The following is a 144,179-nucleotide window of genomic DNA, read 5'->3' as shown; positions in this document are numbered from 1 at the left end:
ATGGGAAAAAAGATGGCCGAGCCGATTTCCCCCAAATTTTGCATACGTGCTGGTAGTACCCAGGGTCAGGTCATGGGCACAAAAACTCCCAGCCCTCCTCTTCAAGCCGACTTACGATTTCCGCCTGTACATGTGCCACAGAGCAAGTGGTTTACTGTCCCCTGCAGCAGACAGGGGGAATTATGAGGCACGGTACAAAATACATTTGCCCTACCTCTCCCACTATTTCATTGTGGATATTCCGGTGGTTCGGAAACTCGGTGTGTAATTGTTGTATGATTCACGTTCTAAATGCAGCAAACTTTTGATTCTCATGTGTCTTGAACCTCAACTTCATCTAAAATAGTTACACAAGATTTCTCAAAAAGAGTCTGAAAAAGTAAAAAGTTAGAATGAGTATGAAAAAGTATATTTTTGGGGGGGAAGGTAATTTGCTTTTATTAATTCGAATATGTTCAGGTTGAGCTTGAGAATGTTTCGATCAAATTCAGATGCACAATGCTGCGAAGTCCTCCGACCCTCCACAGCAACTGTAAGACGCAAACTGTTATGTTTGGAATTCACACGTTATAATTCACATGTTGGGGAAACGGCAGTGATGTCATGGGAAAAGGAAGTGACGGTTGGTTTTGAGAGTGGAGGGAGCTGAGCGGGCATGGGGTTTTGAGGCCTAATGGGCGTGCTGTGCTGGGTTGCAAGTTTCTCATTAAACCGTTGATGTTTCGAAGCAAGTACGTTTCGTGTGATTGTTGGATACACCATTTGGCGACGAGGATGGGATATATTTTGCCACCTTCACCTGCACCGTTCCTCACCTGGTCACACCTTCCTGGGTAGACTCTCAAAATACAGGCTGACTGAACACCTCCAACCTCTTGTTCCTCTTTTCTCCCGTTTGTGGAACTGTCTTTCTCAGACGGGTCAATGTAACTCTTTTCTCCAGAGCTTCAACAGACGGCGCACCACCATCTCATGTCATCTCCCCATCCCTACGTTTGATTCTTTTTATATCCCCATTAACCTTAAGCCTTGTGTTGGCTTTACGGTTAAAGTGGCTGGCTTAAGATCTCCGGGTCTTGAGTTTGAGCCCCTGTCGTACCCTTATACACAACACCAGGGGAGTTGACCGCCCGTCATTCTTCTGAGGTTGGCAAAATGGGTACCAGCTTACTCGGAAGACTGAGCCATTTGAGTATCCTGTATCAAAGTGGCGACAAGATTAGGATTGCTGTCAGTTTATTGCCTTTTTACTTCTGCCACAAAAGGTGGATGGAGGTTATATTTTCACCCCTGTCTGTCTGTTTGTTTGTTTGTGAACAAAATATCTCAAATAGTTATATACGGATTCGGACGAAATTTGGCAGAGATATAGCATATGTGACAAGGACGAAATTTGGCAGAGATGTAGCGTATGTGACAAGGACGAAATTTGGCAGAGATGTAGCGTATGTGACAAGGACGAAATGATTAGATTTTGGTGAAGATCCGGATTCGGATCCGGCTACTAGAAAATTTGAAGTGATTCTTCACCATCGGGAGATAGGACCAAAAACGATACATAGCAGGATATCTCAAAAAGTTGTGGATGGATTTGGACGGAACTTGGTGGACCGGTTGGGTGTCTGACAAGGACAAAGAGATTCGATTTTAGTGAAGATCTGAAAATGGATTCGGATATGATAATTATTTAATTTTTAAGTGATTATTCACCATTGGGAGATGCGGCCAAAAACGATACATAAACAGGATATTTCAAAAATTATGGATGGATCTGGACGAAACTTCTTGGACAGGTTGTGTTTGTGACATGGAAGAATCGATTCAATTTTGGTGAAGATCCGGATCCGATACCAGCTAGTATAATTTTTAAAGTGATTCTTCACCATTGAGTGATATGGCCAGCCAGGCGGAGGTGTGCTCTCTGCTGAGTTCCGTTCTAGTTACCCTCTGTCACCTCGCTCTTCTATAAACCTCAATATTGTATTAAAAATATTGCATTATTGTATTTGTATTCCGAAATATTTGTAAATCCTAAAATACCTCAATATTGTATTCCTAAAATCCTGCTCTGCCGCTCTTTCACACCCGCTCTCTGTTCTTTTCACCCTCTCTTTTGCTCAAGGTCATCTGCCTTCAGCTTGGAAATCAGCCAACATTATCACTTTGCACAAAAAAGATGCAAAAACAGATCCTTGCAACTACAGACCAATCAGCCTGCTCTCAATTATCAGCAAAGTCATGGAATCCATCATTGCTTCGGATATCAAATCTTTCCTCTTCTCCAATGGCTTGATCTCTGATCATCAATTTGGATTCAGACCAGGTCACTCTTTTTTTTTTTTCTTTTTTTTTTTGTATACAATATCGAGGCTCGTGAAAGAGCTAACATTAATCACACAAAAAGACAAACCGACACACAAAACACAAAAAACAAGGGGAGCGGCAGACAAGATGGGGAGAGAGGGGGAAGGACACAAAAGAGAGGGGGAAGAGGGGGAAGGACACAAACACAACATTTGAGAGCAGGGACATCGGGAGGACTTGGGGGGGGGTGGGAGAGGATTAAAACATATGAACACTGCAAGGACTCTGGGGTGAATTACCGGGGGTAGAAAAGATCAAGGTTTTCGATGGGGGACGATAAGAGATGGTGGTGAACAGCTGTTTTAAAGACCTGGAGGGAGGAGTGGGATTGAAGGGAGTGGGGGAGTTTGTTCCAGAGGCGGGAGAAAAGGGGAATGAAAGAGTGAAGGTGAGCAGAGAGCCTAGACTTTGGCAGTTTAACCATAAGAGGGTTGCAGGCAGATCTTGTGCGACCTGAAGGAATATTGGGGGGACAGAGCACAGAGAGAGCTGGGGGAGCAAGGCCGGAGAGGAGTCGGTAGAAGACAGAAAGACCACCAACCTGCCTGCGGTGAGTGAGTGAAAGGCCCTCGGCGTTGACTACATCGCAGGAGATTCCAATGATTCTGAAAGCTTTGGCCTCAACAGCGTGAAGCCGAGCAAGGTGTGAGGCAGGAGCACCAGCCCAGAGGGGGGAACAGTATTCCATTGAGCTGCGGATGAAAGCCTTGTATGTGGTGAGGAGCTCAGGTGTGCCAAGGAAGGACTTCGCACGACGGAGGATGCCCAGTCGGCGACTGGCTTTGGAGGCCAGCTTGGAAATGTGGTTTTCCCAAGAAAGATCATGGCAGATAGTGAGACCCAAAAGCTTGAGCGACAGAACTTTTTGGAGAGGATTGTTGAGAAAGTAGATGGGAGGGTTGTCCAGTCGGTCCTTTCGGAGAGACATTGTAAGAGTGTGAGATTTGTCAGGATTGAAAGACATGTTCCACTTGTTTGACCAGTCTGTGATTTTGTCCAGGTCTGCAGAGAGTGAGGAGGCTGCAGACTGCCGATCTGAGGGATGAGGAATGGAGCGACAGAGAGTAGAGTCGTCAGCAAAGAGATAGAGAGGATTTTCAAGAGAGTCAGAGAGATCATTGCTGAAGACCAGAAAAAGCACAGGGCCCAGAACACTACCTTGGGGAACTCCAGCCTGAACAGGAAGAGGAGATGAGAGAAACCCATTCAGGGCCACACGTTGACTACGACCAGAGAGGAAGTCCGCCAGCCATGCGTGTAGATTTCCATGGATACCAAAGGAGGAGAGTTTGGAGAGCAGAGCAGGGTGCCAGACCGTATCGAAGGCACGTGAAATGTCAAGGGAGCCAGCTCTAATTTCCTGTTTGGCGTTGAGGACCTCCATCCATTGTTGAGAAAGCAGAAGCAGCATGTCCAGAGTAGAGTGACCAGGTCTGAAACCAAATTGATGATCAGAGATCAAGCCATTGGAGAAGAGGAAAGATTTAATATCTGAAGCAATGATGGATTCCATGACTTTGCTGATAATTGGGAGAAGGCTGATTGGTCTGTAGTTGCTGGGATCTGTTTTTGCACCTTTTTTGTGCAAAGCGGTGATGTTGGCTGATTTCCAAGCAGATGGCAGATGACCTTGAGCAAAAGAGAGGGTGAAGAGAACAGAAAGAGGGAGTGAAAGAGCAGAAGAACATGATTTTAGGACCCGTGGGCTGATGCCGTCAGGACCAGTTGCAGAATCAGAGTCGAGGGTTGACAGAAACTTTTCCACCTTGTCAGGAGGAAAGGACACAGAGTCCAGGAGCAGCTGGGTACGACTGGGTATGGTGGGTACAGAGAGGGATGGGTTTGGGACACAGGATTTAGAGGCAAACACAGAGTTGAGGCATTCAGCTTTTTCACGTGCGGAGTCAGCCGTTAAGCCGTTTGAGGTGAGGGAGGGGATGGAGGGGGAACAAACACCAGAAACAGATTTGACCAGACGCCACCAGGATTTGGAAGAGGGAGACAGATAAGAGAGTTCGGTCTTGAGAATGTTGAGATATTGTTTCCTGGCTCTCCTGAGGGTGGACACACACTTGTTTCGGGCTTTGTGAAAGGAAATGAGATTTCCTTCCATTGGATTTGCTTTCCAGGAGACGAAAGCAAGTTGTTTCAGGGCAACAGCCTCACCACAAGATTCCGTGTACCATGGACGGGAGGAAGGGTATGACAACTGAAGACGAGATGGTATAAATCTGTGCATGAGAGAGAGCAATTTACTTTGAAAGAATTCCCAGGATGAGTTGATGTCAGAGGCGGTAGAGATGGGAGACCAGTCCAGATGATTGATGGCTGCTTGAAGACCATGCCAGTTGGCCTGAGTGAAATGCCAGACTCGTCGACGCTGAGGAGGCTCTCTGAGAATGGTCAGAGAGATGTCCACTTTGACAAGCACATGATCAGATGAGCCGATTGGAGCAGAAGAAGAGCAGCAGACATTTTCAGGGAAGTTTGTCAGAACCAAATCCAGAAGAGAAGATGCTCCGTTGACTGAGATCCGGGTCGGGAAATTGACAGATTGTGTCAGTCCCAGTGAGTCGCAGAAGTCCTTTGCTGAAGAGCCATGGCTGGTGAGAGAGGTACCCACACCCAGCCAACTGGCATGGTGACAATTGAAATCACCACATATGAGGAAGAGAGAGTTGGGATGGGTAGATAGAAGTTGGTCCATATTATCAGACAGTGAGATGTAGATGGAGTCATCGCTGATTGGTGGACGGTACAACACACATATGAACAAAAGGTGGGAGCGAAGGGGAAGCCGTAGCCAAAGGTATTCCTGGGGGTGAGGTGGAGAGAGGGCAGTGGAGGGCGAGTGAGGAAGAGAGTTTTTTATAAAGATAGCAACCCCACCTCCAGGACGAGGCTCAGGTCTATCATACCGGAGGAGGGAGTAACCTGGGAGAGATACCAAGGCATCAGAGACATCATGAAGGAGGAAAGTTTCTGTTAAGCAGATCACATCTGGTTTGTCAGAAGCAACCTGTATGGAGAGGTCAGTCAAGTTTGAGCGAAGGGCCCGGATGTTTGAGGTCCATACCGTTAATGAAGAGGAAGGGGGAGCATCGGGTCCAGAACAGGGGGAGGGAGGGGTAGGGTAAGATGTGGAAGAGGAGGAAGAGGTAGGGAGAGCTGTTGAAGGTGTGTCAGAGATTTCAGAATAGCTTGGAGAAAGGGAAGAATGGGGCGGACAAAAGGTTTGATGGAGATTGGGTGAGGCACAGTGAGGTGTTATTTGAGGAGGGGGAAGAGCAAGGCAGAAGGTTTGGGGAGATGAAGGTGAAAGTTGGAAGGAGGAAGAAGCAGGGAGGATGCTTTGAGGAGGAGGGGTGAGAGGGGAGTCTAGGAGGGGAGGAGCGAGGGAGAGTCTCGGAGGGGAGGGGTGTGGGAGGAGTTTAGGAGGGAGGGGAGGGAAGGGGCAAGGGGGGAGATTTGAAAGGGATGGGTGATGGGGAGGATTTGGAGGGGAGGGGTGAGATTGGATTTTGAAAAGTGTACGATTCATGGGAAACGAACATTTTTTGCAAAATGAGTTTGAGACCTTCGAGTCAAAAATACGTTTGAGGACACTGGAGGAGGGATGGAGTTCTGGATAGTTTAGGGAATGTAGAAAGGAGGAACTGTAAGAGATGGTATTATATATATTTTTTGGAATGAATAGATTTGGTGAGCAAGACGAAAGCATCCTTTTGTAGGAAAAGAAGAAAAGGGTGTTATAATATATGAGAGAAAATAGTTGTTCAGGGGAGAGATTATACATTTCTAACCGCGTGATCGCGAACGAAGAACGAACGAACAAAAAGAACAACAAATAAACGAATAAGACCTGGGAAGGAAATTTTTTTTTTTTTTTTTTTTTTTTTGTGAGTACAGATATTAAACAAGGAGGTACGGGGTGAACGACTGGTACGAAACAGAGAACGAAAATAATTTCAGCGCATTCGACGAATCGCTGAGAGAAAAACAAACCACAAGGTCGGAGATGGTACGGTAGTCTAAGCCTACGAGTACTAGGCCGCAGAATACTCGATACCATTAACCGACGATTGTGTATACATGTACGAAAAATTAGCACCGAAAATTTTCCAAAAGATACGCTATAGGTACACACACCGAAAGATAGATACAGTCTCGACAAAAACACAATTGAGAAATATCACTTAGCTTCGAAAGCGTGAGCGCATGGAGCAGCTTCGAAAAGACGTGACCTCGCCGTGATCTCAAACTGGACATGGTTTGAATCCGGTAAAGGTTTGAATCCGGGAAAGATTTGAATTGGGTGAAGGTTTGAATCCGGTAAAGGTTTGAATTGGGTGAATGAAATGAATGAATGATCGTTTTGAGGCCATTTTCCCCGCTAGAGCGGGGGTTAGCCTTGCGGGCCCCATGACAATCATGGTTCCCTGTTTGAGGCAATGTTTTTATGGCCGGATGCCCTTCCTGGCGCAATCGTTTCAGAATAGCTTGAACAAAACGTGACCTCTACTCTGGACATGCTGCTTCTGCTGTCTCAACAATGGATAAAGGTCCTCAATGCCAAACAGGAAATCAGAGCTGTCTCCCTTGACATATCACATGCCTTCGATACGGTCTGGCACCCCGCTCTGCTCACCAAAATCTCCTCCTATGGTATCCATGGAAATCTCCACTCATGGCTTGCGGACTTCCTCTCTGGTCGTAGGCAACGTGTGGCCCTGAATGGGTTTCTCTCATCTCCCCTTCCTGTTCAGGCTGGAGTTCCCCAAGGTAGTGTTCTGGGCCCTGTGCTATTTCTGGTCTTCATCAATGATCTCTCCGACTCCCTTGAAAATCCTCTATCTCTTTACTGATGACTCCACTCTCTGCCGCTCCATTCCTCATCCCTCAGATCGGCAGTCTGCAGCCTCCTCACTCTCTGCAGACCTGGACAAAATCACAGACTGGTCAAACAAGTGGAACATATCTTTCAATTGTTTACAAATCTCACACTCTCACTATGTCTCTTCGAAAAGACCGTCTGGACAACCCTCCCATCCACTTTCTCAACAATCCTCTCCAAGAAGTTCTGTCGCTCAAGCTTTTGGGTCTCACTATCTGCTATGATCTTTCCTGGGAAAACCACATTTCAAATCTGGCCTCCAAAGCCAGTCGCCGACTGGGCATCCTCCGTCGTGCAAAGTCCTTCCTTGGCACACCTGAGCTCCTCACCACATACAAGGCTTTCATCCGCAGCTCAATGGAATACTGTTCCCCCCTCTGGGCCGGTGCTCCTGCCTCACACCTAGCTCGGCTTCACGCTGTTGAAACCAAAGCTTTCAGAATCATTGGAATCTCCTGCGATGAAGCTAACTCCGAGGGCCTTTCACTCACTCACCGCAGGTAGGTTGGTGGTCTTTCTCTCTTCTACCGACTCCTCTCTGGCCTTGCCCCCCCCCCTCCCCCAGCCCTGTCTGTGCTCTGTCCCCCAAATATTCCTACAGGTCTCACAAGATCTGCCTGCAACCCTCTTCTGGTGAAATTGCCAAAATGAAGACTCTCTATTCACCTTCACTCCTTCATTCCTCTTTTCTCCCGCCCCTGGAACAAACTCCCTCACTCTCTTCAATCCCACTCCTCCCTCCAGGTCTTTAAAACAGTTGTTCACCACCATCTCTTATCTTCCCCTATCCAAAACCTTGATCTTTTCTACCCACGTTAATTCACCCCAGATCCACTTTTCTGAAATACGACTTCTTTCCTGGAAGTCCTAGCAGTGTCCACGTGTTTTTTCTTTACCTCTCCCACGCCTTCTCCCCCCAAGCCCTCTCCCTCCCACAGATCTCCCGATGTCCCTGCTATCAAATGTTGTACTTGTGTGCTTCCCCCTCTCTCTCCCCATCTTGTCTCCCGCTCCCTTTATTTCGTCTTATGCGTCCGTTTATTTTTTTGGTCATGAATGTTAGCTCTTACATGAGCCTCGATCGTGTATACAACCAAAAAAAAAAAAAGCAAAATCTCTGCCAACATCGATTTCATGTTAGCTTTTAAATGGCCGTCAATATCTCGACAACTTCTTTGAATACCGATTTGTCCATTATGCATTCACAGCAAATAGAACATGCGCAGCATGCGGCGTCAAAAGCATGGTACATTGGTATGTGGGAACGTTTCAAAGAGCTTTCATGACATAAAAGGTTTGAGCATCGTGTGAAAGAAACGAAGGCCAACAGGAAGAAGAGGAACTTCAAAAGGTGGATGGGGGATAATGAAGAAGAGTAATAAAAATAATTTTTGTTAATGTGCCTGGCGTCGCAGGAGCCTAATCTCCTGCACATGTTAAACCACCGTGTGATGTCTGCCAAGAGAAGATAACGCTTAACTAGAAGAGGAAACCTTCATTCGTTTCACTTTCATTACGATTTAGCAATTTTGAAAGTCGTTATTGGAATTTTCATGTCGAATGCTCAGGTTTGCGCATTCTCCACCTTTCCAAGACGTTGCTTCACTGAAACAACTTCTATAAACGACGTGACAGTTTCTGCTATTTCACCATCATTTAGTACATTGTGTGCAGACTTGGACAAATGAAGCTTCATTCTCACAAGTTTGTTGTGCAAGTTTCTTTGAAACATTTAAAATGGCGCTTTGAGTTAAACTTGCTGTATGTTTACCTTCGCCACCAAAGGTGAACAACCGACGTGATGTTTTCGCCCCTGTCTGGTTGTCTGACTGCGAACAGGAATTCTCAAAACGTTGTCGACAGATTCGGACAAAACTTAGTGGACAGGTTGGGTGTGCGACAAGGACGAATCCATTCGATTTTGGATGAAGATTTTCATTTACAAAGTGATTCTTCAGCATTGATGTGACGGAGACAAAAATGACATGAATATCCCGATGATTTGCTATGGAGAGATAGCGGAGGGAAGAAAGGAAAACCTGCCCACGTCCATCTAGGCAAGGACCAGTTCATACCCAACGGGTTTGTGGTGGACCTGTGGGTCCAGCATTGGACTCATCCGGTAATGGTTTGAATCGGGTAAGGTTCTCACCTTGCGGCAGGTAGCACTGGGTTCATTGTTACCAATAGCAGTCCAGAGACAGATCTGATTTCGAAAGGATCAATATGATTAAGATGAAGGAAACATAATTATGTACCGTACTCTATATAAAGCCAGTCTCTTTTAAGGCTATTGCATGCACATCTCAGGCGATTCATGCATGCACACCTAAGAAGGTAGGTATGGTGGGCGGACCAATCGATCATCCTTTACCCAATTCGAACCTTTACTGCGCATCGTAAGACGCGACCAAGGGTTGGCGCCAGGAAGGGCATCCGGCCATAAAAACATTGCCTCAAACAGGGAACCATGATTGTCATGGGGCCCGCAAGGCTAACCCCCGCTCTAGCGGGGAAAATGGCCTCAAAACGATCATTCATTCATTTCATTCACCCAATTCAAACCTTTACCGGATTCAAACCTTCACACAATTCAAACCTTTACCGGATTCAAACCTTCACACAATTCAAATCTTTCCCGGATTCAAACCTTTACCGGATTCAAACCATTAACGGATTTAAACCATTACCGGATTTAAACCATTAACGGATTTAAACCATTACCGGATTTAAACTATTACCGGATTTAAACCATTACCAGATTCAACCCATTAACGGATTTAAACCATTACCAGATTTAAACCATTACCGGATTCAAACCATTAATGGATTTAAACCATTACCGGATTTAAACCATTGCCGGATTCAAACCATTAACGGATTCAAACCTTGACCCGATTCAAACCATTAACGAATTTAAACCATTGCCGGATTTAAACCATTACCAGATTCAAACCATTACCGGATTCAAACCACTACCGGATTCAAACCATTAACGGATTTAAACCATTAACGGATTCAAACCATGACCGGATTCAAACCTTTACCGGATTCAAACCATTGCCGGATTTAAACCATCACCTGATTCAAAGCATTACCGGATTCAAATCATTACCGGATTCAAACCATTAACGGATTTTAACCATTATCGGATTCAAATCATTACCGGATTCAAACCATTAACGGATTTTAACCATTACCGGATTCAAACCATTACCGGATTCAAACCTTTTCCCGATTCAAACCATTAACGGATTCAAACCTTTACCCGATTCAAACCATTAACGGATTTAAACCATTACCAGATTCAAACCATTACCGGATTCAAACCACTACCGGATTCAAACCATTAACGGATTTAAACTATTAACGGATTCAAACCATTACCGGATTCAAACCTTTACCAGATTCAAACCTTTACCGGATTTAAACCATTGCCGGATTTAAACCATTACCTGATTCAAAGCATTACCGGATTCAAATCATTACCGGATTCAAACCATTGATGGATTTTAACCATTACCGGAATCAAACCATTACCGGATTCAAACCTTTACCAGATTTAAACCATTACCGGATTCAAACCATTGCCGGATTCAAACCTTTTCCCGATTCAAACCATTAACGGATTTAAACCATTACCGGATTCAAACCATTAACGGATTTAAACCATTACCAGATTTAAACCATTACCAGATTCAAACCATTAACGGATTTAAACCATTAACGGATTTAAACCATTACTGGATTCAAACCATTACCGGATTCAAACCATTACCGGATTCAAACCTTTACCGGATTTAAACCATCACCGGATTCAAACCTTTACACAATTCAAACCTTTCCCGGATTCAAACCTTTACCGGATTCAAACCTTTCCCGGATTCAAACCTTTACCGGATTCAAATCTTTACCGGATTCGAACCTTTCCCGGATTCAAACCTTTACCGGATTCAAACAATTACCGGATTCAAACAAATACCGGATTCAAACCATTACCGGATTTAAACCATTACCGGATTCAAACCATTACCGGATTCAAACCTTTACCGGATTCAAACCTTTACCGGATTCAAACCTTTACCGGATTCAAACAATTACCGGATTCAAACAATTACCGGATTCAAACCTTTACCGGATTCAAACCTTCACCGGATTCAAACAATTACCGGATTCAAACCATTACCGGATTCAAACCTTTACCGGATTCAAACCTTTACCGGATTCAAACCTTTACCGGATTCAAACCTTCACCGGATTCAAACAATTACCGGATTCAAACCATTACCGGATTCAAACCTTTACCGGATTCAAACCTTTACCGGATTCAAACCTTTACCGGATTCAAACCTTTACCGGATTCAAACAATTACCGGATTCAAACCTTTACCGGATTCAAACCATACCGGATTCAAACTTCGACCGGATTCAAACCATTAACGGATTTAAACCATTGCCGGATTCAAACCATTGCCGGATTCAAACCATTGCTGGATTTAAACCATAACCGGATTTAAACCATTAACGGATTTAAACCATTAACGGATTTAAACCATTACCGGATTTAAACCATTACCGGATTCAAACCATTACCAGATTTAAACCATTACCGGATTCAAACCATCACCGGATTCAAATCTTTACCCAATTCAAACCTTCACCGGATTCAAACCTTAACTTACTTACTTGGATTTATTTTGATGTTGAGGCTGGAAGCGATACTTATTTGCCCCCCGTTACTCCGCTGATACATGTATTCCTCTGGTAGAGTTGGTACTTCAATGGATGATGTGCCCAGTGTACTTCCAGCGCTGACCTGATCTGGTTGACCGTTTTTGAATTGACTGCTCTTTCAGGAAGTGAGTTCCAGTTGTTGATGATTTTGACTGAGAATGCATTCTGCCTTAGTCTGGTTCTACATTGGTATTTCTGAAGTTTCGGTCTGTGGCCTCTGGTTCTCGACCTCTCATCCATCTCGAAGAATTTCATGGCCTCCAGGTGAACAAATTTCTTCATGTTCGCTCTCTTCGCAGCATCAGCAGCATGAGTACTGAAGGTTAGACTACTCTCAAATATAATGCCCAGGTCTTTATCCTCTTTCCCCTCCTTGACTTCCTTCTGCCCTGAATCATCTGACATAGAATATGTGTATCTCTGATTTTTCCTCCCATATTGCACTGCTTTGCATAAATATTTATTGAATGGTAATTGCTACTTTCTAGACCATTCAGTGACAGCATCCACGTCTTGACAGAAGGGCTTCAGCATCATCTTGACAATCAACAACTCTGTATAGCTTTGTATCATCGGCAAAGATCTTCAGATTTGAGTCGACATCCTCTGGAAGATCGTTGATGAAGAGGATGAACAATAACTGGTCCCAGTACATTTCCTTGTGGAATGCCACTCAGAACATCCACACTGTGCGATAACTTTCCTCTCACTTCAACTTTTTGTGGTCGCCCAGTCAAGTACTCCTCCAGCCAATTTAGTAGACATCACTCAATTCCATACGACTCAAGCTTACAACGAAAGTGCTCGTGTGGCACACTGTCGAAGGCCTTTCAATAATCTCAGTACATGCAGTCAATATTGTGTCCTCCGTCAAGATCTCTTGTTCATTCCTCAAGAACCTCCAGTAGTTCGGTTGCACTAGATCTTCCACTGTGAAATCCATGCTGCTCTGTATTTACTAAATCGTTTTTGTCCATGTGTTTAATCAGGGCTTTTCTACTGATTTCCATCAACTTGCACACCACAGAGGTCAGGCTTACTGGTCTGTAGGCAGCTGGATTAGACTTTTTACTCTTCTTGAAAATTGGCACGACCGTAGCTTGTTTCCATGACTTTGGTACACCTCACTCCCTCGAGAGTTTTGTGAAGATCATCCGAAGAAGTTCACAAATTTATTGATGGGCTTCTCGTAGAACATGTGAATGTATCCCATCCGGTCCTGGAGACTTGTTGATGTCCATGTGTGCATTACTTCATATCAGATATGGTGGCTTCTGATCTCAATTCCTGACTGTATATTGTTGACGCATCCTCTTGTGAATAAAAACTCCCAACGTATGTATTGAGAGTTTCTGCCTTCTCTGCGTCGCTCTTTGCCCAGTCTCCATCAGATGTTTACAGGCCAGGAACTCCAGTCTTAGTCTTGGATTAGCTCTTCACGTATTTCCAAAAGTTCTTATCGTTGATCTTGACCTCTTCTGCTAATTTGTTGTCAAATTCTGCTTCAGTCTGTCTGATTCTTCAGATTGCTATGTTTGAAGCTTTCATGCAGTCCTCCCATCCATCTTTGCTTTCCTTGTTTCTGTCCCAGCACCTTCGTTTCTCCTTCACTGACTCAAGAACTGCTTCACTCATCCACTGTGGCCATTTCCTGGTCATCTTCTTTCTCAAGGGGGTCGATCGCTGAATTAACGCCAAGAGGGTTGACTCAGCCTGTCATCCTTCCGTGGTCGGGAAATTGAGTACCAGTTCACTGGTAATCCCCTGTGTGTCGCAAGAGGCGACGAGCAAGGTTGTGGCAGGAAGGGCATCCGGTCATAAAACATTGCTTCAAAAAGGGGGACCACGGTGCCCGAAAAAGGCCAACCCCTGCTCTGCGGGGAAAAATGGCCTCTCAAGGCGGTTCTTCTTTCTCAAGGGGATGGATTCCTCTACACAATTCTGAATGGTACCTTCAAATATGTCCGAGTTGTAAGTAGTTCCTCATTGGTCAACACCAAGTCCAGAACGCTGGGACTTCCCCTATCTCTAAATCTTGTTGGTTCATGCAAGTGTTGATGAAGAAATAGGTCATTTACACAGTCGATGAAAGAATGATTTTCATTAGAATCTCCTTCTGATGTTATTCAATTGCCAGTTTATCTCTTTGTAGTTGAAGTCTCCTACTACAATTAACGCTCTGTAGTTCAGTCTTGCTTTCTCCAACAAGTACACAGTTCTTTATTGATGGCTTCATTGCTTGTTGGACTCCTGTGCGCAGCCAAACAAAATCATAGTCTCTCCTATCCTGATGTATATCCATACTGACTCTTCAAACTTCCCCTCATCCACATATCTTAAGGATCCTGAGATTCCGTCTTTAAGGTAAATCACCACTCCTCGGTTCACAACGAATCCTTCATCTGATAGAAACATCTGGTATCCTTGTATCTGGAGTCCACAGGGTTGTATCTGGAGTCTCAGTTAGTGCTATTATATCTGGTTTCTGTATCTCCAATCTAGTTTTGAGTTTAGAGTTAGCAAAGAGCTCTTTTTCGCTCACCTGGAACCAGGAAGCTTATGGGATGGCGCGTTGTCTGTCAGTCTGTAAACACTTGTAACTTCTTCTCCGAAACCGCTGATGGGATTGTGATCAAACTTGGATAAAATGATACTTGTTATTCTGCAACCCAAGTTTGTTCATGGCATTACAAAAATCGGGGAATAAGAGGGTGAACTGAGCGTCAAAGTGGGTTCAGGTTTAACCCCCCAAAATAGGAATTTACTTTCTTCTCCAAAACTACACACACAATTTGAATGAAACTTGATCACAACCTTCATCACCTGTGATGTACCAAAGATTGTTCATGGCATTAAGAAAATCAGGGTCTAATGGAGTTTACAGGGGAGAGAGGGGTCAAAGTGGGTTCAGGTTTGACTCCCCAAAATACGTTTTTACTTTCTTTTCAGAAACTACACACACAATTCTGATGAAACTTGACCACAACGTTCTGTTCATCACCTGTGATCTACCAACGTTTGTTCATGACATTTAAAAAAAATTGGGGTTTAAGGGAGTGTGTGGGAGGGAGGGAGTGGAGGGGGGTTGACCCCTTAAACTAGGTATTTTCTCTCTTCTCCAAAACTACACACACAATTTGAATGAAACTTGATCACAACCTTCATCACCCGTGATGTACCAAAGTTTGTTCACAGCATTAGAAAAATGTGTGTCTAAGGGGGTCTACGGGGGCGGAGAGGGGCGGGGTGGGAGGGGGTCAAAGTGAGTTGCCCACTTTACTAAATTATTTAGGGTCGTCCTCTAAAATAGGTAGTTTTGTTTGTTTGTTTAAAGTCTTATGATTACGTTCGTGTGAATCTACATGTTGCCCTGTCTCCGAGCAACCATTGAAATTGGCTTAAAATACCGGGATGCTGTTTAAAATACCTTTAGTCGGTGTAGTATACTGCTTTATTCTACCAGGTGAGTGGCAGGGGTATTGCCCCAATTTTAAACATACTATATCTGGTTTCTGTATCTTCCCTTATAGTTAGGCCCCATAAAAAAGTACTATCTTATCACCCTATCCAGGCTGGAGAAGTGATGAGGCAGGGCGGTTTTTTTTGGGTTTTTTTTGCACACACAAAGGATCGAACAGTCATTGTGGTAACTGCGCCAGCGCATAAAGTAAAAACTATCGATCCGATGACTTCCGGAGCGCGAAAGGAATCGTTCGTTGTTATTCGGTTCGGAAGGAATCGTCCGCTTTTCGAGCAAAAAAAGATCGAAAAGACGTTCGAAAAAAAAAAAATCGGAATTCTACAAAAAGTGATGCGCGCGAGGGTGATAAGATAATACTTTTTTATGGGGCCTTATAGCTCCGTTTTTACCGGATTTGAACCTATACCTGTTACCCTATTCCATAACTAACCCCATTTACCCGATTCAATTATGTATTTAATATATACTGTATACCGTATATTTAATGCACATATTACAATTCGGGTTAAGGGGTTAAATATTACACGTAATCTTTATTACGCACCCCCCTTTTTGTAATGGTACAATCCAAAACAATCCACAACTCCCCATTTTTGTAATTGAACAATCCAAAACAATCCACAACTCCCCATTTTTGTCACGAGTGAGATACCCGTGCTAAGCACGGGTGGGAGGCCAGAAGCAAACAGACAATGCAGATACGGCGAATGCTAAAGCATGAAACCAATAAATTCCACATTCCTGTAGCACCCTCAGTCGCACGTCAGACATGGACAGCAAGTTCGTGAAGGACTTCCATGAAAAACGTACCCGTTCGCAAACAAACGGATACGTTCACGTATAGAAACATCGATCATGGGTCCGTGGCGAATCTGCATTTGGCGATCCGCGAAGTTCACGTTCAGAAAGTAGAAACCATCACAGCATGTTGTCATTCACTTGAACTCGATATCTCTTTTTTCATTCCAAACAACATAACTCCAATCACAAATTAATCACAAAATAAACTTTTAACAACATTGTTAATGTTTCCTTCATTGTAAAAACTACCAAGTCAACAGTTAAAAGGATTTTGAGCCGATAGGTGTTATGGCCTCAGCAAGATCGATGGAGACAGCGATCTGTTAGCTTATACACTGCCCAAATAGCTATGTGGAATTCTCTCATGTAGAAATTAAACTCACGTCGTTTGAACTCTGGCCGAGGTCATTATTGAATTTTAATGATGTTTGTATACGAATAAAAAGAAGGTAATTGGTTTTGGGTCGTCCTTTCTTCATATCTCGTGGGATTGTGAGTTGGAGAGACGACCGTTATGGCGGGGAGGGGTTGGCATTCTCTCAAGCAGGGATTCAACCCATGTCCTTATAAAAGGTCTTTGTCCGAGGTCACCGAGTCCGATCGGTGCAGCCAATCGGTGCAGCTGTGCAGCGTTCTGTGCAGCCGTTTGTGCGGCACCCGGGAAAATAACGTTATGCGGGAGTCCAAACCTGAAAATGCTGAAGGCCAAAGCTTAAATTGGAAAAACAAAAGATATATATATACCCTATTTTACTCCAGGAGAACCCAGGATTACCCACCCAAAATATCGTTGCGATCAGTTCAGCCGTTTTTGCGGTACCTTCGAACAGACGGATGGACAGACAGACAGACGGACGGACATTTGGTGAATTATAGTAAGACTAGTGGGGTCACCCGTGGGAATCCCACGGGCATGGACGTGTGTGACATTTGGACATTTTGATATAGATGCTGCACATTAAATTTTACAAAATGGTTACTGGCAATTCATCAGATCCAGAAATGGTGTAATGAACACAATTTATTTATTTCACATAATATGTGACCCATTACTCCTCTCAACCTGACACTCTCCTCTCTCTCCACCCTCACGCCTCTCCAATCCCACTCCTCCTCACACCTATCTCCAATACCTCCTCACACCCCTCTCCAATCCCTCACACTCCTCTCCAATTCCTCACACTCCCCACAATCGCTCCTCACTCTGCTCTCCAATCGCTCCTCACTCTCCTCTCCAATCGCTCCTCACTCTCATTTGCAATCGCTCCTCACTCTTCGCTCCAATCGGCCCTCACTCTCCAACTCCTTGCTCCTCACTCTCCAACCCCTCACTCCTCACTCTCCAACCCCTCGCTCCTCACTCTCCAAAACCTAGCTCCTCACTCTCCAACCCCTCACTCCTCAATCTCCAACCCCTCACTCCTCACTTTCCAACCCATCGCTCCTCACTCTCCAACTCCTTGCTCCTCACTCTCCAACCCCTCGCTCCTCACTCTCCAACTCCTCGTTCCTCACTCTCCAACCCCTTGCCCCCCACTCTCCAACCCCTCACCCCTCACTTTCCAACCCCTCGCTCCTCACTCTCCAACCCCTAGCTCCTCACTCTCCAACCCCTAGCCCCTCACTCTCCAACTTCTCGCTCTCCAACCCCTCGCTCCTCACTCTCCAACCACTCACTCCTCTCCAATTTCTCGCGACTCTCCAACCCCTAGTCCCTCACTCTCCAACCCCCTAGCTCCTCACTCCCCAACCCCTAGCGCCTTGCTCTCCAACCCCTAGCTCATTGCTCTCCAACCCCTAGCTCCTCGCTCTCCAACCCCTAGTTCCTTGCTCTCCAACCCCTAGTTCCTCGCTCTCCAACCCCTAGTTCCTCGCTCTCCAATCCCTCGCTCCTAGCTCTCCAACCCCTCGCTCTCCAACCCCTCGCTCCTCTCCAATTTCTCACTCCTCTCCAATTTCTCACTCCTCTCCAACCCCTAGCTCCTCACTCTCCAACCCCTAGCTCCTCAATCTCCAACCCCTAGCTCCTCACTCTCCAACCCCTAGCTCCTCACTCTCCAACCCCTAGCGCCTCACTCTCCAACCCCTAGCTCCTCACTCTCCAACCCCTAGCTCCTCACTCTCCAACCCCTAGCGCCTCACTCTCCAACCCCTCGCTCCTCACTCTCCAACCCCTCGCTCCTCACTCTCCAACCCCTCACTCCTCTCCAATTTCTCGCCACTCTCCAACCCCTAGCCCCTCACTCTCCAACCCCTGGGTCCTGACTCCCCAACCCCGAGCTCCTCACTCTCCGAACCCCTAGCTCCTCACTCACCAAATCCTAACTCCTCTCCAATCTCTCGCTCCTCTCCAACCCTCCTCATCGTTGTTGCAGCAGCAACCTGTGCGAGTCTGTGATCACGTTCGTCGAGGTTCTCGTTCTCCCGTCTCGTTCTTTTTCTTGCTGCAGTCTAGTGGGGTCACTGGTGGGAATCCCACGGGCATGGACGTGTGTGACATTTGGACATCTTGATTTAGATGCTACACATTAAATTTTACAAAATGGTTACTGGCAATTCATCAGATCCAGAAATGGTGTCATGAATACAATTTATTTATTTCACATAATATGTGACCCCTCACTCCTCTCCACCTGACACACTCCTCTCTCCACCCTCACGCCTCTCCAATCCCACTCCCCCTCACACTCCTCTCCAATACTTCCTCACACTCCTCTCCAATCCCTCCCACTCCTCTTGAATCCCTCACACTCCTCTCCAATCCCTCACACTCCTCTCCAATCCCTCACACTTCCCTCCAATCGCTCCTCACTCTCCTCTCCAATCGCTCCTCACTCTCCTCTCCAATCGCTCCTCACTCTACTCTCCAATCGCTCCTCACTCTCCACTCCAATCGGCCCTCACTCTCCATCTCCTTGCTCCTCACTCTCCAACTCATCGCTCCTCACTCTCCAACACCTAGCTCCTCGCTCTCCAACCGCTAGTTCCTCGCTCTCCAACCGCTCGCTCCTCACTCTCCAACCCCTCGCACCTCGCTCTCCAACCCCTCACTCCTCGCTCTCCAACCCCTCCCTCCTTGCTCTCTAACCCCTAGCTCCTTGCTCTCCAACCCCTCGCTCCTCGCTCTCCAACCCCTCGCTCTCCAACCCCTCACTCCTTGCTCTCCAACCCCTCGCTCCTCGCTCTCCAACCCCTAGCTCCTCACTCCCCAACCCCTAGCGCCTTGCTCTCCAACCCCTAGCTCCTTGCTCTCCAACCCCTAGCTCCTCGCTCTCCAACCCCTAGTTCCTCGCTCTCCAACCCCAAGTTCCTCGCTCTCCAACCCCAAGTTCTTTGCTCTCCAACCCCTATTTCCTCGCTCTCCAATCCCTCGCTCCTCACTCTCCAATCCCTTGCTCTCCAACCCCTCGCTCCTCTCCAATTTCTCACTCCTCTCCAACCCCTAGCTCCTCACTCTCCAACCCCTAGCTCCTCACTCTCCAACCCCTAGCTCCTCACTCTCCAACTCCTCACTTTCCAACCCCTCGCTCCTCACTCTCCAACCCCTCACTCCTCTCCAATTTCTCGCCACTCTCCAACCCCTAGCCCCTCCCTCTCCAACCCCTAGCTCCTCACTCCCCAACCCCTCACTCCTCGCTCTCCAACCCCTCGCTCCTCGCTCTCCAACCCCTAGCTCCTCGCTCTCCAACCCCTCGCTTCTCACTCTCCAACCCCTCGCTCCTCACTCTCCAACTCCTCACTCTCCAACCCTTAGCTCCTCGCTCTCCAACCCCTAGCTCCTCGCTCTCCAACACCTAACTCCTCGCTCTCCAACCCCTCGCCCTCACTCTCCAAACCCTCACTCCTTGCTCTCCAACCCCTAGCTCCTCGCTCTCCAACCCCTAGTTCCTCGCTCTCCAACCCCTAGGTCCTCACTCTCCAACCCCTCACTCCTCTCCAATTTCTTGCCACTCTCCAACCCCTAGCCCCTCACTCTCCAACCCCTAGTTCCTCGCTCTCCAATCCCTCGCTCCTAGCTCTCCAACCCCTTGCTCCTCTCCAATTTCTCACTCCTCTCCAACCCCTAGCTCCTCACTCTCCAACCCCTAGCTCCTCACTCTCCAACCCCTAGCTCCTCACTAGCCAACCCCTAGCTCCTCACTCTCCAACCCCTAGCTCCTCACTCTCCAAACCCTAGCTCCTCACTCTCCAACCCCTAGCCCCTCACTCTCCAACCCCTCGCTCCTCACTCTCCAACCCCTCACTCCTCTCCAATTTCTTGCCACTCTCCAACCCCTAGCCCCTCACTCTCCAACCCCTAGCTCCTCACTCCCCAACCCCGAGCTCCTCACTCTCCAACCCCTAGCTCCTCACTCACCAAATCCTAACTCCTCTCCAACCTCTCGCTCCTCTCCAACCCTCCTCATCGTTGTTGCAGCAGCAACCTGTGCGAGTCTGTGATCACGTTCGTCGAGGTTCTCGTTCTCCCGTCTCTTTCTTTTTCTTGCTGCAGTCTAGTGGGGTCACCCGTGGGATTCCCATGGGCATGGACGTGTGTGACATTTGGACATCTTGATTTCGATGCTACACATTAAATTTTACAAAATGGTTACTGGCAATTCATCTGATCCAGAAATGGTGTAATGAACACAATTTATTTATTTCACATAATATGTGACCCCTCACTCCTCTCCACCTGACACACTCCTCTCTCCACCCTCACGCCTCTCCAAGCCCACTCCTCCTCACACTCCCCTCCAATACCTCCCCACACTCCTCTCCAATACTTCCTCACACTCCTCTCCAATCCCTCCCACGCCTCTCGAAACCCTCACACTCCTCTCCAATCCCTCACACTCCTCTCCAATCCCTCACACTTCCCTCCAATCGCTCCTCACTCTCCACTCCAATCGGACCTCACTCTCCATCTCCTTGCTCCTCACTCTCCAACTCATCGCTCCTCACTCTTCAACACCTAGCTCCTCGCTCTCCAACCGCTAGCTCCTCGCTCTCCAACCACTCGCTCCTCACTCTCCAACCCCTCGCTCCTCGCTCTCCAACCCCTCACTCCTCGCTCTCCAGCCCCTCGCTCCTTGCTCTCTGACCACTAGCTCCTCGCTCTCCAACCCCTCGCTCCTCGCTCTCCAAAATTCTCGCTCCTTGCTCTCCAACTCCTCGCTCTCCAACCCATAGCTCCTCGCTCTCCAACCCCTAGCTCCTCGCTCTCCAACCCCTAGCTCCTCGCTCTCCAACCCATAGCTCCTCGCTCTCCAACCCCTCACTCCTCGCTCTCCAACCCCTCGCTTCTCACTCTCCAACCCCTCGCCCCTCACTCTCCAACCCCTAGCTCCTCGCTCTCCAACCCCTAGCCCCTCGCTCTCCAACCCCTAGCCCCTCGCTCTCCAACACCTAGCTCCTTGCTCTCCAACCCCTCGCCCCTCACTCTCCAACCCCTCACTCCTTGCTCTCCAACCCCTTGCTCTCCAACCCCTAGCTCCTCGCTCTCCAACCCCTCGCTCCTCGCTCTCCAACCCCTCACTCTCCAACCCCTCGCTCCTCACTCTCCAACCCCTAACTCCTCGCTCTCCAACCCCTAATTCCTCGCTCTCCAACCTCTAGCTCCTCGCTCTCCAACCCCTAGCTCCTCGCTCTCCAACCCCTCGCCCCTCGCTCTCAAACCCCTCGCCCCTCGCTCTCCAACCACTCGCTCCTCACTCTCCAACTCCTCGCTCCTAACTCTCCAACCCCTCGCTACTCACTCTCCAACCCATCGCCCCTCACTCTCCAACCCCTCGCTCTCCAACCCCTTGCGCCTCACTCTCCAACCCCTCGCCCCTCACTCTCCAACCCCTCGCCCCTCACTCTCCAACCCCTCGCCCCTCACTCTCCAACCCCTCGCCCCTCACTCTCCAACCCCTCGCCCCTCACTCTCCAACCCCTCGCCCCTCACTCTCCAACCCCTCGCCCCTCACTCTCCAACCCCTCGCCCCTCACTCTCCAACCACTCGCTCCTCACTATCCAACCCCTCGCCCCTCACTCTCCAACCCCTCGCTCCTCATTCACCAAAGCCTCGCTCCTCGCTCCTCTCCCGTCTCATTCATTTTGGAAATGGAAATTTCCAGGCAACGCATGAATTGTCACGATCCTCAAGAGGAAGTGTCTTGTAATCATCAAATGGCAAGTAAATTACATTGTGAAAATTAAAGATTTCAAATAAACCTATTTAAAGTGTATGCGCACATAACTAAAAAAAAAAAAAAACGAAGAAATATCTCTCGGTAATTTCCTGGAACATATTTTAGTTTTTACTTCCAGATAATAATGTTGAATGAAATAAGAACGAAGAAATATATGTCGTTTTTTGACCACTGTCATCAAAAGTAAAAGTAATATATCTCAACGGAAAAGAAAAAGCGAATTTTTAATACACGTCGACATTTTCCCCGACTGTTATTTTAGGCGGTGTATTTTCGTGTATCATCGTGGCGCAAATTTTAAAAATATATCTCGGCAATTTCCCGTGTGTGCGTGAATGTTCTCAATTATTTCTGACACCGAGTCTTAAACCATCGATAAAAATTCAATCAGATGGTGAATTCGAGATAAAATCGTGAGGGTGACTCTCAATGAATGGGCTTTAGTTTACAGGCCTTTGGGAAATCATTTCGTTTAGTAAGGGCATTTGATGAGATATTTCACAAATCTGTTAACTAAATTGTTACCAAAAAATTTCTTCACCAATATGTTTGTAAAGGTGTGTAATAACATGTGTTAAAATGTTGAAGTTCAACTCCCGTGGGAAACCCAGAAAAAAAGCTGTTGAATTCGGGTACCGAAAAATTATTTTCGAGAATTTTTATTTTTTTTAATCGGCCCTTAAGTAACTTATGAGGGGTCAAATAAGGGTTTTTCATGATTCTGAGTTGATTGTTAACATTTATATTTTCACTTTTACATTTACACACAAAGTAGCTTTTATTTCACATACATATATAATACTCAAGAGTTATTTCTCATTCACAATGTCAGAAGTTTCAACAGTCATTGTCTATGTCTTCTTCAGACTCAACAACATCATGACTGCAGTTTCTGCATGTAATGCCATTACAGACTCCACAGGCCGAGATGCACGTGACCCCATTCTTCTTGCAGCTGCATCGCCGGTTGCTGCAATCTCCATGACAATTACAGCTCGTGAACTGCAATAGCTCCTCAGGAGCCGTGGGGTCCAGTGTTGGAACTGGCTCATACCCATGCACACCTATTGTCCATCCATAGTCACTGGGGTTTAGAGATCCCTTCCAGGCGTCCATGCTCTGTAGAAGGATCCAGTCCCGGGTCTGCAGGTAGGCACGGAGTGAATGTTGTGCAGCTGCACCCTCTGTTGGAGGTAGAGTCTCTGGTTTGATCACTCCTGCCGCTGCCCAGAGTGTGTCACCTGGAGTGAGGAGTGGCTGATCATGAGCCAGGGAGGAGGAAAGCTCAGCGAGGGGGAGAAACATGATCGCGTTCGTTCCTATCTGTTTCCTGTTCGTAAATGGAATAATCTTTACTTCAGTTCCTCTCAGGATCTTAGCTTTGTCGAGTGCCTTCAACTTCACCCGGGGGAAAGCTGCTGTTGTCTGTGGATCTGGCAAAGGTGGTGCCGGAGAGGTGACTTCGATCCAACCCATTGAGTGAAAGGGAGTGTTTCCGTGAATAGAGACAATGTTTAAATCTATATTGTCTCCAACAAACTGAGTGACTGCATTGTTTGTTTCCCCAACCTCCATAAAGACCACCTGATCATTACTTGACAATTCACTTTCACTGGCTGGCACTTTGGCTGTCATCACTGATTGATCCTCAAGCGCAACATCAACCGCAACCTCATCATTGATTTGTTCATCGGTTTCCTCCACAATGGTGTCAAGAGTGCCAGAAGTATCTGGAACATCATCTCCACTCCTACTATTAAGGAAGCAGTATTTGTAGTTTTGTGTCTCCGTGTAAGACTCAGTGTATCCCAGCCGGTGGAACTTGTTGAGCATCCATTTTGACCCAAATCTATGATCAAGTTGTATGGCAAGCCCCATTTGGTGTGGCAATACTCCAGACCGAGGTCGACAGGCCTTAATAAAATTCTGCCCCCAAACGGCAACTCTTTCGTCTGTCTTGACAATCGGTCTCAAGAACATCTGAAGGCTTGCAGGAACAAGTGTCAGCTGACTATCGATGTCAGTCATACTGTGTGTGGTGGGGTATGACTTTGGACCTAAATCAATCAAGGCAATATCATTGGATATGAACTTGAGTGCCGTCTTTATGATCTGAGTCTTCTCATCTCCATGGTCAAGATTAGCATGATGCCCTCGCAGAATATTGTCGGTGCCATCTTTGAGACAGAGTACATCTGCCCTTCTTTCCTGTGTTGTGAAATACAAGGTGTCTTCGTATTTCTCTAGAAGTTTTATCTTTAGCCAATGCTTTGAATAAGAAAGGCTCTTCTCTGGTGACTGATCAAACTCCTGCAGCTTTTCATGGACTTGGTCCATGTTCATTACCCCATGCTCTAATTCTGAGTCTAACCATTCGCAGAATTCAATAAAAACTGCCTCTCGCTCCTCATCAATACTCCTCTGTCCTCTCTTCCTTTTTCCTTCCTCATCAGTCTTGGACAAATTGTCACCTCTCGCAAACATAAGTTTGCATCGCAAATGGTACAGTGTTTCTTCTGCTACCAAGTCGTTGATCCCTTCCAGGCGTCCAGTGACTTCAGTGCCCCAGTCATCCCCGCGACTCCGTGCTGTCTTCAGCAAGCTTGCCTTCAGTGTATCTGCAGTCAAATTATCTGGCACTCTGTATTTCTTTCTAGCTTGTGCTGGATTATTTTTGTAGAGCTGGGCTGGTTGGTTGCAAAGAATGCATACATCCTTATACAGGAGGTCAACTGACTGTGATCTTCTAGAACTGCAGCCAGTTGATGAACTGAACTCACAAGTAGTGCGTCTTCTCTTCAACTTTGATGACTCTTTCTCTGCCTTTGATGCTTGAGCTGACTTCTTGGTGGTTGCAACAAAGTTGTTGTACAGATCATTTTTACACTTCTGGTGGTACCTCAGTTTTCCTTCCTTTTGAGCCTCCTTCATACGTTCCACAACAGTAACATTTTCGACAGTTTCTGCTTGTTTCAATAAAGTTGAGTATCCCTTTGGAGTTGCCTGTATGAGCCTTTCAGCTGGTGTATCCGAGCGTGCACAGATGAAGCAATTGAGCACAGGTGGAGTAACGTCTTCATCCATATTGCTAGACTCCATGTCCTGCAAAGTAGAAAATGAGATATATTTAGAAATTATTTTTCCACAAAGGAGTGTGTGTGGTGAAATATAAATGTTAACAATCAACTCAGAATCATGAAAAACCCTTATTTGACCCCTCATAAGTTACTTAAGGGCCGATTTAAAAAAATAAAAATTCTCGAAAATAATCTTTCGGTACCCGAATTCAACAGCTTTTTTTCTGGGTTTCCCACGGGAGTTGACCTTCAACATTTTAACACATGTTATTACACACCTTTACAAACATATTGGTGAAGAAATTTTTTGGTAACAATTTAGTTAACAGATTTTGATATGTTTCCCTTACTAGTTCTATAAACGGAAACTTTCATGGGATTTTCTTCCCGTTTTTTTTCAACCGAGTCTAAAACTATGTTAGCGACTGTTAAAAATGAAATGATATGTCGAATTAGAGTTTACATAAACCTGTGTGAGAGAGAAAGACAACACGGGCCTAACTAAACAGGCCTCAAAGCTATTCGAGTTAATAAAATGGTGGATATTTGTTTATATGAAGCCTCTTCAAGAATGGGTGGAGCTAATCTGTAAACGGAGTAAGCCACACCCCCAGACAGACAGACAGACAGACAGAATCACCTTCGCCTATTATAATATAGATGGTACAACACTAACTTTGAATCGGGTAAACGATAAAGGGTGCTAACCTCAAGGATGTGTTCTATTTTACATCTATTTTCAGTTTTCGCCAAAGATGATGTGATAGCCGGCGAAGCCGGTGTTGTGAATGAACGTGTACGTATTATGTTGAAAAGCCAGATTTTGCTGGATCCCTTGAGAATTTCGAAGCTTTGACGCACCAAATCGCTCAATGTAGGCCGCCATCTTGCGGATGCGGAAGTATGCATAACAAATTGAAAAAAGTTCAATAGGAGTTTGTTTCACCCGTCTTTGTTTGATTCACAATCTTATGCACCTCTAATTTGTAATTAAAATACTTTAAGACCAACCTCGGCCGCAACGGGCCTGGTTATCTTCGACGAAAATCGTCACCAAACACCGGAACCAATGAGATTCGAGCATTTGAAAAAATATTTCAAAAACCAAATCAATGGAGGCCGCCATCTTGCGGATGCGGAAGTATGCATAACAAAATTGCGAAAAAGTTCAATAGGAGTTTGTTTCACCCGTCTTTGTTTGATTCACAATCTTATGCACCTCTAATTTGTAATTAAAATACTTTAAGACCAACCTCGTTATCTTCAACGAAAATCGTCACCAAACACCGGAACCAATGAGATTCGAGCATTTGGAAAAATATGTCAAAAAAGCTTGTTACGCGTTTCGGAGGCTGAAAACGGCGTCAAATATTCTAAAATTGACGAAGAATTATTTTTTAGAAATCTCGCGGCCGTAGGGAATAGTTTTTCACTGCCGGAAATATCCGAAGTTGAGACGGAATTCACCGAATTAATCAAGAAGGAAATTTTATAAATTTTTATCTCATCCAGAATGCAAATGGTGTCATTTTGAACTAGGTACGGTACCTACTACCAACTACCTAACCTACTGATGCCATAGTGATATAGTGGCAAGAGGCTTTGGCTTCGCCGGCTCATTGCGGCTTTGCAGTCGGGTACTAGTAGGACCATAGAGATGAGGTCGGGGTCTTAATGAACGGAGGCGCAAATGTGGAGCATACGTAAGTGGGAGTAAACGATGCCGCCATGTTTGCGTACGTAATAAAAATATAGCCACAGAGGAGGGTTACAAGAGGAGGGGGAGAGATGAATCGTCCACTACGACAACTACAAGTGAAACTGAAAATAAAGATGGGGATAGATATAGAAGGCGCAAAATTAAAAACATTATCGTTAACATCACGCAGGACATTCACAGTTTATGAGGATTGTCTCCTCAGAATTTGCCGCCCGTGGGGCTATTACAGCGGATTGAAACCACTAAAACGACCCAACTGTAACAAATTGTCGACCTTCCCTCATAAATAGCCAATAAGGTAAGGAAAAGAACCATTTTTTCTACCTTAATGAACAAATACTCTGGTTCATATAATTATTGTGGACGGGACAAGCGACATTTACCGCCTCCCCAGTGTTCACTTTGCCTCAGGTCGACAGTTTCGCTCGATTACAATTCTGTCTTACAAATGTTGCTTCTGATTCTCCGTACTATGTTCTTGAGAGATGTTTGCGTTTGATGGAAAATTGTATTTCAGAATGAACGTAATCAACTGTAAGCTACTTGAGGTGTATCAGCTACAAATGATTCAGCTCGGCTACACTCTTCCAGTTCTTGGCTTGAATGAACAAGGAAAAAAAAATTATATACATATATATATATATATCGCCATTTGAACTTTAAAAAAATTAAGTATATTTGAAACATTATCAAAATGAAAATATCGTCGTCTCTTCCTCTTCGTCACGAGATCGAGAGGGTAAAGGTCACGTGACTGGTCCGGCGTGCTGGTGACTGGTGTTCCGGTTTCTCTCTTACCGCCTTGTACTCTCTCGGGATTCGACACAGACACACGCAGAGCAAGGCCCAAGGTGTGGAGAGGTTAGTCCTTGCAAAGCCAAAGGTACAGTGGAGCTGTGATAGTGAGCGGTTCTTTCGTTATCAATATCATCCATTGTTTGTTGGTAAGATTTCATAACCGCGCGTTAACGTTTCATAACCGCGCGTTAACGTTTGCGTTTTAATTCGAAGTTCGAACCCAATTCAGATCAACGTCTCCTCCAAAACAGATGTAAGTTCGAGACATTTTAAAATATGGGGGCCGCAAATTCTGAAGAGAAAATCCCCGTAAGCTGCGAAGTGAAGTGAAAACACACCAAACGACAGTATGCAGAAGGGTGGAGTGAAATGTTAAGCTCGTGGATGGACGTACATCATTTGTACTTGTACTGTTATAGTAGTTATAGTGTGAAACTGAAAGCCTGCTTGGAGTTTGCAAAAAAGCACTTGAAGGACTCTCAGACTGTGAGAAACAAGATTCCGTGGGCTTTCATGTGTCTTTCACTGATGAGAGGCGTCCGTCTGGTCACTCTGCCATAAAGCCCAGATCAGTGGAGTGTTGCAGTGATTGTTGTCCTTCTGGAAGTTTCTCCCATCTCCACACAGGATCTCTGGAGTTCAGCCAGAGTGACCATCGGGTTCTTGGTCAACTCTCTTACCAAGGCCCTTCTCCCCCGATTGCTCAGTTTGGCAGCTCTAGGAAGACTCCTGGTTGTTCCAAACTTCCTCCATTTAAGAATTATGGAGGCCACTGTGCTCTTGGGAACCTTCAATGCAGCAGAAATGTTTTTCTCTGCTTCCCCAGATCTGTGCCTCGACACAATCCTGTCTGAGCTCTGCAGGTTCCTTCGACCTCATGGCTTGGTTTTTGCTCTGATATGCATCGTCAGCTGTGAGACCTTATATAGACAGGTGTGAGACAGGTGTGTGCCTTTCCAAATCATGTCCAATCAATTGAATTTACCACAGGTGGACTCCAATCAAGGTGCAGAAACATCTCAAAGATGATCAAGAGAAATGGGAGGCACCTCAGCTAAATTTCAAGTGTCATAGCAAAGGGTCTGAATACTTATGTCAATGTGATATTTCAGTTTTTTCTTTTTAATAAATTTGCAAAACTTTCTAAAATCCTGTTTTCTCTTTGTCATTATGGGGTATTGAGTGTAGATTGATGGGGAAAAATGAATTTAAACGATTTCAGCATAAGGCTGCAACATAACAAAATGTGAAAAAAGTGAAGGGGTCTGAATAGTGTAAATTTTTTTTTTTTTTTTTTTGGTGATATGGCTTTGTGTGATTTGGTAATATGGCTTCATGTGTGATTTGGTGATATGGCTTCATGTGTGATTTGGTGATATGGCTTCATGTGTGATTTGGTGATATGGCTTCATGTGTGATTTGGTGATATGGCTTTGTGTGATTTGGTGATATGGCTTCATGTGTGATTTGGTGATATGGCTTTGTGTGATTTGGTGATATGGCTTCATGTGTGATTTGGTGATATGGCTTCATGTGTGATTTGGTGATATGGCTTTGTGTGATTTGGTGATATGGCCATGTGTGATTTGGTGATATGGCCTTGTGTGATTTGGTGATATGGCTTTGTGTGATTTTGGTGATATGGCTTTGTGTGATTTGGTGATGTGGCTTCATGTGTGATTTGGTGATATGGCTTTGTGTGATTTGGTGATATGGCTGCATGTGTCATTTGGTGATATGGCTTTGTGTGATTTGGTGATATGGCTTCATGTGTGATTTGGTGATATGGCTTTGTGTGATTTGGTGATATGGCTGCATGTGTCATTTGGTGATATGGCTTCATGTGTGATTTGGTGATATGGCTTTGTGTGATTTGGTGATATGGCTTTGTGTGATTTGGTGATATGGCTTCATGTGTGATTTGGTGATATGGCCATGTGTGATTTGGTGATATGGATTTGTGTGATTTGGTGATATGGCTTTGTGTGATTTGGTGATATGGCTTTGTGTGATTTGGTGATATGGTTTCATGTGTGATTTGGTGATATGGCTTTGTGTGATTTGGTGATGTGGCTTCATGTGTGATTTGGTGATGTGGCTTCATGTGTGATTTGGTGATATGGCTTCATGTGTGATTTGGTGATATGGCTTTGTGTGATTTGGTGATATGGCTTCATGTGTGATTTGGTGATATGGCTTTGTGTGATTTGGTGATATGGCTTTGTGTGATATGGCTTTGTGTGATTTGGTGATATGGCTTCATGTGTGATTTGGTGATATGGCTTCATGTGTGATTTGGTGATATGGCTTTGTGTGATTTGGTGATATGGCTTCATGTGTGATTTGGTGATATGGTTTCATGTGTGATTTGGTGATATGGCTTCATGTGTGATTTGGTGATATGGCTTTGTGTGATTTGGTGATATGGCTTTGTGTGATTTGGTGATATGGCTGCATGTGTGATTTGGTGATATGGCTTTGTGTGATTTGGTGGTATGGCTTTGTGTGATTTGGTGATATGGCTTTGTGTGATTTGGTGATATGGCTTTGTGTGATTTGGTGATATGGCTTAATGTGTGATTTGGTGATATGGCTTCATGTGTGATTTGGTGATATGGATTTGTGTGATTTGGTGATATGGCTTCATGTGTGATTTGGTGATATGGTTTTGTGTGATTTGGTGATTGGCTTCATGTGTGATTTGGTGATATTGCTTCATGTGTGATTTGGTGATATGGCTTTGTGTGATTTGGTGGTATGGCTTTGTGTGATTTGGTGATATGGCTTTGTGTGATTTGGTGATATGGCTTTGTGTGATTTGGTGATATGGCTTAATGTGTGATTTGGTGATATGGCTTCATGTGTGATTTGGTGATATGGATTTGTGTGATTTGGTGATATGGCTTCATGTGTGATTTGGTGATATGGTTTTGTGTGATTTGGTGATTGGCTTCATGTGTGATTTGGTGATATTGCTTCATGTGTGATTTGGTGATATGGCTTCATGTGTGATTTGGTCATATGGCTTTGTGTGATTTGGTGATATGGCTTCATGTGTGATTTGGTGATATGGCTTTGTGTGATTTGGTGATATGGCTGCATGTGTGATTTGGTGATATGGCTTCATGTGTGATTTGGTGATATGGCTTTGTGTGATTTTGGTGATATGGCTTTGTGTGATTTGGTGACATGGCTTTGTGTGATTTGGTGATATGGCTTTGTGTGATTTTGGTGATATGGCTTTGTGTGATTTGGTGATGTGGCTTCATGTGTGATTTGATGATATGGCCGTGTGTGATTTGGTGATATGGCTGCATGTGTCATTTGGTGATATGGCTTCATGTGTGATTTGGTGATATGGGTTTGTGTGATTTGGTGATATGGCTTTGTGTGATTTGGTGATATGGCTTTGTGTGATTTGGTGATATGGCTTTGTGTGATTTGGTGATATGGCTTCATGTGTGATTTGGTGATATGGCTTCATGTGTGATTTGGTGATATGGATTTGTGTGATTTGGTGATATGGCTTCATGTGTGATTTGGTGATGTGGTTTTGTGTGATTTGGTGATATGGCTTCATGTGTGATTTGGTGATATTGCTTCATGTGTGATTTGGTGATATGGCTTCATGTGTGATTTGGTCATATGGCTTTGTGTGATTTGGTGATATGGCTTCATGTGTGATTTGGTGATATGGCTTCATGTGTGATTTGGTGATATGGCTTTGTGTGATTTGGTGATATGGCTGCATGTGTGATTTGGTGATATGGCTTCATGTGTGATTTGGTGATATGGCTTTGTGTGATTTGGTGATATGGCTTTGTGTGATTTGGTGATATGGCTTTGTGTGATTTGGTGATATGGCTTTGTGTGATTTGGTGATATGGCTTCATGTGTGATTTGGTGATATGGGTTCATGTGTGATTTGGTGATATGGCTTTGTGTGATTTGGTGATGTGGCTTCATGTGTGATTTGGTGATGTGGCTTCATGTGTGATTTGGTGATATGGCTTCATGTGTGATTTGGTGATATGGCTTTGTGTGATTTGGTGATATGGCTTCATGTGTGATTTGGTGATATGGCTTCATGTGTGATTTGGTGATATGGATTTGTGTGATTTGGTGATATGGCTTCATGTGTGATTTGGTGATATGGCTTCATGTGTGATTTGGTGATATGGCTTTGTGTGATTTGGTGATATGGCTTTGTGTGATTTGGTGATATGGCTTCATGTGTGATTTGGTGATATGGCTTTGTGTGATTTGGTGATATGGCTTCATGTGTGATTTGGTGATATGGCTTTGTGTGATTTGGTGATATGGCTTCATGTGTGATTTGGTGATATGGCTTTGTGTGATTTGGTGATATGGCTTTGTGTGATTTGGTGATATGGCCATGTGTGATTTGGTGATATGGCCTTGTGTGATTTGGTGATGTGGCTTTGTGTGATTTTGGTGATATGGCTTTGTGTGATTTGGTGATATGGCTTTGTGTGATTTGGTGATATGGCTTTGTGTGATTTGGTGATATGGCTTTGTGTGATTTGGTGATATGGCTTAATGTGTGATTTGGTGATATGGCTTCATGTGTGATTTGGTGATATTGCTTCATGTGTGATTTGGTGATATGGCTTCATGTGTGATTTGGTCATATGGCTTTGTGTGATTTGGTGATATGGCTTTGTGTGATTTGGTGATATGGCTTCATGTGTGATTTGGTCATATGGCTTCATGTGTGATTTGGTGATATGGCTTTGTGTGATTTGGTGATATGGCTTTGTGTGATTTGGTGATATGGCTTTGTGTGATTTGGTGATATGGCTTTGTGTGATTTGGTGATATGGTTTCATGTGTGATTTGGTGATATGGCTTTGTGTGATTTGGTGATGTGGCTTCATGTGTGATTTGGTGATGTGGCTTCATGTGTGATTTGGTGATATGGCTTCATGTGTGATTTGGTGATATGGCTTTGTGTGATTTGGTGATATGGCTTCATGTGTGATTTGGTGATATGGCTTTGTGTGATTTGGTGATATGGCTTTGTGTGATATGGCTTTGTGTGATTTGGTCATATGGCTTTGTGTGATTTGGTGATATGGCTTCATGTGTGATTTGGTGATATGGCTTTGTGTGATTTGGTGATATGGCTGCATGTGTGATTTGGTGATATGGCTTCATGTGTGATTTGGTGATATGGCTTTGTGTGATTTTGGTGATATGGCTTCATGTGTGATTTGGTGATATGGCTTTGTGTGATTTTGGTGATACGGCTTTGTGTGATTTGGTGATATGGCTTCATGTGTGATTTGGTGATATGGCTTCATGTGTGATTTGGTGATATGGATTTGTGTGATTTGGTGATATGGCTTCATGTGTGATTTGGTGATATGGCTTCATGTGTGATTTGGTGATATGGCTTTGTGTGATTTGGTGATATGGCTTTGTGTGATTTGGTGATATGGCTTCATGTGTGATTTGGTGATATGGCTTTGTGTGATTTGGTGATATGGCTTCATGTGTGATTTGGTGATATGGCTTTGTGTGATTTGGTGATATGGCTTCATGTGTGATTTGGTGATATGGCTTTGTGTGATTTGGTGATATGGCTTTGTGTGATTTGGTGATATGGCCATGTGTGATTTGGTGATATGGCCTTGTGTGATTTGGTGATATGGCTTTGTGTGATTTTGGTGATATGGCTTTGTGTGATTTGGTGATATGGCTTTGTGTGATTTGGTGATATGGCTTTGTGTGATTTGGTGATATGGCTTTGTGTGATTTTGGTGATATGGCTTTGTGTGATTTGGTGATGTGGCTTTGTGTGATTTGGTGATATGGCTTCATGTGTGATTTGGTGATATGGCTTTGTGTGATTTGGTGGTATGGCTTTGTGTGATTTGGTGATATGGCTTTGTGTGATTTGGTGATATGGCTTTGTGTGATTTGGTGATATGGCTTAATGTGTGATTTGGTGATATGGCTTCATGTGTGATTTGGTGATATGGATTTGTGTGATTTGGTGATATGGCTTCACGTGTGATTTGGTGATATGGTTTTGTGTGATTTGGTGATTGGCTTCATGTGTGATTTGGTGATATTGCTTCATGTGTGATTTGGTGATATGGCTTCATGTGTGATTTGGTGATATGGCTTCATGTGTGATTTGGTCATATGGCTTTGTGTGATTTGGTGATATGGCTTCATGTGTGATTTGGTGATATGGCTGCATGTGTGATTTGGTGATATGGCTTCATGTGTGATTTGGTGATATGGCTTTGTGTGATTTTGGTGATATGGCTTTGTGTGATTTGGTGACATGGCTTTGTGTGATTTGGTGATATGGCTTTGTGTGATTTTGGTGATATGGCTTTGTGTGATTTGGTGATGTGGCTTCATGTGTGATTTGATGATATGGCTTTGTGTGATTTAGTGATATGGCTGCATGTGTCATTTGGTGATATGGCTTCATGTGTGATTTGGTGATATGGGTTTGTGTGATTTGGTGATATGGCTTTGTGTGATTTGGTGATATGGCTTTGTGTGATTTGGTGATATGGCTTTGTGTGATTTGGTGATATGGCTTCATGTGTGATTTGGTGATATGGCTTCATGTGTGATTTGGTGATATGGATTTGTGTGATTTGGTGATATGGCTTCATGTGTGATTTGGTGATGTGGTTTTGTGTGATTTGGTGATATGGCTTCATGTGTGATTTGGTGATATTGCTTCATGTGTGATTTGGTGATATGGCTTCATGTGTGATTTGGTCATATGGCTTTGTGTGATTTGGTGATATGGCTTCATGTGTGATTTGGTGATATGGCTTCATGTGTGATTTGGTGATATGGCTTTGTGTGATTTGGTGATATGGCTGCATGTGTGATTTGGTGATATGGCTTCATGTGTGATTTGGTGATATGGCTTTGTGTGATTTGGTGATATGGCTTTGTGTGATTTGGTGATATGGCTTTGTGTGATTTGGTGATATGGCTTTGTGTGATTTGGTGATATGGCTTCATGTGTGATTTGGTGATATGGCTTCATGTGTGATTTGGTGATATGGCTTTGTGTGATTTGGTGATGTGGCTTCATGTGTGATTTGGTGATGTGGCTTCATGTGTGATTTGGTGATATGGCTTCATGTGTGATTTGGTGATATGGCTTCATGTGTGATTTGGTGATATGGCTTCATGTGTGATTTGGTGATATGGCTTCATGTGTGATTTGGTGATATGGATTTGTGTGATTTGGTGATATGGCTTCATGTGTGATTTGGTGATATGGCTTCATGTGTGATTTGGTGATATGGCTTTGTGTGATTTGGTGATATGGCTTTGTGTGATTTGGTGATATGGCTTCATGTGTGATTTGGTGATATGGCTTTGTGTGATTTGGTGATATGGCTTCATGTGTGATTTGGTGATATGGCTTTGTGTGATTTGGTGATATGGCTTCATGTGTGATTTGGTGATATGGCTTTGTGTGATTTGGTGATATGGCCATGTGTGATTTGGTGATATGGCCTTGTGTGATTTGGTGATGTGGCTTTGTGTGATTTTGGTGATCTGGCTTTGTGTGATTTGGTGATATGGCTTTGTGTGATTTGGTGATATGGCTTTGTGTGATTTTGGTGATATGGCTTTGTGTGATTTGGTGATGTGGCTTTGTGTGATTTGGTGATATGGCTTCATGTGTGATTTGGTGATATGGCTTCATGTGTGATTTGGTGATATGGCTTTGTGTGATATGGCTTTGTGTGATTTGGTGATATGGCTTCATGTGTGATTTGGTGATATGGCTTTGTGTGATTTGGTGATATGGCTTTGTGTGATATGGCTTTGTGTAATTTGGTGATATGGCTTCATGTGTGATTTGGTGATATGGCTTCATGTGTGATTTGGTGATATGGCTTCATGTGTGATTTGGTGATATGGCTTCATGTGTGATTTGGTGATATGGCTTCATGTGTGATTTGGTGATATGGCTTTGTGTGATTTGGTGATATGGCTTTGTGTGATTTGGTGATATGGCTTCATGTGTGATTTGGTGATATGGCTTCATGTGTGATTTGGTGACATGGCTTCATGTGTGATTTGGTGATATGGCTTCATGTGTGATTTGGTGATATGGCTTTGTGTGATTTGGTGATATGGCTTTGTGTGATTTGGTGATACGGCTTTGTGTGATTTGGTGATATGGCTTCATGTGTGATTTGGTGATATGGCTTCATGTGTGATTTGGTGATATGGATTTGTGTGATTTGGTGATATGGCTTCATGTGTGATTTGGTGATATGGCTTCATGTGTGATTTGGTGATATGGCTTCATGTGTGATTTGGTGATATGGCTTCATGTGTGATTTGGTGATATGGCTTCATGTGTGATTTGGTGATATGGTTTTGTGTGATTTGGTGATATGGCTTCATGTGTGATTTGTTGATATGGATTTGTGATGCCTGGTGATATTGGTAACAACAACCGCTGATATTTGGTGCAGGTTCGTTCCTCGAATCCCTGCGAGTCGTTATTCTGGAACCCTGAACATGGCGGAATCAGAGCCAGCAACTAAGCGGGTAAAACGTGTGCACGTGTCTCCCTCTCACTCCGTTTGTCTCTGTACTAGTCAATTGAAAGCTGTTTATCTCATTTTCATTCTTGTTTTCTCACTATATTATTATTTGTCTCATTACCCGATTTTGTATTTAAATAGTCCGTTTCCATTTTTCCATCTCCCAATGTTTGGCTCCAGGTGCGAATTTCTGAAGACGAGTTGAAAACATTGCCTCGAGATGACCTCTCCTCGAGGTAGCTCCCAGATCCACTCTCCTTCCCTACCTCCACCCTTTTATCTGCTTCCATTACCATGTTAATATTGTAATTTACCTTTCTTTGGAATTCTTTCGATAAGATGAAGCATCAAAGTAACCCCCTGCCCTTTGTGCGTTTTCCAATATGTGCAGATGGAAGCAGCAGGAGTGTTACCTCCAAGGCTTGGAGAGCAGGCTATCGGAGCTCAGCTGTAAGTGGTGTTACAAGTACTCTGTGATTGCTCGGAGCACAAACCTGCTTTAAATGCTTTTTCTGTCAAATTGTCTCATACTGCCTGCCCAATGTACCTTTGATCTTGTGAACAGCGAGTGACTGGTCAGGCCTTAAGGAATCGGAAGAGCGGCTGAAGCAGCAGCAGCAGGAAGCTCTGCGTCGAGAGAACATTCTGCTGATGCGTTTAGCTACGAAGGAACAGGAAATGCAAGAGTGTGCAGTAAGGAGGGGAGAATAAGGACGGAGGCAGGTGGTTGACGTCAAACTTTCTGCTGAACTCTAATTCTCTCTGGCAGACTCAGATCCACAAGCTGAAACACGGGCAAAGATCAAGTGCGGCACAGCTACGGTCATGCCTCGTTGAACCAGCCGTGAACCTTCTCTTTACGAGGATGCGCTCTGAGCTGCAGCTCACGCGGGATAGACTTCAACAGGCTCATGATGAACTCAATGCCTGGAAGTTTACCCCAGACAGGTCTCTGTTTACATTTACACCACATCTACTTCTTAGTTTAACATCTCCTTGGTTTAAAATGTAATTTGGCTTTGGAATCTAAAGCTCAAGATTATTTGTTACGACTGTCACAACGTTATGATGATGCCAAAGCACAAAGGTCTGTTGTTCTCACATGACAAACAGGAGCATGGGTGAAACTGCAGAAGTAAAAAAAAAAAAAGGGAACTAGTATGACACTCTTCGACGTCGACCGATATAATGATGTAATAATGTGGGCGGCGGCATAAAACTTGTACCAAGTTTGATTTAAATCCATTCAGCTGTTGTCAAGTTATCATATTTTTACCTGACATGACCTCTGACCTTTCACCTCTTGACCCCCAAATTTAATCAGTTCATGTTTTCGTCATTATACGTACCCGCACCAAGATTTAATTTAAATCCCTTCAGCTGTCGACAAGTTCTCACATGTTTACCTGGCATGACGTCTGACCTTTGACCTCGGGACCCCAAAATCTAATACGTTAATCTTTACATCATTATACATACCTGTAGCAAGTTTGATTTGGATCACTTCAGGTGTTCTTAAATTATGGAGGAAACGAAAACGTATCGCGGATGGACTGCTGGACGGCCAACCTAAAACCATAATGCCTCAGGTGACTTATTTCGGCGGAGACGTTTAAAAAAAAAACATTTAACCGCAGGTTGATCTCGTTAGTTTGTGGTCGCTTCCTCATCGTATTTGTAACAGATCCTGCTGTCCCCAGTTCAACACTTTTTTTTCCCTTTTCACAGCCAGACAGGTAAAAAGCTAATGGCAAAATGCCGGATGCTGATTCAGGAAAACCAGGACTTGGGTCGTCAGCTCGCCCAAGGTCGTGTGGCACAGCTCGAGGCCGAGCTTGCTCTGCAGAAAAAATATGGTCAGGAGCTGAAGTGCAGCCAGGATGGTGCGTACCACTTGAATCCACAGCTCTCGCACCTCATTTTAACGCACGATGATGTAAACGTGACATCGTAAGCAACGTTCGTTCTCCTTTCACCTCTGCTCTTACCCTCGCTTTTCTACTCTACTAGAACTCAATGAATTCATTATCCAGCTGGATGAGGAAGTGGAGGGTATGCAGAGCACCATCCTCGTGCTGCAGCAGCAACTGCGTGATGCTCGGGAACAGCTCGAGCTGAAAAACGCTCCCGCACACTCGCACGAGAATGGCTCCGCAACACCCAGTTCGGAACCTGACACGGCAGTAAGTCAAATGGCCCATTCACCCTGCGGCGCGACATCAGGTGCAAACTCAGGACCACCCACCCCAGCCTCCTCGAGCACTTCGAGTGAAGAGGATAAAGAGGCTCTGGCGCAGCAAGATGAGCAAGACGATGCCAATGGCCAAAAGGACAAAAAGGAAGGGGATGCAGATGTCGTGGCAGGTAACGAGGGTGAACTGGCTGAGCCCCATGCTGGCAGCCATGTAGAAATGACTCCAGAAGTAAGCAAAGAAAAGGGAGAGGAAGAGCACGAAGAAAAGAGTGAGGAAGTAGAGAAGATGGAACAGGAAGCTGAAAGTGAGGTGAAGGACTATGAAGATATCGATTCACCATCAGGAAGCGAGGGTGGCATGTGGCGAGGTGTTGGTGACGAGGCAGCACACGACACTGTATGTCAGCAAGAAGCAGCTTCCCCAGACCAAGAGGTCTCCATTCCAGCACCAGCAAGTCCTCTCCTCTCACAGCCAAAAGATGATGATGATGGTGATGATGACGACAATGCTGATTGACTTCAAAATGACACAACTTTACGATGCGCGTCTTTTTGCCCTTTCACACCCTCACGCGTTCAGCTTTCACTGATGACTTCCATCATCATCTCCTTCCCTTACTTTGCTATACCTGTCGTTCCTTGCTTTCTTCCAGGCCGATTGGCGTGCCACTTCTATTTTCTTACTATTCCCCCTTTCCACAGGCTCAATCTTTGGCAAGTGTAAAAATGACCAAAGTAATAAAGCAGTTTTCTTTAATTACATTTCTCTAATTTTGCATCAAGATGAATTGAAGTAGTTTTTAATACTTCCTCAAACTACTGAGCCATCACCTGCCAATTTAACTCGAGCGGAAGATGTGCACTTTCGAGCAGATCGTACGGTCACCCGCTTTGGCGCATTGTAGTTTCTGCAGGCAAGGGGCAAGACCTCACTGATGTTTAAAGAAATCAAATATTTGATTGAGACAGTCTCTCTGGGAAGCAATGAAAAGCATTTGGACAAACTTAAAAATAAAGCAAAACGTTTAATTTAACCCCGATCAGCACCATGTGAAAGGAGAAAACAGATATTTATTAAGTACATACAGTTTAAATATTTTGATATCAAGATGGCAGAGAGGACCATGGGTAACAGTGTGGAGTGTTGCTATTAGGTAACGTTGACTACCTTGTAATCAATTTGAAAAATACTTCAGTTTAAATATCTAGACATACCCACTTCCCTCAAGGAGAGAGGATTTGTTTTCAGGATTGGCAGTTTTCCACACACAATGCCCCCTCCCTCAGGCAGGGGTCAATGGTTAAACCACATGATGATCACCGTTTCCCCGCACTCATGGGAAGGGGTACTTGATGCTCACCACCTGGCACTGGGTACCGCAAGCACAGATGCAAATTTTGTGGGAGGTCTGCCAAGCTTTTCTCATTTATATGAGGAACAAACATAGACATTGCCTTATTTTACACAAGCTGAGTCGACCAATCTAGATCGGGTTCTTTCGACTTTAGTAAACCCGAAAGAAGGTGGACGTTTAACGTTGTAGAAAAATTAACCTGAGAGTGCACCACAGCAATGATGGTCCAAATGGCATCATTTTTTTGTTTGAGGTCAATCTCTTGATTGTTCAGTCTATGTACAAACACATACATCCACACAGAGAATTTCGTTGTGGGGGCGGTAGGGGTAGGGAGGGTTGTACCCATGACCTGACCAAGGGTGAAAATGCAAGATTTGTGGAGATTTGTCAAGTAGCATGGAATTCCATATAAATCAAAGAAAAGGTGACACACACAATTTCACAAAGCTTGAAAACTCAACAGCCTTTCGAGTCTAAAGTGCAGTTTCTACCTTTTCAAAAAAATCTTGAAAAGACACATGAAGTCTAAATTGGCTATTGGTGACATAAGTTTTAATAGTGAAGAAACTTTTTTCTTTTTTTTTTTGTATACAAGATTGAGGCTCCTGAAAGAGCTAACATTAATCACAAAAAAAAAACGGACACACAAAACATACAATAAAGGGAGCGGGAGACAAGATGGGGAGAGAAGAGGAAGCACACAAACAACATTTGAAGCAGGGACATAGGGAGATCTGTGGGAAGGAGAGGGCTTGGGGGGAGGAGGCGTGGGAAGGAGGGGGGAAGTGGGGTGGGAAAAGTATAAAACACAAGGACACTGCAAGGACTTCCAGGAAAGAAGTTGGTATTTCAAAAAAGTGAATCTGGGGTGAAATTAGCAGGGGTGGAAAAGATCAAGGTTTTGAATGGGGGAGGATAAGAGATGGTGGTGAACAGCTGTTTTAAAGACCTGGAGGGAGGAGTGGGATTGAAGAGAGTGAGGGAGTTTGTTCCAGAGGCGGGAGAAAAGAGGAATGAAAGAGTGAAGGTGAGCAGAGAGTCTTGATTTTGGCAGTTTAACCATAAGAGGGTTGCTGGCAGATCTTGTGCGACCTGTCGGAATATTTGGGGGACAGAGCCCAGAGAGAGCTGGGGGGGCAAGGCCAGAGAGGAGTCGGTAGAACACGGAAAGACCACCAACCTGCCTGCGGTGAGTGAGAGAAAGACCCTCAGAATCGGCTTCATCCCGGAAGATTCCAATGATTCTGAACGCTTTGGTTTCAACAGCGTGAAGCCGAGCTATGTGTGAGGCAGGAGCAACAGCCCAGAGGGGAGAACAGTACTCCATTGAGCTGCGGATGAAAGCCTTGCATGTGGTGAGGAGCTCAGGTGTGCCAAGGAAGGACTTCGCACGACGGAGGATGCCCAGTCGGCGACTGGCTTTGGAGGCCTGATTGGAAATGTGGTTTTCCCAGGAAAGATCATGGCAGATAGTGAGACCCAAAAGCTTGAGTGACAGAACTTCTTGGAGAGGATTGTTCAGAAAGTTCAGATAACCCTGCGACAAGCAACTATGCGGATGCCTCTTCGCAGTGCTTGTAAACCCCAATGCAAGTCGAGGGCCAAATCCTGTGGCGATTGTGATATATTACAGGTTTGACAATATGTTCGGCCTGAACGGCACAGAAATCAAAATGGCGGTTTGTGGAGTCGGCCGTCGTACGCCGTGATGACATCACAGACGTAATCACATCACATCACCCGTCATGTGACCATATCCTCACCTCTGATTGGTGTACCTTTGAGGGGACATACTTCCAAAAATACGGACAGACAGACACTGTTCTAGACTGCTTTGCCCTATGAGATACGCCATAAAAACCTTGAGAACTGAAAATGATGGAAGAGCTCAATTTTAAATCAAGATTGGATTAAAAATGGATTTAACAAAGATAACCAGAAAGAGCAATCAAAGACTGCAGACCCTCGCCAGGATGTGTTTTCAGTGGTTTTTTAAAAGGCTTTTGTGTTACAACAAATATGGCGGCCGAACCACGTGACTGATAACGTCATCGTTATCGTTTTCTCTCCACAAATTTATCCCTTGATGATGCTCAAGAAATTTCATCTTGATTGGATGACGTTTTGTACTTGTCGAATTATGACATCATAATGGAGGCATCTGAGACATCATTAACATATTTTATTCCCCATGGAGAGTTCTTTACAACTAGCTGAAACCCGTGGAACATCCACGGAAGGGAGGATGTGGTGTATGGATAGAGTGTACCATTATGGATGGCATAGGGGATTTGCTTGTCCGAGTAAGAGTTAAGAAGAAAGATGAGAATGAAGAGTGCGTATATGAACAACGTATTTATTGCAATCTACTTAAATGACAACGCTACGATATACTTTTGAATGCATGCTCTGGATTGTCCTCAGTGGACGGCTTGCTTTCGCCTTCGCCTGTCCAATCAGCGGACGGCTTGCTTCGCCTTCACCCAGCAGACGCCAATATGATGGAATCGTATCGGATGCTTTAGGGCCCCAAAGTCGACTAATTCAGATTTTTCGAGTATGGCTGTACGTGATAAACAAAGAGCGCGGTTGGAAGAAATTATGGTAAACCCACCTGATGAGGTTAGCGTACACCGCGATCGACGACACCAGCACAAATGCATGCTCAGGATTGTCCACTCAGTGGACGGCTTGCTTCACCTTCACCCAGCAGACGCCAATAAGATGGCGTCGTATCGGCAGTTAATCGGATGCTTTTGGGCCCCAACGTCGGCTAATTCAGATTTTTCGAGTATGGTTGTACGTGATAAACAAAGAGCGCGGTTCGTAGATCGTAAATCCATTAGTGCCGTGGGCATCGGGTCACGGGGTGCGGCGTAATAGGGATAACAACGTCGAGTCCTTACGCTATTATTATTTTCTTTACAATGAGCCACGTCTCAATTCTTTCTATTCAGCGCTTTTGGAGATATAGAGGTGCAAAGTTTTTCAGTTTTTCCAAGATGGCGGCCGAACCACGTGACCTATGACGTCACAATTATCAAAAAATTCTGCAGGTGGAGTTTCAGCTATGGTGAAAATTTCCTGTCAATCGGACCAATGGTTGCAGAGAAAATCATATTTATTCTGTGCGGACAAACACTCAAATGCAATACCCTCTCCTTAGGCGAGGGTAAAAATGTTCAACCACATAATCTATAGAACGGTTCGAATGGAAGAACGCAGCTGGTAACATTTACTTCGGACAACTCGTGCAGATGGATTTGAAGTGAAGAGCAGGATGGACAAGCGTATTGAAAATGCCGTGAAAACTAAACTACCCTTTTGTCTGAAAAGGAAACGTTTATAATCTGTGTTCTCCCAACAAAGACATATGTGGCAGTGAATGATGGTCTCTAACAAAAGAAGTCAAGACATTGATCACCACACAAGTCGCGGCAGAAAGATGGCATCTTGGTAAAATCAAAAGAGAAACATGGATCAGCCAAACTTACTCTCGACATTCTAGAAACGATGAAAAATGGAACTGGACGAGACACGTAGCAAGAGTGGACAACAAGGATCACAAAATGGCCACCAAGCAAGGGCCCTGAATCATGCAGAGGTCGTCCAAGGATCGGATGGAGATTAAATGGAAACATTTACCAGAGTACAATGACCTCGAGTTGCATTCATTGGAACGGAACGAACCATGTTGAGGGAAAGGCCTTCATCCTGCAGTGGACCAAATGGGCTGCTCAAGTCAACCAGACTGGACACGAATGGAAATTTGGACATGTTTTAATCTTTCTCCAAATGAAACAACCACATCATAAAACAAGAAAGCAATCAGAGATTGCAGACCCTCACCAGGATGTGTTTTCAGTGGTTTTAAAGGCTTTTGCGTTAACAAATATGGCGGCCGAACCAAGTGACCGATGACGTCATCTTTTTTTTTTCCTCCACCAATTTATCCCCAGATGACGTTCAAGAAATGTAATCTTGATTGGATGAAGTTTTATACTTGTCGAATTATGACGTCATAATGGAGGCACCTATGACATCATCATTAACAAATTTTATTCCCCATGGAGAGTTCTTTACAATGAGCCATGTCTCAATTTTTTTCTGTTCAGCACTTTCAGAGATATAGAGGTGCAAAGTTTTTCAGTTTTTCCAAAATGGCGCCCATATCACGTGACCGATGTCATAATTATCATTAAAATTTTATACAGATGGAGTTGCACCTATGGTGGAAATTTCCTGTCAATCGGACCAACGGTTGCCGAGAAAATCACATTTATTCTGTGCGGACAAACACAAACGGACCCAAATGCAATACCCTCTCCTCCTGCGAGGGTAATAAAAGGTTACTCTCATGGGATGATGTGGAGGTAGCACATGATGTACAAGTGCACCGTCCATCGGATGGAGATTAAGACACATCAGTTGATGTGAAAGATCAACCTAAAGCCTTTTGTAGAGACAACAACAGAGGTTGCAGGTTTACGAGAACAACTGAAACGAGTGAAGAGGGTGGATAAGACATTGGATGAACCGAGGGAGTCGATTGGTGTGCAGATGAGCTTGACGGGGAGTGTGCTGAGATGGGCTAGACACTTGGTGTGGATGGGGGAACAGAGAATGGCAAAGAGAGCGGATAGGATGAGGTAGGAAAAGAGGTTGAGATGGGAGGCTTGTGTGAAGAGGGATTTCAATAAGGTGGGAGTGGAAATAGTTGGCCGAAGACAGAGGGGAGTGGAGGAGGATCGTGGTCAAGGCAGGGTAAGAGCAATTGATACCATTGGGCCTCACTCCTTATAAAAGGGAAGAGAAGAAGTGAAAATCCAAAAAGACACCATGATGAGACAGACAGACTCCACATTGCAGAAGGGGACTCAGCAGTGGCCTGAGATGAATTGTTTTTTGTTCATTTCAGCACATTTTATATACGTAGTAGGTAGCACATTCATTCCCCTGGCAAACAATGATATCCAAGTAACACTGGAAATTATAACAAAATAAATAAATAAATAAAACCGCCACAGGTCGATGTAACCTGAGATGGCAAGAAAGCCTGTGGCTCTTACGAACAAACCATGAATGCCATGACGTCACACAGGGCCGCCGAGAGCCAGAATGGGCCTCAGGACAATACGAAGTCTCGGGGCCCCTTCATCCGGCCACTTAAAAATTTTTTTTTTATCAACCTATAACTACGGAGGTTTTCGTATTTTCATGAGAACAAACACGTGTTATGGTTAAAGGAAATTGTGGTGTTTTTCATTTATTAACAGAAGTACCTGGCGTTGCCCGGTGATGTTCTACCTGTTGGCATTTTGAAGAAATCCATTTGTTAGGTGCCGAAAACACTCCCCTACCTGCACCCAACTTATATTTAATATGATATTACACACACACATAACAACACACAAACACATAAACAAACATAAACATATAAACACACACACATAAACAAACAAACATATAAACACACACACACATAAATATAAACACACACACACATAAATATAAACACACACACACACACACACATAAACAAACATAAACATATAAACACACACACACACAAACATCTCGATATATAAAGGAGTGTCTGTCTGGATGTCCGCTTATAACTCAAGAACTACACATCGGAGAAAAGTTTTAGACACATTCGGAATCAGCATAAAATCCCGGTGGTTTTAGGCTATGTTTTATTTTAATATCAATGGTTTAAAAAAACCGCGCCAGCTGCAATTCCATGGTGTAGTTTGTGGCGGCGCTAGACGTTCGGGGTGTATTGCAATGGTTTGTCGGGTTTGGCTGTGGGTCCAGAATAGCTCCCATTTCCTTATGTTCTTCCACTTTTATTTTGATTCTTCTGTTACAACGCCTTCCTTATCTACCTTATATCCCCCCGACGAGGCCTCTACATAATTTCATGCAGCAGAATTTCGTGCATTTTGAGTGAAAGAAGTGAGACGAAGTTGTAGGAGGAAGAAGAGGCGCGGTCACTGTGGAGGCCCTCGATCGTGAGTGGAAATGGCAGGAATTGCGTTTGTATCGCAAAGTAAAGGATCTGCATTCATTTCTGAACTTGCATTGGTGGATTGTTATACATCTGCATTATTTTTCATAAAAAAACTATGTTGAACTTGAAGGCTCCAAGCACAGACTATACATATAGCCCTCATTGAGGTAAAAATAAAAGTAAAAAGCCTGCTATCGCTTGCCAAGCTAGCCGTTCCCCCCTCCCCCTCCCCTCCCCCCCTCCCCCCCTCACCTCCCCTCTCTCACAAACCCCCCTCCCCTCCCCCGCCTCCTCCCTCCTCCTCCAAACCCCTCCCCTCCCCCCCTCCCCCCTCCTCCTCCTCCTCCTCCTCCTCCCCCTCCCTCCTCTTCTCCCCTCTCCTCCCCTCTCCTCCCCCTCCCTCCTCTTCTCCCCTCTCCTCCCCCTCCCTCCTCTTCTCCCCTCCCCACCCTCCCCCTCCCCTCCCCACCCTCTCCTCCCCTCCCCCCCCATTCCCCTCCCCCCTGTTCCCCTCCCCTCCCCTTCCCCCTCCCCCCTGTTCCCCTCCCCTCCCCTTCCTCCTCCCCTCCCTTGCCCCGCCCGGCAATGCCGGGTACTTCCCATGGCCAGCTGTACGTGGGCTGCTCGAGGGTTGGAAAACCAAGCAAGAAAACCAGAAATGTTGTGTACCAAGAGGTTTTGAGAAATTGAAAATTGACAAAACGTCATGTAGGAAATGTACTGTGATATTGCTCTAAAATATACATGTTCTTTTCATCATATATTTGTATTATTCTTATTCAACCCGGGCAAAGCCGGGTACCTCAGCTAGTATATATATAAACAGACAAAGACAAACACATAACAACACACAAACAAACATATATACACACACACACACACACACACACACACACACACACACACACACACACACACACACACACACACACACACACACATATATAAACACACAAAGACAAAAACACAGACACACATAACAACACACAAACACACACACACATAAACATATAAACACACACACACACATATAAACACACATATAAACACACAAAGACAAAACACAGACACACAACAACACACACACATAAACATAAACATATAAACACACACACATAAACATATAAACACACACACACACACACACACACAAACATAAATATATAAACAGACAAAGACCTAAACACAAACACACATAACACACAAACAAACATAAACATATACACACACACACACACAGACATAAACATATAAACACACAAAGACATAAACACAAACACACATAACATACAAACAAACACACATAAACATAAACATATAAACACACACACACACACACACACACATAAATAGACACAGACACACACACACATAAATAGACACAGGCACACACACACACGCACACACAGACACAAACACACACACATATAAACACACAAACAAATAGACACACACACACACAAACACACACACATAAACATATAAACACACACAAACATAAACATATAAACAGACAAAGACCTAAACACAAACGCACATAACAACACACAAATAAACACATACACACACACACAGACATAAACATATAAACACACAAAGACATAAACACAAACACACATAACACACAAACAAACACACATAAACATATAAACACACACACACACACACACATAAATAGACACAGACACACACACACATAAATAGACACAGGCACACACACACACGCACACACACAGACACAAACACACACACACACACACACATATAAACACACAAACAAATAGACACACACACACAAACACACACACACAAGACACACAAACAAATACACATACACAAACAAATAGACAGACACAAACACACACATAAACATATAGACACACAAAGACATAAACATACACACACATACACACACACATACATAAACATATAAACACACACATACACACACACAGACAAACAAACACACACACACACACACACACTTTATAGTAAAGATGCGGATTCGTTTATAAATCATTTCATCCGGATGGGGTTTGTCCAACACTCCTGTGTTCATTTACGCCATTACCATGATTATCATTATCTACATTCTTCCTACAGTAGTTTACTCTACGTCAGAGGGCAACAACAGCATATATATATATATATACGAGTAGCATATAATACTCCCCATGGCAATGTATTCATATTTATAACGACACTCCCAAAATGAAACAACAAATTGAAGGAATAACTACGGGCCCCTATCAGGTCCGGGTCCCAGGGTGGTCATCCTCCCCTCCCTTTCTCGGCGGCCCTGATTCACTCAATGGGAAATGTTCAGGTCAGGATGTTCCCAAAGCTGAACAAAACACCTGTGGTGGTACCTTTCATTAAACCAATAAAAGTTCCCCGAACAAGAAACGTTGCATTGATCAATTTATTGATTTCCTGCCAATGGTTTCCTTTCACCTTCTCCCCCAATCTTACCTACTGGAGTCCAATCAAATAAATTCCTGATTAAATTCATGGCTATTCATTTGGTAAACACAAGTTCTCCTGAAATGTCCGAAACAAATTCCTCTTCATTTCCAAAGTATATCGAACACTTCAGGACAAGTTTTCCAAAATTATAACATTTTTTAATGACGTCACAAGTATGGAAATTGTGGCTCGTGGACCTTAAATGTTTCTACGTAGTTCCAGCATCACATGGTAAAGATGATTTTAATACTAAAAATATATAAAACATTCTTCATCTCCCTCTCCAGTCGGGTTCAATGAAACAACAACAATGGAAAAATCAACACCACGTGGTCACTGCATCCAAAATGGACATCGGGAAGTTTATCAGAAGATATGTTGGTAAGTTCTCTACTGTGATTGGCTGGACCAACCACAACGGAGAACAAACCATGAATTGGACAAGAAGGACCTTCATCCACTCACATTAGCAGGTTGGTTGGGAGAGACGTACAAAATCAAGAGTTTTCAAATGCTGAGGCACAAAGGTTAAAGGTCATCACCATGGGAACCTTGCATCAGTGGTATGGATCCTCATGTCAGTATCGTTACCTCGTAATACAACACAACAGTCATGCCACAACCACATCTCTGTCTATCTCTCTAACACACACACACACACACACACACACACACACACCACGATCAATCGACCTACCATGTGACCAGAAGGTCCTGCAAAAGCCCCAGGAAGCACAATTGTGAAGAAGCATTACTTACATTTCTGGCCTGGCTCATCAGGCATTGTTTTTGGAGTCCTCAACATGCACCACAAGCAACATGATGAAGGAACTCAATTATATAACAAGTCGTATGTTAAACTCATGCAACGGCAGATTCAAGATTGTAAATAAAAATCGCACCAATGTCCAAAGGAAGCAGTTCAGTTTGGCATTTTAAATATGAAATGGGAAAAATGGGCTAGAATTACCCTTTAGAACCCTCTAGAATTACCTTTTAGAACCCCACAGAATTAATTACCCTTTATAACCCGATAGAATTACCCTTTAGAATTACCCTTTAGAACCCTCAAGAATTCCCCTTTAGAACCCTCTAGAATTACCCTTTAGAACCCTCTAGAATTACCCTTTAGAACCCTCGAATTCCCTCTATAATTACCCTTTAGAACCCTCTATAATACCCGATAGAACCCTCGAATTCCCTCAAGAATTATGCTTTAGACCCCCTGGAATTCCCTTGATAATTACCCTTTAGAACCCTCTAGAATTACCCTTTAGAACCCTCTATAATTACCCTTTAGAACCCTCGAATTCCCTCTATAATTACCCTTTAGAACCCTCTAGAATTACCCTATAGAACCCTCGAATTCCCTCTAGAATTATGCTTTAGACCCCCTGGAATTCCCTTGATAATTACCCTTTAGAACCCTCTAGAATTACCCTTTAGAACCCTCTATAATTACCCTTTAGAACCCTCGAATTCCCTCTATAATTACCCTTTAGAACCCTCTAGAATTACCCTATAGAACCCTCGAATTCCCTCTAGAATTATGCTTTAGACCCCCTGGAATTCTCTTGATAATTACCCTTTAGAACCCTCTAGAATTACCCTTTAAAACCCTCTAGAACCCTCTATAATGAACCTTTATAACCCTCGAATTCCCTCTATAATTACTCTTTAGAACCCTCGAATTACCCTTTAGAACCCATTACAATTACCCTTTAGAACTTCGTAGAATTAAACAAGGTGGATTAGAAAGGTTCTCTTCATTTTTCATAGACAGACATAGCCAAATATTGAAGCGGCTTCACAGCTTAAAAATAAAGGTAGAGGGAGAGGATACAGGTGTAATAATAAAAAATATATTGTCCAACGATACACGGGCAAACATCAATAAGTACGGAGAGACAATAGGACATCTGTGGTCTGATTTTTTAGAAGAAAAAGTAAAAATTAATGTATAATATTGTTCAGTGAAGAGAGTGGGTGTTCTTTCCTTTCTTTACAACCGTTCCGATGCTCCCAGGTGCTTCGTCGTCGTCGGTTTCATGGCCATCCCATATAAATGTATAAAAGCACCTGCACTTTTATACAATCGACAAGCGCCAGACGAAAACATTTGGCGAGATCCAGACAGGTGCTTCACTTCAAATGATGGATGGAGTCAGAAATGCAGTTCGTACAGGTGAAGTACAGTGCACGCCAGTGGGCAATAAAAAAAGAACAAGATTTTTTAAAAAACAGACAGGTCTATTATTGACTTACGCAGTCCCTGATACGACGTTGTATTTCATCCAAGGCCTTCAGTACCTCCTCAGCTTGCTGGCGCTTTCCCCATCCCCCGGACCATATTCCCCACCATATTGTGACCACAACACAGATTCAGGTCCTGCCCCCTGTTGGCCAGGTGCGGCAGAATGAGGATCGGGAGCACGCCAGAAATGGGCATCGGATCCAGGCTCCAATGAGGGTCCAGGGTGAGAGTCCGGCCGGCAAGTCAGGCTCTTATCACCCATAGGAGGCGGCGGAGCGGTTGGGCAGGGACTTGATGTGTGGCACACGGGCTGAGGAGTCAAAGACTGTGCGTAGGTCGGCCGTGACGTATGCGACTGGACAAAGTGAGTCTGAACCATGTCAGGTTCGCTATACACGAGGCTTTGCGTGTGCATAGGTTGCGGGAGAGGTTGTTGTATGACTCGCTGTGCCAATTGATCGCCGGCTCTCACCAAATGTTCGCCTCCCTCGCCGGCTTGACCCTGTCCCTGGCCGCAGTACAACGGTTGTCGTGGAACAACGGTGGAAAAGGACTGTGCATAAGGGTGCTGAGAGGCACTCATGGTATGGTACTGACTCCTTTGCGTGGCGGAAGTCCCAGCCACCCTCTGTACCACGCCTGGCCGCCCAGGTACCACCACCGACTGCGCGTGAAAGGCGCCGGTCGCTTGAGACACGTAGGCCTCAAGAACCGCCTGCGGAGTAGGCCCAAATTCAGGAGGCAGATGTTGTGAAAGTGAGAGAAAAAGAGAGAAGACCAGAGAGAGGCTCGTCAGGTAATCAAGATGTGAGGTTATCAGCAACGTAACATGCATCGCCTGGAAGTGATCGCATTTGAGAATAGAAACGTTTCCTGATTTTAAAATTGTAATGTTTCAGTTGTGTATGATGCCGCAATGCTGATGCTATCAGGCCAAAGCCACAAACCTGTACTCTTCTGTTACTCGCATTGTGGCTGGGTTCCACGCCGGTTGCTCTTTGGTCGGACCAACCCCCCGACTCGGGCTGTGGCTGTTGCCTGGGGTTGTGCAGACAAACGGATGACAAAACATGAGATGACGAGTAATAACGTGGGACACCAATAGATTCTTCTTCCTCCCACTGCTCGGCGAGGTTCCAAATAAGATAACACCAAATAATATAATTTAAGTCCTAGCAGTGTCCATTTGTTTTATACCTCTCTCACCCCCAACCCCCTTCCCATGCCTCCTCCCCCCAAGCCCTCTCCCTCCCACAGATCTCCCTGCTCTCAAATGTTGTACTTGTGTGCTTCCCCCTCTCTCCCCATCTTGTCTACTGTTCCCTTTATTTTGTCTGATGTGTCCGTTTGTTTTTTTGTCTTTAACGTTGGCTCTTGCACGAGCCTCGATCTTGTATACAAAAAAGAAGAAGAAAAAGGGGAAAATTCAAAAAAATGTAAAAAAAACACCGCCATGTATTTTTCACAATAAATCAACAAGGCCCAAATATGTGGAGTACTTGAGTCAGGGTAACAATCCCAGCAGTTAGAAGGTTACACTGTCAGCAGTGACGCGGTTCCTCCTGCCACCTCCCCCCACTGCACGACCAATCGTGGTCCACAATCTTTTGAGAAAGCCCCCCCCCCCAAGGGTGAGGTCTCAATTTGCCGACAAACAAAATCAACTTGTGTGTAAGTGGTGATAAACACGCGCAAAGGAATTGCTCCATGGCAAGGAAAGAAAGCACTGTCTCACAATGAATCAATGAAAACATGTTTTCCCTGATGTTTAACGAGACAGGACTATTACAAAATTAGGGGGTGATGAGAGAAAGCAGGTTAAGTGCAATAATAACTACATTTAATGTTTACAAATGCAACAATAATCACAATAAAATTTATATAATTCCTAATTTTAATACATATCGAACACACCACTGCTAGTGCTGGTAACAAATCAGCTTGCAGGGTGCTCAACAACTAGCTTAAGCACTCATGCAAGCACTCCAACTAAACGATTGATGAGGAACGGATGGTTGGCAAGCGATACTAAGCTGATTGGCAAAGAAACACAACCCATGGATAAGCTTTTTGCATAAGTGCCGGTGCTGGATAAGCTTTTTGCATGAGTGCCGGTGCTGGATAAGCTTTTTGCATGAGTGCCGGTGCTGGATAAGCTTTTTACATGAGTGCTGGTGCTGGATAAGCTTTTTGCGTCAGTGCTGGTGCTGGATAAGCTTTTTGCGTGAGTGCTGGTGTTGGATAAGGTTTTTGCGTGAGTGCTGGTGCTGGATAAGCTTTTTGCGCGAGTGCTGGTGCTGGATAAGCTTTTTGCGTGAGTGCTGGTGCTGGATAAGCTTTTTGCGTGAGTGCTGGTGCTGGATAAGCTTTTTGCATGAGTGCTGGTGCTGGATAAGGTTTTTGCGTGAGTGCTGGTGCTGGATAAGTTTTTTGCGTGAGTGCTGGTGTTGGATAAGCTTTTTGCGTGAGTGCCGGTGCTTGATAAGCTTTTTGCGTGAGTGCCGGTACTTGATAAGCTTTTTGCGTGAGTGCTGGTGCTGGATAAGCTTTTTGCGTGAGTGCTGGTGCTGGATAAGCTTTTTGCGTGAGTTCTGGATAAGCTTTTTGCGTGAGTGCTGGTGTTGGATAAGCTTTTTGCGTGAGTGCTGGTGTTGGATAAGCTTTTTGCGTGAGTGCTGGTGCTGGATAACCTTTTGCGTGAGTGCCGGTGCTGGATCAGCTTTTTGCGTGAGTGCTGGTGCTGGATAAGCTTTTTGCATGAGTGCTGGTGCTGGATAAGCTTTTTGCATGAGTGCTGGTGCTGGATAAGCTTTTTGCGTGGGTGCTGGTGCTGGATAAGCTTTTTGCATGAGTGCTGGTGCTTGATAAGCTTTTTCGTGAGTGCTGGTGCTGGATAAGCTTTTTGTGTGAGTGATGGTGCTTGAAAAACTTTTTGCGTGAGTGCCGGTGGTGGATAAGCTTTTTGCGTGAGTGCTGGTGCTGGATAAGGTTTTTGCGTGAGTGCTGGTGTTGGATAAGCTTTTTGCGTGAGTGCCGGTGCTGGATAAGCCTTTTGCGTGAGTGCTGGTGCTGAATAAGCTTTTTGCGTGAGTGCTGGTGCTGGATAAGCTTTTTGCATGAGTGCTGGTGGAGGCAAGCTTTTCGCGTGAGTGCTGGTGCTGGATAAGCTTTTTGCGTGAGTGCTGGTGCTGGATAAGCTTTTTGCGTGAGTGCTGGTGCTGGATAAGCTTTTTGCGTGAGTGCTGGTGCTGGATAAGCTTTTTGCGTGAGTGCTGGTGCTGGATAAGCTTTTTGCGTGAGTGCTGGTGTTGGATAAGCTTTTTGCGTGAGTGCTGGTGTTGGATAAGCTTTTTGCATGAGTGCCGGTGCTTGATAAGCTTTTTGCGTGAGTGCTGGTGTTGGATAAGCTTTTTGCGTGAGTGCTGGTGTTGGATAAGCTTTTTGCGTGAGTGCCGGTGCTTGATAAGCTTTTTGCGTGAGTGCTGGTGCTGGATAAGCTTTTTGCATGAGTGCTGGTGCTGGATAAGGTTTTTGCGTGAGTGCTGGTGCTGGATAAGCTTTTTGCGTGAGTGCTGGTGTTGGATAAGCTTTTTGCGTGAGTGCCGGTGCTTGATAAGCTTTTTGCGTGAGTGCCGGTACTTGATAAGCTTTTTGCGTGAGTGCTGGTGCTTGATAAGCTTTTTGTGTGAGTGCTGGTGCTGGATAAGCTTTTTGCGTGAGTTCTGGATAAGCTTTTTGCGTGAGTGCTGGTGTTGGATAAGCTTTTTGCGTGAGTGCTGGTGTTGGATAAGCTTTTTGCGTGAGTGCTGGTGCTTGATAAGCTTTTTGCGTGAGTTCTGGATAAGCTTTTTGCGTGAGTGCTGGTGTTGGATAAGCTTTTTGCGTGAGTGCTGGTGTTGGATAAGCTTTTTGCGTGAGTGCTGGTGCTGGATAACCTTTTGCGTGAGTGCCGGTGCTGGATCAGCTTTTTGCATGAGTGCTGGTGCTGGATAAGCTTTTTGCATGAGTGCTGGTGCTGGATAAGCTTTTTGCATGAGTGCTGGTGCTGGATAAGCTTTTTGCGTGAGTGCTGGTGCTGGATAAGCTTTTTGCATGAGTGCTGGTGCTTGATAAGCTTTTTCGTGAGTGCTGGTGCTGGATAAGCTTTTTGTGTGAGTGCTGGTGCTGGATAAGGTTTTTGCATGAGTGCTGGTGTTGGATAAGCTTTTTGCGTGAGTGCCGGTGCTGGATAAGCCTTTTGCGTGAGTGCTGGTGCTGAATAAGCTTTTTGCGTGAGTGCTGGTGCTGGATAAGCTTTTTGCATGAGTGCTGGTGGTGGCAAGCTTTTCGCGTGAGTGCTGGTGCTGGATAAGCTTTTTGCGTGAGTGCTGGTGCTGGATAAGCTTTTTGCGTGAGTGCTGGTGCTGGATTAGCTATTTGCATGAGTGTTGGTGCTGGATAAGCTTTTTGCGTGAGTGCTGGTGCTTGATAAGCTTTATGCGCGAATGCTGGTGTTGGATCAGCTTTTTGCGTGAGTGCTGGTGTTGGATAAGCTTTTTGCACGAGTGCTGATGTTGGATAAGCTTTTTGCGTGAGTGCTGCTGCTGGATAAGCTTTTTGCGTGAGTGCCGGTGCTGGATAAGCTTTTTGCGCGAGTGCTGATGTTGGATAAGCTTTTTGCGTGAGTGCTGCTGCTGGATAAGCTTTTTGCGTGAGTGCCGGTGCTGGATAAGCTTTTTGCGCGAGTGCTGATGTTGGATAAGCTTTTTGCGTGAGTGCTGCTGCTGGATAAGCTTTTTGCGTTAGTGTTGGTGCTTGATAAGCTTTTTGCGCGAGTGCTGGTGTTGGATCAGCTTTTTGCATAAGTGCTGGTGTTGGATCAGCTTTTTGCGTGAGTGCTGGTATTGGATAAGCTTTTTGCATGAGTGCTGGTGCTGGATAAGCTTTTTGCATGAGTGCTGGTGCTGGATAAGGTTTTTGCGTGAGTGCTGGTGCTGGATAAGCTTTTTGCGTGAGTGCTGGTGCTGGATAAGGTTTTTGCGTGAGTGCTGGTGCTGGATAAGCTTTTTGCATGAGTGCTGGTACTGGATAAGGTTTTTGCATGAGTGCTGGTGCTGGATAAGCTTTTTGCGCGAGTGCTGGTGCTGGATAAGCTTTTTGCGCGAGTGCTGGATAAGCTTTTTGCGTGAGTGCTGGTGTTGGATAAGCTTTTTGCGTGAGTGCTGGTGCTGGATAAGCTTTTTGCGTGAGTGCCGGTGCTGGATAAGCTTTTTGCGTGAGTGCTGGTGCTGGATAAGCTTTTTGCATGAGTGCTGGTGCTGGATAAGCTTTTTGCGTGAGTGCTGGTGCTGGATAAGCTTTTTGCATGAGTGCTGGTGCTTGATAAGCTTTTTGCATGAGTGCCGGTGGTGGATAAGCTTTTTGTGTGAGTGCTGGTGCTGGATAAGCTTTTTGCGTGAGTGCTGGTGCTGGATAAGCTTTTTGCATGAGTGCTGGTGCTGGATAAGCTTTTTGCGTGAGTGCTGGTGCTGGATAAGCTTTTTGCATGAGTGCTGGTGCTTGATAAGCTTTTTGCATGAGTGCCGGTGGTGGATAAGCTTTTTGTGTGAGTGCTGGTGCTGGATAAGGTTTTTGTGTGAGTGCTGGTGTTGGATAAGCTTTTTGCGTGAGTGCTGGTGCTGGATAAGCTTTTTGCGTGAGTGCTGGTGCTGGATAAGGTTTTTGCGTGAGTGCTGGTGCTGGATAAGCTTTTTGCATGAGTGCTGGTACTGGATAAGGTTTTTGCATGAGTGCTGGTGCTGGATAAGCTTTTTGCGCGAGTGCTGGTGCTGGATAAGCTTTTTGCGCGAGTGCTGGATAAGCTTTTTGCATGAGTGCTGGTGTTGGATAAGCTTTTTGCGTGAGTGCTGGTGCTGGATAAGCTTTTTGCGTGAGTGCCGGTGCTGGATAAGCTTTTTGCATGAGTGCTGGTGCTGGATAAGCTTTTTGCATGAGTGCTGGTGCTGGATAAGCTTTTTGCGTGAGTGCTGGTGCTGGATAAGCTTTTTGCATGAGTGCTGGTGCTTGATAAGCTTTTTGCATGAGTGCCGGTGGTGGATAAGCTTTTTGTGTGAGTGCTGGTGCTGGATAAGGTTTTTGTGTGAGTGCTGGTGTTGGATAAGCTTTTTGCGTGAGTGCCAGTGCTGGATAAGCCTTTTGCGTGAGTGCTGGTGCTGGATAAGCTTTTTGCGTGAGTGCTGGTGCTGGATAAGCTTTTTGCATGAGTGCTGGTGGTGGATAAGCTTTTCGCGTGAGTGCTGGTGCTGGATAAGCTTTTTGCGTGAGTGCTGGTGCTGGATAAGCTTTTTGCGTGAGTGCTGGTGCTGGATAAGCTTTTTGCATGAGTGCTGGTGGTGGATAAGCTTTTTGCGTGAGTGCTGGTGCTGGATAAGCTTTTTGCGTGAGTGCTGGTGCTGGATAAGCTTTTTGCGTGAGTGCTGGTGCTGGATAAGCTTTTTGCGTGAGTGCTGGTGCTGGATAAGCTTTTTGCATGAGTGCTGGTGGTGGATAAGCTTTTTGCGTGAGTGCTGGTGCTGGATAAGCTTTTTGCGTGAGTGCTGGTGCTGGATAAGCTTTTTGCGTGAGTGCTGGTGCTGGATAAGCTTTTTGCGAGTGCTGGTGCTTGATAAGCTTTTTGCGCGAGTGCTGGTGTTGGATAAGCTTTTTGCTGAGCAAGTGGTGCTGGATAAGCTGCTGTCGAGTCCAAAGCAACATAGGCTCAGCAAATGTGAAAATAACATGGGGTCCTCTTCCTCATGATCGAAAAAAGAGGGTTCTGAAGCGTCACTCGTAATACCTTCTCCCATCACCGGGAGCTACATGGTACACATTTACGAAGATAAAGTGCGTCGCCCCACCTTCAGAACTTTTAGCGAGTGGAGGGGGGCAAATAAGTTCTTCATGCCCGTTATTTGTGTCCTTAAAAACAGTAAGTTTCCTGTTTGGAATAGTTTCCAATTTTGTTTGACTGCCAGACAGGGGGACAGAGTAAATATTATCTCACTCCCCTCTGCTCATTCATGCACGATTGCGATGAGATTCCGTACAATTTACAAAAGGTTGAAAAACAAAAAAAAACATTGTCGAGAAAACATTTTGATAAATTTTGACCATTTGAGGCACCGAGGGTATTGAGTTATGGACAGTGGACACCCCTTGTATCAAGTGAGAGTATAATTAAATTTACAAAGCTTCGTTTACTCATTAACAAGTACAAAAAGTTTTAATTAAAACAAAAGCCGCGTCGATGTTACACAATGCCTAGATGCAGCTGTGCCTATAACGTCGATGTTATAGGCACAGGACATTCCTATTGATTCGATTACTTGATGTTATTTTTGTGCAAAGTGAAAATATATCTCGGTAATTTCCCGTGTGTGGCGACACGTAAACGAAGCTATGCTCCTCTCTCCACATTATTGTGACGACGTATAAATTAAATATTTCATCGTGACGATTGTCATCAAATGGACGAATTTTTAATATATCTCGGCATTTTCCCGTCTGTTATTTCAGGCGGTGTATGACTGACCATGCCGCGATTTAAACAAAATATATATATCTCGGCATTTTCCCGTCTGTTGTTTCGGGCGGTGTATGACTGACCATGCCGCGATTAAAAAAAAAAAAATCTCAATGGACTTGAAGTTACAGGCCTTTGAGAATTCATTTCGTTCTATAAAGGGCAACTTTCATTGGATTTTCTTCCCGTTTTTTTTCAACCGAGTCTAAAACTATGTTAGCGACTGTGAAAAATGAAATGATATATCGAATTTTATTTGAAATAAAACTGTGTGAGAGAGGAAGACACCACGGGCCTACAAAACAGGCCTCAAAGCTATGCGAGTTAATAAAATGGTGGATATTTGTTTATATGAAGCCTCTCCCAAAATGGGTGGAGCTATGGTTCCCAGAATGGGTGGAGCTTTGAGGTTTTGTCTTCTCTGCAAGAACAACAAGAAGAAGAAGAACAAGAAGAAGAACAACAACAACAGCAGAGGGCACTCTATGACCAGCGTCTGCGACGCGGCTAAAAATGCAGTTTTGTGTGTCATCCAATGAGATTTAAAAGGTGAAACGTGACAAGGTTGAATAAGGGAGATGAGGCAGATTTGCAAAGTGAAGTGCGACAAAATGAAAATACAAACCTCGCCTCCTGCTGAACCATTCCTCCCGACTCTCGAACTTCTTGACTTTGTGACACTTCTACAGAGCAAGGGAAAGGGAAAATCAGTTCAAACGTGTGCCAAGCATGAAAGAGTAAACACGCATGGGCCGAATGCAGCTTTTATTTCTGCTCTCGGTGCCGAGCTATCGACCGCCATCATGCCCCCTTCCACTCACCCAAATGATGGAGGGCAGCCTGCCTCTCATGGTAAGCCGCCTCCATCTCGGCCTCCAGCCTCCCACGGGCTTCCTGCAACCGCTGGAGCAACTCCTGCTTGTGATGGGTTTCCATGACATCCAAGGCCTTCCATCGTGTGGCATACTCAAACTCTAGTGTACCTGGCTCTGCAAACCGCGGTGCCTTACCCCGCTCCCTAAATCGGAGTGGAGGATAAGTGAAAGGGAAATTTAGCATCCATGTTGGCTCCAGCAAGTCGCGATGTGTCTGGAATAGAGCCACGTATGGGGCGAGGTACCTGTAGAACTGAATGGAACGCGTGATGCGTGACTCTGGAATTCCATCCTCATCGTCGTAGTGCTGAATTGGCTCAACAATGATAGGACGAAGGCAACTGGTGTGTCAGCAGGTATTGATTGGGAGAGAAACAAATGCATTAATTTTTCCTTTACATTTTCGAGAACTCGAAGATAAACTTGTAAATAAAAGAAGACCGAAACCCTAACAGCTTAACAGTGTAGCCGGGCTTGTTTGATACTTTAGTTGAAGAGGATGGTATGACATGGGTGGGGATACCAGTTAGCAAATAATGTAAGTATTAAATTATTTTGAAGTACTCTATGTCTCTAAGTCGTCACCAGGAAGTGAAGAGATTGCATTGACACACTGGTTTATTCTATACGTTTCAAGTTAACAAAGAACCAACCATACCCCGCTTCAATACAGTAACTTTACAGTCACGACAAAGAGATTGCAGTGTTACGTTTATATGACGATATTATTAACGTTCTTATTATTACGAAAACGATACTACTGTATTAAGAAGCCTGGGCTAATTTGTCAGAAGCGGTTTGTTTGTATTTCACACTGAATGAAAAGGGTAAAGGTAGAGCATGGTGATTGTGATATATGACAGGTTCGACATGAACGGCATAAGAATCAAAATGGTGGTGTGTGGAGTCAGCCGTCGTACGCTGTAATGACATCACACATGTAATCACATCACCCCTGTCATATAACCAGAACCTCAGCTCTGATTGGTGTACGTTTGTGAGAGACAACATACATACATACATAAAGACATATGGACAGACAAACACTGTTCTAGACTGCTTTGCCCGACAGGCTACGCCGTAAAAATCGACCGCCATCACACGGACGTATGACAAGGATGTTAAAATGTTGATAATTTTTTTCATGCATCAATATACATTGGGAAAAATTACCAGGAAATGAGAATTTGAAAGGGGGGATTGCTGAAATGGGAACACCAAACAAGTAAACTCTGGTGGGAACGCCAAACAAGTAAACTCTTGTGGGAACGCCAAACTAGTCGACACTGGTGGGAACGCCAAACAAGTAAACTCTGGTGGGAACGCCAAACAAGTCAACTCTGGTGGGAACGCCAAACAAGTCAACTCTGGTGGGAACGCCAAACAAGTCAACTCTGGTGGGAACGCCAAACAAGTCAACTCTGGTGGGAACGCCAAACAAGTAAACTCTGGTGGGAACGCCAAACAAGTAAACTCTGGTGGGGACGCCAAACAAGTAAACTCTGGTGGGAACACCAAACTAGTCGACTGGTGGGAACGCCAAACAAATCAACTCTGGTGGGAACGCCAAACAAGTAAACTCTGGTGGGAACGCCAAACAAGTAAACTCTGGTGGGGACGCCAAACAAGTAAACTCTGGTGGGAACGCCAAACAAGGAAACTCTGGTGGGAACGCCAAACAAGTAAACTCTGGTGGGGACGCCAAACAAGTAAACTCTGGTGGGAACGCCAAACAAGGAAACTCTGGTGGGAATGCCAAACATGTAAACTCTGGTGGGAACGCCAAACAAGTAAACTCTGGTGGGAACGCCAAAAGAGTAAACTCTGGTGGGAACGCCAAACAAGTAAACTCTGGTGGGAACGCCAAACAAGTAAACTCTGGTGGGAACGCCAAACAAGTAAACTCTGGTGGGAACGCCAAACAAGTAATCTCTGGTGGGAACGCCAAACAGGTAAACTCTGGTGGGAACGCCAAACAAGTAAACTCTGGTGGGAACACCAAACAAGTAAACTCTGGTGGGAACACCAAACAAGTAAACTCTGGTGGGAACGCCAAACAGGTAAACTCTGGTGGGAACGCCAAACAAGTAAACTCTGGTGGGAACGCCAAACAAGTAAACTCTGGTGGGAACGCCAAACAAGTAAACTCTGGTGGGAACGCCAAACAAGTAAACTCTGGTGGGAACGCCAAACAAGTAAACTCTGGTGGGAACGCCAAACAAGTAAACTCTGGTGGGAACGCCAAACAAGTAAACTCTGGTGGGAACACCAAACAAGTAAACTCTGGTGGGAACGCCAAACAAGTAAACTCTGGTGGGAACGCCAAACAAGTAAACTCTGGTGGGAACGCCAAACAAGTAAACTCTGGTGGGAACGCCAAACAAGTAAACTCTGGTGGGAATGCCAAACAAGTAAACTCTGGTGGGAATGCCAAACAAGTCAACTCTGGTGGGAACGCTGTGGAAGTGTAACTCAGTGTAACTTATTGATTGGCACTGGTAACTCATTGATTAAGACTGGTAACGAAGCAGATAGAAATGAATGCCAAGAATGTGCACGAACATGGTAATCTCTTGTCCACCTGGTCACAGCCCCAGGCTGGAGCACCCCCCTATCGTTTGGTAAATGGAACTCGCAGCAGGAGGGGAGTGAGCTGGTGCCAGGACTCGGTGCATGCATGACCTCGGGGCATTAGCGGAGAAGGGATTAGCGCGACAAGGCCCATAAAAACCAGAGCAAACTATGAGTCAGGAGACTTGTCACGAGAAGCTCTGACCTACGGAACGGAACGGAACCCTGTGAACAGCGCTGAGAGAGAGCACTCATACTCAGAACCTCTGCCCGACGGGAATGGCGGAGGAACATCGGCCGAACGAGAAGGACCATGCGAATAGAGTTAACCTGGTCCATTGAGTTAAACGGTATTATTTGGTAATGGAATGAAGTGAATAACCAGTTAATAAACCAGACCTTTTGTAAAACCTGTTTCCGACCATTGGCGTCTTGAGTCTCACCCCACCACTTCCCCTACAATTTGGAGGCACCGCTGAGATCAATTGGACACATACAAGACCTTTAAAGGTGAGTGTGTCTTGTTTTTGTCCAGTATGATTTACGAACTTGGGAATAGTTATGTGTATATACATGGAGGATTTGGTGTGTGGGACTTGTGATTGTCCATAGGTAATCCAAGGATGGAACGTTTTAAATGATTCTATTATTCGTGAGCTTGCGAGGATATGTACAAAAGCCTTACTCTGGTCTGCAGGCAAATCGGCTCATGAAGTGCACCATGAGGCGATTTGTTTGCCGGTTCGGTAAGGTTCGGTAAGGTCCGTACACGTGTACAATCGTGTACACCCGTTTTAAATAAATAATTTTTTTCAGTTTTCCCACCATGTCTAAAAGTCGTTCGATCAACAAATAAATTCATGACAGACAACCCCATCTCATACCGGTCCAGAATTATTATGAAAGATGGCGATTGGATGAAAATTGCATCAAATTTTGTCCAGGTCCATCACTAAGCCTTTGAGACATGCTTCATGGTTGAATGAAAGACAATAATTAAGTGCTTTTGTGGAAAAGCAATGGCAGACCACCCATTGTCACCACTTTCATGAGCTCAGAGAAATAAAAATTCCAAATTCCACTCTGATGGCTCAATGGAAATAGGCAGCAGAATGAAAATCAACAGACAATGGAACAGCTAGCGACGAGTGTTTGTGAGTAACAACCACCCTCTGGTCGAGGCTCATAGGAAAAGTGATACTTATTGATTCGGCACGCTTACAATAGATATTAATGGCGAAGGTTGTGGTTGGTTCGATTTTGCGAAATGAACGTTCTTTGAACAAGTTTAATGGGATTTAAAAAAAAAAGGATGTAAGGGTGTAATGTAATGTAAGGATGTAAGGTAAAATTGAGTTATGGAATTAATTGCTTTCAACAATGCAAAGGGTGACAAGATATGGGATTGTAATGAGATTTTAATGGGATAAATATAAAAGATATTTGTTTTTGTCAAGAAAAAGTGACAATTAGCTGAGGAGTCACCGAGGCCAAACTTTAACCTTTGACGGCAGAGAAATTGTGTTCTGACAGCAGAAGACTTCCAAATAATATTTATGGCTGGATTGTTTCAAGAGAAATGACATACTATTTATTTTAATATAAAATTGCTATGAGATGAAATTATATTTTCGGTGTTGGTGTGATACTAATTACCTAGAAAAATATATCTGAAGACTTACGGACATAATTTAGGCAAAATATTGCAGAATAGTTGTTGATCGTTTAGGCACATATCAGAATGCTTGTTGATTTAAAATTTCAAAGTCAAATTTTTACACCTTCAAGTACTGATGAAATCTCCATTTTTCACATGTAGTTTTGTTGAAAAACGGATGAAGGTGAATAATTTAGGATTATTAGAAAAATTTTGATGGGTCTAACTGTGGAAAGTGTTATTAAATCATAGGTAGAGGTAACAAGGAAACTAGGTGTTACTAGGAAACAAAAGTATTCAGGTGTTACCAGGAAACAAAAGTAGACAGACAAGCAAAATGAGTATAAAGACGTTGACCAACCAAGATGTTGCATATCTTTGTTGATGTTCTGACGTTGTTTATTTCAATTATGGTCGGATTATTAGAATTGCTATTAAACTAGGGCATGCCCGTACTATATATATATCTAAAATTATATCCCCCCCCTCTATTTACATGAAATGGTTTGGTCCAAAGCGAACGGCTTGCGAGTGGTGACAATCCCCCCCCTCTATTTACATGCAATGGTTCGGTCCAAAGCGAACGGCTTCCGGAGTTTGGTAAAGAAATCGCCATCGCGTACACAAACGCGCAGGAAAGCGAATGAATCGCAAATTCGTTTTTATTAGTTGTAAAACATAGTTTAACGCCAACATAGTTTGCAAACGTGAAATAAATGAATACGCTCTCAAATGTGCCATCCGAGGCAGAGTGTGCCCGCCACGTTCGGCACACGCGATCGTTCGCTGCTCTCTGATTGGTTGAATCGTTTTTTGTACATAGCTCGGTAAGTAATTGTCCGATTAATATGAAACCTTGAAAAGGCACATCCTCGGGTCCCCAGCAATATACCTGGCAAGTTAAAAGTATATCGGACCCGTGGTTGTCGAGAAACAGCGGTCACAGACAAACAGACGTACAGACGTACAAACGTACAAACGTACAGACAGAGATTACTGGAATTATAGATAGATGAGAATTTTCATATTGGATGTTAAAGCAACGAAGAGTTTTATGGGATTATAAGGTCATATCGCGACATCATGGGAAAGCTAATGTTAATTGTGGGATGTCAGAGGTAATGGTGTAGTTTAATGTTCACACTGTTTTGGAAAATAATGCTCGATGCAACATGATCCTAAAAAGAACCCATCCCTACATCTAAGGATCAGGAAGGGAAGGAATGGAAAATTTGAAGTATTAAAGTTACGGAACTCAAAATATCTAGGTTTGGATGTAGTCATTAAAAAATTGAGTCATTCATTGGTTTGATGATGATCCTAATATTTTGATAAATATTTGATAATAATCCTAATAATTTTAATCCTAGGAATAATATTGCTAATAGTTTGTCTGAAGGCTTTGATAAGTATTTGTCTAAAGCAAACAGCGACTTCTAAGATGACAGACGTGTGAGGTATTTGGCATCGCCAGACTAGCTTATTGGTTTAGGAATGTTTAGAGGTCATTGCAATGTGATAATTACTTGTGATCATTTGTTGTTGGAACGTTTTGGGAACATTCAAATGTTGGGTTTTGCTAACGTTTCCACAACGTCGCCACAACGTTTCACTTTCGTTGTTGCAACGTTTTGCTCCAACGTTTTGGGAACATTCAAATGATGGGTTTTGCTAACGTTTCCACAACGTCGCCACAACGTTTCACTTTCGTTGTTGCAACGTTTTGCTCCAACGTTTTGGGAACATTCAAATGTTGGGTTTTGCTAACGTTTCCACAACGTCGCCACAACGTTTCACTTTCGTTGTTGCAACGTTTTGCTCCAACGTTTTGGGAACATTCAAATGTTGGGTTTTGCTAACGTTTCCACAACGTCGCCACAACGTTTCACTTTCGTTGTTGCAACGTTTTGGGGACATTCAAATGTTGGGTTTTGCTGACGTTTTCACAACGTCGCTACAACGTTTCACTTTCGTTGTTGCAACGTTTTGCTCCAACGTTTTGGGGACACTCAAATGTTAAGTAAATCGGATAAGAATTCACGAGTTATTTAATTATTAGCGATTAATGAAGTACTTATTTAATTAATTACATTTCTTATTAAATTACAGTAATTACATTACAGTAATTACCTGAGGTAATTACAGTAATTACAGTTCCGGTAATTACAGTAATCATCTATCTATAATTCCACTAATCTCTGTCTGTGTGTGTGTGTGTGTGTATGCGACCGCTGTTTCTCGACAACTACCGGTCCGATATACTTGAAACTTGCCAGGTATATTGCTGGGGACCCGAGGATGTGCCTTTTCAAGGTTTCATATTAATCGGACAAGTAGTTACCGAGCTATGTCCAAAAAACGATTCAACCAATCAGAGAGCAGCGAGCTATCACGTGTGCCGAACGTGCCGAACAGACTCTGCCTCGGACGGCACATTTGAGAGCGTATTCATTTATTTCACGTTGGCAAACTATGTTGGCGTTAAACTATGTTTTAAAACTAATTAAAACTACTTTGCGATTCATCGTAACTGCGATTCGTAACTGCCGTTCGCTTTGGCTTTGCGAATGGACCAAACCATTTCATGTAAATAGAGGGGGGGGATTGTCACCGTACTCGCAAGCCGTTCGCTTTGGACCAAACCATTTCATGTAAATAGAGGGGGGGGGGATATAATTTTAGATATAGATATAGTACGGGCATGCCCTAGTTACAGTAATTGCAGTAATCTTATTACAGTAATTACATTACATTAACTCAGGCACCTTTTGAGTAAGGAAGCTGATATTTGGACATGACACTGACCAAGTGATGTTGCTGTCAAGGAAAATTTTGATTTATTGATTAATCATTTAATAAATTAACTCGTTGATTTATAAATGACTTATTTAATTAAAAGTCCTCAGAGATACATCTTCGGATGAAATACTTGCAGATTGGTTATGCTATGAGCCAATTGATTAAGGAAAATATTTTGTGATGGCCATATTGGCAATTTCGTGGCCATATTCGTGGCAACTCAGTTAGTGCCACTGCACCTTTAAAATGCATCCCTGCGTTCATTTTTCGATCGATTGAGTTGAAATTTTGAACAATCGGATCTGGACTGTCGGTATTAACGACTCTAGCACGCACCCGTCCAATCAGGATGGAGCGGTATGGTCCCCGGATTATCACTGCCCGCAGTTTTAATTAGTTTTACTTTTCTCTTGGTCATATAATTTTGAAGACATGCATGTCATGATATAGGAAATGTTTGTTCTGTTGAACAGAATAAATGTTGTTTATTTGTGTGGGTGTGTATTTTTGTGTATTTTGGATATATTTTCACGACTAATTCCAGTTAACATCCTGCAAAATTTGCTTGTTTTCTGGCCGAGTCGAAATTGCGTTGAGTTCCTATGGCATGCGCCATTAAAAGCGCTGTGGAATGGTTGAGCTCCCTTTATTTCGTTTTGGTCATGCGGATGAGCAGACAAAGTGACGAATGCTGCGGCTGGAGCAGTAGAAGCGATGTTTTTAATGGAAACGATGTAATGAGTAATTAAAAGTGGGAGGGGGCAACACCACACATACCTCTTTTAAGGTGTGTATAAACCCTGGAATAAACGTGGGAGGGGGCAACACCACGCATACCTCTTTTAAGGTGTGTATAAACCCTGGAATATTTCAGCAATCAATACAATGCTGAAACTATGTAAGTTAAGTTAATGAGTAATTTAATGAGTAACTTAATGAGTAATTTAATAAGTAATTTAATGAGTAATTTAATGAGTAATTTAATAAGTAATTTAATGAGTAATTTAATGAGTAATTTAATAAGTAATTTAATGAGTAATTTAATGAGTAATTTAATGAGTAATTTAATAAGTAATTTAATGAGTAATTTAATGAGTAATTTAATAAGTAATTTAATGAGTAATTTAATAAGTAATTTAATGAGTAATTTAATAAGTAATTTAATAAGTAATTTAATGAGTAATTTAATGAGGAATTTAATGAGGAATTAAAAGTGGGAGGGGGCAACACCACGCATACCTCTTTTAAGGTGTGTATAAACCCTGGAATATTTCAGCAATCAATACGATGCTGAAATGATGTAATTTACTGTGTAAGAGGGTCGACCTTGGGTTTGTTTGGGTTTTGTTGTTTATTTTTGTGGGTGTGTATTTTTTGTGTATTTTGGATATATTTTCACGACTAATTCCAGTTAACATCCTGCAAATTTGCTCGTTTGCTGGCCGAGTCGAAATTGCGTTGAGTTCCTATGGCATGCGCCATTAAAAGCGCTGTGTCATGGTTGAGCTCCCTTTATTTCGTTTTGGTCACGCGGATGAGCAGACAAAATGACGAATACTGCGGCTGGAGCAGTGGAAGCGATTTTTTTGAATTGTTCAATGATTATTCAATATTGTTATGACTTATTGTCAATAGGTATACTAAGTGACCATGAGGTAGCCTGTTGCTATGTACAGTTTTATTCTATTGTTGATTATACCACATAGCTGTGGTGATAAAGGAAATGTTCGTTTTAAATAGATGATTATGATAGGACCATGACTATAAAATCATGATGATTATTATGAATGATATCATAGGGTTCAAATGCAGAATGATTGCATGAACTTGGGAAAGAACTTTCAAGCCCTATGGGATAAATTGGGTGTTACAAGCGATGGAGTTTCAAAATTTAGCATGATTGAAGGAATTTTACAGTCTTATTTCAGGAGTTTTACGAAATTTATATTGCCAAGAGATTTTGGGTACTATTAAAAGAAAAATGATGAGATATTTTTCCCAATGAACTTTAATATCTGCCATCCATTTTGGCTGTCTCACGAATGAAGGATGAGTTGCCTTTAGTGGTTGCAAAGAAAATTTGTGGAGACCAGGCAAAATGGGGAAATATGTCAGATATGACCCTAGGACAGAACGGTGATTCATCAATTGACATGAGGTATGAACCAGAGGTGACGACCGATGAGATTCGATCTTAGTCAATGGATGGACCTGTCCTGACATCATTGGGGAAAGGGCTTATGCAAGGAGTCATCCAAAATGATTAATTTGATTTATTGATGAATATTGATGAATTAATTGAAATTGAATAATTGACTGAATTGTTGATTGATTGAATCTAATTGATTGAATTTAATTGAATAAATTTAACTGGATAAATTGAATTGAATAAATTAAATTGAATATATTGATCGTTTGATTGATGAAAATGCGGTCTCAAGAAAGAAGCTTTAATATCTTTGTGAGATATTATCAATGTGAAGACAACCTTGGAAAATTGAGCAAGGTGGTGAGTTTATATATAGATATATATGTGCGGTTACCATTGTATGATTTCCCCTTCAACAGAGCGGACACCTGAGGATTCACCCATTTCATACTGACCCTCTGGCTCATCTGCAAATACTGATCTGTGAGATTGGATTGTGCAAAAGCCACAGGTGAGAGAGATTCTCTGGAAATCACCATTTGAACAGGTGGAGAGATCCTTCCTGGAGGTACGAGTGAAGCTTTAGAGGAACAAACTACAACACATCCAACGCTACTTTGATAAAAGGCAGAATGGGAAATGGAGCCTGCAAGAATACACAAGGACAACCAGAGATTCCACAAAAAGGTACTTGTACACATCATATGTACGACCGTTATGGTGCCGAAGCTATAAGGCAGGTCGAGAATTGGTATTTGTGGACAAAGGGACATGATGAGGAGTTTCCAAGAGATGGTACATTTGAGCGAAGTCGATTGGAAAGATTAGAACAAAGATTGAAAGCCAGAAAGAGACAGAATCTAACGGTAGACTGGCTTGCATTCCATCTTTGGGATGGTGAATCCAGACAACGGGAACAGCAAGAACGGATAACGGATCTAGAACTTAAAATAAAAAGGATACAGGATACAGTGGAGGAGACAAATGCACAACTGCCCTCGAAATTAGGAATGAAAGTGACAGTTGTCCCATCTGATTTCCAGTTGTCTCCCCAAAAAGGACGGTACAGAGAATTTTTTCGTGTTTCAGGAGATAACGAGAGATTGCAGTGGCAACTCAGGGATGTAGAGATGCAGCCCAGCAATACAAGTGCACAGGTGCACAGACCAGGCAACGACAGAAACCGGTGTTTCAAGTGTGGACGGATGGGACATTGGAAAAGAGGATGTCCGTATACCAAAAGGAAGACAAGTTCATAGGGTAAACCAAGATCAAGGGTACCAGTGCTGACCGATACCTCAGACAATGATTAGGCCTTCATTGCGACAAATCCCAAATGACGATTGGCCTCAACAAATTAGATTACTGGACAAACATGAATAACTGTCGATGATTCTTGGGTCTGAAAAGTTTTCGGAGCAAGAATTATTCATTTTTTCTTTTGCTTGTAAGCAAATTAGTAATTAATTGATCAAATGCCGAAATTGGATCTTTTATGTTGGGCACACAATTTTAAATTTACAAAGTTGGAACAATTGCTTTGCAAATTTTTGAAACCAAGTGACAAGAGTCACATGATGATCAGGTGGGAATTTCGGACTAGTGTTCCGCATGATTGATAGGTCAGTGGTCGACTGACATGCAAATGGGTGTGTAGTCAAATTTGGATAAATTATGGTGGGAACTGAAAGGGTAATTTCAATGTGACATCATAGGGGTTTTCTAAAAAATAAACTTTTTGGTCCATTTGCGTATTAGCATTTATAAAATTGAAGGACAAATTTTATGAAAATGAAATAAAACTGACACCCAACCTGATCTGTAAATAATGGTTCCAACGCAAACAAATATGCATAATGCATGCGTGTGTGTGTGTTTTGTGTATCAATGTTTGTGTTTGTTGTTTTTGTTTTTGTGTATCAATCTTACAAGATTGTTGACACCGACAGTGTGCCTTGTCTGAAAAATAGATAGTTCCATGGGGAAGGGATCGCATATCGAGAGAATTCATAAAAATAAAAATAAAATAAAAATAGAAATATAATTTGATTATGAAAATTATCACTTTTGTCAAGGGAGATGGAGAATAAAGATTTGATTTGCTGAGTTATGAGCAGCTATTCATTAATAGTAAAAAAAATTGGAAGTAATCTTGGGATTCCATTGTGATCGAATTTATATGAGAATCAAAGCTATTTATGGATATGAGCTTCATAAAAATGTGGGAGTACAAAATTAGCCAAATTTTGGAGAGGTCTTACACTGACTTCCCAGAGTACTCTGCTCATGGATTTTTATATATATAAACTTGAATTTTATCAGCATATAAATTGTGCTGTATGTATGGATGTGGTTTAGGCATAGATGATATGGGAAAATAGTAAAGAAAATTTTGCTGGTTTGAACTATTGTGAGTTTTCAGTTCTGGAGTTCAAACAAAGTCACTGGTTAACAGATGAGAAAGGATAGTAAATAAATTATTCGATGCTGGGCAAATTAAGTACGATATTACTAAGACTTATGAGAGCTATTGTTCTTCCTTACAGCAGTGGAAAATTATTGGGAAAAATTAGATCCAACATAATGAATCTATAAAAGAATGTGATAGGGATAATATCCTCAATTTGTACTAATTATTTGATTGTGGGTAAAGGAATTAATTTATCGTAGTGGATTGTTAACAGCAGCCTGAAAATGTCCTGAGAGTGTGCATCCATGTAATCAGAAATCCCAGATTTGTTTTTACAAACAACATTTTGGTAGAGGTCTTGTGTGGACGGGCACTTCCTTGGTAGATAAAGAACGGTACTGCATGCTGGCAGCCACTTTTGCGGCCAGCTAGGCCAAACAAATTGAGAGGAAATTGTAGTTAAATACGTAAGTTACACATGGCTATTTGTAAAAAGGAAATTTGTTGAGATGGGAAACATTTTTCGAAGGTTTATTAAAGTGTTATAATATGACATGTGGCAAGGCAAACTATTGGATGGGAAAATTAGATCTGGCTATAGAATAAATTTATTGACCCCTTGAAGTTAATTCTTCGAATCATTGTTTCACTGGCATTTTTTGTTCAAATTGGAAATAGTTTGGTAGAGCTTTGGTTAAAACCTTTGGTTGCGGTATCTTGGAACGAATTGATAAACCATAGGAGATTGATAAGAATAGAAACGAATATGGACCCAAAATAGAAAGTTGGATTCATGCCCCTCATTGCAAACAAGCACATGGGGCTAAGGTGGACGATCCCACAGAAAATGAGGCTGCACCTAGCAGCCCAGCAGAACATTCAGTGGCAGATAAATGATAGTCGTGATTTACAGTCATTTGAATTACATTTTAACACCCCTTGCATTGATAAACATTACATTTTCAACATGTGATATTCCTACTTGGGATAGTGACATTTATTTGCCTACATGACATACAATTACCTACTGATATTAATACAACATGAGTGAAAAATGTATCACAACTACACTCATGATCAGGGGATTGAGTTCAACCCCAGGAGATAGGGGGATCAGGGTAAGACAAATAATCTGATTTATGTTACATATTAAGGGATTTTCTTTATTTACCTTTTAGGAAGCTTGTTAGTTTGGTATATAATGTTGAATGTCATCAACATATAATTATGTCATAGGTATGAATATATACAAGGAGTAGCAGACTTGTTTGTTGGTTTAGTAGTTATATTGGCAATTGTTTTAGTGGTGGCTTGCTTGAAAGCCTTAGTGACGGTGTGTTTGAATAAGGTAACCAACAACACGATGATAACGCATGAAGTGACAAATGAGGAAAGAAATGTGGAACCAGAAAAGGAAGACTTTTATGGCGACATAATTACTGAGATTAAAAGATTAAATCAAGTGATGTTGCAAATGAATACAGTAGAATTAAGATAATGGCATAACGACAATGTTATGAGTTGTGTCAATTACAATATCAGTGAACTCATATCACCACGAGTGACACACTGTTAGAAAAAGAAAAAAAAAGAGGGAAAAGAAAAAAGTGGAGAGGAATTATGGTAATAATACATTATGCTTAATTTGTTGGTTTGGGAAAATTGTTGGTGGGAATTAGGTATTCCCGTTTGTGATTGTAATCATATACAATTTATTTTCTTAGAGTAGTGCTAAAATACCTGCATGAGTTAATTTTGAACTATATTAACCTGAAAGCAATTGTGGATGCTCTTCTTAGTTTAGTAATAAAATACATACCTGATTGAATATTATTTGTGTGACGCATATAAATGAATATAACTTTTTGTGTTAAGAAAAAACAACAAATTGTTGAATGTGAAACTGTCGGAAGATATACATGATTATGCTGATTTCATGGTAAGATGTACCCTATCTGATTCAGTGTGTGCGGAAAGCAGATTCAGATGTGACTGAGCATAAGGATAAGACGAGATCACATTTTGAAGGGAGTGCTAACGGAATTGGGAAGAAGTTCGAGAAAGAAAATTTGTGGGTAAAAATGAAGTTAATCATGGCATACATCCTCTTTCTCAAAGAATGATGAAGACATTCTCCCGTGTAACTTGGAGATGAATGCTTACCTTCACCAAGGAAATTTATGTGACCATTTGCCTGGATCACACTGCAACATATGAAAGAAAGGCGATCACTTACTCTTGTTCGAAGGCTTCGAACATTCATCACATCAGAAGTTGCAGGACAACGACATTTTACCCGCAACCTCTGTGAAATGCGGGGACATATGTTATTACTTCACCAACTTCCGGGGAGCCAGCATGGAGCTGCAAACCAATGGCTGTGCCTTTTCACAACAGCTGTGCGCGATTCTGCGGGCCACTCCTGGTATGGACCATGGATGACCTGAACACCATGGTCCCAACATCATTGTGGATGCATCCGGCATCCCTGTTCCACATCTTGCTGGTCAATCAACGTCACACCAATACTTGCTGCCCACTCACAATGAGGGAGGAGGCAAGTCGACTACAACTGGGTGAAGGCCTTGTTCAGGAATTACAATGGTTTACAGCAAAAAGTGGCAAGAATGCTACAAGGAGAGCAGGGTCAGTCTATGACTCCGCAATGTTACCACAACAGCGAAATCCTACACGAAGTAGTGCAGGAGCTATGAAGACATTCGGAGAAAATGTTTCATACCTGGATTCAAACACAAGTGATCAGCCCTTCCTTTCAAACAAAGTCAACATTTGTGTGGAGGCAAACGTTTTTGCCAGATGGTGCAGATGCTTTACAAAACTTGAAAATGAAGTGAAATTGTTGTATCTTGGTGATGGTGAAGTGTTGTTTTGAAAATATATTTGTGATGCAAATGCAATAGATTGAACAATATGGAAGGAGTCAATGACCAACGAAATGTTTTGTGATTCTTGCAGGATGACGGTGTATGCCTAAGGGAATTTGATTACCAAAGTGATTGATTATTTACTTATACTTGTAATGATGTTTACTTGCAGTGATTGATTATTTACTTATACTTGTAATGATGTTTACTTGTAGTGATTGATTGTTTACTTAAATTGATGTTTAGATTAATGGTTAATATAAACAAAAACAAAAAGATGAGGGAATTGTGGAAGTGTAACTCAGTGTAACTTATTGATTGGCACTGGTAACTCATTGATTAAGACTGGTAACGAAGCAGATAGAAATGAATGCCAAGAATGTGCACGAACATGGTAATCTCTTGTCCACCTGGTCACAGCCCCAGGCTGGAGCACCCCCCTATCGTTTGGTAAATGGAACTCGCAGCAGGAGGGGAGCGAGCTGGTGCCAGGACTCGGTGCATGCATGACCTCGGGGCATTAGCGGAGAAGGGATTAGCGCGACAAGGCCCATAAAAACCAGAGCAAACTATGAGTCAGTAGACTTGTCACGAGAAGCTCTGACCTACGGAACGGAACGGAACCCTGTGAACAGCGCTGAGAGAGAGCACTCATACTCAGAACCTCTGCCCGACGGGAATGGCGGAGGAACATCGGCCGAACGAGAAGGACCATGCGAATAGAGTTAACCTGGTCCATTGAGTTAAACGGTATTATTTGGTAATGGAATGAAGTGAATAACCAGTTAATAAACCAGACCTTTTGTAAAACCTGTTTCCGACCATTGTCGTCTTGAGTCTCGCCCCACCACTTCCCCTACAACGCCAAACAAGTCAACTCTGGTGGGAACGCCAAAAAAGTAAACTCTGGTGGGAACACCAAACAAGTAAACTCTGGTGGGAACGCCAAACAAGTCAACTCTGGTGGGAACACCAAACAAGTCAACTCTGGTGGGAACGCCAGACAAGTCAACTCTGGTGGGAACGCCAAACAAGTCAACTCTGGTGGGAACACCAAACAAGTCAACTCCGGTGGGAACACCAAACAAGTCAACTCCGGTGGGAACACCAAACAAGTCAACTCCGGTGGGAACGCCAAACAAGTCAACTCTGGTGGGAACGCCAAACAAGTCAACTCTGGTGGGAACGCCAAACAAGTCAACTCTGGTGGGAACGCCAAACAAGTCAACTCTGGTGGGAACGCCAAACAAGTAAACTCCGGTGGGAACACCAAACAAGTAAACTCTGGTGGGAATGCCAAAATAGTCAACTCTGTTGGGAACACCAAACAAGTCAACTCTGGTGGGAACACCAAAAAAGTAAACTCTGGTGGGAACACCAAACAAGTCAACTCTGGTGGGAACACCAAACGAGTCAACTCTGGTGGGAACACCAAACAAGTCAACTCCGGTGGGAACACCAAACAAGTCAACTCCGGTGGGAACACCAAACAAGTCAACTCTGGTGGGAACGCCAAACAAGTCAACTCTGGTGGGAACGCCAAACAAGTCAACTCTGGTGGGAACGCCAAACAAGTAAACTCTGGTGGGAACGCCAAACAAGTAAACTCCGGTGGGAACACCAAACAAGTCAACTCTGGTGGGAACGCCAAAATAGTCAACTCTGTTGGGAACACCAAACAAGTCAACTCTGGTGGGAACACCAAAAAAGTAAACTCTGGTGGGAACACCAAACAAGTCAACTCTGGTGGGAACACCAAACGAGTCAACTCTGGTGGGAACACCAAACGAGTCAACTCTGGTGGGAACACCAAACAAGTCAACTCTGGTGGGAACGCCAAACTAGTCAACTCTGGTGGGAACACCAAACTAGTTAGCTCCGGCAGGAACACCAAACTAGTTAGCTCCGGCAGGAACACCAAAACAAGTCAACTCTGGTGGGAACACCAAAAAAGTAAACTCTGGTGGGAACACCAAACAAGTCAACTCTGGTGGGAACACCAAACAAGTAAACTCTGGTGGGAACGCCAAACTAGTCAACTCTGGTGGGAACACCAAACAAGTCAACTCTGTTGGGAACACCAAACAAGTCAACTCCAGTGGGAACACCAAACAAGTCAACAATTTTTAAGGACACAGTTGGCACAGCATAAAGAGGGCAAAGAGTCTGGCAAATGGTTAAACAGTAAGGTAACTGCAGGGCAGTAGAAAAGGCAAGAGATTCATTTCCCTCACGCTGTTAGCAAGTAGACCCCTTGGCGGCAAAATCTTAGAGCTTCACGTGCATCCGCGCTTGAAGCAAACTCAATGCGCCCGCGTCCAGTTGAACGGCCCTGTGAGTCGGCAATCACCACAGCTCTCTCTACTGGACCAAAACACACAAAGGCTTGCTCGAGGAGTTCGTTGGAGACACACGGAGAGAGATTCGCGACAGAAAGAGCTGCTCCATGTGGTGCAAAGCGCAGTTGGAGAGTTTTGGCCTCGTTGTAGTAGTCCGTCCCATCCATGGAACCAGATTCTGAATCTGATGACGAGGTGTACGTAGAGGTAATTGATTTTAACGGACGTCCGTCCAGTTCCGCTCTTGCGATCTCACCCAGAGCACGGCTTTCCTGAATGGGGGTGAGAAAATAAGATTGTTAGAGAGGGAGAGAGAGAGAGGGGCAGGGAGTGTTACAGGACAGACATGAGAGAAGCAAAGTGTAAATGTAGAAACATTTTGGCATATTCTTGAAAGAAGGGAACTGAGAATAAAAGAGAGAAAAACATATCGTAAAGGCATGTTAAAAATATCGTATTAAAAATACAAATTTAGAGTAAAGGATCTTTGCACTAATGTAGGAAAAGCATCAGTTGGTTGTTGTTGTTGTGTTGCCTCAGTCAGTTCTGGTTGAACAGACCAGCGGCACGGAGATAGCCCAGAGATCCCTCACATCCAAGATGGCGTGCTCTTGCCTACGTGAAGCCAGGACCGCACAGTCTTCCATGTTTTATTGTGCGTGGATCGGCCTGGCAGTGGTTGCAGGTTGCATGGTTGCAGGTTGTTTATCGTGTTTATTGTGATGTAGATGTGGATGTGTTTTTGTAGTTTCCGTTGTTTGGTGGGGGGATGTTACTGTAGTGTGTCTGTGGTGTAGTTGTAATGTGTCTAGGGGCCTGTGGGTGGTTGTACATGTGTTGGCATGGGTGATTGGGGCTGGCATTTGGCATTACAAGGAACTGTGCACCTCTCATGTCAAAGTGGTCTTTGATTTTTTAAATCATTTTCACCTTTGTGTAGGTGCTCAATGGGTGTTGTTAATGTGTAACATGTGATGATGTGAAGGGTTTGGTTTTGAATGGTCTGCAGGGTGTTGAGATGTGTGTTTGATAAGCTGGAGACCCAGGATGAGTTGGCATCATCAGTTGGTTCCGTTCCATGATGAAAATGACATGATGGCACAAAAGGATTGTGGTGTCATTCCAACCTTGTCATTCCTTCATACCTTGTTTGGTTGTTTTTTTTGGAGATTCCATCACCACGTTTGTTTTTACCTCTGCCACCAAAGGTGGATGGAGGTTGTTTTCAGTCCTGTCTGTTTCTCTGTCTGTCTGTCTGTTTTTCTCTCTGTCTGTCTGTCTGTCTGTCTGTTTTTCTCTCTGTCTGTCTGTCTGTCTGTCTGTTTTTCTCTCTGTCTGTCTGTCTGTCTGTTTTTCTCTCTGTCTGTCTGTTTGTCTGTTTTTCTCTCTGTCTGTCTGTCTGTCTGTTTTTCTCTCTGTCTGTCTGTCTGTCTGTTTTTCTCTCTGTCTGTCTGTCTGTCTGTTTTCCTTTCTGTCTGTCTGTCTGTCTGTTTTTCTCTCTGTCTGTCTGTCTGTGAACAAGATATCTCAAAAAGTTGTGGACGGATTTGGACGAAATTTGGCAGAGAGGTAGTGTATGTGACAACAACAAAATGATTAGATTTTGGTGAAGATCTGGATTCGCATCCGGCTACTATAATTTTTAAGTAAGTCTTTGCCATTGGGAGATAGGGTCAAAAACGAGACATAGCAGGATATCTCAAATGTTGTGGACGGATTAGGACGAAACTTGGTGGACAGTTTGCGTGTGTGAGAAGGAAGAATTGGTTCAATTTTGGTGACGATTCGAATCCGGATCTGGATCAGAGAATTTTTAAAGTGATTCTTCACCATTGAAAGATCAGGCAAAAAGCGATATTATTATTCACGATTCACGAAAAAGCGATATTCACGGTATTATTATTCACGGTAACATGATATTGAAAAAATTTGTGGACGAGTTGGTTCGGTGACAAGAACAAGCTGATTCGATTTTGATTTAGGTCCGAATCCAGATCCAGCCTATCAGTGGGATACAAAATGTAAACTGTTCAGTCCGGTGGAGGTATGCACTCTACCGAATGCCGTTCTAGTTTTTAATGTTTTTTCTGACTTGTTAAATACAGACTTAATCGTCTCTAACTTGGACATAATGTACATTCAAGGTATAATATCATCTTATATGGTTAAATCAGACATTAAAATGTGATGGTTAACTTAAACAACTTAGTCAAGACATGCCAAAGGCCGATTGGGCGTGCTAGTTGAGCTCGTATGTCATTCAGCAATCAAACCTCAGGCGGTGTGGGCAAACACACACCCAGGAAGAGGCACGGATAACTTTAACATAATCCACATTCACGGTACTATTACTTCTCGTGTACTAAAAACGTTCACCCTGGTGAAGGTATGCGCTCTACCGTGTGCTGTTCTAGTTTTGTGTTGAATGAATGAATGAATGATCGTTTTTAAGGCCATTTTCCCCGCTAGAGCGGGGGTTAGCCTTGCGGGCCCCATGACAATCGTGGTTCCCTGTTTGAGGCAATGTTTTTATGGCCGGATGCCCTTCCTGACGCCAACCCTCGGTCGCCTCTTACGATGCGCAGGGATACGGTGTACCTATTCTAAACCGGGGTACACACCGGGATCATTCATCCCAGCAAGCTGGTACTCAATTTGCCGACCTCGGAAGGATGACAGGCTGAGTCAACCCCCCTGGCGTTAATTCAGCGATCGACCGGGATTCGAACCCAGGATCCCAAGCCGGCACCCTAACCGCTAAGCCAACACCAGGCTTGTGTTGCTTCAAGAATATTACTATATTTCATTTTGTGTGATCCTTTCGTGTCCTTGTAAAGGGTTCCTGCTCCGGTGGAATAATAAAGGTTAGTGTTGGATCCGCTACATTAAGTCTTCTTCCTTAATCTTGAAAAGAGGGGCTTTTAAAAGACACCTTTATGATTAATCGGACACACATTTTTGTCGCAAATAAATTGATTAATTACCCAGCGCATGCGAAGCGAAAACGGGGTTAAGCAAATGGTTCGTATCTGTCCGTGCCTCTTATCAGTTTATTATCAAAATATAACATTCATTTTAAATAAGATGTCCCTCGAACACGAATCGGAAGGCAAATTTTCCGTTTAGCGGTACTTTGGCTTTGATTTTGTCCCGGTCACACATGCGCAGAGGAGTGAAATAATTTCTTTACTCCGTCTGTCTGTCTGGCAGTCAAACAAAATTGAAAATCATTCCAAACATGAAAATTACTGTTGAAGACACAAACAACAGGCACAACAGGCAGAAGAATGTAACGTGCTCATTAGTGTAGCAGCATAGCAAACCTGTTGTGCATTTTGTGATACAAGCACCAAATTTGGCACAAATGTACATTAATATGTTGCGAACATTTTCAGATATTGGGCCACTTGAAATTCCGTAATTATTTTTTTCAAATTTTTTCAAATTTCGTAATTTCAAATTTTTCGGGTGACACCGTCACAATTTCGGTCTTCGAGGCCGGCCGATATAGTGGGGCGGCTTAGCCCAAATATTCAAAAGAATTGTGCATTTTGTGATACAAGCACCAAATTTGGCACAAATGTACATTAATATGTTGCGAACATTGTGTGGTCAGCAATGAAGACGAGAGTCTGAATTACATGTATGCAAAAGACCTTGTGAATCAGTGAAGCAAATACACGGGTAAGCATGAATTAAATCTAGGGCATGATATAATTTCCATGATGTTTACCTCTACACTCAATGGTGGAAGGAGGTAATGTTTTGATCCCAGCTTGTCTGTATGTCTGTTTGTCTGTTAGTCCACAAAATTCCAGACAAAGCTTGTAGTAGTGGTAGTTGTAGTGGTAGTGGTAGTGGTGATAACAGAAATTGTTATATAGAACTGAACTTATATTATTATTATATGCAGAAAATAACTTCATTTCTATATGCCCTGCAGTGGACAGGTTAATTGGTTTATGCACTGAAGGGGTCACCCTGGTGTGCACTGCTGTGTTCTGCCTCACTGAGTTGTTCAGGTATGATGTACTCAGCACAAGCTTCCGGTCGGCCCGGAGGTGGGGGTGCGGGGCCTGTCACGGAACGTCAAAACAAACGGCCTGCCGGGGCCGCCCAAAAGTCGGGCGTGAGGGGCGCGTCCACTAATGGAACGCCTCTCGCTTCCCAGATCGAGGGCCACGTGGTCAGGAGAACCTCGTCCCTTCCGGTCACACTTTGCCTATCGGCCGGCCTCGAATACCGAAATTGTGACGGTGTCACCCGAAAAATTTGAAATTACGAAATTTGGAAAAATTTGAAAAAAAAAATTACGGAATTTCAAGTGGCCCAATATCTGAAAATGTTCGCAACATATTAATGTACATTTGTGCCAAATTTGGTGCTTGTTTCACAAAATGCACAATTCTTTTGAATATTTGGGCTAAGCCGCCCCACTACATCGGGTGATGTGATAGACACTGCTTAAAACGGCGGTAAAGCCCGGAATTTATTTTATTTATACGACTTCTGCAATCTTTTTTATTTACCTTCCATTATACACTTGAACACTGTAGAACACAAATCGGCTCCTCAATACTTCCAAGAACCTCCAGGTTTGCAGTACTTGGACGTGGTCTATAGGGTGGTGTATAAGACTGCTTCAATAGTGCTGAACTTCCAGGTTTTTTTTAATAACAACCTTTAAAATCACCAGCAAGTTTCCCGTGCCCGTACGGGATTCTAAACGTGGTGGGGATGGACACGGAAAAAATGCAAATGGCGTCTTCTGTCATCGAGCCGTCAAGCTGGGAGCAACAATTCACATTTATCGCCACGTCTGATGCAATTTAAATTCCCTAACGGCGACGAGGTGCTCCAATTGAAAAGGTTTGTTCGATATTTGTAGCTTTTTGATGCCGACACTCTGTAATAAAAGTTTGTATTGGTGTCAAAGCCCATGAGCAATTGCAAATTAATGGAAGGATCCTTCAAATCCTTCAAATCCTTCAAACCCTAATCCTTCAAAAAATTCCTGGATCCGGAATAATATCCTGAGCTCCACCAAAAACTAATCAATTCTTCCTTATCCCAAGGGCAATCATCCCACCAACTGTCATCCAAATCCGTTCAGAACTTTTCCAGATATCTTGTTCACAAACACACGAACACACACGCACACACGGACACGATCGAATGCATTACTCCCTAGCGGGAGTAACTAGAACGGCACTCAGTAGAGAGCATACGTCCGCCTGGTTGACCATATCACTCAATGGTGAAGAATCCCTGAAAAAAATCAAATAATTCTCATACCAAATCCATATTCAGATCTTCACCAAAATCGAATCTGTTTGTCCTCGTCACACACCCAACCTCTCCACCAAGTTTCGTCCAAATCCCTCCACAACTTTTTGAGATATTTTGTTCACAAACAAAGAAACAGACAAACCGACAAACAGACAGGGGTGAAAACATAACCTCCATCCACCTTTGGTGGCGGAGGTAACAAGACGCTTCTCCTTTTCGTAATAGACGATACTGTGGCGGACACAAAAGCCCACTGGCGTGGTGACATCATTCCACGCACCAAGTGGGCGGTGGCCACGCCCGAGGGGTAGGCGTGGCCTCATGCTATACACCGGGCGACCAGCCCGGAGGAGTTCAGTGTTACAGTGTAGTCTTACAATAAAGACGTTTATATGTTACCGCTTGTCCGCTTCCTCCTTGCTCACAAGCAGCGCGCGTAACGCCGCGCTTTACTGGTGACCCTCGACGTTGGATCTGCCGTAGCGATCCTTCCGAACACGACGCCATTGCAATGGCCAACGACAAGGCAATGGCGATTAAACTTCCCGAATTTTGGGAGGCCCAGGCCGAAGTCTGGTTCGTTCAAGCCGAAGCCCAATTTCAGCTTCGGCGCCTCACCAACGACGACCTGCGCTACTGCCATGTCGTCGCCTCCCTCGGGCCCGGCACGGCCGCTCGAGTTGTGTCCGTCCTTCGCCACCCACCGGACGGCCACAAGTACAAGGCACTCAAGCGGCTACTCCTAGCCACGTTCGGCCTCACGGACGTCGCACGGGCCGATCGCCTCCTGGATCTCCCCGAGCTCGGTGAGACGCGCCCGTCGGTCCGAATGGACCATATGCTGTCACTGTTGGGCGACGAAGCCCCCGGTTCGCTATTCCGGGCGCTTTTCCGTCGCCAACTTCCAGCGCAGGTTCGCCTCGCGTTGGCCGGGACCGGGCTAACGGAACCCCGAGCATTGGCGGCCGAGGCGGACAAGTACTTCGCCGCTTCGGACACACGGGCGAGCGTTGGCGTGGCCGTCACGGCCTTCGACGCTGATGTTCCACAGCATCATCTTCTACAGCACGCTGAGGTTCAACAGCATGCTGATACGCACCTCGTGAACGCCGCCACGCCCCGCCCACCGCCGCGGCGAAAACCGCCACCGCGGGGAAACCCGTCGACTCCACCGGCCTGGCGGAGCCAGCCGCGCTCCTCCAGCTCCACCACCTGGTGCTGGTTCCACGCCAAGTTCGGCCACGAAGCTCGGCGGTGTCATCCGCCGTGCTCCTTCAACGGGTCGGGAAACGCCCGGGCGGGCGCTCAATTGTGGCGATGAGCGCCGGCCGTTCGAGCAGCCTGCTGTTCATAACGGACACCTTCTCCGGGCGCCGTTACCTGTGCGACACGGGAGCACAGGTGAGTGTCATTCCCGCCGGCACGTCAGACAAGCACGCCGCGGGTGGGGGCCCCGCGCTGCTTGCCGCGAACGGGACGCCCATCCGTACGTACGGAAAACGCTGCCTCTCTCTGCGGTTTGGAGGGCAGGTTTTCCGATGGACGTTCGTCACCGCCGACGTGCCCATGGCACTGCTTGGCGCGGACTTCCTGTGCGCTAATGGGCTCCTGGTCGACGTCAAGCGCAGACGGCTTGTCCAGGCCGAGACGTTCAGCTCGCTCGCATGTGCGTTGCCCAGCTCAACGAGCGGCTTGCCAAGCGGCTTGCCGAACGATTCGGTTCCGGCCACGTTGGTCTGTACGCTTCCGGCAGCGGACGCATTCACCCGCCTCCTCGCCGGCTTCCCGGCCCTCACGCGGCCCACCTTCTCGGCGGGGGCCGTCAAGCACGGGGTGGCCCATCACATCCCCACCGTCGGGCCACCGGTCTACGCCCGGGCACGCCGCCTCGAGCCGACGAAGCTGGCGGTGGCAAAAGCGGGGTTCGCTACCCTGGAGCGACTCGGCATCGTTCGGCGCTCAGAGAGCGCTTGGGCGTCGCCGCTGCACATCGTGCCGAAGCCCGGCGGGGGGTGGCGACCGTGCGGGGACTATCGCCGTCTCAATGACGCCACGACTCCCGACCGCTACCCCGTCCCCCACATTCAGGACTTTTCCGCCCGTTTGGCGGGCAGGTCCTTCTTCTCGAAGGTGGACCTCATACGCGGCTACCATCAGGTCCCCGTCAGGCCGGAGGACGTCCCGAAGACGGCGGTCATCACGCCATTCGGACTCTTCGAGTTCCTGCGCATGCCCTTCGGTCTGAAGAATGCGGCTCAGGCGTTCCAGCGACTGATGGACAGCGTCCTGCGCGACTTGGATTTTGTCTACGTCTACCTGGACGATATCCTCGTCGCCAGCGCGTCCCGCGAAGAGCACCTACGCCACCTCCGCACGCTCTTCGAACGCCTGGGCCAGCATGGCCTGATTGTGAACCCCGCAAAGTGCCGGTTCGGCGCCGCCACAATCGATTTTCTGGGGCACCGTGTCACCAGGCACGGAGCCGTCCCCCTGCCGGCCAAGGTGGAGGCGGTGAAGGGGTTTCCGCGCCCCCGCACGATCAGAGGGCTGCAGGAGTTCCTGGGCATGGTGAACTTTTACCATCGGTTCCTGCCCCGTATCGCCCAGCTCCTGCGCCCCCTGCACGAAGCTCTCCGAGGTAAGCCGGGCAAAGGCGACGTTACCTGGACCGAGCAAATGGACACAGCGTTCACGGGCGCGAAGCTCGCCTTGGCTAACGCCACCATGCTCGCGCACCCGGCGCCCGATGCACCGATCGCCCTCACCACCGATGCCTCGGACTACGCGGTGGGCGCGGTGCACGAGCAATGGGTGCGTGGAGCTTGGCAACCGCTGGCGTTCTTTAGCCGGCAGCTTCGCCCGCCCGAACGCCGTTACAGTACCTTCGACCGCGAGTTGCTCGGACTTCACTTGGCGGTCAGGCACTTCCGCCATCTGCTCGAGGGCCGTGCGTTCACTGCCTTCGTCGACCACAAGCCGCTGATCTTCGCAATGGGCAAGGTCACCGAGCCGTGGTCGGCCCGGCAGCAGCGTCACCTCTCGGCCGTGTCCGAGTACACGACGGACATCCAGCACGTCGCGGGGAAGGACAACCCGGTTGCGGATTGCCTTTCCCGGGCCGTCGCCCACGCAGTCCACCTCGGCATCGACTATGCCCGGATGGCAGCGGACCAGGCCGCTGACCCCGACGTCCAGGCCTTGCGGACCGCCGTCACGGGCCTCCGCGTCACCGAGGTGCCGTTCGACGGCGCGGGCGCGGCCCTCTTGTGCGACGTCTCCCTCGGGCGTCCTCGCCCCATTGTGCCCGCGGGCTGGCAGCGCCAGGTGTTTGACGCCATCCACGGCCTGTCCCACCCGGGCGCGAGGGCCTCCCAAAGGCTGATCGCCGACAAGTTCGTCTGGCATGGCCTCCGGAAGGCCGTCCGCGGCTGGGCCAGGACATGCCTCGCATGCCAGCGCGCCAAGGTGCACCGGCACACCCAGGCCCCGTTGGCCCCGTTGGCCCCGTTCACGGTGCCGGAACGCCGGTTTGACCACGTCCACGTGGACCTGGTGGGACCTCTGCCCCCCTCGCGGGGTTTCACCCACGTCCTCACCATGGTGGACCGCACCACCCGGTGGCCGGAGGCCGTGCCCTTGGCGTCGACAACGGCGGCCGATGTCGCGCAGGCTTTCATCGCCACCTGGGTCGCCCGGTTCGGCGCCCCCTCAGACATCTCATCCGACCGCGGCCCCCAGTTCACCTCGGAGCTCTGGGGGGCGGTTGCGCAGGGGCTCGGGGTCCGGTTGCACCGAACCACGGCCTACCACCCCCAGGCTAACGGCCTGTGTGAGCGATTTCACCGCTCATTGAAGGCCGCGCTCCGGGCCACCCTCCGCGACGGCGGCTGGGTCGACAGGCTCCCCTGGGTCCTGCTGGGCCTCCGGACGGCGCCCAAGGAGGACCTGCGCGCATCCGCGGCGGAGTTGGTCTTCGGGCAACCGCTGCGGGTGCCGGGCGAGTTCCTCCCCGACTCCACGGCACCATGGTCCGCGGCACAGCAGCGCTCCGCTCTGCAAGAGACCGCCCAGAGGTTCACCCCGGTGCCAACGGCATGCCACGGGCACCCACCGACGCACGTCGCCGCGGAGCTTCGCACGGCGGAGTACGTCTTCGTCCGCCACGATGCCCATCGGACACCACTGCGGCCCCCGTACGACGGGCCTTTCCGCGTGCTGGAGACCGGGGCGAAGCACTTCACCCTGGACATCGGCGGTACTCCTGACCGCGTTTCGGTAGACCGCCTCAAGCCGGCCCACCTCGATGTGGACCATCCACCGCCAGTGGCCCGACCCCCACGTCGGGGCCGCCCTCCTGCGGGCGGACCCCCGGCACCGCCCAGCCCCGCCGCCACGGCGCCCCCCGGTCCTGCACCCATCCCAGGGGCAGCCAGGGGCATCCCACCTGGTATCCCTGCACCCCGGACGCCGCCGATCGCCAGGGGGCGCTTCGGCCGGGTCATTCGACTGCCCCACAAACTGGCCCTCCAGGTGCGCGGGAATTCTGGGGGGGCGCGTGTGGCGGACACAAAAGCCCACTGGCGTGGTGACATCATTCCACGCACCAAGTGGGCGGTGGCCACGCCCGAGGGGTAGGCGTGGCCTCATGCTATACACCGGGCGACCAGCCCGGAGGAGTTCAGTGTTACAGTGTAGTCTTACAATAAAGACGTTTATATGTTACCGCTTGTCCGCTTCCTCCTTGCTCACAAGCAGCGCGCGTAACGCCGCGCTTTAATACCAAATTATTTGAACGCTGTACTGTTCTTCAAGAAGAGAGATAATCTCCTGGTTGCAAACTACCACCCTGTGGTACTGCCTCATTGCATACAATCTACTGGAGCATACCGTCCATCGTGAGGGATGACAAACAGTCCGACATTATATGTGATGATCGACAAGGTTTCTGATGAAAACGAGAAAGACACAGGTAATCATCACGATTCACAAGGTCGCTCATAATCTAGACTGAGGAAAAAGTTGACACCACCCCCCATGGACTTCAAAAACTACCCTACTCTCGCTGATTCATTAAACTGCACCACAATGGAGTACAGAACAACACACATGCAGTACAAGGATTTTTCTCCGAAAAAGAACGCAGGAGGTTTGTCCCAAACCCATCTCTCTCTGTACCAACCGTACCGCTGCTCCTGGACTCTGTGTCATTCTCTCCTGACAAGGTGGAGAAGTTTCTTTCAATCCTCGACGATGATTCTGCAACTGGACGAGACAGCATCAGCCCACGGGTCCAAAAATCCTGTTCTTCCGCTCTATCTCACCCTCTCTCTGTTCTCTTCACTCTCTCTTTTTGCACAAGGTCATCTGCCAGATCTTGGAAATCAGCCAACATTTCCGCTTCACACAAAAAGGTGCAAAAACAGATCCTTGCAACGACAGACCAATCAGCCTGCTCCCAATAATCAGCAAAGTCATGGAATCCATCATTGCTTCGGATATCAAATCCTTCCTCTTCTCCAATGGCTTGATCTCTGATCATCAATTTGGATTCAGATGAGGTCACTCTACTCTGGACATGCTGCTTCTGCTGTCTCAACAATGGATGGAGGTCCTCAATGCTAAACAGGAAATCAGAGCTGTCTCCCTTGACATATCACGTGACTTAGATGCGGTCCGGCACCCCGCTCTGCTCACCAAACTCTCCTCCTATGGTATCCATGGAAATCTCCACACATGGCTTACGGACTTCCTCTCTAGTCGTAGTCAACGTGTGGCCCTGAATGGATTTCTCTCATCTCCTCTTCCTGTTCAGGCTGGAGTTCCCCAAGGCAGTGTTCTGAGCCCTGTGCTTTTTCTGGTCTTCATCAATGATCTCTCTGACTCTCTTGAAAATCCTCTCCATCACATTGCTGATGACTCCACTCTCTCCCGCTCCAGACCTCATCCCTCAGATCAGCAGTCTGCAGCCTCCTCACTTTCTGCAGACCTGGACAAAATCACAGACTGGTCCAACAAGTGAACATGTCTTTCAATCCTGACAAATCTCACACTCTCACCATGTCTCTCCGTAAAGACCGTCTGGACAACCCTCCCATCAACTTTCTCAACAATCCACTCAAAGAAGTTCTGTCACTCAAGCTCTCGGTTCTCACAATCTGCCATGATCTTTCCTGGGAAAACCACATTTCCAAGCTGGCCTCCAAAGCCAGTCGCCGACTGGGCATCCTCCGTCGTGCGAAGTCCTACCTTGGCACACCTGAGCTCCTCCCCATATACAAGGCTTTCATCCGCAGCTCAATGGAATACTGTTCCCCCCCTCTGGGCTGGTGCTCCTGCCTCACACCTAGCTCGTTTTCACGCTGTTGAAACCAAAGCGTTCAGAATCATTGGAATCTCCCCGGATGAAGCCAACTCTGAGGGCCTTTCACTCACTAACCGCAGGCAGGTAGGTGGTCTTTCTGTCTTCTCCCGACTCCTCTCTGGCCTAGCCCCCCCCCCCCCCCGACACCCCCCAGCCTTGTCTGTGCTCTGTCCCCCAAATATTCCTTCAGGTCGCACAAGATCTGCCTGCAACCCTCTTCTGGTGAAACTGCCAAAATCTAGGCTCTCTGCTCACCTTCACTTGTTCATTCCTGTTTTCTCCCGCCTCTGGAACAAACTCCCTCACTCTCTTCAATCCCACTCCTCCCTCCAGGTCTTTAAAACAGCTGTTCACCACCAATCCATGCATTGAGCCCCTATCCAAAACCTTGATCTTTCCTACCCCCATTAATTCACCCCAGATCCACTTTTCTGAAATACCGACTTCTTTCCTGGAAGTCCTAGCTGTGTCCATGTGGTTTTTACCTCTCACACCCCCAACCCCCTTCCCACGCCTCCTCCCCCGCCTCCCCCCAAGCCCTCTCCCTCCCACAGATTTCCCGATGTCCCTGCTCTCAAATGTTGTACTTGTGTGCTTCCCCCTCTCTCCCCATCTTGTCTCCCACTCCCTTTATTATGTCTGATGTGTCCGTTTGTTTTTGTTTGATTAATGTTAGCTCTTCCATGAGCCTCGATCTTGTATACAAAAAAGAAAAAGGTGTACTCCCTCCTAGGCCGAAGTTGCGTCGGGAGTCCCCCAAAGGCATCAGCAGGTCCAAGGAAAGTGCTTGGATCTTCTGTTCTTCCTTACCTACATAAATGACCTCCCAGGGCTCACACCTCACACACCAAGCATTTTGCAGACGAATGCCTCCTCTCCACCAAAATATCGGATAGGCCCCACAGAGAACTCCAAGATGACCTGTTAAATGCTTGAGTAATGGGAGAAAAGGTGGAAGATGGAATTAATCCATGGAAATGGAAACGCCCCGTCATTAGGATCATGCAACGCGGGTCCAAGGAGACGCATGGAATTGAATACTTCCTGCTCAGCCAGACTCATCAGAATGCTGAACACTGTAAATACCTTGGTGTCACTTTCAAAGGTAACACAAAGTGGTCCAAACACGTTGACATAGTAACCGGCAAGACAACAGTATTTTTGGGTTTTTCAGAAGGAATGTCGATGATTGCAGTCGCAATATAAAGGTGGCTATCCGATACACTATGGCCTGTTCTGGATTGGAGTACTTACACATCAACAACATGGGGTCCATATCTCCAGAAGGAAATACAGGAACTAGAACAAGTCCAGAGAAGGACCTCTAGATTCGTCTGTGGTAAGTATGGTGATCGGATGGCAGGATGTGGACAAAATGCTGTCACGTGGAGGAGCCTGGAGGGCAGAAGGAATGCCAACAGGATTAATATTCTGGACAAGATCAACAAGTCCAAGTACTTACAACGTGGTGATGCCAGAACTCGAGAATCCCAGACCCTCTGTGATTGGAACCAGGTACCACCAATCCATCAGGAACCAGGTACCACCAATCCATCAGGAACCAGGTACCACCAATCCATCAGGAACCAGGTACCACCAATCCATCAGGAACCAGGTACCACCAATCCATCAGGAACCAGGTACCACCAATCCATCAGGAACCAGGTACCACCTATCCATCAGGAACCAAGTACCACCAATCCATCAGGAACCAGGTACCACCAATCCATCAGGAACCAGGTACCACCAATCCATCAGGAACCAGGTACCACCAATCCATCAGGAACCAGGTACCACCAATCCATCAGGAACCAGGTACCACCAATCCATCAGGAACCAGGTACCACCAATCCTCACCTCTTCATTTGTATCATTTAAAACAAAGTTAAATCAGATCTTCATTCCCATGCATGGACATCATTATATAGTCGATTAACTTGAGAGAGCCCGACTCATTATTATCAGAAGAGGAAGAAGAAGAATAAAAAATAATGGATTTGTTGACATATGGTATGGTAACCTGTGGTATTAACACAAACCGTACTAATGATATGGTATGGTAACCTGTGGTATTAACACAAACCGTACTAATGACATGGTATGGTAACCTGTGGTATCAACACAAACCGTACAACATATGGTATGGTAACCTGTGGTATTAACACAAACAGTACAACATATGGTATGGTAACCTGTGGTATCAACACAAACAGTACAACATATGGTATGGTAACCTGTGGTATCAACACAAACCGTACAACATATGGTATGGTAACCTGTGGTATTAACACAAACAGTACAACATATAGTATGGTAACCTGTGGTATCAACACAAACCTTACAACATATGGTATGGTAACCTGCGGTATTAACAGAAACAGTACAACATGTCATATGGTATGGTAACCTGTGGTATCAACACAAACCGTACTAATGACATGGTAACCTGTGGTATCAACACCCACGGTAGCAGAGAGAGTATCTGGAGGTAGTGAAGACCCAAGACCTGGTGCATCCTCACCAGGCGGATAAGGCCGCATCCTCGCTGTGCGTTCACGAAAGCCTCGCTGAGTCTCCCGTACTTCTTGAACAAGAAGCGCAAAGACTCCTCGGTGACCCCGGTGCCGAGACCACTCACGAGAAGGCGAGCGCGCCGGGAGAATGGCCGCTCTCCGGGCGCCCGGAACGGGAACCGCTCGAGTGTGAGGGATGGTCGCGTCCCGGGGCCTTCGTCGGCGGGACGGTCCGCGGGAACGGTCGATCCGGGGGAAGCGGAACCCGAGTCCAGGTCTCCAGGCTCGGCCTCGTCCGTGTTCTCCTCGGTCTCTTCTACCGACGTCTCCATTTGCAGAGATCGCGTCAAGGAGGAAGTCGAACGGGGAAGGACGGATCGATGGGACAGGGAGTTGAGTGTTGAATGAGAGTATGAAGGGAGGGGAGGGGAGGGGTGGAGACGGAGTTGGAAAGTGAAAGGACAGATTTGGGGCGAGGGGAGGAGAAATGAGGAGGAGGGGCGGAGGCAGAGTGGGAGAGGAGAAATGAGGGAGGGGGGTAGAGGGGAGAGGAGAAATGAGGGAGGGGGGGAAGATTGGGAGAGGAGAAATGAGGAGGGGGGGGGCAGAGTGGGAGAGGTGAAATGAGGGAGGGGGGAAGTAGAGAGGAGAGGCGAAATGAGGGGGGTGGGAGGTAGAGTGGGAGAGGCAAAATGAGGCGGGTAGGAGGTAGAGTGGGAGAGGAGAAATGAGGGTGGGAAACAATAAGGTGGCTGCCTTAAGATCTTAGGGTCTTTAAATTTGAGCCCCTGTTGTACCATTAGATAAAACCAGGTGGGTTGACTCAGCTTGTTATCCTTCCAAAATGTTTTTTTTTAAAGTCTCAGCTTGCTGGGGACAGGAGGCACTGCATCAGCGGCACAGCTGCGTTCCCAGCAATGAGGAAACCAGCAGCCAAAGTCTCCATACAAAATAATAATACCATGGAACTTCGATGTAGGATGCCATTAGGCCCATCAATGCTTGCGCTATTATTGCCAACCTACGTCCGTGTTACATCCTTTTTTAAATGCTAAGTATCAAAGGAAGGAAGCAGCATGGACCATTTATCTTTAATCTTTGGTTTGACCAATAGATGCAAAATTCGGACGGGATTCGGACGGAATTCGGACGGCAAAATTCGGACGGGATTCGAACCACCGACCTCCCAGAGTCAGAGCTCTAACCATTACACGACAATTGGTAAGTGACCGCAGATGGCCAAAAGGACTCCGATCGACTTTGTGATGGTGGAGGGAAGGTTCAAATATGCGACTTTCAAAATGACGTAATCCATCCCATAATGATCAGTGCGCATGCCAGAAACCCAGTAAATGGCGATCTCCGGGCACCGTAAAGTATATTGTGGGAGCGAGATAACAATAAAACGGCTCACAAAGCTTCGGAAAGAAGCTGAAAATACTTGGAAAAGTGCCCGAAAGAAAGGGCCGCGCCTCGGCACAACGAAGGGTTTGGAGAACTTTCTCAGCTTGCCGAACAGGCACCTGCTGGTACTGCAAACTTCCGACCAGGTGTGTCGATGCAAGGCCCGTGTGGACGGGCGTGTGTGACACAAACCCCCTATGAATAACTACCAGTGAATGGACTGTGTATTTGGTTTGGGTGCTTCTGAACACCAATGGGAAGTACATATCCAGGGCTCGGTAATGAATGTACAGTGAAGGTTTAAAATTATACTAGATTTTTACATCTATTGGTAAAAGGAGACACGTCCGTCCGTATATGCGTTATATCTAGCAGGAGATGGTAGGCACTCAACACTTCGCATTCACGGTATTTCCTGCATTTCCGTGAGTCCAATTTGCATTCAGGAACAGAACAATTGTAGTTAAGCATTTTGAAATTTCCACTCTTTCGTCTGGATGCTGAAAATTATGTTTGGAAGACGATTTTAATTTCAAATTTCGCTCCAACAACGGCAAGTTAAAAGTGCCCGGCGAGTCAGTGTGAACACACACAACGCACGTGCACAAGGCCTCGTTTAGCATTAGTCATTTTGAAAGTCACGAATTACAAGGAAGTTTGTTGTGAATTACCGCATTACATTCATTAATAACAATCACATTGAACCACCTTTAGAGGCCATTTTTCCCCCACAGAGCAGGGTTAAGCTCACAAAGCTTCGGAAAGAAGCTGAAAATACTTGGAAAAGTGCCCGAAAGAAAGGGCCGCGCCTCGGCACAACGAAGGGTTTGGGGAACTTTCTCAGCTTGCCGTACGGGCACCTGCTCGTACTGCAAACTTCCGACCAGGCGTGTCGATGCAAGGCCCGTGTGGACGGGCATGTGTGACACAAACCCCCGACGGATCACTACCAGTGAATGGACTGCGTATCTGGTTTGGGTGCTTCTGAACACCGATGGGAAGCCTTTTTCGGCCACCGTGGTCCCCTTTTTGAAGCAATGTTTTATGGCTGGATGCCCTTCCTGACGCCAACCCTGTTGGTCACCTTTTGCGACACACAGGGAATTACCAGTGAACTGGTACTCAATTTGCACGACCTCGGAAGGATGACAGGCTGAGTCAACCCCCCTGGCATTAATTCAGCGATCCACCGGGATTCGAACCCAGGATCCTAGGATCCAAAACCGGATTAAACGATGAAAATCTCACTGGGGGAGAACACAAGAAAATTCCTAATAGAGCAATCAATGCCCGTTCAAATAATGGAGAGAGCACCTCTCCAAAAGGGAGGACTAACTGTGGGATGAAAATTGAAAGGGTCTCCTAACCACAGAACCACTCACTCATCACTCGGGACAACCTGATGAAACCGACTTTAAAAATAAAAACAACACTTGGATTCATGTAGGAGCTTGTACCTGGAGAGAGTATGGAGGACAAGGGCACGAGATGTCACTGCAGTGGTTTAAGGGGAAAAGGGGGGAGAGGATGGGGGTTCAGAGTCGTACATAGAGATGTCTATAGGTTGGGGGAGGGGGGGTTCTCGCCTCGTTAAAAGAGCCCCCCTAACTACTCAATTGATTTTTTGAAGGTTTCCTCGAAATGATTGTGGAATTTGAACCTGGGATCTCGGAATCATGAGCAATCTCAGATGAGCCCAATAAACTGGCCGATCTTAGACCAAGGATAAGCTGAGATGCACTCGAGGGTTTGCAATTGCCATATCAGTGTAGATGATCAAAATCTAAAATGAGTAATTATTTAAAGTTGCAATCACTGGATTAAAGAGCAGCGAAAAGGATGTGCGACCTGTATCTACGAATCATAACTCAATAACTCAGCACAGCCGGTTCTAAACACCCTAACTAGGCAGGTAGAAATATGCAGATGAGGTTTACGCACGAGCGAATTGATGAATAATGGCCCGTTACCAGACATTCGTTTGAAATGTTCATCATTCATTTAATTGGTTGAAACCACATTGTTTAACTCCGCCCCCTTCAACTAATCCCTTCCTATTCACTCCATATATTGGAGACGCTCCAAGAAAGCTACCTTTCCTTATTGTGGGATCGGTCAAGAAACGTTTTTGGCCAAAGTCTTTCACGAGCAGCTGGCCAGGCTTGCCATTCGAATGAAAGGGAGAGGAATTTGTTAATTAGTTCACAATGTCGGTGATAACTGGCTTTCACTTCTAGGTAGGTAGAGTGCATACCTCCGCCAGGTTGAACAGTTTATGTTTTGTATCCCTGGTGTTGTTTTGTATCCCTCCTGGTAGCCAGGAGTCCCTGGTGTTGGGCTAGCGGCTAGGGTGCCGGCTTAGGATTCCTAGGATCCTGGGTTCGAATCCCGGTCGATCACTGAATTAACGCCAGGGGGGTCGACTCAGCCTGATCATACCTTCCGAGGTCGGCTAATTGAGTACGAGTTCACTGGTAATTCCCTGTTTGTCGTTAAAGGCGGCAAAAAGGGTTGGCGTCAGGAAGGGCATCCGGCCGTAAAACATTGCTTCAAAAAGGGGACCGAAAAACAACAACAACCACGGTTCCCGAAAAAGGCCAACCCCCGCTTTGCGGGGAAAAATGGCCTCTAAAGGTGGTTATTTTTATATTTATATATCCCACTGATAGGTCAGATCTGGATTCAGACCTGAACCAAAATCTAATCGACTCGTTCTTGGAACCGAAACAACTCATCCACCTAGTTTTGGCATCGAGTCGTCCATAACTTTTTGAAATATCATGTTATATATCGTTTTTGTCCCGATCTCTCAATAGTGAAGAATCACTGAAGTATTAAAAAAATTCTCGTATCCTCATCCGGATCTTCAAAATCGAATCAATTTGTTCGTGTCACACACCCAACCTGTCCACCAAATTTTGTCCAAATTCATCAATAACTTTTTGAAATATCCTGTTCACAAACAGACAGACGGGGGTGAAAACATAACCTCCATCCACCTTGGTGGAGTGGGGGACTGACGGTTATTTCCCCACGGTTTCTGAGATTTTAAAATAAATTACCTGAATTTGAGACGAAACCCCCTTTTCAGCCTCTTATAGGGGGCAGATTCGGATGGGGGAGCATAACCCCATGAAACCCTTATTCTTCTGATGTATCATACCAAATTTGGTTCACGTCAGTCATGTAGTTTGTTAGGAATATAGGTTTTAGTTAATATGAGGGAATAGGGGAGGAAGCCCCCTTTCCAGGTGAGATAGGGCCATGGAGCGCACAACTTAAGGATAGGTCAGGTCATGGTCACTATGCCACATGACAAGTTTGGTCTGGATCCGGTTGTCGGTTTCCGAGAAGATTTTTGAATTAAATACCAATATTTAAGGCAAAACCCCCTTTCACCCCGAGTATTGTGGGCGCATCCGGATGGGGAGCATAACCCCATGAGACCTTACTGTTCTGATGTATTGTAACAAATTTGGTTCACATCGGTCATGTAGTTTGTGAGATGATGTTTTGGGTGAAAGGTTAACGGAAGAACGACGGACACCGGGATCCACTTGATGGGTAACAAAACTTGTTTACACAGGTAAAAATGGGTAACAAAACTTGTTTACACAGGTAAAAAGGGGTTACAAAACTTGTTTACACAGGTAAAAACGGGCAACTAAACTTGTTTACACAGGTAAAAATGGGTAACAAAACTTGTTTACACAGGTAAAAATGGGTAACAAAACTTGTTTGCACAGGTAAAAATGGGTAACAAAACTTGTTTACACAGGTAAAAATGGGTAACAAAACTAGTTTACACAGATAAAAACGGGTAACAAAACTTGTATACACAGGTAAAAATGGGTAACAAAACTTGTTTACACAGGTAAAAACGGGCAACAAAACTTGTTTACACAGGCAAAAATGGGTAACTAAACTTGTTTACACGGGTAAAAATGGGTAACAAAACTTGTTTACACAGATAAAAATGGGTAACAAAACTTGTTTACACAGGTAAAAATGGGTAACAAAACTTGTTTACACAGGTAAAAATGGGTAACAAAACTTGTTTACACAGGTAAAAATGGGTAACAAAACTTGTTTGCACAGGTAAAAATGGGTAACAAAACTTGTTTACACAGGTAAAAATGGGTAACAAAACTTGTTTACACAGGTAAAAATGGGTAACAAAACTTGTTTACACAGGTAAAAATGGGTAACAAAAGTAGTTTACACAGGTAAAAATGGGTAACAAAAGTAGTTTACACAGGTAAAAACGGGTAACAAAACTTGTTTACACAGGCAAAAATGGGCAACAAAACTTATTTACACAGGTAAAAACGGGCAACTAAACTTGTTTACACAGGTAAAAATGGGTAACTAAACTTGTTTACACAGGTAAAAATGGGTAACTAAACTTGTTTACACAGGTAAAAATGGGTAATTAAACTTGTTTACACAGGTAAATATGGGTGACAAAACTTGTTTACACAGGTAAAAACGGGTGACAAAACTTGTTTACACAGGTAAAAATGGGTAACAAAACTTGTTTACACAGATAAAAACGGGTAACAAAACTTGTTTACACAGGTAAAATGGGTAACTAAACTTGTTTACACAGGTAAAATGGGTAACAAAACTTGTTTACACAGATAAAAACGGGTAACAAAACTTGTTTACACAGGTAAAAAAAAACTTGTTTACACAGATAAAAACGGGTAACAAAACTTGTTTACACAGGTAAAATGGGTAACTAAACTTGTTTACACAGGTAAAAACGGGTAACAAAACTTGTTTACACAGGTAAAATGGTTAACAAAACTTGTTTACACAGGTAAAAATGGGTAACAAAACTTGTTTACACAGGTAAAAATAGACCTACTAAAAGCACAGAGTGAAACAAGTTTATTTAAGACAATTTCAATAAAGCTCAACAATGACAGCAAACACACCCACATCAAATTACCATAGACACCTTGGAATATTCACATCGCAGAACAACTCGAATAATCACGTGGTTAACACACAATTAACAGCCTTTGTCTGACGAGTGATACAAGAGGAACGCTGTACATTAGACATGTACCGGACACACAATTCACATGCACTTGGAGTTCAAGTCCATTTCTTTCGGACAACTGATGAATCCACCAATCCAAGCAAGGCCCATCACTTTACACGCGTACTTCAGTACGTACCAAGGGCAGACGTAGGTTCGAGTGCGTGCAAATGCAACTACCTGTACGTCTTACAAATGCACCTGAGACGTCACAGATTGCGAATTCACACTTGTTTACTACCTGTACTCACACTCTTCCTATGTCTCTCCGAAAAGATCGACTGGACAACCCTCCCATCTACTTTCTCAACAATCCTCTCCAAGAAGTTCTGTCGCTCAAGCTTTTGCGTCTCACTATCTGCCATGATCTTCCTGGGAAAACCACATTTCCAAGCTGGCCTCCAAAGCCAGTCGCCGACTGGGTATCCTCCGTTGTGCGAAGTCCTTCCTTGGCACACCTGAGCTCCTCACCACATACAAGGCTTTCATCCGCAGCTCAATGGAATACTGCTCTCCCCTCTGGGCCGGTGCTCCTGCCTCACACCTAGCTCGGCTTCACGCTGTTGAAACCAAAGCTTTCAGAATTATTGGAATCTCCCGCGATGAAGCTATCTCTGAGGGCCTTTCACTCACTCACCGCAGGCAGGTAGGTGGTCTTTCTGTCTTCTTCCGACTCCTCTCCGGCCTTGCTCCCCCAGCTCTCTGTGCTCTGTCCCCCAAATATTCCTACAGGTCGCACAAGATCTGCCAGCAACCCTCTGATGGTTAAACTGCCGAAATCTCGGCTCTCTGCTCACCTTGACTCTTTCATTCCTCTTTTCTCCCGCCTCTGGAACAAACTCCCTCACTCCCACTCCTCCCTCCAGGTCTTTAAAACAGCTGTTCACCACCATCTCTTATCTTCCCCAATCCAAAACCTTGATCTTTTCTACCCCCGCTAATTCACCCCAGATCCACCTTGTTTGAAATTCCAACTTCTTTCCTGGAAGTCCTGGCAGTGTCCATATGTTTTATACCTCTCCCACCGCCCCCTTCCCATGCCCCACCCGCCCCCCCCCCCAAAGCCCTCGCCCTTTCTCAGATCTCTCGATGTCTCCATGTCTCTCGGTCCCTGCTCTCAAACGTTGTGTTTGTGTCCTTCCCCCTCTCTCCCCATCTTGTCTACCGCTCCCGATGTTATATGTTTTATGTGTCGGTTTGTCTTTCTGTGTGATTAATGTTCGCTCTTTCACGAGCCTCGATCTTGTATACAAAAAAACCAAAAAAAACAAAATCAAATGCTTTTAATAACTTTACATTCGAATGCAAATACTTGTGATGCTGTGAATCCATGGTGAAGATGATGAGGGTGAGGAGGTGCTCCTCGAGTCTTCATGATTGGTCACTTTTACAATAGTGAATCTTCAGGTGTGGATCCATAACAGCTGCTGTCCGCACGGATCAGTGGTCCTATCCTCACACACTCCTGGACACTTTTAATGAAACCAATGAGGACAGTCAGAAGATTCTTGTTGTACACCGATGGGAAACTGAGGTGTTGTCTCTTAACACCGAGGATAGAGGAGGTGACCAAACGAGCTGACACCTCGGTCTTCAACTTCCTAAAAGGTGGTCATGATGCCGATGAAATCCTGGAGAACACCGCCGTCCCTGGTAGTGAAGGTAGTTGGACCTATGGAGTCGTTATTTTCCTTGTCAATAGTCAGTACACTTGATGGGTATCATTGGTAGAAAGGGCCTTGGTCTGTTGTGGACTTCCAGATGTGAGCTGCTATGCACGAGACTTTCAACAGTCTGTGCCGATGACTTGAGTCCGTTGTTCAGAAATTGTAGTGAAGGTGTAAACCGATGAATGCTCTGGTGGAGGCGGATATCCGCAGGCAGTCATCTGACAAACTCGCAATCTTTACCTCCACTAACAAAGGTGCACAGGTGACGTTTTCATTGCTGTCTGTTTGTTTGTGAACAGGATATCTCAAAACGTTGTGGACAGATTCACACGAAATTTGCTGGACAGGTTGGGCACGTGACAAGGACGAAATGATTAGATTTGGTGAAGATCCGGATCCGAGAATTTTAAAGTGATTTTTCACTGTTGAGAGATATGTCTGAAACTATATATACCATGATATTTCAAAAAGTTGTGGACAGATTCTGACAAAACTTGGTAGATGATTTGGTTAGGCCACAAGAACAAGCCGATTCGATTTTGGTTCAGGTCCGGATCCAGATCCAGTCTATCAGTGGATACAAAACATAAGCTGTTCAACCTGGCGGAGGAATGTGCCCTACCGCGTGCCGTTATAGTTTGGTTGTTTTACCCCTGTCTGTCGGTCTGTGTATTTCTTTGTGAGCACGATATCTCAAAAAGTTATGGATGGCTTCAGACAAAACTTGCTGGACAGGTTGGGTGTGTGACAAGGAGGAATTGATTCAATTTCGGTGTAGATTCTGATCTGGATACTAGAATTTTAAAGTGATTCTTCATCATTGAGAGATAGGGCCAAAAACCAAATATAGCACGATATCTCAAAAAAAAAAAAAAGGTACTTTCCTGTTATCCCGGATCTTTTACCTCAGCGTTTTTTTTAGGTTAGGGTCAGCGTTAGGATTATGGTCAGCGTTAGGGTTAGGAAACAGACCGCTGAGTTAAAAAAAAAAAAAAATGCTGAGGTAAAAGGGCCTACCTTACTCTGACAGGAAAGTACCAAAAAAAAAAAGTTATGGACAGTTTTGGATGAAACTTATTGGACAGGTTGGACTCGTTAAAAAAAAAACGCCGAGGTAAAAGGGCCTACCTTGCTGACAGGAAAGTACCAAAAAAAAGGATAACAGGAAAGTACCAAAAAAAGGATAACAGGAAAGTACCAAAATAAGTTATGGACAGATTTGGATGAAACTTATTGGACAGGTTGGACTCGTTGAAAAAAAAAAAACGCTGAGGTAAAAGGGCCTACTTTGCTCTGACAAAGTACCAAAAAAAGGATAACAGGAAAATACCAAAAGTAGTTATGGACAGATTTGGATGAAACTTAGTGGACAGGTTGGGCGTGCGACCAGGATGAATCGATTCGATTTTCGTGAAGATCTGAGTCCGAATCTGGATAGGAATTTCTTTTTTAATTTTCAAGTGATTCCTCGCCATTCGGTGATCGGGCTAAATCGATAGATACAGCAACATGATGTTTTAAAAGGTTGTGGACGGATTATGACAAAACTTGGTGGATGAGTTGTTTAGGCCACAAGAACAAGCAGATTAGATTTTGGTTCAGATCCCGATTCAGATCCGGCCTACTATTGGGATACAAAACGTAAACTGTTCAGCCTGGTGTAAGTGTGAGCTCTACCGAGTGACGTTTTAGTCCCACGTGTACTCGTCATCCAGGTCACTGTCAAGGAAGTCCTGAAAAGCTTCGTCTTGTGGCTGGAATCCTGACAGGCCCAAAGCCAAGACCGTGATTGCAGCATTGTAAGTCATGATACTGACAATTTTACTTGACGTGGAGGTGGAGGTGGAGGTGGACGTGGAGGTGGAGGTGGCCACAATTTGCTCATCGTCAAAGTGGGAAGGGGCATGTCCTCAAATGGAAATTCACTTGTGCTTGAACCCAACTCTGATCGCATCTCCACTTCTTTGTCCGGATTTTCTTAACTTCCTGTGTCCATCTGTTCACGCTCTTCTCTCCAGCCTCAGGCCGGTGGCTCATCACCACATCATCCATTCCACGTCGTCCATCACATCATCTATTCCACAATGATCCGCCACCACGTCCACCCGCAATGTGCACTATTCGTATCAACTTGTTTGTGCAACTGTTTCCTGCCAGTCAGCAGAGCATTTCCACCACTCATTTCGGCATTCATTCAACTCCAGGCCAAACTTTTTCGTTTGTATGCAGCACAAGGCTGCAGGGTAGCACCTGAGAGTGGTGAAGGCGTGGCCGTGCCACTGTGGCAGTGCCCTCTGTAGGTTAGGGCAAAAATTTGAAATTTGGCCAGGGTGCTGGCGATAGCTCGCCTACTCTTTGCGAAGGACACCATGGTATCTTCGACGACCACAGAGTGCTAGCAGATGGGACGTCCGTGTTTAACTTCCATCTGAGGGACAGCACACACATTGATGAATCGCCCTGCTTGTGAAACACCGGGATGACAGTTTATAGTTGGGTCGGGATTCCAACCCAGGCTCGACAGCTTAGAGGCGAGAGTGGATACCTCTCAGCCATCCTGTCAGCCATAGCCCAAACCAATAAAAAGGACCAACGTCATTTGTACAAATAAAGAGGTAAACACAAAAAAGGTAATGCACTAGGATGGCAAGAAAGGCAAAACGCAGGTGAGCATTGAAGACCGTCCAAATAAATACACCTCTTTTGAAGGGCCGCCAGCAGTGGCGACGATTCGGGCAGAGCAAGGTAGGCCCTGCTAGCCAAGCTGGTAAATAGTTTGTGCATTTACATCGTGTTATGCAAAACAAATGGTGGAAACTAAATCCAGAGAAAACACTTACAATTCGGGCCAATCTACATATTACGTACACCAAAGGGATGGATTCTGTTGAATGAAGATGAACGTACACGAGTCCATGATTCAAAACAGGTTTAGCGCGAGTGTATAAAAAAAATGCTCCAACTCAGAGAAAAAAAGGATATATCGTCAAAAAAGTTAAAAACAAATACATCGAAAGATCATCACATATACAAAGGGCACCTTTTGGCTCGACTTGGTCTCCTGTACAGGCCACTCATGTTCGCACCACCATAAAGCGTGTGCAGGTGCTGGGTGGACATGGATCATTTGTAATGGAACAGGACGGATCAAGAGGGCAAACAAATTGTATTTACATATCATGTACGCAGTAACATGGTTAGAATCCGAGACGATCCCACCGTGATATATCCCTGTACCATGTGACCCATATATTTACACCATTTCACCCCCTCGCCCCTCCATTTCTCACTTTACACCCCTCTTCTCTTCTTTTTTTACATTACATGTGTATGGTCCACAAGTTACAGAAAGGACAAAAATAACATGATAGAAGACTGATAAATACACCAAATATTTTATCCTTTTGCTCGGGCCTCCACCGCGGGTTTTCTATTATTATGGCAAGCCATCCATTCGTAATTACTAATCACATTTATACAGAACACTTACTGGAATGAGCTGCCAAACCCCCACCCTAGCGAAAGGAGAAATAAATAACGAGAGAGATCACGACGAGAGCGAGTAGACCGACGCCGGTCAGAATAACCTTGTTCTGCATGGTTCTGAAACAGACACAAGCATCGTACACCGCTTACTACATGGCACAAAAAACAAAACTCACAATACTCTCCGAACCATTTCGGGAATAAGACACGAGCATTGCTCATACATAGCGACAAGTCCACAATTGCATGCATAATGTTAAAGGGCAAGAACATAAACAAAAATGGAAACTTTTCCTGCTCAATCCTCAACTCTCAATATGGCATACGGATGCTATAAGAGTCCTTTTGCACACGTGCTGTGTGTGCGTATTCAGCGACTCACTTCCGCTAGTGCTGGTACTTTTAACCTGCCATTGCTATGGAGACATGTGTGAGTCAAATAGCCTTTTTAACATAATTTTCAGCATTTAAACGAAAGAGTGGCAATTTCAAAATTGATAACCATAATTGTTCATTTCCTCAATGCAAAGTGGACTCTCGGAAATATTCGTGGATGTGAGGTATCGAGTTCCGACCATCTCCTGTCAGTACAAGCAACCGACGGCAGTGGAACAACATACTACACATGCACACATTTTAGCAATAGATGCAAAATCTAGAATAATGTCTCGTGGTCCCAGAATCAAACAAAAAATGATACATCTACAACGGCACTCACATGTCACGTTTCCCACCCCACTACACCCCCCCCCCCCCCACCTCCCTCTCCCACCATTATCATTATTAACTATAACCGCACTTTGTGGAGAGCATATCTCCGTCAGGCTGAACAGTTTACGTTTTGTATCCCACTGATAGGCTGGATCTGGATTCGGGATCTTCATCAAAATTGAATTGGTTCGTCCTCATCACACAACCAACCTATCCACCAGGTTTTGACCAAATTCGTCCACAACTTTTTGAGATAACGTGCTATATATCGTTTTTTTGCCCTATCCCTCAATGGTGAAGAATCACTCAAAAATTTCTCAGATCCAGATCAGGATCTTCACCAAAATCTCATCATTTCGTCCTTGTCACACACCCAACCTGTGTGTAGCACCCGCCCGTCCACCTGGTCGGGAGTATGTACTGCGAGCAGCTGCCAATTTGGCAAACTGAGAAAGTTTTCCAAGTCTTTTGTTGTGTCGAGGCACACGCAGCCCCATCTCTCAGGTACTTTTCCAAATATTTTCAGCTTATTGTAGAAACTTGGTGAGCCATTGCAGGTAGCCATCTTTATCTCGCACACACGGTATTCTTTAGGGTGCCCCAAACACAGCTGTGTCTCGGGTTTTTGCGCATGCGCACCGAGCATTCTGGGGCTGATTACGTCATTTCAAAAGTCGCGTATTAGCAGGTGGAACACAAGTAAAGGAGAAAGGTTGATTTTTTTAAGAGGAGTAAAATATACGAGGAACCCAGTGAAGATATTTAAAACAAATCGAAACAAAGGAATTTTATGGATGAAATTTTGAGTCCGAGATATATTTTTTCTCCTTTATAATGATTTGACACACAATGTGCTCCACAGGTGTCATTTCAAAAGTGTTTCTATGTAAAAGATGAATACAACACACAACCTATCATTGGTTAATCAAAATTCAATTTTAGAAATCAGTTCTCCCAACCACAAAAATGGAACAAACTTTTGGCTTTTCCATTTATTTTTGTGTGATCAAAGAAACAAGAGCAATAATTGCTTTGCAATACATGTCCCCTACTGATGTGACTTTTCCAAATCCAAAAAGGGCTTAACCCCGAAAAAAATGACGAAATGCCCTGAATATCGAACTTGTTCTGTAACTTATAATAATAAAGTAATGAACCAAGTTTCAATTCCATATGGTAAGATTTAAGGGGAAAGGGTGCAGAAAACCACAGTTGGGAGAAACGGAGGGCAAAACTATAAGCCCCTCTGGTGAAACTGAATAAATGAGAACTAATAAATGGAACTAATAAATGAGAAATCAGAAAATGAATGTGCAAGCTCAGGAGGGTTAGAGAGAGAGATGAACAATGCAGGAACAAAAACATGGCCAATGGAAGGGGAGGGGTTGTGGAGGGTGGGGGAAGGAATCGAAAATGATTTAAACAAAGGGCAGAAAACAACATCTGTCTAACCTCAAGAATGAACTTTAAAAGTTGTCTCCCTCCTCCAAAACCTGGTGAAATCATTCCTTTTCTCCAACAACCTCATCTCACATCACCAATTTTGTTTCAGACCAGGTCACTCTTCCTTGGACATGCTGCTTCTACTCACCCAACAATGGATGGAGGTCCTCGATGTCAGACATGAGATCAGGGCCGTCTCTCTGGACACATCTCATGCTTTCGATACAGTCTGGCATTCTGCCTTACTCTCCAAACTGTCTGCCTATGGAATCCAAGGCCCACTCCACACACGGCCGACTGACTTACTCTACTCTCGTAACCAACATGTGGCTCAATGGAATCCTTTCATCTCCTCTCCCTGTCAAGGCTGGAGTGCTCCAAGGCAGTGTTCTGGGCTCAGTCCTATTCCTTATCTTCATCAATGATCTCTCTGGCTCTGGAAAAAAAATCCTCTATCTATTTGCTGACGACTCCACCCTCTGCCGTGACATCCCTCATCCTTCAGACAGGTGGGCTGCAGCCTCTTCCCTCTCTTCAGACCTTGGCATTCAGGTCAAACACTTGGAATATATCTTTCCATCATGACAAATTTTACTATCTCTCTCCGAAAGTACTGTCTGGCAAATCCGACTGGGCATTCTCCGTCATACAAAGTCCTTCGTTGGCACACCTGAACTCCTATCCAACTACAAGGGTTTCATCCGCAGCTTGATGAAGTACTGCTCTCCCCTCTGCACTGGCACCTCTGCCTCACACCTTGCTCAGTTTGACGCCATGGAAACCGAGGCCTTCAAGATCATTGGAATGCTCCGCTAAAGCTGAGTCTATGGGCCTATCAATTTGCCATCTCAGAGAGGTCGGTGTTCTCTCTGTCATCTACCGCAGCCTTTCTGGAATTGCATCCTCTGCTCTTTCCGTGGTTTCCCCACCCACTTCCCCAGGTTTCTGCAGGATTCACACAGTCCATGATAAACCCCCTTCTGGTGAAACTACCTAAATCCAGGATCACTGCTCACCTCCACTCTTTAGTTCATCTTTTTTCCCACCAGTGGAACCAACTTGTACATTCTCTTCAATCTCATTCTTCCCTCCAGGTCTTCAAGACAGCCGTTCACCACCATCTCAGATCATATCTAATCCAAAACCATGATCTTTTCTGCCCTCATTAACCACCACCCCGCCCCCCCCCCCCACCCACCCTCCCTTCAACCCCAACCCAATCCCTCCTCCAAAATTTCAACTTTTCGCTCCTGAGACTTTCCTTCTGTGTCCAACTTGTCCAACCCATGCATCCTTTCCTGCCACCTATTCCCACATCCATTGTTTGTCTAAGTCTCCCTCTATCTTGGCCATCGATTCTGCTGTTGGTGTTTCCCCCTTATCTCTACTGTTCCTTTTGTCCTGTCTGTTGCATCCTGATCCGTTCAGTGAACCAGCTCAGCCACGAGCCTCGACTATTTATAAATAAATAAATAAATAAAGGGGAGACAGGCAGCGAGACAAAAGGAAAGGATCTGTACCTGGTTTACCTTCGCATCATGGACGTGAGAATCCGAGAGCCTTGTCCTAAACCAGCATCTGTTTCCCTCAGCTATGGAGGAATGGAGGAGGAGGAAGAAGGAAGCATTTGAAATGTATCACATTGAAAAGACGAGTTAAAATAACTTATTTTGTTACATCGATAAGCCCTCCTGCCCTCCCTCCCCCAAACAAGTCATTGATGTCCCAGGAATGCTGAAGACAGTCCAGGCCTAACAATACAAGGAATCCGAGGCACAGGGAATGGTTATTCAGCCCAACATGCCCGCGCCATATTACACACCCAAACAATCACAGAAAATGAAGGTATTTACTAATTACACAGCCAGCTACAAGCAAGGATATTCGTCAGTACCAATACACAAACGTCTACACCTTTAAAAAGACACCATATTATCTTGAACGTTACAAACCTAAATGCAGCAGGGCAGCCAGCTTTAACACATGTGAAGGATGGCATTATCTGAGACGCAGCGCCCCCTGCTGACAGTCCACCACGAACAGTAGTGTTCAAGTTCAATTTGGAGCCCGCATGGTATCGAACGAACCCAACCTCAAGCTCAGTAGCGAGTTCACTACCAATCGAGTTATCCTGCCGTTTCCCCCCGCATTGGCTCATACAAGTGTGTCTGGGTTAATTGGTTCCACCTACAGTAGATTGGTAACCCCCAAAGGAACTACAGTGGATCAGTAACCTACACAGGACCTACAGTGGATCAGTAACCCACAAAGGACCTACAGTGGATACGTAACCTATAAAGGACCTACAGTGGATCAGTAACCTACACAGGACCGACAGTGGATCAGTAACCTACAAAGGACCTACAGTGGATCAGTAACCTACACAGGACCGACAGTGGATCAGTAACCTATAAAGGACCTACAGTGGATCAGTAACCTACAAAGGACCTACAGTGGATCAGTAACCTACACAGGACCGACAGTGGATCAGTAACCTACAAAGGACCTACAGTGGATCAGTAACCCATAAAGGACCTACAGTGGATCAGTAACCTCCCCTGGACCTACAGTGGATCAGTAACCTACAAAGGACCTACAGTGGATTAGTAACCTATAAAGGACCTACAGTGGATTGCTAACCTCCCCTGGACCTGCAGTGGATCAGTAACCGACAAAGTAACTACAGGGGATCAGTAACCTACACAGGACCTACAGTGGATCAGTAACCTACACAGGACCTACAGTGGATCAGTAACCTACAAAGGACCTACAGTGGATCAGTAACCTACAAAGGACCTACAGTGGATCAGCAACCTACAAAGGACCTACAGTGGATCAGTAACCTACACAGGACCTACAGTGGATCAGTAACCGACAAAGGACCTACAGTGGATTGGCTGAGCGGTTGGCTTAGCCTGGTGTTGGCTTAGCGGTTAGGGTGCCGGCTTGGGATCCTAGGATCCTGAGTTTGAATCCCGGTCGATCGCTAAATTAACACCAGGGGGGTTGACTCAGCCTGTCATCCTTCCGAGGTCGGCAAATTGAGTACCAGCTTGCTGGGATGAATGATCCCGGTGTGTACCCCGGTTTAGAATAGGTACACCATCTCCCTGCGCATCGTAAGAGGATCAGTAACCGACTGATCGACTAAGGGTTGGCGTCAGGAAGGGCATCCGGCCATAAAAACATTGCCTCAAACAGGGAACCATGATTGTCATGGGGCCCGCCAGGCTAACTCCCGCTCTTGCGGGGAAAATGGCCTTAAAACGATCATTCATTCATTCATTCAGTGGATTGCTAACCTCCCCTGGACCTACAGTGGATCATTAACCCACAAAGGACCTACAGTGGATTGGTAACCTATAAAGGACCTACAGTGGATTGCTCACCTCCCCTGGACCTACAGTGGATCAGTAACCCACAAAGGACCTACAGTGGATCGGTACCCCATAAAGGACCTACAGTGGATTAAAGGACCTACAATACAAGGTAATTGCCCCGAGCCAAGTGCTGTCTCGTTATCACCGGAGCAATGGTTCAGGCAAGTCACACCATGCATCATGCCTCCCTCACCCTCTCTCTCCCTCTCTGTATCGTTTCTCTGTCCTTTGAAAGGTTTCCAAGGATGTCTCTCCCCATGGCCTCTGAATGAGATCAGAAGGGTAAAGAAAGCAAGGAAGTTGGAATGGAAGGTGGAGAGGAGGCGGGGGTGGGGGGGGGGGGGGGGGGTGGGGGGGGGGGGGAGGTGGATGGGAAACGTGTTATTCATTTGGTAACAAAATTCAACAAATCAGTATCGCAAAATCTGAACGTGCCATTTTACCCCACAAATCACTCACTAACAAGCATCTAAACACAATTGCACACCTTCCTAAGCAAACACTCAGCAGATACACAGCTACACCATATATATGGTAACAAGAAAGTTATTGTGTTAAACCATAAACCATAAACCATAAACCATAAACCATAAACCATAAACCAACCATAAACCATTAAACCATTTTTTTTTTTTTTTTTTTTTTTTTGGGGTTCGGTTGCGAGAGGACGCTGGCGTTGCATATTCGCCGCTTCTCCGACTGGATGGATGTACAGGGTCCGCTTCTACCTTTCTGACCTGACATCTCACACCTGTCCTGCCTTTTCACACCCGCACGTGCCGCGTGTTCTCCGGCTGGATAACGGAATCTGCTTTTGATGGTACGGAATACGGAATTCGAAAGGCCCGCTCCCGTTGTTTGTGGCCGTGGCCTTGTTTGCCGGTGGCCTTGTGGCCTTGTTTGCCGCTGTGGTCTTGATTAGCGGCTGCAGTCGTTTGCCGCTGCGTTTGCCGCTGCGTTTGCCGCTTTGCCTCCTCGACCTTGGCCTCGTACTCGTCCCTTCGCTCCTGCCTGGCATGGCTCTGAAGTACTCCGCCGCAAGGCTTCTTCTGCTCAATACCCGCTCCACCCCATCATGCATCTCTGCCATCAAATCAAATGGACTCCTCCGACGACCCAGGTACATTCACCGTGGCTCCGGTCGCAAGTTTGTTTATTCGCAATCAGGTCACTCCATCCCCGTCCTCTGGTCGGCTCAGCGCACTCTCACTCTTCGTCCCAGCGCACCTGGTCACAGCAACCCACACGATCGCACCTCTTGCCTACGAACCCTGGCTAAATCACCTGAATTCATCCCTGCTGTTCAAAACAACATCAAGCTCACCCTGTTCAACACCCGGTCCCTCAACAATAAATGCCTCATCCTGAACGAATACATCCTGGATAACAAACTGGACTTTCTCTGTCTCACCGAAACCTGGCAACAACCTCTGGACTACTACACACTCAACCTCACCACACCCAGTGGATATTCCTACGTCAATAAACCACGCTCGGAGGGCCGAGGTGGTGGAATTGCCGTTATCCACCGTCAAGACATCAAGACCAACCTCATCTCCATCTCATCTGCTCCATCATTTGAACACCTGGCTTTAAAACTCTCTGGTCACACGCAGTCAGTCATGGCTGTCGTCTACCGCCCTCCCAAACCACACCCATCATTCCTGTCTGACTTCTCCTACTTTCTGACCCAGCTATGTTCCCTCTCCCCCTCAATCCTCCTCCTTGGTGATTTCAATATCCACATGGACTCCACTGACTCCACAATAACCACTGACTTCACTGATTTACTCACCTGCTTTAACCTCACTCAACATGTCGACTTTCCTACCCATATCCGTGGTCACATTTTGGACCTTGTCTGCTCCACTGGATTAAATTTGCACCATCTCTATGGCTCCGACCTCACCCTCTCTGACCACTTAGCCATCACTCTGACCATCAACATCCCCGCCCCAACACCAAGGCATTATCGCACAATCAACTTCCGTAAGCTAAACGCTCTTTCACCTACCTCATTCTCATCCACCCTCTCTGAAAAAATGTCCACTTCTCCCTTCATTGACCTCCACACCCCTTCCGACCTCACTGACTACTACAACCACACTCTCTCCTCCTGCCTTGACCAGCTTGCGCCTGTAAAAACCAAAACAGTTTCTTTCACCCATTCTGCTCCCTGGTTTACCCCTGAACTCCACCTGATGAAAACTCGTGCTCGCCAACTTGAAAGACTCCGCAATAAAACGGGTCTCACAGTTCACTCCCAAGCCTACAAGGACCACATACAACACTACAAAGATGCCCTCTCCCGCGCCCGCTCTGCCTACTACTCTCAAATTATCCACTCTGGCTCCGGAAACCCAAAAGCACTCTTCTCGACAATAAACAAACTCCTCCGCCCCCTGAACACCACCACCCAGTCATTCACAGTAGACAACTGCATCTCCTTCCTCTCTTTCTTCCAACGCAAAATTGACAACATCTACAACAGCTTGACCACCGCCGCACCCGCTCCCCCTCCAACCACCTGCCCCCCCTTGTCCTGCCATCCCCTGTCTCGGTTCTCCCCAATCTCTCCTACTGACCTCTCTGAACTCCTCATAGGAATGAAAACTGCCACCTGCACTCTTGACCCCATCCCCTCCAGCTTTGTCAAAGCCTCCCTCCCTGCTCTCTCTCCACTTATCATTGCAACAATAAACTCCTCCCTGTCTACAGGCATCGTCCCACCTTCCCTCAAAATTGCTGCTGTTACCCCCATTCTAAAAAAACCTGGTCTAAACCCTGACACCCTAAACAACTTCAGACCCATCTCCAACCTACCCTTTCTGTCAAAAGTTTTGGAACGCGCTGTAGCCACTCAACTCAAACATCATCTCTCTGCCAATAACTTGTATGAAACATTCCAATCCGGATTCCGCTCCAACCACAGTACTGAAACTGCTCTCCTCAAAATCACCAACGACCTTCTCCTCTCCTCTGACGCTGGCAACCTCAACATTCTCGTCCTCCTCGACCTCAGCGCTGCCTTTGACACCATCGATCACACTATCCTCCTCACCCGACTTGAATCCACCTTCAACGTCACCGGCACTGCCCTCTCTTGGATTAAATCATACCTCTCTGACAGATGCCAGTTCATCTCCATCAATAACTGCAAATCCCCCACTGCTCCCCTCCCCCAAGGTGTCCCCCAAGGTTCAGTTCTTGGCCCCCTCCTCTTCATCCTTTACCTGTCCCCGCTCGGTCACTTAATCCGCCGTCATGGTCTCCAATTCCACTGCTTCGCCGATGACATCCAGCTTTTCATCTCCACCAAGTCCGTCTCCACCGACACCCACTCTATCCTGACAAACTGCATCACTGAAATAAAATCCTGGCTTCAAATCAACTTCCTCAAGCTTAACTGTGATAAATCTGAAATAATCATCATTGGCCCAAAAACGCTCACAAAATCCACCCATAACTTTGCCCTCAACATCGACGGTATCCCAGTATCCACCTCCCCTCACATCCGGAATCTTGGCGTCATCTTTGACCAAACCCTTTCCTTCGACAAATACACTAAACAGATCACAAAGTCAGCCTTCTTTCACCTGAAAAACATTGCCCGTCTCCGCTCATCCCTCTCCTCCACGGCTGCAGAAACCCTCATCCACGCCTTCATCACCTCCCGTCTGGACTACTGCAATAGCCTCCTCTATGGTTCACCCTCAAAAATCACCAATAAACTCCAATACATTCAGAACTCCGCTGCCCGTCTACTCACTCATTCCCGGACCCGTGACCACATCACCCCCGTCCTTTACAAGCTTCACTGGCTCCCCATCCCCCAGAGAATCCAGTACAAAATCCTCCTCTTGACATACAAAGCCCTCCATAACCTGGCCCCATCCTACCTGGCTGACCTCCTCTCCAGACACACTCCCACCCGCAACCTCCGCTCTGCTGGTACCAACCTCCTGACCCCCTCCATCCGGACCAAATTCAGATCCTGGGGGGACAGGGCCTTCTCCATCGCTGCTCCCACCCTCTGGAACTCACTACCTCACACCATCAGAGACTCCTCCTCACTCACCACATTCAAAACATCACTAAAGACCCACCTGTTCAACGCTGCATTCAACATTCAACCCACAGCATTTAACCCCTGACTATCTCTTCTCCTTCTCCCTCCTTTTGCTTTAAATATTTCCCTATTGATTCTTGTCTTGTCTTTTTGATTCTTGTCTTATATATACTAGGGCATGCCCGTACTATATATATGCCCGTACTATATATCTATCTAAAATTATATCCCCCCCCTCTATTTACATGAAATGGTTTGGTTCATTCGCAACGCCAAAGCGAACGGCGAACGGCTTGCGAGTACAGTGACAACCCCCCCCCTCTATTTACATGAATGGTTTGGTCCATTCGCAACGACCACAGAACCCCCCCCTCTATTTACATGCAATGGTTTGGTCCAAAGCGAACGGCTTCCGGAGTTTGGTAAAGCAATCGCCATCGCGTGCACAAACGCGTGGTTGCCCGTTCCTTGCCAAAAAAAAAAAAAAACGCTACCCGTACGCTCTACCCCGCCCGTACGCCCGTAAACAAAAAATACAACGCTCTTCGCTTCCGCCCTTCGCTCTGACTGAATTGGGAGAAATAATGCGCATAAGAAATCGAATTACGTACCGTAATGGCGGTCAGCTCGTAACGCGCTCAGCTCCGCTCGTCTCACATCGGCCACGCCTACGCAACAAAGCGTTCTGTGATTGGATGCCGGAAAGCGTGCTGCCGGACAGTCGTCACTGTCCGGAAGTTCGCAAATCGCAGTTAGGATGAATCGTTTTAATTTAATCGCAGTTTGAATTCGTTTTAAAACATAGTTTAACGGCAACATAGTTTTCCAACGTGAAATAAATGAATACGCTGTCAAATGTGCCGTCCGAGGCAGAGTCTGATCGCCACGTTCGGCACACGTGATAGCTCGCTGCTCTCTGATTGGTTGAAGCGTTTTTTGGACATAGCTCGGTAAGTAATTGTCCGATTAATATGAAACCTTGAAAAGGCACATCCTCGGGTCCCCAGCAATATACCTGGCAAGTTTCAAGTATATCGGACCCGTGGTTGTCGAGAAACAGCGGTCACAGACACACAGACACACAGACACACAGACACACAGACAGACACACAGAGATTGCTGGAATTATAGATAGATGCCGTATATCGCTGCTGTTTGTTTTCTTGATTCTTGTCTTTTTGCAATTGTTGTTTTCATGTATTGTTATGCATTATGTTTTCCACTCTGTCAAAGCGCCTTTGGGCTTCTGGAAAAGCGCTATACAAAATAAATGAATTATTATTATTATTATTAAACAAGGAAGACAGATAACAGGAAGTTATTGATCAGCGTATACATATCGTGCACCACCCATTGGTGATCACAGATGAACAACCAGGCCGGAGGAATGAGATTTCATGTTGGCAAAAGATGGAAGAGCAAGTAGGGTGTGGGGACGATCCACCTATTACATACAAAAAGGTCACGTTTTTCATCAAATGGCTCCTTTTCATAATCTAGAACGGCACTCGGTATGGCACATACCTCCACTGGGTTGAACAGTTTATGTTTTGTATGCAGCCTGTGGCTGCTGGTTGCATCATTTCTCTGGAAGCGCATTTGTGCCGCTGATGCAGTGTCCCAATTACCAGTGAGCCGGTACTCCATTTGACGACCGCGAAAGGATGACAGGCTGAGTCAAATTCTGGCATGAAACAGCGTGCTATTGCTCGGCTGTGTGGCATCACTCAAGGTCAGGTGTCAAATATCCTGAAACGAAATGCTCAGAGGGGTGTCCCGACTCCAATACCGAGGCCAGGACGTCCATGCAGAACCACAAGGAGAGATGATCGCCAGCTGCACCGGTTAGTCTGCAATGGCCGTACCAAGTCAGCTAATCGGCTTAGGGCTGAGTGGCAGCAACTGACAAATGTGCCTGTATCCAGAAGGCTAGTCAACCAACGACTGGTTCAAGCAGGCTATCGTGCCAGGCGTCCCCTGAGAAAGCCACGCCTGACCAGACAACACAGCCAGCGCCGATTGCAGTGGGCCAGAGAGCACCGTCAATGGCAGCCAGGACACTGGAATCACGTGACCTACAGTGACGAGTCTAGATTTCTGGTCTATCGTCAAGATGGCCGCATCTGAGTGTGCAGACAAGTGCATGAAGCCCAAAACTAAGATTGTATAGTGCCAAGAGTCCAAGCTGGAGGTGGTGGGGTGACCGTTTGGGCTGCTTTTCATGCAGGGGGCAAAACTGACCTGGTTGTTCTGAATGGAAACCTGAACCAGTTCAAGTACAGGGTCATTCTGGAAGAAACATTGCTTCCATTTGCTCATGCAGCCTTTTGAGGAAACTTTGTCTTCCAAGATGACAATGCATGGCCTCATCGTGCTTGCATGATCCAACACTTTCTTGCTGACCGTGGTGTAGAGCATATGGAGTGGCCTGCCATGTCCCCGGATACGAATCCGATAGAGAACTTGTGGGCAGATTTAACGCGTCAAATCGACAATTTGGACCAGCAGTCTACCTCTGTGCGTGAATTGCAGCAGACTATTGTCACTGCATGGCAAGCGATTCCTGTCCAAACCTTGGCAAATCTCGTGAACAGCATGCCTCGACGTGTACGTGCTCTCCTGAATGCTCGTGGGGGTTACACTAAGTACTGAACTGTAATTTTACTGTCCGTAATCCCAGTCATAATTTAGCTTTTGTATTTGTTGAAATTTTTTTTGGCTATTGTGCAAAATAAAGAGATACTTCTGGAAAACGTACAGAAGTTTAACACAGTACTGTCCGTGAATTGAGTTCGATATCAGTTTACATCACTTTCAAGGATCAATTTATTTGCTTCGAAATGTCAAATGTGGTTTTTGTTTCTTTTAAAGGTCACATAAACAAAATCTAGAATAATTTCAGCATAATTCCAATGAACTTTTGGTTCTAAGTCATCTTGAAAAGTAAGTTCACCCCCACAAAAAATATATTCCATATTAAATGCCAAGTCTGTATATATACATATATACATATATACATATATATATATATATATATATATATATATATATATATATATATATATATATATATATATAAATATATATATAAATATATATATATATATATATATATATATATATATATATATATATATATATACACATACAGTGCATTCAGAAAGTATTCAGACCCCTTCACTTTTTTCACATTTTGTTATGTTGCAGCCTTATGCTGAAATCGTTTAAATTCATTTTTTCCCATCAATCTACACTCAATACCCCATAATGACAAAGAGAAAACAGGATTTTAGAAAGTTTTGCAAATTTATTAAAAAGAAAAAACTGAAATATCACATTGACATAAGTATTCAGACCCTTTGCTATGACACTTGAAATTTAGCTCAGGTGCCTCCCATTTCTCTTAATCATCTTTGAGATGTTTCTACACCTTGATTGGAGTACCCCTGTGGTAAATTCGATTGATTGGACATGATTTGGAAACGCACACACCTGTCTCTATAAGGTCTCACAGCTGACAATGCATATCAGAGCAAAAACCAAGCCATGAGGTCGAAGGAACCTGCAGAGCTCAGAGACAGGATTGTGTCGAGGCACAGATCTGGGGAAGCCCACATCAAAATGCTGCTGCATTGAAGGTTCCCAAGAGCACAGTGGCCTCCATAATTCTTAAATGGAAGAAGTTTGGAACAACCAGGACTCTTCCTAGAGCTGGCCATCCGGCCAAACTCAGCAATCTTGGTTTCATCGGACCACAGAATCTTGTTTCTCACAGTCTGAGAGTCCTTTCGGTGCTTTTTTGCAAACTACAAGCGGGTTTTCATGTGTCTTTCACTGAGGAGAGGCTTCCGTCTGGCCACTCTCTTGTTGTTGTTGTTGTTGTTGTTGTTTTTTTTTTTTTGTTTTTTTTTTTTTGTTGTTTGTTTGTTTGTTTGTTTGTTTGTATACTGAATCGAGGCTCGTGAAAGAGCTAACATTTATTTCACAAACAAATCAACCAGACAAACAAAACACACAAAAAGAGGGAGCGGAAGACAAGATGGGGAGAGAAGTGGAAGCACACAACCACAACATTTGAGAGCAGGGAGAAGTGTGGGAGGGAGAGGGCTTGGGGGCAGGAGGCGTGGGAGGGGGAGGGCGGGGGGGAGAGGTATAAAACACAAGGGGACCGAAATTAGCGGGGGTAGAAAAGATCAAGGTTTTGGATGGGGGAGGATAAGAGATGGTGGTGAACAGCTGTTTTAAAACTTTGCCATACCATACTTTGCCATAAAGCTGCTCAGATCGGTGGAGTGTTGCAGTGATGGTTGTCCTTCTGGAAGTTTCTCCCATCTCCACACAGGATCTCTGGAGCTCAGCCAGAGTGACCATCGGGTTCTTGGTCACCTCTCTTACCCAAACACCCAAGGCCCTTCTCCCCCGACATATATATTAAAAAGTTCAAAACACACCTGGTCACAAGTGTGCCGCACTGACTGGGACCTCAGTCGAGGTCCTCAGCATCATCCCGTTTCGGGCCCTTCAACCTCGATACAGTCAGCTAAGGTGGGCCAGCAGGGGCACATACACATCCACATGCAGCAACTACACCTGGATGCATACATACCCCCACCCCCAGCCAGTGCGAACGGAGACTACAACTACAACAACAACACCTCCACATCCAGAATCCACAGCACCAAACAAACATGGTGGAACACTCAAACATCCACCTTTATATCCTTCACCACTCACCAACAAAACACACCAGATCATTCATACACACACATACACGAACAACACCAACCAACGACCTATCCTTACAACATACACCACTCAACATACAAAAACACACACACTCATGCAAAAATTAATTCATGCAAAAACACACACCCTCACCCACTCACATACACAAAATAAGAAATAATAATAGTAACAAAAAATAAAAATAGACAAGCGTTACGCCTAGGTCCCACGGAGGTATATAATAAACTGGAGAGCCAATGACGGCTGTCGGCTGAAGCTAGCGGAAGTTGCTTGGCGGCCATATTGGGAAGCCGATTGTGTCTGAACGCTCGAGAGATGAATACGATCCAGTCATCAAAGCTTTCGCACTCACTCTTCAATTTTATTCTGCTAAAGGATACGACTATGTTCGAGAGACATTCGACTTGGCACTGCCAAGTCCATCCACAATCCGGAAATGGTACAGCGCAATTGATGGTTCACCTGGTTTTAGTGCAGTTGTATTCCAAGCACTAGAGAGCCGGTTTAAAGCAGAGAAGGAGACTGGCAAGAGAACACTGTGTAGCCTGATGTTAGACGAGATGGCCATCATGAAGGCAATTGACTTTTTAGGGGACAAGGTATTGGGGTACGTCGACATCGGAAACGGAGTCCAAGATGACAGTGCTCCCCAGGCCAGCAACGCACTGGTTTTCATGCTGGTTGCACTGAATGACAGTTGGAAAGTGCCTGTAGCATACTTTATGATAAATGGATTGTCGGGGAAGGAACAGGCGAATTTGGTGACACAATGTCTACTAAAATTGCATGATATCGGTGCAGAGGTGGTTTCCTTAACTTGCGATGGACCGTCCGCTCATTTGACAATGTTACGTGAGCTAGGTGCCGACATCACGCCGCAGAATGTGAAACCAACATTTCCCCACCCAGCAAATCCCGAAAAGAAAATTTGTGTTGTACTCGATGCATGTCACATGCTTAAACTTGCAAGAAACTGTCTTGGATCCATGAAAATGATGGAGGATGGCAACAAAAAAGTCATCGCGTGGAAATACATCCAGGCACTCTTTGATCTGCAGAAGAGGGAAGGCTTGCGTCTGGGAAATAAGCTCTCCCGGAAACACATCGAGTGGAAGAGCAATGTCATGAAGGTGGACACAGCTGCTCAGACATTGAGCACTAGTGTGGCAGATGCAATTCGGTTTTGCAGGGACACTTTGCAACTATCAGAATTTCAGGGCAGTGAGGCTACCTGCCAATACATTGAAACATTGGACAAACTGTTTGACATTCTAAATTCTCGCAATCCATTGGCACGAAACTACAAGGCACCACTCATGACATCACGAGAAGGACTTTTCCTGCCATTCCTGGATACTGCCTACAGTTACTTGTCCAACATCAAAAACATGAATGGTCAAGTTATGACCAATACGCGTTTGAAAATCCCCTTCATTGGTTTCATGATCTGCATAGAGAGTGTCAAAATTTTGTATTTCACATATGTCAAACCTGCCTCATCTCCCCTGCGATACCTGCTCACGTACAAAATGAGCCAAGACCACATTGAACTTTTCTTTGGAGCGGTCCGCATTGCATGTGGAAGTGGGAATAACCCAACGGCCCGGCAGTTTGTTGCCGCATATAAGCGCCTCTTGATGCGACATGACATCAAGTCTGCAAGTGGGAACTGTTCTGCACAGGACTCAACCAGAATCCTGAATGCGGCTTCCTTCAAGTGCGTTGCAAAGCAGGCTGTGCCTGACGAGAGTCACGACATGTTGGTGGCCAGACGATACGACCTGGAGTTGAGATCGCCGGCAAAAGAGGACCACGACTATGCGGATATTCCAAATTTTGAGCAACTTTCCATCTTTACAGAGTCATGTGTTGGCTATATTGCCGGCTATGTGGTGAGGATGGTGAGGAAGACTCTGAAGTGTAGCCAATGTCTTTCTGCATTGACCAGTAACAACGAAGAATAGCAAACCACACCAATGTACAGCCTGATTGTTACCAAGAACAGGGGTGGCCTCATAGTTCCCTCGCACAGTGTTGTTCGTGTCTGTGAGGCGACTGAACGCTGTGTCAAGAGGCTCCTGGCTGTAAGCAATGGCAAAATGCCTCGTGAAAGTGGGATAAGAGTGGCAATTTCCACTTCTGTCCTTTCTGAGGTCGGTCGGTCTACATTTGCTTCCTTGGATCGGCACATGTTTGACTGTGAGGCAGACAGCAACCATGTGTTTGCTTTAATACATTCTGTATCACAATCATACAGCAAGATACGTTTCCATCATGTTGTGAGAACACTCGATGATGACATGAAGGAAGAGCGCATCAGGAAAAAATATTGCAAACTGGTCCTGTTTGCTCACCAGTGAGGCAACACCAGAGCAAGCTGAAATATAAGAGCGACCTCATCTCTACATGGTGTGGGTGTGTTTTGTGGGTTAACTGTGAATTGTGTGGGTTAACTACATGACAGCGTTTCATGTCATTTATGTGACTGACTCACTGTTGATGTGTTGCTGACCCATGTCAGTGTAGAATAAACTCTGGTTATCATTATATCTGCGTGGTTTCTAACATCTCGGTAATAGAAACATACACATCTTAGTTACAATATAATGACTGAATTAAGTAACATCATATAACATGACAACAAATCAGATCTTTATATTGAGGAATATTATAGAACAAGCCAAAGAATGGCAAACGACGATGTACCTCAATTTTATAGATTTCTAGAAAGCTTTCGACTCCTTGCCCAGAGAAAGTCTGGGTCATAATGAAGAAATACAGCATACCTGGAAAATTAGTGAACCTTGTAAAAGCCCTTTACCAAGACTTTCAATGTGCGGTCGTCGACCAAGGTGAAACAACAGAATGGTTCAAGGTGAAGACAGGAGTTAAACAGGGGTGTAACATGTCAGGATTCTTATTCCTACTAGTGGGTGATTGGGTCATGAGAAGAACGATAAAGAACACCGAGCGGTAATTTTGGGCACTTTTTTTTCAAACAAGCTCTAAACCATTGGATTCCCCAGGAAAAATGCGTCTAGAACCAACTTCAAACTTAATGAACACCATTTCCTTAAAGAACGGGATTCTGAGCCCGAATATCAGTTCAAATATTAGTATTCTATATTAATTAAATAGTCGGCGGTCCTAAAATTCGCTCCAGCTGCATCATCAGTGCGCCACGCCTTTGCTTTGACAGGCTTACGATCGGCTTCCCAATATGGCCGCCAGACTATTTCCGGTGGCTTCACGGCGGCTAATGCTGCGAGGTGGCCAATTGGCTCTCCATATTATATACCTCCGTGCTAGGTCCCCCGTCGGGGAAGTGATGTGAGTTGACAAAGTGGAAGACGCAGAAAACATGCTATGACATGATATTTCGCTCACAAGGTTCAGACATACATGGAGGTGGCCATCTTGGATTTTGAAGTGGTGACCCAATTTTCAATAGGGTTCTTCCTTATGCGTAGATACACCCACACCCCAGATTAGAAGTTAGTAGTTCGTTTATTTTTCAAGACATTTCGCTCACAAGGTTCAGACATATATATGGTGGCGGCCATGTTGGATTTTGACGTGGCGACGCAATTTTCAATAGGGTTCTTCCTTATGCCTAGACACACCCACACACCAGATTAGAAGTTGGTACTTCGCTTATTTTTCAAGATATTCCGCTCACAAGGTTCAGACATACATGGCGGCGGCCATCCTGGATTTTGACGTGGCGACCCAATTTTCAATAGGGTTCTTCCTTGTGCCTAGATACACCCACATACCAGATTAGAAGTTGGTACGTCGCTTATTTTTCAAGATATTCAGCTCACAAGGTTCAGATACACATGGCGGCGGCCATCTTGGATCTTGACGTGGCGACCCAATTTTCAATAGGGTTCTTCCTTATGCCTAGATACAGCCACACACCAGATTAGAAGTTGGTACTTCGCTTATTTTTCAAGATATTTCGCTCACAAGGTTCAGACATATATATGGCGGTGGCCATCTTGGATTTTGACGTGGTGACCAAATTTTCAATAGGGTTCTTCCGTATGCCTAGATACACCCACACACCAGATTAGAAATTGGTACTTCGCTTATTTTTCAAGATATTCCGCTCACAAGGTTCAGAAATACATGGTGGCGGCCATCTTGGATTTTGACGTGGGTTGCACCCACACACCAAATTTGAATGCAGTCCTTCGCTTACGCACGCACGCACGGACGGGAAAACCATAGTCCCCCTTTCGCTCCGCGGTGCGATGGGGGACAAAAAAAATAACCACACACAACCAACCACCTACCCTTACCAACATGCACCACTCATGAAAACATGCAAAACCATTCATGCAAAACCACACCCATTCATGACCCACTCCTGCAACGCAACGCAACGCAACGCAACGCAACGCAACACACACACACACACACACACACACACACACACACACACACACACACACACACACACACACACACACACACACACACACACACACACACACACACACACACACACACACACACACACCTCCATTTCTATTCCGTAACCTCAACCTACACCGTTCGACGTGCCTCCATAAACGTCCTCCATATCCAAAATGAGCCTTTCAAGGCAACCTGGGCCACCTTGTCACACATCCTCCTTCTTTCTGTCCCACACACTCCCAGCCGAGCAAGAAATGCAGAAAAGGAATTGCCAATATACCCTCGACACACCACCTCAAATGGCTGACATGAAACTCGCCAACCCTTCTCTCGGCACTCTGCCTCCAGCTCACTGTACTTTCCTCTCTTCCTCTCGTGCACCTCCTCCATGTTCTCTTCCCAAGGTACAGACAATTCCCCTAAGATGACCTGTCTTGTTTCACTTGACCAAATGACAATGTCAGGCCGCAACCTTGTCACACAGATCTCCTCTGGGAATACCAATTGTGGCTTTAGGTCTGCCACCACCTGCTAATCACAAGCACCTGACATCCCTCTTGCTTTCCACCTCCTCCTCCTCCTCCTCTTTCCACCTCTTACAACTTGGCCCTCTTTGACAAACCACACCTCTCCCCCATCAGTCTCCTTCTCCACTCTTCTCTTCTCTCTCTCGACCTCAGCACCTCTTGTTGCACTAAGATATACATACATACATACATATATATATATACATATATGCTGTTTGTCATGTTTGGAATGCGGAAGAAGAAGAAGAAGAAGTCTGAATTCAAAGCAGACGTGGACGGGCTTTGCATTTTCAGATGCTTTCTAGTTTGTATTTATATCGTTTTGTAAAATCTTTAACATTATGCCATTATCACAAGTGTTCCTATTATCTCTGCCACGAAAGGTGGACGGAGGTAATGTTTTGTTCCTGTATTTATTTGTCTGTTTGTTTGTGTGCAGGATATCTCAAAAAGTTGTGGACAGATTCGTAGGAAATTTGGTGGACAGGTTGAGTGTGTGACATGGATGAATTGATTAGACTTTGGTGAAGACCCGGATCTGGATACTATGATTATTTAAGTGATTCTTCACCATTGAGAGATAGGGACAAAATGATATATAGCAGGATATCTAAAAACACTTGGTGGACATGTTGTACGTCTGACATGGACGAATTGATTCCATTTTGGTGAAGATAAGGATCAATATCAGATAATTTCAAAGTGATTCGTCACCAACAACAACAACAACAACATGCATTTTAAGGCCATTTTCACTGCTAGAGTGGGGGTTAGCCTTGCGGTCCCCATGACAATCTTCTCCATTTTTCCCTATTTTCTGCATCTCCCCTTGTTAACCCCCTTGCCCGCATTTCTTCTTCCACCATCTTTAGCCAAGTCTTTCTCGGTCTTCCCCGTCCTCTACCTCCTTCTACATTCATTTCCATCACTCTTCTCAACCAGTCACTTTCATCCTTCCTCAACACATGACCAAACCATCTCAAACTGTTTCTCTTCACAGCATCCATCATAGGATCACCAGCATTCATTTCGCAGCATTCATCACCATTGAGTGATAACGCTGAAACCTATTGTTGCGGATATGGGATTTGGCCTCCATCCATATCCGCTTGTAAATATTCCCCTATTTCCCCAATACTCCCCAACTATCCCCAATCCCCCATTCCCTAGTCCCATTGTCTGTAAACAACACTCTGTAGCCCCGACCTTCCCCTTTTTCCCCCATTAAATGTCGTGTCCAGGTTCACCGCATCTCACGTAGACAACTATAGGACATCTTGCTAGTTATTCTTAGTCTATGTCAGTTAAGGACTCGTTTCCATTAATTCTGACTCTTCGTTGCACCAGAATGTGATTGTATGGCACCAGTAGTAAGTTTAGGACCTCCCAATACCTCCCCGCATCTCTTCCTCATGAAACAACAACACCAACAACAACAACAGCGGCGCGGGGAGTGCGCGTCCTCACTCCGGCTTGGTTAGCCGCCATTGACCATGTGCTCCGACGGGGTTACCCCTCAGGGGCTGACTGTCAGCTCCTCGTCAAGGGCGGAGCCCGGTAACCCCCCGCACCCAATAAGAAGCGGCGGACCGATTCCATCTGGGGCGGAGCTAACGAGCCGAGGGCGTGTCACTCCCCGCTGCATCTGCGCAGGAAGACGGAGGTGACGTCAGATGCGCCTCAGCTACGGAGGAGAAAGGACGTCACCTCCTAGCGCTGAGAGATACCTCCCGCATCTCTGGACCGGACCGGGTCGATTCTGCCCCTGAGCCAAGGTGCACCTTGAGCCATCGACTACCTGCCCCTCCTTGCCATCAATCCCTGTGTGAGTCAGCCTTGTCCCGTTTGTCTGTGGTCTGTCGGGGCTAAGATAAGACCGTGTATAAGTGCCCACCTTTCTGTGCTGTACTTCTTGTCCGTGTAATCTAAACGTTCTGCATATCCCATATTATATCCTCCTCCGGAGGTCTTGAGAACTGTACCCCTGGTGTCGTGTCATTTAACCCAGCCGTTGTGTCCTTTCCTTCATTGATTTAGCATAGCGCGATTCGGCCAACGTTCGAGTGTAATCGGGTAACTTGTGCGAACACGGCGGCCATTCCGCTCGGCCCAGCATAACATCTCAATAAGTCGTGTCCGTAACAATTGGTGTCGGGAAGTGGGATCGGTCCCGGAGCGCGTTTCACGCGCTCGAAATTATAACGGCGAAATTTGATTGTGTTTTACAAAAAAAATAAAAACCCGAATTTTGAAAGTCGCGCTATGGCAGACCAAGACGGCTGGGTTCCGGTAGAGGAGAGTGAGGCAGGGTCGATCCAGGACCAAAATGAGGGACATGAGGAGAGCGAAGCAGTGAGGGTGGCAGGTTCGCAAAATAGCGTCGTCGCGCACGAGGTTACGGGCGCGCAAAATGGCGCCTCGCACATGGCCACGGCGACCACGCCCGCGACCGTAGTAGCGCCGCTGGTAGATTTGGACCTTTTTTTCATACAAATGAAGGCCCTTATGGCCCAGAATAGCGAGAAAATGAGGGAGGAAATGAGGGCTCAGAGTGAGCAATTGGGGGTAATGGGAAACCAAATGGGGGTAATGGGAAGCCAAATGGGGGTAATGAGGGACGAAGCGAGGGGTACCGGTGAGGGGTTAGACAATAATTTTAAGGGATTAGACAAGAAATTTGGGAAGTTAGACGACAAATTTGAGGGGTTAGACAACGGGATAAAAGAGGTGAAAAATGGGTTAATGGGGGTAGAAAACAGAATGGCCGCTCAAGAGAATCAAATGGAAGGGATGCAAAAGGGGTTAGAGGGGTTAGAAAACAGGATGGAAGGCAAATTGAGGGACATGAGGGACCAAGCGGAAAGGGAAGTTAAACAAATGGGGCAGCAGATAGAGGGGGTCAGAATGGGGGTAGAAACTAAACTGGATGCTCACAGGGAGGAAATGGAGCAGATGAGGGTGGCATCTGGGCAGGAGATGCAAGTGATGGGAGAAGAGATCAGAAGAGGTGTGAGTGAGGAGGTCGGAGGAGTGCGCGAGGAGGTGAGGCACTGTAAGGAGCACATGGAGAAGGAGGTGAGAAAGGGGACTATAAAATTGCAAGGGGGCATAGAGGACCTGACGCAGGAGGTGGAACAGCTGACGGAGGGACAAAAAGGACTAACGGAGCAGGTTCAAAGGAACACTGCGGTATTAGGAGGGTTAAAAGCGACACAGAAAGAACTAAAAGACGACTTGATAGCGACGAAGAGGCAATGTCAGATGGTAAGTGAGGGACTGACAACGAGGTTGGACGAGGTGACAGAGGTAATGGAGACGAAGGACTGGCAGGTGAGGACGCACATGGAAACGGTCAAGGTAGCCTTGGAGGACGAGCTTGAGGAGACGTACCGGGAAATAAAAGAGGTGAAGCAGAAATTAGAAGAAGTGGAAGAAGGGGTGAGCGAAATTAAGAAGCGACGGAGAGGAGATAAGAAAGAGATAAAAGAGGAGATAAAAGAATTGGTCCAAAGTCTGTGTTTGGATCGTGATGATGTGCTCATTAACCGGATGAGGGATTCGCAGGTGATGGAGGAGAAGCGAAGAGGAAGAGGACCCGGTGTAAGTGGTGACCAATATGGTCGTGCGTATGATGCGCCAGGGGATTTAAGAAGCTTGGGGGTCGAGATGGACCCGGGTGTTCGTGAGAGGCCGTTGGTGAAGTGTGCGACAGGTCTGGTGTGCGAAAAAGGAGGTGTGCGAGAAAGTCCGACTCTGGGGTGTGTGAGGAAAAAGTGCATGCCAAGGAGTGAGGGTGCTGGCGAGAGTGAGTCGGTCGTAGCGCGTGTGCGAGGGAGCACATGGAAGCGCGGTGTGGTAAGTGTTACAGAGGGTGTGACGGGAGAGTGTGCGCAGGAGTGTGCGCGAGAAAGGTGTGTGACGGACAGGTGCATGGGGAAAGAGTGCGCTGTCAAAGGCAAGGAAGAATGCACGCCTGTGGTGAGTGTTACAGAGGGTGTGACGGGAGAGTGTGCGCAAGAGTGTGCGCGAGAGAGGTGTGTAACGGACAGGTGCATGAGGAAAGAGTGCGCTGTCGAGAGTAAGGGTGAGTGCGCTGTCAAGAGTGGAGGTGAGAGTAGTAAGAGTGACACGGAGCGTGAGTTGGTTGTGACAGGTGAGAAAGGAAGCACACCTGGAATGGTAGAGCGTGAGTGGGAATGCACGCTGGAATTGGTAGTGAGGCACGTGGTTGGGTGTGCGGGTGAGAGCACACCTGTGATTGTCACAAAGGAGGTGACCGAGAAAGGGGCGCGAAGAGGTGTGTTGGTGAGGTGTGCGAGCGACGAATGTGTGCCAAGGTGTTCGGTGGTCAGGTGTGTGACCAAGTCGGTGAGCGGAATGAGTGTACCGAGGTGTGTAAGAAGAGGTACGACGAGGAGCATGGAAACGGCTGCATGTATGAGCAAGAAAGGGGTAGCGTATGCTTGTAAGCATCCAGGTGAGGCGTCGACGGTAACCGGGTTAGAGGTTAGAACGACTTATAGCCGAATCGGGCCCTCGGTGCGTGCCGGGCCTCGCTTTGAACGGCCGCGTCCGTGCTCCACTAGGCGGAGCTGGCAGCCCGATAGGAAGGGTCGTCATGGCGACCACTTTTTGTTGAGGCATTCCGGCAGGTCGAGATTGGGCCATGGGATGGCTCCGTGCCGAGATGGTGCATGGGATCTCGGCCCGGGTAAACCTCCTTCCCTGCACCGAATGCCGGACGCATCCAGCCGCTGGCACAGAACAACCCGCATTCATTGCTCGGCTTTACGAAGCCGGGCTTTGGACAGGAATTGGCGCACCGAGAGGCATTAGTGAGTAGACTGTGTGATATGGATAGTGTTTTGGCCCCAAAATTAGAGAAAAACAAAATTTGATGATTGGCAAAGGAGTGGCAGTAATGATTGGCAGATGATGGGCAGTGATTGGCAAATTTTTGATTTGTTGAAATTTGATGTGCAAAATTGGTAGTGGGAGATGCCCGATGTGGTGGGATGGCAACTCTGTCATCCCTCACAAAAGTGGGGCAAAGGAGCAATAGTTTATGGGGTTTATGGCAGTGAAAACTAGCCCGGGTGGGTTAGGTTATATTGTGTGTAGGGCCCTAGAAGATTGACATTAGGTAACGTTAAGTTTAGTTAGTGACTGATACCTGTAGTGGGGACGCAGGTAGATTAGGGTGGATGATAATGACGAGGGAGCGCAATAGTTTAAAGGGACGACTGGGAAGCGCAAGTTTCAGAGGGGAGTAGTTAGCTGAGATGATGCTGTGTGAGAACTGGACAGGTGTGTGGAGCAGTGGATGAGTAGTGAGTGTTGTGGATCAGCGCGAATGCGCTTGGGGAGAGAAGGGTGCAGGTGGCACCAGGTGTGAGAGCACAGGTGTGCAAGTGCAGGTGTGTGGAATACGTGGAGTGAGAATGGTGGAAATTATGGAGTGGAGTGGATGGTGCGAAGGTGTGGATGGGGAAAGAGTGGACCCCTTTCACGAGTACCCGGGGCGGGTAGTGTAAGTGTTAGGTAGAGGGTATAGGTAAATTGTGGTTGGATATTGGCATTTGTGGTGCGGTTGCAGAATGGTATTGTGGATGGGTGCATTAGTGTTGTGGAAATGGCTGGGCATGTAGCCTGTTAGTGTGTGTAGTTGGTTGGGCACCCCACCACTGTGAGGATGTCGGCCAGGTGAGGCCGCAGGTGGGCTCTGGGAGCCGTTAGTGTCAGTGCGGCCCGAGGATCCGGAGGACGGACCCGGGTAGCCCAGTGCCAGAGAGGGCACCGAGTGGGGAGAGCGCCAGAGGGCCTTCCCCAGGTAGTTAGGTTAGGGTAAGGAGCAGGTAAGCTCGGAGGCAACTGCAGTGGTGGAGGTGTGCAGGTGGGTAGACCTGCTGGGAGAGCTACACGTCGCAGCCCAGAAATTGTGCGAAGGCACCGGGAGATGAATCGGGGGAGTGAGACCCCAAATTGAAAAGCACCACAGTTTGTTCAATGGGAATTGGTTTTTAGAACCCATAGTGTAAGAGGGCCAATGGTTTGGCCGGAGAAAGACCCTGGGTAATGTAAAGTTGTTAAAGTCATTTAGGAAATAGTTAGGATTGATGAACCTGTCGCACCATACGCAGCCACTTGCCTGAGGTGATGATGATGACTCCACACCTGTGTTTCTTTGTTCTGTGTGCAGGAAATGAGAATTGCTGTGTGGATTGGTGAGACGCATCACGACGTGGATGAGACGTTGGGGTGATTCCATCTCTCCCTCCTTAGGAGGGACTGATGATGAATTGGTGATGGCAAATTTTGATGTTGAATTGGAGATGGCAAATTTTGATGAGAGTTGGAAATGGCAAATTTGATTGGTTAGGAGGGAGAGAAGACGAATTTGGTTTATGGGAGGAACGGGGAAGACAGTAGGGACGGTTGTTGATTTGTAAAGTAGATGTTTATGGGTAGTGTTGTGTTTTGTGGATACAGTAAGGGGTAAGGGAGGGGCAATGTAGGTTACCTGGTGGGGGGGGGGGGGGCGTACAGTAGGAACGTACCTGTCTCACCTGGTTCCCATGCGCCCCCAGTGTGCATTACCTTGCATTGCGTGCACTTTTGCGCCCTTACCACCTTACTCACTTGTCTTCTTCTTTTGTCTCCCACCTCCGAGGATCTGGCTTTGGGGCAGAGAGAGAGGAGAGAGAGGTGCTGGCTCCGCAGTTGTGGGCCTGTACTTTCGCTGCTTGCTGCCTGGATCGATACACCATATGGACCGCAATGTTTGTGGCCGCCCACCATGGACCGCAGTTCTTTTGCGGGCAAGCACCACCCGTTGATGGACCTATGGGTCAACGTGGCACCTATGCCATACAGGTGAACCACTTTTAGTTGGCCCCCTGACGGCCACAATACAGAAATGGACGCGGTTGGCGCCTTTCTTTATTTTTGAAAGAAGCCAGAAGGCCAAGTGCACCACACGAAGGCAAGACCAGCGGCAGAACATCGGCCGGCTGCGACACCACCGGTGATTATTGAACACTTTATTGGTGCACCGGATGGTGCTGACTGTGTTATGGGGTGGTGCTTTTGGTGCTTGAACGGGGTGCTCTGCACATTATTAAAGGCCGTAAGGCCACAGAGCACTCGTGGGTTGGTGTATCGATGCTGGCATGCGTGCTCTCTCTATGCATAACATCTGCATGTGTTCCTCCAAAAACAGGTCCTGGATCGTAGTGTAAATATCAGTGTAGTCTTGTGTAAATAATGCTCCCTACCGGCTGTATGTTTAGTTTGAGGATTCTTTCCGCGATTCGGTTATCCTGTGGGTGTGTTTCTGTGAGGAGAAGGGTGCAACGTCGCAGGGGGACATATTTACTCATTTGTGAATATCTGTAAAACTGTCGCACTCAGGGTTGAGTTAATAGTAGAGGGAACTACATCTGAGTGCCACACTAACGTAGGTAAAGATTTATCGGGTCGGGACGCCCCGAAGTAGAGAAGGGTGCAATGTTGCGGATATGGGATTTGGCCTCCATCCATATCCGCTTGTAAATATTCCCCTATTTCCCCAATACTCCCCAACTATCCCCAATCCCCCATTCCCTAGTCCCATTGTCTGTAAACAACACTCTGCAGCCCCGACCTTCCCCTTTTTCCCCCATTAAATGTCGTGCCCAGGTTCACCGCATCTCACGTAGACAACTATAGGACATCTTGCTAGTTATTCTTAGTCTATGTCAGTTAAGGACTCGTTTCCATTAATTCTGACTCTTCGTTGCACCAGAATGTGATTGTATGGCACCAGTAGTAAGTTTAGGACCTCCCAATACCTCCCCGCATCTCTTCCTCATGAAACAACAACACCAACAACAACAACAGCGGCGCGGGGAGTGCGCGTCCTCACTCCGGCTTGGTTAGCCGCCATTGACCATGTGCTCCGACGGGGTTACCCCTCAGGGGCTGACTGTCAGCTCCTCGTCAAGGGCGGAGCCCGGTAACCCCCCGCACCCAATAAGAAGCGGCGGACCGATTCCATCTGGGGCGGAGCTAACGAGCCGAGGGCGTGTCACTCCCCGCTGCATCTGCGCAGGAAGACGGAGGTGACGTCAGATGCGCCTCAGCTACGGAGGAGAAAGGACGTCACCTCCTAGCGCTGAGAGATACCTCCCGCATCTCTGGACCGGACCGGGTCGATTCTGCCCCTGAGCCAAGGTGCACCTTGAGCCATCGACTACCTGCCCCTCCTTGCCATCAATCCCTGTGTGAGTCAGCCTTGTCCCGTTTGTCTGTGGTCTGTCGGGGCTAAGATAAGACCGTGTATAAGTGCCCACCTTTCTGTGCTGTACCTCTTGTCCGTGTAATCTAAACGTTCTGCATATCCCATATTATATCCTCCTCCGGAGGTCTTGAGAACTGTACCCCTGGTGTCGTGTCATTTAACCCAGCCGTTGTGTCCTTTCCTTCATTGATTTAGCATAGCGCGATTCGGCCAACGTTCGAGTGTAATCGGGTAACTTGTGCGAACACGGCGGCCATTCCGCTCGGCCCAGCATAACATCTCAATAAGTCGTGTCCGTAACACTATATATAGCAGGATATCTCAAAAGGTTATGGACGGATTTGTCCGAAACATGTTGGACAGGTTGGGTGTGTGACAAGGACGAATCGATTAGATTGTGGTGAAGACCCGGATCCAGATACATTGAGCGAATATGGGTCCAAAAACAATATTGCACAATATCTCAATAAGTTGGAGACGAGTTATGACAAAACTTGGTGGATGAGTTGGTTCGGTGACAAGCACGAGCTGATTAGATTTTGGTTCAGGTCCGAATCCAGATCCAGCCAATCAGTGGGATACAAAACGAAAACGAATCAGCCTGGCGGAGGAATGCGCTTTACCGAGTGCACTTCTGATTACTTTTGTTTTTAGAAGCGGCCTTGGAAAAACTCCACGATAAGCTATATTAATAGGGATATATTAAGTGTACCCTTTTTCAAAGAGGAATAAAAAACGACATTACTTTGCGGTAAACACGGATTTTGCCCGAGGCTGACAACCCCCTTGGGGACAGGGGCAAATGGAGTCGCTACAACATCCATCGTATGGACCCTTAGTCCTCGTGTCAAGTTTGGTTGAGATTGGACAAGTAATGACCGAACGTATCATGGTCAGACAGACAGACAGACACCAAATTTCATATATATTAGTATTATTGACAATGAATCTTCAAGGCAGAATCCGCATCGTAACTGCTATGCTTACTGTTAACCAAATATACACTTACTTTATCCAATTAAAATAAATGACTCGCATTTAAAATTACATTTACAATCCTTCAATCAAAAATTGCCTTATACCCGTCTCCGTGGTCATGCAGAATCCTCTCTCCAAGTCTCTGGAACTATTCTCCAGCCTGTCGGTAGCAGAAAGTAGAACTGCCCGCTGGGAGAGTAAGGGATGGAGGGCGTTGTACAAAGTGAGAGCAAGTCCAGTGAAAATACAACCTTTATACAATGACACACAAACGAAGGCAAAGAAGAAAACAAAACACGCGCATAAAAACCTCCAATACATTTGTCATTCTTTGCTTCGACGACAAACAAAACTCAAGCAAAGTCGATGGAATTCCATCGCAAATCCCCGTGCTTCCCACCTAAAGCAAAGTTGGAAGATGCAAAAAGTTCTACCAGGAATGACCCGATATGGAGTTTTGTTGAAAAAAATTTTCTCTGTTTTGACCCACTGGGGGTCAAATTAAAAAGAAAAACCGTTACATATTTCATGTGTCCCCCATTGTTGATTGGATATACAAAGTTTCATTAAAAGGTTAAAAATGTGCCCATAATTACATTTTCTGGTACAGTAAGTGGTCTTTGATCTTTTGACACCGCCCCAGGGAGGCAGAGCCAAAAGTGGTTTTGCTCTTGCACCTTCGTGGCATGTGGTGATCATAACTACCAAGTTTGGTGAATTTCTGCACAACTGTTTAGGACAGCGTGGCGGATGGACAGGCAAACAGACAGACGGAGCCAATTACAATATCCACAATTACAAGAAAGAAGCAGGGCGCAAGGGTAATTCGATGTCTGGCTCACCGGATCGTCCGTCTCATCCCCCAGTAGTGCAGTCCTTGATAGAATATCATCGCTGTATGCGACACGTGCCTGCCGCTGGGATGACAAAACAAAATAAAGTGTGTTTGGGGTAGTAATAATAATAACTAGAAATGTGAGCAATGACGATAGGCTTACAGGCAAAATGGCCACCATATCACATGACTGATGACATCATCATTTTCAATAAATTTTCCACATGAGTCGTCGATCATATCTCTAAATTTTGGTTTGGATCAGTTAAGCGGTTCTGGAGATGGAGATTTTCAATTTCTTCCCTTAAATCCAAGATGGCCACCATACCATGTGACTGATGATGTCATCATTTCACATCAAAAAAAATCCTCATGTGAAGTCAGTCATATGTATGAAATTTCAGATTGATCCATTGAATGGTTCTGGAGATATGGACTTTCAAGTATTTTTTCCCTCAAATCCAAGATGGCCACCATACCATGTGATTGACGACGTCATTGTTCAGAAATATTTTTCCTCGTGAGGAGTTGATCATACATATGAAATTTCGTATCGATCCATTCAGCAGTTCTGGAGAAAAAGATGTTTAAAGGTTTTTCCTTAAATCCAAGATGGCCACCATACCATGTGACTGATGATGTCATAGTTTCGCAAAAAAAAAAAATCCTCATGTGTAGTCAATCATATGTATGAAATTTCAGATTGATCCATTGAATGGTTCTGGAGATATGGACTTTCAAGTATTTTTTCCCTCAAATCCAAGATGGCCACCATACCATGTGATTGACGACGGCATTGTTCAGAAATATTTTTCCTCGTGAGGAGTTGATCATACATATGAAATTTCGTATCGATCCATTCAGCAGTTCTGAAGAAAAAGATGTTTAAAGGGTTTTCCTTAAATCCAAGATGGCCACCATACCATGCGACTGATGATGTCATAGTTTCGCAAAAAAAAAAAATCCTCATGTGTAGTCAATCATATGTATGAAATTTCAGATTGATCCATTGAATGCTTCTGGATATGGATTTTCAAGTATTTTTTCCCTCAAATCCAAGATGGCCACCATACCATGTGATTGACGACGTCATTGTTTAGAAATATTTTTCCTCGTGAGGAGTTGATCATACATATGAAATTTAGTATCGATCCGTTCAGCAGTTCTGGAGAAAAAGATGTTTAAAGGTTTTTCCTTAAATCCAAGATGGCCACCATACCATGTGACTGATGATGTCATAGTTTCGCAAATAAAAAAAATCCTCATGTGTAGTCAATCATATGTATGAAATTTCAGATTGATCCATTGAATGGTTCTGGAGATATGGATTTTCAAGTATTTTTTCCTTCAAATCCAAGATGGCCACCATACCACGTGATTGACAACGTCATTGTTCAGAAATATTTTTCCTCGCGAGGAGTTGATCATACATATGAAATTTCGTATCGATCCGTTCAGCAGTTCTGGAGAAAAAGATGTTTAAAGATTTTTCCTTAAATCCAAGATGGCCACCATACCATGTGACTGATGATGTCATAGTTTCACAAAAAAAAAAATCCTCATGTGTAGTCAATCATATGTATGAAATTTCAGATTGATCCATTGAATGGTTCTGGAGATATGGATTTTCAAGTATTTTTCCCCTCAAATCCAAGATGGCCACCATACCATGTGATTGACGACGTCATTGTTCAGAAATATTTTTCCTCGCGAGGAGTTGATCATACATATGAAATTTCGTATCGATCCGTTCAGCAGTTCTGGAGAAAAAGATGTTTAAAGGTTTTTCCTTAAATCCAAGATGGCCACCATACCATGTGACTGATGATGTCATAGTTTCACAAAAAAAAAAAATCCTCATGTGTAGTCAATCATATGTATGAAATTTCAGATTGATCCATTGAATGGTTCTGGATATGGATTTTCAAGTATTTTTTCCCTCAAATCCAAGATGGCCACCATACCATGTGATTGACGACGTCATTGTTCAGAAATATTTTTCCTCGCGAGGAGTTGATCATACATATGAAATTTAGTATCGATCCGCTCAGCAGTTCTGGAGAAAAAGATGTTTAAAGGTTTTTCCTTAAATCCAAGATGGCCACCATACCATGTGACTGATGATGTCATAGTTTGGAAAAAAAAAAAATCCTCATGTGTATGCAATCATATGTATGAAATTTCAGATTGATCCATTGAATGGTTCTGGAGATATGGATTTTCAAGTATTTTTTCCTTCAAATCCAAGATGGCCACCATACCATGTGATTGACGACGTCATTGTTCAGAAATATTTTTCCTCGCGAGGAGTTGATCATACATATGAAATTTCGTATCGATCCGTTCAGCAGTTCTGGAGAAAAAGATGTTTAAAGATTTTTCCTTAAATCCAAGATGGCCACCATACCATGTGACTGATGTCATAGTTTCACAAAAAAAAAAATCCTCATGTGTAGTCAATCATATGTATGAAATTTCAGATTGATCCATTGAATGGTTCTGGAGATATGGATTTTCAAGTATTTTTTCCCTCAAATCCAAGATGGCCACCATACCATGTGATTGACGACGTCATTGTTCAGAAATATTTTTCCTCGCGAGGAGTTGATCATACATATGAAATTTCGTATCAATCCGTTCAGCAGTTCTGGAGAAAAAGATGTTTAAAGATTTTTCCTTAAATCCAAGATGGCCACCATACCATGTGACTGATGATGTCATAGTTTCACAAAAAAAAAAAAATCCTCATGTGTAGTCAATCATATGTATGAAATTTCAGATTGATCCATTGAATGGTTCTGGATATGGATTTTCAAGTATTTTTTCCCTCAAATCCAAGATGGCCACCATACCATGTGATTGACGACGTCATTGTTCAGAAATATTTTTCCTCGTGAGGAGTTGATCATACATATGAAATTTCGTATCGATCCGTTCAGCAGTTCTGGAGAAAAAGATGTTTAAAGGTTTTTCCTTAAATCCAAGATGGCCACCATACCATGTGACTGATGATGTCATAGTTTCGCAAAAAAAAAAAATCCTCATGTGTAGTCAATCATATGTATGAAATTTCAGATTGATCCATTGAATGGTTCTGGAGATATGGATTTTCAAGTATTTTTTCCTTCAAATCCAAGATGGCCACCATACCATGTGATTGACGACGTCATTGTTCAGAAATATTTTTCCTCGCGAGGAGTTGATCATACATATGAAATTTCGTATCGATCCGTTCAGCAGTTCTGGAGAAAAAGATGTTTAAAGATTTTTCCTTAAATCCAAGATGGCCACCATACCATGTGACTGATGTCATAGTTTCACAAAAAAAAAAATCCTCATGTGTAGTCAATCATATGTATGAAATTTCAGATTGATCCATTGAATGGTTCTGGAGATATGGATTTTCAAGTATTTTTTCCCTCAAATCCAAGATGGCCACCATACCATGTGATTGACGACGTCATTGTTCAGAAATATTTTTCCTCGCGAGGAGTTGATCATACATATGAAATTTCGTATCGATCTGTTCAGCAGTTCTGGAGAAAAAGATGTTTAAAGATTTTTCCTTAAATCCAAGATGGCCACCATACCATGTGACTGATGATGTCATAGTTTCACAAAAAAAAAAAAATCCTCATGTGTAGTCAATCATATGTATGAAATTTCAGATTGATCCATTGAATGGTTCTGGAGATATGGATTTTCAAGTATTTTTTCCCTCAAATCCAAGATGGCCACCATACCATGTGATTGACGACGTCATTGTTCAGAAATATTTTTCCTCGCGAGGAGTTGATCATACATATGAAATTTCGTATCGATCTGTTCAGCAGTTCTGGAGAAAAAGATGTTTAAAGATTTTTCCTTAAATCCAAGATGGCCACCATACCATGTGACTGATGATGTCATAGTTTCACAAAAAAAAAAAAATCCTCATGTGTAGTCAATCATATGTATGAAATTTCAGATTGATCCATTGAATGGTTCTGGATATGGATTTTCAAGTATTTTTTCCCTCAAATCCAAGATGGCCACCATACCATGTGATTGACGACGTCATTGTTCAGAAATATTTTTCCTCGTGAGGAGTTGATCACACATGAAATTTCGTATCGATCCGTTCAGCAGTTCTGGAGAAAAAGATGTTTAAAGGTTTTTCCTTAAATCCAAGATGGCCACCATATCATGTGACTGATGTCATAGTTTACAAATATTTTTCCCACATCAGTAGTCGATCATACTTTTGACATTTCGCATTGATCCGTTAAGCGGTTAAGAGGTACTCTGGAAAAGATTTATATATAATTTTTTGCTAAAATTCAAAATGGCGGCCAAACCACACGACTGATGTCAAAGTTTGCAAATATTTTGCCTGGAACCTCAGCGGAAGCCTAATTATAAATGATTTATAAAAACAAGGTTATTCAAGTTAACCCTCAATCAAAATCGGTCTTTGTGGAAGCGTTAAACAAACACCACATTACATTTATACCTTACATCGCACCCCGAGCGCCTTAACCGCACTTATTGATTCAAAATCAACACGAGTACAAAACGCTTTGGAAAATACATCAAACCCACAGAGAGCTCGTTACATGGTTGGCATGTCCATAAACACGTTCATACATGACAGAACGATCGTCATAAGGCACCGGGATCCGGCGCACAAATCATGAGAGAATCCCAACAGAACGAGGCCTTAAAAACAATTAGTTACGCTTAGCTCAGGAAAGTGGGTCTCCAGGCTCCGCAGGACAAAATGCAATAACAGTGCGGAGATTAAATACAACTTACACTCAATGGAATTGCATCCTATTGATTTGTACAAATTTAATTACACAGAGTGCAGGCCCAGGCCGCACCATTCTTTTCTTATCAACATGGCGCATACCCAGAATGCACCGCGACGCAGCTGAAACGGTGGCGATGAAGGGAGCGACGAGTGGGACAATAAGTTGGGAAAAGCCGGGAACACAATTAGGGAAACAACAATTAGCAAGATGAGAATGTGTGACAAAGGGAGCAGTGGAGGACATGAGGACGTGGTACCCTTCGTAATGAAGGGCGAAACGAGGAAGAAAACAAAATAAAAAAACAACCTCGTGGTGGTGAATGTGGCTTATCAACAACAATAATACGGTATAAGATGAGAAAATCGACCGTGTTACCAATTCCTTTTGCAGAATGTCCATTTCTGTTTTGCAAGCTCTGCTCTTCTTGGTGAGGATGCCGCCATCTCTGCTCCTTTCCCTCTCCTCAAGCTCCATTTGTTCCACCTAAACATAAATGATAGACTCTTCATATCAATTACATGCTCACTTTCAATACCACAACCACCCACTCCCTGCAGCACAACCACCCACTCCATGCGACACCACAACCACCCACTCCCTGCAGCACAACCACCCACTCACAGCCACACCCCAACCACCCACTCACAGCCACACCGCAACCACCCACTCCCTGCGACACCGCAACCACCCACTCCCTGCGACACCGCAACCACCCACTCCCTGCGACACCGCAACCACCCACTCCCTGCGACACCGCAACCACCCACTCCCTGCGACACCGCAACCACCCACTCCCTGCGACACCGCAACCACCCACTCCCTGCGACACCGCAACCACCCACTCCCTGCGACACCGCAACCACCCACTCCCTGCGACACCGCAACCACCCACTCCCTGCGACACCGCAACCACCCACTCCCTGCGACACCGCAACCACCCACTCCCTGCGACACCGCAACCACCCACTCCCTGCGACACCGCAACCACCCACTCCCTGCGACACCGCAACCACCCACTCCCTGCGACACCGCAACCACCCACTCCCTGCGACACCGCAACCACCCACTCCCTGCGACACCGCAACCACCCACTCCCTGCGACACCGCAACCACCCACTCCCTGTGACACCGCAACCACCCACTCCCTGCGACACCGCAACCACCCACTCCCTGCGACACCGCAACCACCCACTCCCTGCGACACCGCAACCACCCACTCCCTGCGACACCGCAACCACCCACTCCCTGCGACACCGCAACCACCCACTCCCTGCGACACCGCAACCACCCACTCCCTGCGACACCGCAACCACCCACTCCCTGCGACACCGCAACCACCCACTCCCTGCGACACCGCAACCACCCACTCCCTGCGACACCGCAACCACCCACTCCCTGCGACACCGCAACCACCCACTCCCTGCGACACCGCAACCACACACTCCCTGCGACACCGCAACCACCCACTCCCTGCGACACCGCAACCACACACTCCCTGCGACACCGCAACCACCCACTCCCTGCGACACCGCAACCACCCACTCCATGCGACACCGCAACCACCCACTCCCTGCGACACTGCAACCACACACTCCCTGCGACACCACAACCACCCACTCCCTGCGACACCACAACCACCCACTCCCTGCGACACCGCAACCACCCACTCCCTGCAGCACAACGATCTACTCCCAGCCACACACTCCCTGCGACACTGCAACCACCCACTCCTGTGACACCACAACCACCCACTCCTGTGACACCACAACCACCCACTCCCTGCGACACTGCAACCATCCACTCCTGTGACACCACAACCACCCACTCCCTGCGACACCGCAACCACCCACTCCCTGCGACACCGCAACCACCCACTCCCTGCGACACCGCAACCACCCACTCCCTACGACCCCAAAACCACCCACTCCATGCGACACCACAACCACCCACTCCCTGCGACACCGCAACCACCCACTCCCTGCGACACCGCAACCACACACTCCCTGCGACACCACAACCACCCACTCCCTGTGACACCGCAACCACCCACTCCCTGCAGCACAACCATCTACTCCCAGCCACACACTCCCTGCGACACTGCAACCACCCACTCCTGTGACACCACAACCACCCACTCCTGTGACACCACAACCACCCACTCCCTGCGACACTGCAACCACCCACTCCTGTGACACCACAACCACCCACTCCCACGACACTGCAACCACCCATCCCTGTGTGGGCATGGAAATGTAGGCATGTAGGCATAAATACTGTAGGCATGGAAATGTAGGCATACAAACAACAACAGGCATTTTAAGGCCATTTTCCCTGCAATAGCGGGGGTTAGCCTTGCGGTCCCCATGACAATGTTCTCCATTTTGCCCTATTTTCTGCATCTCCCCTTGTTAACCCCCTTGCCCGTATTTCTTCTTCGACCATGTTTAGCCAAGTCTTTCTCGGTCTTCCCCGTCCTCTACTTCCTTCTACATTCATTTCCATCACTCTTTTCAACCAGTCACTTTCATCCTTCCTCAACACATGACCAAACCATCTCAACCTGTTCCTCTTCACAGCATCCATCACAGGCTCTATTCCCATCATCTTTCGCAATTCATCATTTGTCTTCCTCTCTCTCAACGATACTCCGCACATCCGTCGAAGCATTCGCATTTCCACCCTTTCCAGCCTTCGTTGCTGCTCTACGTTCATTACCTATGTCTCACTCCCATAAATCATAACACTTCTCACACATGCAGCATACACCTTTCCCTTCAGCTTCAACGACACTCCCCTCCTCGTCAGCACGCCACTCAATTCCCGAAACTTCTTCCATGCACATCTCACTCTAGCAACCGTTGCCGAGTCTGATCCACCTTCTCCATTCAGCATGTCTCCTAGGTAACAAAATGTTTTCACACCTTCCAGCTTCACGCCATCTCCAAGATCCAAGTCAACATTTCCTCCATCTGCAGCTCCCTCTGTGCACACCTTACACTTGAATGTAGCTGCCACACTGGTTAATGACCCTCTCAAACCACTACATTTTTGATGAACCCACTCAGCGCACATTGTACATTGAATGGAGTTCACTCCGACACCCTTCCTGCACACAGCACACGGCCACTTCCCAGTTCTTTCCACCTCACCACATGCTTTACCACTTGCCATCACATTCGTTTTTCCGATATTCACCTTCAGACCTTTTGTCCCCATACATTCCTTCCACTTGTTCATCTTTTCCTTCAGTCCATCCATACTTTCTGCAATCAACACCAGATCAACTGCATACAACAACTCCCACGGTAAACCCTCCTTTACGTTCTGAGCCAGGACCTCCATCACAGCTACAAATAGTAGTGGACTTAGTACCGACCACTGATGCACTCCCACCTTCACCTCAAACTCACCACTGTTCCCGTCCTTCGTCCTTACAGCTGTGCGCGCTCTTTTGTACATTGCCATCACTACTCTGATCAACCATTCCTCCACTCCTAGGCATGGAAATGTAGGCATGTCGGCATAAATACTGTAGGCATGCAAATGTAGGCATGTTGGCATAAATACTGTAGGCATGTTAATGTAGGCATGTAGGCATGTAGGCATAAATACTGTAGGCATGGAAATGTAGGCATGTAGGCATAAATACTGTAGGCATGGAAATGTAGGCATGTAGGCATAAATACTGTAGGCATGGAAATGTAGGCATGTAGGCATAAATACTGTAGGCATGGAAATGTAGGCATGTAGGCATAAATACTGTAGGCATGGAAATGTAGGCATGTAGGCATAAATACTGTAGGCATGGAAAGTTCAATTTGCCCATTATCATGTGTAATGGTCTCGCAGGAGAGCTTGGAGGTGTGCACGCTCACCACGAGGTGTCCATCCTGGGTTGAAATCCGGACCCAGCTGTAACCTACCATCCTGGCGCTTCATACGGAGGGTGAGGTGTCACCACGAGGTGTCCATCCTGGGTTGATATCCGGACCCAGCTGTAACCTACCATCCTGGCACTTCATACCGAGGGTGAGGTGTCACCACGAGGTGTCCATCCTGGGTTGAAATACGGACCCAGCTGTAACCTACCATCCTGGTGCTTCATACGGAGGGTGAGGTGTCACCACGAGGTGTCCATCCTGGGTTGATATCCGGACCCAGGTGTAACCTACCATCCTGGCGCTTCATACCGAGGGTGAGGTGTCACCACGAGGTGTCCATCCTGGGTTGAAATCCGGACCCAGGTGTAACCTACCATCCTGGTGATTCATACGGAGGGTGAGGTGTCACCACGAGGTGTCCATCCTGGGTTGAAACCCAGACCTAGGTGTAAACTACCATCCTGGTGCGTCATACCGAGGGTGAGGTGTCACCACGAAGTGTCCATCCTGGGTTGATATCCGGACCCAGGTGTAACCTACCATCCTGGCGCTTCATACCGAGGGTGAGGTGTCACCACGAGGTGTCCATCCTGGGTTGAAATCCGGACCCAGGTGTAACCTACCATCCTGGCGCTTCATACTGAGGGTGAGCTGTCACCACGAAGTGTCCATCCTGGGTTGATATCCGGACCCAGGTGTAACCTACCATCCTGGCGCTTCATACCGAGGGTGAGGTGTCACCATGAGGAGTCCATCATGGGTTGAAATCCAGACCCAGGTGTAACCTACCATCCTGGCGCTTCATACCGAGGGTGAGGTGTCACCACGAGGTGTCCATCCTGGGTTGATATCCGGACCCAGGTGTAACCTACCATCCTGGCGCTTCATACCGAGGATGAGGTGTCACCACGAGGTGTCCATCCTGGGTTGAAATCCGGGCCCAGCTGTAACCTACCATCCGGGCGCTTCATACCGAGGGTGAGGTGTCACCGTGTGCATACCGAGGGTGTCACCGCTCCGCGGGAGGTAGTTAGGCCGTGGTATCCGTCTGCCAGACGAGTTCGTGGTTAATGGTTATAAGTAAATCTTTGCTATAACTTTGCCACCCAAACAACACCTTGGTGAGTATGGCAATAACCCTTATGCGAGTCGAGAGAGACCTTCGTCCTGCAGTGGACTGAAAGCCTGATGATGATCATGATCATGATGGAGTCATGAGCCTCTTTGGTACTCGTGAAAAAAATATATCACCCAAAGCCACATGCTCAAATCATCCGCACGCATGTATGAAATGAATACTTTTGATCAAACACCTGTAGGTGTAATATACATCTTTTCGAATATACAATTTGATCGAATATACAAATTAATCTTTTCATTTTGAAAACACTTAGGTCTTCTCACCAGCTCTGCCGATTCTTCTAATTGTCTTTCTATCGCCAACACAGCCACAGCCTTGTCTCCTGATAGAGGAAGGACCAAATGAGGGAGAAAGGGAGAGAGGGTGAGGGAAGAGTGGAGGGGAGGTGAGGCGGGTACAGAGGGAATGGGAGAGGGAAGGAGAGGGGTGGGGGAGGGAGAGAGATAGGGAAGGAGAGGGGCAGGGGAGTGAGAGAGAGAGAGAGAGATGCATACATCATGCATGTGCGAAACCAGAGGTTGCATGTATCATGTATGTGCGAAATCCAAGGCTGCATGCATGTATCATGTATGTGCGAAACCCAAGGTTGCATGTATCATGCATGTGCGAACCCCGAGGTTGCATGTATCATGCATGTGCGAAATTCGAGGCTGCATGTATCATGCATGTGCGAAATTCGAGGTTGCATGTATCGTGCATGTGCGAAACCCGAGGGTGCATGTGTCATGCATGTGCGAAACCCGAGGGTGCATGTGTCATGCATGTGCGAAACCCGATGTTGCATACATCATGCATGTGCGAGACCCGAGGTTGCATGGGTCATGTATGTGCGAAACCCGAGGTTGCATGCGTCATGCATGTGCAAAACCCGAGGTTGCATGGATCATGTATGTGCGAAACCCGAGGTTGCATGTATCGTGTATGTGCAAAACGAAAGGCACATCGTGGTCTTGATCCCGTTTAGTAATCCGGAGTTTGTGGAACGTCCTCAGAATCAGTCAGTCCGACCTCGGTACGTCACTCCCGCCGAAGTCCTATCCGAGTCCTATCCGAGTCCGAGTCCGGTAATGTTTGCATATCGAGCGAAGGCCGCAGCGAGCCTTTGGCTTTGAGGGTCGCGCTAGACCGGAGACGCGCAGTGACAGGTACGGAACGAGGTACCGGTGGGAAGGTGCGGTAATCGGCCAATCCGTGTCGAGATCTCGGCTGTCAACGCAGAGAACTGCTGATGGAGGGCTGTGAGAAGAGAACCCGCCATGGTGACCATGACGTGGACTTGTCGACGTCACTGCATCTTTATCTTTAGCACAATAACCATCTGAGGAGATCATGATGAATCTATATTGTTGATAAACACAACACTCATCTCCTTAAATACTGTCATGTAATATACTTCTGACATTTAGTCAACATTATATCGCTTGTAACATTATCACTAATTTAACCGATTAAAAAGGGCAGAGAACCAGTCTAGCTAAATCTTAGTTATATACAACTCAAGATGAAACGGACACTACGTTATTTGATAAATTAACGTTTTCAAATTTACCTATTTCGTTAATCCGACATAATTTACCTATTATTTTTAAAATTAAAACTGTAAAACATTTGGACGGGATAAACGAGAACGTTGTACCGCCCATCATATATAACGACTGCTACACCGCCGATTAAATCCCGCAGCAGAAGAGAGTGACACTGACACCAATTGGGTCACATTTGCACGACTTTATACATCCCTGACCTTTTGATCTTTAAAAGAAAAACCACTCAGCTTCTAGCTTGTGATTGTTGAACCAATATGCAAATTCTCAAAATTTCAGGTCAATCGGATTAAAATTGAGGATTTTAGGTGACGCTGATCTTTGACATTTTGACCAATTATTAAATTGTCTACTCCTCTCATATTAAAGCTTTGGTGAAAATTTGATGACAAAAGCTTAAATGTTAAAAAGGTTACAACCCGGACAGACAGACAGACACACAAACACACACAGAGACAGACATGCAAACATGCACACACATACCGTACAAACAAACACAAACATACACACACAAACACATACACCCAAACACATACACACAGACACCCAAACACACACACAGAGGCAGTCATGCAAACATGCACACACATAAAAAACAAACACACACACATACACCCAACACACATACACAGACACAGACAGACACACACAGAGACAGACATGCAAACATGCACACACATACAAACAAACACAAACAGACACACACAAACACACGCACAAGTGTTAGCAAAACCCCAGCTCGCGCTGCTGCTCGGGGGACGACCTAATGATGATTCAGCAGGGGGTTCCTTTGGCATCCCAGAAAATTGATCCGATGATTTTGCCTGCTGGGGTTGGGTATATCATACTTAGTGTTGTTGATTCCTTGTACATACTTCCTTCCATTGCATGGATTACATTTTGTGGTTTCATTTTTAGCTCACCTGGAACAAAGTTCATGGGAACTTATGCGATGGCGCGTCGTCCGTCTGCCCGTCCTTCAGTCAGTCAGTCAGTCCATCCCTAAGTTTGTCAGTCCGTCAGTCAGTCTGTCAGTCCGTCCGTCAGTCTGTCAATCAGTCCATCCGTCAGTCTATCAGTCAGTCAGTCAGTCCATCCGTCCGTCCGTAAGTCTGTCTGTCAGTCAGTCTGTCAGTCCGTCCGTCCATCAGTCTGTCAATCAGTCCGTCAGGCTGTCAGTAAGTCAGTCAGTCAGTCAGTCCGTCCATCCGTCAGTCTGTCAATCAGTCCGTCAATCAGTCAATAAACACTTGCAACTTCTTCTCCGAAACCGCTGATGGGATTGTGCTGAAATTTGGGACAAATTATAACTTGTTGTGTTGTGACTAAAGTTTGTTCAAACATTTCAAAAAATCGTGGTCTGCGGGGGGGCTCAAAGTGGATCCAGGTTTGGACCCCCCAAAATAGGAATTTGCTTTTTCCTCTGCAACTACACACAAAATTACGATGAAACTTCAGCACAACCTTCATCACCCGTGATGTATCAATGTTTATTCAAGGCATTAGAAAAATTGGGGTCTGAGGAGGTATACGGG

General features: G+C 45.6%; 3 protein-coding genes across 7 annotated transcripts; 1 reads left to right on the top strand and 2 right to left on the bottom strand.

The window, feature by feature from the left end:
• The first annotated feature begins 27,973 nt into the window (after nucleotides 1-27,973).
• WTAP (WT1 associated protein) lies at nucleotides 27,974-39,572 on the top strand. 2 transcript variants are annotated; one of them, XM_068116388.2, is made up of 8 exons: nucleotides 27,974-28,109; nucleotides 36,545-36,620; nucleotides 36,797-36,852; nucleotides 37,008-37,066; nucleotides 37,182-37,309; nucleotides 37,386-37,564; nucleotides 38,345-38,499; nucleotides 38,627-39,572. In XM_068116388.2, exons 2-8 carry the CDS (start codon nucleotides 36,591-36,593, stop codon nucleotides 39,325-39,327), a joined length of 1,308 nt encoding a protein of 435 aa, XP_067972489.2. In that variant the 5' UTR covers nucleotides 27,974-28,109; nucleotides 36,545-36,590; the 3' UTR covers nucleotides 39,328-39,572. The 2 variants fall into 2 exon arrangements, with proteins under 2 accessions (XP_067972489.2, XP_067972488.2); XM_068116387.2 differs by having other exon boundaries at nucleotides 27,976-28,131.
• A 9,211-nt stretch (nucleotides 39,573-48,783) lies between these two features.
• PSPC1 (paraspeckle component 1) lies at nucleotides 48,784-90,705 on the bottom strand. Of its 3 annotated transcripts, none has more exons than XR_013623546.1 (8): nucleotides 90,298-90,705; nucleotides 76,022-76,398; nucleotides 59,562-59,657; nucleotides 59,263-59,459; nucleotides 59,067-59,124; nucleotides 51,849-51,939; nucleotides 49,704-51,616; nucleotides 48,784-49,640 (listed from the first exon to the last, which is right to left on the bottom strand). XR_013623546.1 is itself a non-coding variant. In XM_068116390.2 (8 exons), the coding sequence occupies exons 3-8, from the start codon at nucleotides 76,291-76,293 to the stop codon at nucleotides 50,951-50,953; spliced, it is 1,380 nt and encodes a 459-aa protein (XP_067972491.2). In that variant the 5' UTR covers nucleotides 76,294-76,398; nucleotides 89,031-89,171; nucleotides 90,298-90,408; the 3' UTR covers nucleotides 48,784-50,950. The 3 variants fall into 3 exon arrangements, 2 of the variants coding, with proteins under 2 accessions (XP_067972491.2, XP_067972490.2); XM_068116390.2 differs by adding an exon at nucleotides 89,031-89,171 and having other exon boundaries at nucleotides 48,784-51,616; nucleotides 90,298-90,408; XM_068116389.2 differs by having other exon boundaries at nucleotides 48,784-51,616.
• Nucleotides 90,706-101,324: 10,619 nt separating this feature from the next.
• Nucleotides 101,325-142,557, bottom strand: VTI1A (vesicle transport through interaction with t-SNAREs 1A). Of its 2 annotated transcripts, none has more exons than XM_068116393.2 (8): nucleotides 142,262-142,557; nucleotides 141,364-141,422; nucleotides 136,454-136,561; nucleotides 131,293-131,367; nucleotides 130,555-130,639; nucleotides 107,624-107,694; nucleotides 105,571-105,641; nucleotides 101,325-102,013 (listed from the first exon to the last, which is right to left on the bottom strand). In XM_068116393.2, exons 1-7 carry the CDS (start codon nucleotides 142,365-142,367, stop codon nucleotides 105,576-105,578), a joined length of 570 nt encoding a protein of 189 aa, XP_067972494.1. In that variant the 5' UTR covers nucleotides 142,368-142,557; the 3' UTR covers nucleotides 101,325-102,013; nucleotides 105,571-105,575. The 2 variants fall into 2 exon arrangements, with proteins under 2 accessions (XP_067972494.1, XP_067972493.1); XM_068116392.2 differs by having other exon boundaries at nucleotides 105,580-105,641; nucleotides 142,262-142,445.
• Between the last annotated feature and the right edge of the window lie 1,622 nt (nucleotides 142,558-144,179).

Source organism: Myxine glutinosa, chromosome 5, assembly GCF_964187855.1.
Source record: "Myxine glutinosa chromosome 5, kmMyxGlut1.1, whole genome shotgun sequence".
Taxonomy (NCBI): domain Eukaryota; kingdom Metazoa; phylum Chordata; class Myxini; order Myxiniformes; family Myxinidae; genus Myxine; species Myxine glutinosa.
Note: the sequence above shows the minus strand (reverse complement) of the source record. Positions and strands in the feature narration are given on the sequence as shown.

Excerpts from the sequence above, each read along its gene's own strand:
- WTAP (XM_068116388.2), top strand. The coding sequence starts at position 36,591 with ATGGCGGAATCAGAGCCAGCAACTAAGCGG. Across the intron at positions 37,565-38,344 it reads TGGAAGTTTACCCCAGACAG|CCAGACAGGTAAAAAGCTAA; the intron begins GTCTCTGTTTAC and ends CCCTTTTCACAG. Across the intron at positions 38,500-38,626 it reads GCTGAAGTGCAGCCAGGATG|AACTCAATGAATTCATTATC; the intron begins GTGCGTACCACT and ends CTACTCTACTAG.
- PSPC1 (XM_068116389.2), bottom strand. The coding sequence starts at position 90,621 with ATGGAGACGTCGGTAGAAGAGACCGAGGAGAACACGGACGAGGCCGAG. Across the intron at positions 59,125-59,262 it reads GGCTGCCCTCCATCATTTGG|AAGTGTCACAAAGTCAAGAA; the intron begins GTGAGTGGAAGG and ends CTTGCTCTGTAG. Across the intron at positions 51,617-51,848 it reads CGAGTAACAGAAGAGTACAG|GCGGTTCTTGAGGCCTACGT; the intron begins GTTTGTGGCTTT and ends CCTACTCCGCAG.
- VTI1A (XM_068116392.2), bottom strand. The coding sequence starts at position 142,367 with ATGGTCACCATGGCGGGTTCTCTTCTCACAGCCCTCCATCAGCAGTTC. Across the intron at positions 107,695-130,554 it reads CTGCATGACCACGGAGACGG|AGGCCATGGGGAGAGACATC; the intron begins GTATAAGGCAAT and ends GATCTCATTCAG. Across the intron at positions 102,014-105,579 it reads CTCACGTCCATGATGCGAAG|AACCATGCAGAACAAGGTTA; the intron begins GTAAACCAGGTA and ends TGTCTGTTTCAG.